Below are 124,437 nucleotides of genomic sequence, written 5' to 3'. Positions count from 1 at the left end.
ACAACAACAAAAGCGATACTACGACAGGTCAGCTAGACCATTGCCACCACTGATCGACGGAGAGTCAGTTAGAATCCAGGAGCATGGCCTCTGGAAGCCAGCAGTCGTCATCCAGCCAGCTGACACTGAACGTTCATATCACGTTCGCACCGCAGAAGCAGCGGTGTACCAACAAACCATCTCCCTTTTTTCCTCCATTTTTAACCGACTCAAGCTCACCCTCTTCCTCCCTCTCTCTCTTAGACCTCCTCTGGCTCTTTTTCCCCCTCCATTCCTCCTCCGTATTCCAGGTATAACTCCTTATGATAAAACACTTCTCCTGACATGCATCTTGTTATTGCCTTGTCAAGTGACGCCATTTAACCGGCTGTCACAATCTCCATACAATCAGCACGAACTCCTCAGGATGTAGCGCTCAACAGTGCATCCCACTTGTAAAGCCGGGGGGGGGGGCAAGCGCTCAGGTCTTCTTCTTCTATGGTATTTTGGTGGTCCGCCAACAAATGTTAGAGTTGTATGCCGCCACCAACTGGACGGGGAATAATAAATTCAATCTCCACGGTAGAAGTGTAGTGTGTTTGAAGTGGAGGGAGTACATGGCTTACCATGTCTCTCGAGGAGGCTAAAAAGAGATTCTGGCTTGAAAAAGTTTAATATTTTCAGAAGGAGTCGGGTAATTGGTCAAGGGAGCAGGATTGGAGGTAAAGAGAGAGGAGGTTGAAAAGACTGAGGGTGGCGCAGAGGATGGGCTTGAATCTGTTGAAGCTAGCAATAACAAGGGAGAAGGTATGTCGATGAAGATTGGTGTCAAGGTCAAACAGAGTGAGCCGGACGCCAGTTCGAGCTCCGGAGGTGAAATGGTAGGAGTAGAAGGTCTTGTGAGAGGCTCGGAGCCTACATTAATGGACATGGTTATGATAAAGATACGTTTCGTCCAGTGGGAGTGATATTTTTGAAGAGGGTGGAACCAGGCCTTTTGGCTGATCTATGGGTGGTTTCAGGTTGGGTGCTGTTGAGCTGGTGAAGGTAACCCAAAGTTGACTTGTGATGTTTGTTTGTGTTTCATCAGAGGGAACAAGCGCTCCGTGCGAGGCAACTTGGATAAATATCTGTTTTTTACTTTGCTCTTAGGAACAGGGCACCATTGAAAGGAGTGATTTCTGGGGTAGCATTAAGTGTGGAGGTGGAGCAATTGAAGTTGAAGATTCCTGGTGTTTGTGACGCCCGCTGTTTTTTTTGCGATGCAGACCCGGTTGTAAGCGTGGTGAAATAGAGGAGTCACTGTCAACCTTTTGAGTTGTTTATGCAAAAAGGTCAGGATATATCAGTTATCCTGTTAGAGCGTTTGTGCAGTAACCACTGCGCGGTTTCAGGTGCAACGTTTATGGTCATGTCGCAGTAGTGTGTGAAGGGAGAGTCCAAGATGTGAGAAGTGTGCAGGGGGGCATGGGAAAGAGGATTGTGTAGTTTCAGTGGATAAAGTTGTGTAGGTCAACTGTAGGGGTGTACATGTTGCTGGGGATCAGAAGTGTCCGGTTCAAGAGAGGCAGGTTGAGGTGGCTAGAGTCAGAGTAGTGCAGAAGGTATCTTATGCTGAGGCAGTGAAGAAAGTAGAGGACGATGGGTCAAGACTGAGGGATTCTGAGAGGATTCCTGTGAATTGTAGATCTGTGACAGCACAGAGAAATAGACCAATGAGTGATACAGTGCCTTTGGAAAGTATTCAGACCTGTTGACTTTTTCCACATTTTGTCACGTTACTTTTTCCACATTTTGTCACGTTGAAATATTACATTTACATAAGTATTCAGACCCTTTAATCAGAACCTTGTTGAAGCACCTTTGGCAGCAATTACAGCAATTACCCAAGTATTCTTGGGTATGACACTACAAGCTTGGCACACCTGTATTTGGGGAGTTTCTCCCATTCTTCTATGCAGATCCTCTCAAGCTCTGTCAGGTTGGATGGGGAGCGTCGCTGCACAGCTATATTCAGGTCTCTCCAGAGATGTTCGATCAGGTTCAAGTCCGGGCTTTGGCTGGGCCACTCAAGGACATTCAGAGACTTGTCCCGAAGCCATTCCAGCGTTGTCTTGGCTGTGTGCTTAGGGTCGTTGTCGTGTTGGAAGGTGAACCTTAGCCCCAGTCTGAGGTCCTGAGTGCTCTAGAGTAGGTTTTCATCAAGGATCTCTACTTTGCTTCGTTCATTTTTCCCTTTATCCTGACTAGTCTCTAAGTCCCTGCCACTGTAAAACATCCCCGCAGCATGATGCTGCCACCACCATGCTTCACTGTAGGGATGGTGCCAGGTTTCCGCCAGACGTGACACTTGACATTCAGGCCAAAGAGTTCCATCTTGGTTTCATCAGACCAGATCATCATGTTTCTCATGGTCTGAGAGTCCTTTAGGTGCCTTTCGGCAATCTCTAAGCAGGGAGTCATGTGTCTTTTACTGAGGAGTGGCTTCCGTCTGGCCACTCTGCCATAAAGGCCTAATTGGTGGAGTGCTGCAGAGATGGTTGTCCTTCTGGAAGGTTCTCCCATCTTCACAGAGGAACTCTGGAACTCTGGCTCTGACCATCGAGTTCTTGGTCACCTCTCTGACCAAGGCCCTTCTACCCCGATTGCTCAGTTTGGCCGGGCGGAAGAGTCTTGGTGGTTCCAAACTTCTTCCATTTAAGAATGATGGAGGACATTGTGTTCTTGGGGACCTTCAATGCTGTAGACATTTTTTGGTACCCTTCCCCAGATCTGTGCCTCAACACAATCCTGTCTCTGAGCTCTACGGACAATTCCTTCAACCTCATGGCTTGGTTTTTGCTCTGACATGCACTGTCAACTGTGGAACCTTATATAGATAGGTGGAAGCCTTTCCAAATCATGTCCAATCAATTGAATTTACCACAGGGGGACTCCAATCAAGTTGTAGAAACATCTCAAGGATGATCAATGGAAAAAGGATGCACTTGAACTTAATTTCGAGTCTCATAGCAAAGGGTCGGAATACTTATGTAAAAAACGTTTTTCTGTTTTTTATTTGTAATACATTTGAAAACATTTCTAAAAACCTGTTTTCAATTGTCATTGTGTGTAGATTGATGAGGAAAAAACGTATTTAATCTATTTTAGAATAAGGCTGTAACGTAACAAAATGTGGAAAAAGGGAAGGGGTCTGAATACTTTCCGAATGCGCTGTATATGCTTCAGTAAGGTTGGCTTCTTAGCATTCATAGCAATGTTATCAACTGTACTGCAGAAATGGAACATAAATCACAGAAAATAGATGTTGTGATGGCAGCTGCAAAGAAGTACTTGGGGGTATGAGATTTCACTTCACAAGAGCTACAGCGTGTGTTGGGTGGCCCGTTGGCCTGGGATAGGATCGGATAGGGATAGGATCAGAGAGGGTTAAAGTAGTGGAATAAGGTGATGGGTTTTAATGGGTATAGGGTTAGTTGGTAGGATAATTAAAATATATGCATATTTCGATTTTTCTCCCGCTTCCCCTTTCCCACTTTGTATCAAAAAGTGTAATGTATCTATATTGTAGTTCAGTTTGGGGCAGTAATGGAACATATTGGATGCCAACCACCGTTAAACCTCACCGAAGAAGAATTCACAAAAGAAAAGTATTCCCATTACGTGAAGGCAAAAACAACATGAATCCACAAAAACTGCAAACATAATTATCAACAGAAATGTTCCCACACCTTCAGTCATTTGCAGGCTCTGGGGCCTGAGAGGCTGGGACCGCTCCAGACAGTAGGCAAACTCCATGTAGCTCTTCAGATGTGAAATCTTTTCATACCAGATATCGTTCAGCTGCAGAAACAATAATGTAGCTCTTTTGTGACCTATTTTCAACTTGAGAAGTGCTGTTTATCACCATTGTTTTAAAAGAGACTAAATCCACCTTCTTCACATGAATCATTTCTGGATCCTGTTGATTTCAGGCTGCAGTGTAGGCCTACAGGTATTCACTACCATGGGAAAGCGTTCATGTCAAATGAGATCTCCTGCTTTGAGTGTGTGCAGTAATGCACTTCTTCCCTTAGCTGGGGCTCAGTCACCTGGGGCCCAGAGAGGGGAGAGGTCAGGCTTGTCTTTCACATGTCCCTGGTGCTATGCAGAATTTCAGAAGGGGAAGAGGACAGGAGGGAACATTGTCTTCATATGTGAATGTGTCTACTTATTCTTAAACCATGTGAAGGGATGGCATGATTAATGGGGAACCAATTACTTGTCTCCACAATGTCTATGCGCCAGTCACTCCCTCCTTTGGCATTGGGGGATGTGTGTGGTAGTGTCTGGAACCATTGTATGTCATCTCTGATGTTGCACTTATCCCGGGGTAGTGTATGACCTAGAGGCTCACTCCCCTCAGTGAGCTTGTCCAGGAGTGTGGTCAAGAAGGGGTTTTACTTGAGATGGGAGTATCTGGAGTTGCCAATTGATTTATGCCATTGGATGAGTTGGTGTTTTTGTATAATGAAGTACCAGGAACGAGATTGGAACCTCATCTTAGGGATCAAACTGAACAATAACTTATAGCGAATGCTATCTGGCTACGGGATACTCCTTTCTCATTTAAAAAGTCTCACCTTGTGACCCGTTCAAAACATCTGTGGTTTGTTATGTCGACTAGTGGGTGGATCTTGGCTATAAAAGACCTTTGTACTTTTGTCTCGCCGCTTTCAACGAATCATCAGAGACGGTGATTCGTCGACCAGCCATCGCTATTGCAAAGCTCTCACTATTAAAGATTTAGTTTAAGTATAACTCTGACTTGTGTGATAAGTTTGTCTTTCCTCATTTGATAGTAAAGAAATGAACCACCACAGTACAAACTGACCTTTTCTGCATTTCTTTTCTGCATGTTCTGATTCTACTTTCATCCTATTCCCCAACGACCATCTGAGGAACCTCCACAGATAGAACTTAGAAGTCCATGAAACATCCTTCTTCTGGCATATGACAACAGCTTCCACTGGCACACTAATATAGTGTGTGTGTGTCTGTGTCTGTGTGTGTTTGTCGGTGTGTGTGTGTGTGTGTGTATGTGTGTACATGCATGTGGTCATGTGTACGTCCATGATTAATATTTATGCACAATTGTACTGTCCTGTTTACATTACATATGTCTCGGCTCAGACATGATACGTATGTGTCAGGGACTCCAGACAATCACAGATTATAAAGGGAAAACCAGCCACGTCGCCGACGCCTTGCTCCCAGACAAGCTAAACACTTTCTTCGCCCGCTTCGAGGAAGACTCAAGGACTGTGAGCTCTAGTTTTCCATACCCGACGTGAGTAAGACATTAAAGCGTGTTAAACCTCGTAAGGCTGCCGGCCCAGACGGCATCCCTATCCACGTCCTCAGAGCATGTGCAGACCAGCTGGCTGGAGTATTTACGGACATATGCAATCTCTCCCTATCCCAGTCTATTGTCCCCGCTTGCTTCAAGATGTCCACCATTGTTTCTGTGCCCAAGAAAGCGAAGGTAACTGAACTAAATGACTATTGCCCCATAGCACTCACTTCTGTCATCATGAAGTGCTTTGAGAGGCTAGTTTAGGATCATATCACCTCCACTTTACACGATACCCTAGACCCACTACAATTTGCATACTGCCCCAACAGATCCACGGATGACACAATCGCAATCGCACTGCACACTGCCCTATCCCATCAGGACAAGAGGAATATATATGTAAGAATGCTGGTCAATGACTACAGCTCAGCCTTCAACACCATAGTGACCTCCAAGCTCATCACTAAGCTTGAGTCCCTGGGTCTGAACCCCGCCCTGTGTAGCTGAACTTCCTGACGGGCCGACCCCAGGTGGTGAAGGTGGGCAATAACACCTCCACTGATTCTCAACACAGGGGCCCCACAAGGGTGCGTGCTCAGCCCCCTCCTGTACTCCCTGTTCCCCCAGGAGGCTGAAGAAATTCGTATTGCCCCCTAATACACTCTTCAACAGATGCACCATTGAGAGCATCCTGTTGGGATGTATCACCACCTGGTACGGCAACTGCACCGTCCACAACCCCAGGGCTCCCCAGAGGGTGGTGTGGTCAGCCCAATGCATCACCAGGGGCACACTGCCTGCCCTCCAGGACATCTGAAGCACCCGGTGTCACAGGAAGGCCAAGAAGGTCTCATGGCGAATCGCATCTCTGCATGTCTGGCAGACATATCAGTGTGGATGACGGATCACCACCTCAAGCTGAACCTCGGCAAGACGGAGCTGCTCTTCCTCCCGGGGAAGGACTGCCCGTTCCATGATCTCGCCATCACGGTTGACAACTCCATTGTGTCCTCCTCCCAGAGTGCTAAGAACCTTGGCGTGATCCTGTACAACACCCTGTCGTTCTCAACTAACATCAAGGCGGTGACCCGTTCCTGTAGGTTCATGCTCTACAACATTCGCAGAGTACGACCCTGCCTCACACAGGAAGCGGCGCAGGTCCTAATCCAGGCACTTGTCATCTCCCGTCTGGATTACTGCAACTCGCTGTTGGCTGGGCTCCCTGCCTGTGCCATTAAATCCCTACAACTCATCCAGAACGCCGCAGCCCGTCTGGTGTTCAACCTTCCCAAGTTCTCTCACGTCACCCCGCTCCTCCGCTCTCTCCACTGGCTTCCAGTTGAAGCTCGCATCCGCTACAAGACCATGGTGCTTGCCTACGGAGCTGTGAGGGGAACGGCACCTCCGTACCTTCAGGCTCTGATCAGGCCCTACACCCAAACAAGGGCACTGCGTTCATCCACCTCTGGCCTGCTCGCCTCCCTACCTCTGAGGAAGTACAGTTCCCGCTCAGCCCAGTCAAAACTGTTCACTGCTCTGGCACCCCAATGGTGGAACAAACTCCTTCACGACGCCAGGTCAGCGGAGTCAATCACCACCTTCCGGAGACACCTGAAACCCCACCTCTTTAAGGAATACCTAGGATAGGATAAAGTAATCCTTCTAACCCCCCCCCCCCCCCCCCCCCTTAAAAGAGTTAGATGCACTATTGTAAAGTGGTTGTTCCACTGGATATCATAAGGTGAATGCACCAATTTGTAAGTCGCTCTGGATAAGAGCGTCTGCTAAATGACTTAAATGTCAAATGTAAATGTAAGGTTATCAAGGACCTCAGCCACCCGAGCAACGGCCTGTTCAGCCTGTTACCATCTAGAAGGCGGAGACAATACAGGTGCATCAAAGCTGGGACCGAAAGACAGAAAAACAGCTTCTATATCCAGACCATCAGACTGTTAAATAGTAACCATTAGCCGGCCTCCGCCCAGTACCCTGCCTTGAACTTTAGTCACTGTTACTAGCCGGCTACCACCCGGTACTCAACCCTGCACCTTACAGACTGCTGCCTTGTGTACATAGTCATGGAACACTGGTCACTTTAATAATGTTTACATATTGTTTTAAACACTTCCTATGTACAGTACATACTGTATTCTAGTCAAGCCTCATCCTATATAACTACTGCTGTACACAGCTTTTCTATTGATATACATTTACATTTACATTACATTTACAGACCTCATATACTTTCCATAATGTACAGTTGAAGTCGGAAGTTTACATACACCTTAGCCAAATACATTTAAACTCAGTTTTTCACAATTCCTGACATTTAATCCTAGTAAACATTCCTTATCTTAAGTCAGTTAGGCTCACCACTTTATTTTAAGAATGTCAAATGTCAGAATAATAAGAATGTTTATTTCAGCTTTCCTTTCTTTCATCACATTCCCAGTGGGTCAGAAGTTTACATACACTCAATTCATATTTGGTAGCATTGCCTTTAAATTGTTTAACTTGGGTCAAATGTTTCAGGGAACCTTCCACAAGCTTCCCACAATAAGTTGGGTGAATTTTGGCCCATTCCTCCTGACAGAGCTGGTGTAACTGAGTCAGGTTTGTAGGCCTCCTTGCTCGCACACACTTTTTCAGTTCTGCCAACACATTTTCTATAGGATTGAGGTCAGGGCTTTGTGATGGCCACTCCAATACCTTTACTTTGTTGTCCTTAAGCCATTTTGCCACAAATTTGAAAGTACCCCCACATGCGATGACATCACCTGGTTTCAATGATGTTTCTAGAGACAATATCTCTTTCATCATCACTCAATGCCTAGGTTTACCTCCACTGTATTCACATCCTACCATACCTTTGTCTGTACATTATACCTTGAAGCTATTTTATCGCCCCCAGAAACCTGCTCCTTTTACTCTCTGTTCCGGACGTCCTACACGACCAATTCTCATAGCTTTTAGCCGTACCCTTATCCTACTACTCCTCTGTTCCTCTGGTGATGTAGAGGTGAATCCAGGCCCTGCAGTGTCTAGCTCCCCTCCTATTCCCCAGGCGCTCTCTTTTGATGACTTCTGTAACCGTAATAGCCTTGGTTTCATGCATGTTAACATTAGAAGCCTCCTCCCTAAGTTTGTTTTATTCACTGCTTTAGCACACTCTGCCAACCCGGATGTCCTAGCCGTGTCTGAATCCTGGCTTAGGAAGACCATCAAAAACTCTGAAATCTCCATCCCTAACTACAACATTTTCAGACAAGATAGAACGGCCAAAGGGGGTGGTGTTGCAATCTACTGCAGAGATAGCCTGCAGAGTTCTGTTCCACTATCCAGGTCTGTACCCAAACAATTTGAACTTCTACTTTTAAAAATCCACCTCTCTAAAAACAAGTCTCTCACCGTTGCCGCCTGCTATAGACCACCCTCTGCCCCCAGCTGTGCTCTGGACACCATATGTGAACTGATTGCCCCCCATCTATCTTCAGAGCTTGTGCTGCTAGGTGACCTAAACTGGGACATGCTTAACACCCCAGCCATCCTACAATCTAAGCTTGATGCCCTCATTCTCACACATATTATCAATGAACCTACCAGGTACCACCCCAAAGCCATAAACACGGGCACCCTCATAGATATCATCCTAACCAACTTGCCCTCTAAATACACCTCTGCTGTTTTCAACCAAGATCTCAGCGATCACTGCCTCATTGCCTGTATCCGTAATGGGTCAGCGGTCAAACGACCTGCACTCATCACTGTCAAACGCTCCCTGAAACACTTCAGCGAGCAGGCCTTTCTAATCAACCTGGCCCGGGTATCCTGGAAGGATATTGACCTCATCCCGTCAGTACAGGATGCCTGGTTATTTTTTTTAAATGCCTTCCTCACCATCTTAAATAAGCATGCCCCATTCAAGAAATGTAGAATCAGGAACAGATATAGCCCTTGGTTCTCTCCAGACCTGACTGCCCTTAACCAACACAAAAACATCCTATGGCGTTCTGCATTAGCATCGAACAGCCCCCGTGATATGCAACTTTTCAGGGAAGTTAGAAACTAATATACACAGGCAGTTAGAAAAGCCAAGGCTAGCTATTTCAAGCAAAAATGTGCTTCCTGCAACACAAACTCAAAAAAGTTCTGGGACACTGTAAAGTCCATGGAGAATAAGAACACCTCCTCACAGCTGCCCACTGCACTGAGGATAGGAAACTCTGTCACCACCGATAAATCCACTATAATTGAGAATTTCAATAAGCATTTTTCTACGTCTGGCCATGCTTTCCACCTGGCTACCCCTACCCCGGTCAACAGCACTGTACCCCCCACAGCAACTCGCCCAAGCCTTCCCTATTTCTCCTTCTCCCAAATCCAGTCAGCTGATGTTCTGAAAGAGCTGCAAAATCTGGACCCCTACAAATCAGCCGGGCTAGACAATCTGGACCCTTTCTTTCTAAAATTATCTGCTGAAATTGTTGCAACCTCTATTACTTGCCTGTTCAACATCTCTTTCGTGTTGTCTGGGATTCCCAAAGATTGGAAAGCAGCTGCGGTCATCCCCCTCTTCAAAGGGGGGGACACTCTTGACCCAAACTGCTACAGACCTATATCTATCCTACCCTGCCTTTCTAAGGTCTTCGAAAGCCAAGTCAACCGACCATTTCGAATCCCACCGCACCTTCTCCGCTATGCAATCTGGTTTCAGAGCTGGTCATGGGTGCACGTCAGCCACGCTCAAGGTCCTAAACGATATCTTAACCGCCATCGATAAGAAACAATACTGTGCAGCCGTATTCATTGACCTGGCCAAGGCTTTCGACTCTGTCAATCACCACATCCTCATCAGCAGACTCGATAGCCTTGGTTTCTCAAATGATTGCCTCGCCTGGTTCACCAACTACTTCTCTGATAGAGTTCAGTGTGTCAAATCGGAGGGCCTGTTGTCTGGGCCTCTGGCAGTCTCTATGGGGGTGCCACAGAGTTCAATTCTTGGGCCGACTCTCTTCTCTGTATACATCAATGATGTTGCTCTTGCTGCTGGTGAGTCTCTGATCCACCTCTACGCAGACGACACCATTCTGTATACTTCTGGCCCTTCTTTGGACACTGTGTTAACAACCCTCCAGACGAGCTTCAATACCTAACAACTCTCCTTCCGTGGCCTCCAACTGCTCTTAAATACAAGTAAAACTAAATGCATGCTCTTCAACCGATCGCTGCCTGCACCTGCCCGCCCGTCCAGCATCACTACTCTGGACAGTTCTGACTTAGAATATGTGGACAACTACAAATACCTAGGTGTCTGGTTAGACTGTAAACTCTCCTTCCAGACTCACATCAAACATCTCCAATCCAAAGTTAAATCTAGAATTGGCTTCCTATTTCACAACAAAGCATCCTTCACTCATGCTGCCAAACATTCCCTCGTAAAACTGACCATCCTACCGATCCTCGACTTCGGCGATGTCATTTACAAAATAGCCTCCAATACCCTACTCAATAAATTGGATGCAGTCTATCACAGTGCCATCCGTTTTGTCACCAAAGCCCCATATACTACCCACCACTGCGACCTGTACGCTCTCGTTGGCTGGCCCTCGCTTCATACTCGTCGCCAAACCCACTGGCTCCAGGTCATCTACAAGACCCTGCTAGGTAAAGTTCCCCCTTATCTCAGCTCGCTGGTCACCATAGCAGCACCCACCTGTAGCACGCGCTCCAGCAGGTATATCTCTCTGGTCACCCCCAAAGCCAATTCCTCCTTTGGCCGCCTCTCCTTCCAGTTCTCTGCTGCCAATGACTGGAACGAACTACAAAAATCTCTGAAACTGGAAACACTTATCTCCCTCACTAGCTTTAAGCACCAGCTGTCAGAGCAGCTCACAGATTACTGCACCTGTACATAGCCCATCTATAATTTAGCCCAAACAACTACCTCTTCCCCTACTGTATTTATTTATTTATTTTGCTCCTTTGCGCCCCATTATTTCTATTTCTACTTTGCACATTGTCACGTTCCTGACCGGTTTTCTGTTATTTTGTATGTGTTAGTCGGTCAGGGCGTGAGTTTGGGTGGGCAGTCTATGTTATGTGTTTCTATGTTGGTAAAGGGTGACCTGATATGGTTCTCAATTAGAGGCAGGTGGTTTTCATTTCCTCTGATTGAGAGCCATATTAAGGTAGGTGTTTTCACATTGATTGTTGTGGGTGGTTGTCTCCTGTGTCTGTCGCGCCACACGGGACTGTTTCGGTTTGTTTGTCAGTTCGTTCTTTTGTGTAGTCATTTTTTCTGTTCGTGAGTTCTTCGTTTTATGTAAGTTCGCATGTCCAGGTCTGTCTACTCCGTTTTGTTATTTTGTTAGTTATTCAAGTTAGTTCGTTTTTTGTCTTGTTAAATAAATTCATTATGTCCTATTCCAACGCTGCATTTTGGTCGAATCCTTGCTCCTCCTCTTCGGATGAAGAGGAGGAGGAAATCCGTTACAGAACCACCCACCTAACCCGGACCAAGCAGCGTGGCAACGGGCAGAGACAGACAGAGGAATGGACATGGGAAGATGTCTTAAACGGCAAGGGTTGCTACACATGGGAGGAGATCCTGGCTTGAAAGGATCGCCTCCCATGGGAACAGCTGGAGGCATTGAGGAGAGCAGAGGCTACCGGAGAAAGGAACCGAAGCTATGAAGGTACGCGGCTAGCAAGGAAGCCCGAGAAGAAACCCCAAAAATTTATTGGGGGGAGGGTAAGAGGTAGTGGGCCAAGGGCAGGTAGGAGACCTGCGCCCACTTCCCAGGCTAACCGTGGAGAGCGGGAGTACGGGCAGACACCGTGTTACGCAGTAGAGCGCACGGTGTCTCCTGTACGTGTGCATAGCCCGGTGCGGGTTATTCCACCTCCCCGCACTGGTAGGGCTAGATTGAGCATTGAGCCAAGTGCCATGAAGCCGGCTCTACATATCTGGCCACCAGTACGTCTCCTTGGGCCGGCTTACATGGCACCAGCCTTACGCATGGTGTCCCCGGTTCGCCTACATAGCCCGGTGCGGGTTATTCCACCTCCCCGCACTGGTCGGGCGACGGGGAGTATTCAACCAGGTAAGGTTGGGCAGGCTCAATGCTCAAGGGAGCCAGTACGCCTGCACGGTCCGGTATTTCCGGCGCTACCTCCCCGCCCCAGCCCAGTACCACCAGTGCCTACACCACGCACCAGGCTTCCAGTGCGTTTCCAGAGCCCTGTTCCTCCTCCACGCACTCTCCCTATGGTGCGTGTCTCCAGCCCAGTGCCTCCAGTTCCGGCACCACGCACTAAGCCACCTGTGCGTCTCCAGAGCCCTGTACACACTGTTCCTTCTCCCCGTACTCGTCCTGATGTGCGTGCCCTCAGCCCGGTGCCACCAGTGCCGGTACCACGCACCAGGTCCATAGTACGCTTTGAGAGTCCAGTGTGCCCTGTCCCTGCTCCCCGTACTAGCCTGAAGGTGCGTGTCCTTAGCCCGGTGCCTCCAGTTCCGGCACCACGCACTAGGCCTACAGTGCGCCTCATCCGGCCAGAGCCATCCGTCTGCACAATGCCATCTGAGCCATCCGTCTGCCCAGCGCCATCTGAGCCATCCGTCTCCCCAGCGCCATCTGAGCCATCCGTCTCCCCAGCGCCATCTGAGCCATCCGTCTGCCCAGTGCCGTCTGAGCCATCCGTCTGTCCCGAGCCATTAGAGCCGCCCGTCTGTCCCGAGCCGTCAGAGCCGTTAGTCAGGCAGGAGCCGCTAGAGCCATTCGTCAGTCAGGATCTGCCAGAGCCGCCAACCAGACAGGATCTGCCAGAGCCGCCAACCAGACAGGATCTGCCAGAGCCGCCAACCAGACAGGATCTGCCAGAGCCGCCAACCAGACAGGATCTGCCAGAGCCGTCAGCCAGCCATGAGCGTCCAGAGCCGTCAGCCAGCCATGAGCGTCCAGAGCCGTCAGCCAGCCATGAGCGTCCAGAGCCGTCAGCCAGCCATGAGCGTCCAGAGCCGTCAGCCAGCCATGAGCGTCCAGAGCCGTCAGCCAGCTATGAGCGTCCAGAGCCGTCAGCCAGCCATGAGCGTCCAGAGCCGTCAGCCAGCCATGAGCGTCCAGAGCCGTCAGCCAGCCATGAGCGTCCAGAGCCGTCAGCCAGCCATGAGCGTCCAGAGCCATCAGCCAGCCATGAGCGGCCAGAGCCGTCAGCCAGCCATGAGCGTCCAGAGCCGTCAGCCAGCCATGAGCGTCCAGAGCCGTCAGCCAGCCATGAGCGTCCAGAGCCGTCAGCCAACCATGAGCGTCCAGAGCCGTCAGCCAGCCATGAGCTGCCCCTCAGCCCAGAGCTGCTAGTTATCCAGAACTGCCCCTCAGTCCAGAGCTGTCTCTCTGTCCGGAGCTGCCCTTCAGTCCGGAGTTGCCCCTCTATCCTGAGCTACCTCTCTATCCTGACCTACCTCTCTGTCCTGAGCTATCTCTCTGTCCTGAGCTACCTTATCCCGGTGCTGCCACTTGTCCCGGTGCTGCCCCTTATCTTAAGGTTACCCTTTAAATTAAGTGGGTGTATTATGAGGGTGGTCATTCGAAGGGGGAGACGTAAGCTGGGATTGACTATGGTGGGGTGGGGACCTCGCCCAGAGCCTGAGCCACCACCGTGGTCAGACGCCCACCCAGACCCTCCCCTAGACTTGTGGTGGCGCGTTCGGAGTACGCACCTTGAGGGGGGGGTTATGTCACGTTCCTGACCGGTTTTCTGTTATTTTGTATGTGTTAGTCGGTCAGGGCGTGAGTTTGGGTGGGCAGTCTATGTTATGTGTTTCTATGTTGGTAAAGGGTGACCTGATATGGTTCTCAATTAGAGGCAGGTGGTTTTCATTTCCTCTGATTGAGAGCCATATTAAGGTAGGTGTTTTCACATTGATTGTTGTGGGTGGTTGTCTCCTGTGTCTGTCGCGCCACACGGGACTGTTTCGGTTTGTTTGTCAGTTCGTTCTTTTGTGTAGTCATTTTTTCTGTTCGTGAGTTCTTCGTTTTATGTAAGTTCGCATGTCCAGGTCTGTCTACTCCGTTTTGTTATTTTGTTAGTTATTCAAGTTAGTTCGTTTTTTGTCTTGTTAAATAAATTCATTATGTCCTATTCCAACGCTGCATTTTGGTCGAATCCTTGCTCCTCCTCTTCGGATGAAGAGGAGGAGGAAATCCGTTACACACATTCCTTCCACTGCAAATCTACCATTACAGTGTTTTACTTGCTATATTGTATTTACTTCGCCACCATGTTCTTTTTTTACCTTTACCTCCCTTATCTCACCACATTTGCTCACATTGTATATAGACTTATTTTTCTACTGTATTATTGACTGTATGTTTGTTTTACTCCATGTGTAACTCTGGGTTGTTGTATGTGTCGAACTGCTTTGCTTTATCTTGGCCAGGTCGCAATTGTAAATGAGAACTTGTTCTCAACTTGCCTACCTGGTTAAATAAAGGTGAAATAAAAATATAAATAAATTTAAATGCTTGGGGTCATTGTCCGTGTGGAAGACACATTTGCGACCAAGCTTTAACTTCCTGACTGATGTCTTGAGATGTTGCTTCAATATATCCACATAATTTTCCTCCCTCATGATGCCATCTATTTTGTGAAGTGCACCAGTCCCTCCTGCAGCAAAGCACCCCCACAACATGATGCTGCCACCCCCGTGCTTCACGGTTGGGATGGTGTTCTTCGGCTTGCAAGCCTCCCCCTTTTTCCTCCAAACATAACGATGGTCATTATGGCCAAACAGTTCTATTTTTGTTTCATCAGACCAGAGGACATTTCTCCAAAAAGTACGATATTTGTCCCCATGTGTAGTTGCAAACCGTAGTCTGGCTTTTTAATGGCGGTTTTGGAGCAGTGGCTTCTTCCATACTGAGCGGCCTTTCAGGTTATGTCGATATAGGACTTGTTTTACTGAAGATATAGATACTTTTGTACCTGTTTCCTCCAGTATCTTCACAAGGTCCTATGCTGTTGTTCTGTGATTGATTTGCACTTTTCACACCAAAGTACATTAATCTCGAGGAGACAGAACGCGTCTCCTTCCTGAGCTGTATGACGGCTGCGTGGTCCCATGGTGTTTATACTTGCGTACTATTGTTTGTACAGATGAACGTGGTACCTTCAGACTTTTGGAAATTGCTCCCAAGGATGAACCAGACTTGTGGAGGTATATAATTTTTTTCTGAGGTCTTGGCTGATTTCTTTTGATTTTCCCATGATGTCAAGCAAAGAGACACTGCGTTTGAAGGTAGGCCTTGAAATACATCCGCAGGTACACCTCCAATTGACTCAAATTATGTCAATTAGCCTATCAGAAGCTTCTAAAGCCATGACATCATTTTCTTGAATTTTCCAAGCTGTTTAAAGGCACTGTCAATTTAGTGTATGTAAACTTCTGACTCACTGGAATTGTGATACAGTGAATTATAAGTGAAATAATCTGTCTGTAAACAATTGTTGGAAAACTTACTTGTGTCATGCACAAAGTCGATGTCCTAACTTGCCAAAACTATAGTTTGTTAACAAGAAATTTGTGGAGTGGTTAAAAAACGAGTTTTGATGACTCCAACCTAAGTGTATGTAAACTTCCGACTTCAACTGTATACTGTATACACACCATCATATACATATATTTATATTCTGGCATTGCTCGTTCTAATTCATTTTAAATGTTTTGATTTGCGTGTATTGTTTTGTATTGTTAGGTATTACTGTGCTGTTGGAGCTAGGAACATAAGCATTTCGCTACACCCCCAATAACATCTGCTAAATATGTTTAGACAACCAATACAATTTGATTTGATTTAAGCAAAATTTTGCATACTGTTTTTATGCATGTAACATCAAAGACTTAGAAGCAGTGGTGGAAAGTACCCAATTGTCATACTTGAGTAAAAGTAAAGATACCTTAATAGAAAATGACTCAAGTAAAAGTTAAAGTCACCCAGTAAAAATCTACTTGAGTAAAAGTCTAAAAGTATTTGGTTGAAAATATACTTAAGCATCAAAAGTAAAAGTATAAATAATTTCAAATTCCTTATATTAAGCAAACCAGACGGCACCATTGTCTTGTGTTTTTTACATTTACGGATAGCCAGTGGCATGCTCCAACACTCAGGCATCATTTACAAACTAAGCACGTGTGTTTAGTGAGTCCGACCAGATCAGAGGCAGTAGGAATGACCAGGGATGTTCTGTTGATAAGTGCGGGAGTTGGACCATTTTCCAGTCCTGCTAAGCATTTGAAATGTAAAGAGTACTTTTGGGTGTCAGGGAAAATGTATTGAGTAAAAAGTACATTATTTTCTTTAGGAATGTAGTAAAGTAAAAGTCGTCAAAAATATAAATAGTGAAGTAAAGTACAGATACCCCCAAAAAAGGACTTCAGTAGTATTTTAAAGTATTTGTACTTAAGTACTTTACACCACTGCTTAGAAGTATGTTGTAGCTGGGTGTATTTGCTCTGGGATGAAAAACACAGTAGTTACAGGAATGGAGGTCTACTGTAGCAGTTCGTCAGGGGAGAAGCTGATGACAGGACAGGATGGAGAGAGAGAGAAGGAAGAAGAATTGAAGAGGGAGGGACAGAGTGACAGAGAAAGAGAAGGAGGAAATGAGAGGAAGAGAGGAAGAAACAATAAATGAAGAGACGGAGGAGGAGTGACAGAGACAGAGAGAGGGGATAGAAGAGAGAGAAGCAGGAGAAAATGATGAGAGAGAAGTGTTACTGACTGTAATGCTGAATGACATTTGAAAGCCTCCCCTGATTAGGGGTTTCCTTGAGCACCATGTCAGACAGGCTTTCATAAAACCCACAGTGTGTGTGTGTGTGTGTGTGTGTGTGTGTGTGTGTGTGTGTGTGTGTGTGTGTGTGTGTGTGTGTGTGTGTGTGTGTGTGTGTGTGTGTGTGTGTGTGTGTGTGTGTGTGTGTGTGTGTGTGCGTGCGTGCGTGCGTGCGTGCGTGCGTGCGTGCAACAAAAGAAGACAACATATTACTACTATTGGTACTGACAGTTGTGAAAAATCATGCATCCTTGTGTGTGTGTGTGTGTGTGTGTGTGTGTGTGTGTGTGTGTGTGTGTGTGTGTGTGTGTGTGTGTGTGTGTGTGTGTGTGTGTGTGTGTGTGTGTGTGTGTGTGTGTGTGTGTGTGTGTTAGTATCTTTGACTCTCTTAGTCTCACTCATTTTCAGAAATGATGGAGATTAATTTCTCTGCTGAATAAATGGATTAGAGACAGAAACAATGGAGGGAAAATCCAACGAGTGTTTTTCTTTTGCCACCATTTCAGAAATCAGGGATTAGTGGCACATTGGGACTGTGCTGAGCAGGAGAGGCCTGTGTTCCAAAACCCATCATGGATTTGACAGCATCTGTTCCCCTCTCTGCTCCGGCCATGTCCATGACTCACCGAGAAAATTCCTAAAAAGCTTTACAACTGTTTGCCTTATCCAGCCACAGCAGAGCTGTCCAACAACACTTAGTGGTGTATGTGTGTGCGTGTGCGTGCATGCGTGGCTGTGTCTGTATATGTACTGGACCAAAAAGACAGCAGACTTTATAAGCCCAAACTCATTTCTAAAAAGACCAAACTTTTCTACTTCGTGTGCCGATAACTCTTAAATGTGTTTGTGCACCGAGGCTGCAACCTTGCCTCATCCTCTGACTCAGCTGAAGCTGTTTTGGTGTGTTTGAGACAGAGGAGCATCTGACGTTTTCTGTTATTAACATCTGTTTGTTTGTTCCTAATATTGTTTCTAGCTGCATGCACCTCTCCACGTGTGTGTGTGTGTGTGTGTGTGTGTGTGTGTGTGTGTGTGTGTGTGTGTGTGTGTGTGTGTGTGTGTGTGTGTGTGTGTGTGTGTGTGTGTGTGTGTGTGTGTGTGTGTGTGTGTGTGTGTGTGTGTGTGTGTGTGTGTGTGTGCGCGTGTGTGCACCTATCCCTTTTGTTTAAAGCAATAGCAATTCTACTCAGGGGAGCATAGCTAAATATGGACCCCAATCTTAGCAGCTTGTCTTTCCCCCATCTCTCGCTTCCATCTCTTCCCTTTTTCATTGTGAGTGAGGAACCAAGGTGGGGGAGGGAATCAGAGCAGACTCTATATCTCCTGTACTGTTGTCAGCAGTTGGCTGCTTGGGGATCAAAGTAGTGTGTGTGTGTGTGTACGTGCGTAAGTGCGTGGTTTGGTGTTTTTTTGTGCTTTAAGAAAACTAGAGCGAGTTTAATTAAAGATGAAAGTGCAGATGATTAATTGATAGAAGTCAGACTGTTCCATTTGGTACTAAACCAGGGGTGTCCAGACCTCTCCATACAGTGAAAAATGTGGACGGCTCCAAAAGCTTGTACATAAAATTAGATGTATTACCCAAGAAACTGAAGGTTTTCACAAAAAATATATATATATATTTTTTTTGCAACAACGTAATGATTACTGTGTTGTGTGGTGTTGTTCTTTTAAACCTTTAAAGACCAAAAACAAGCCTGGTGCATATTTGTCATTCTCTTTCAGGACTCTGGACATTTCCATATATATACTGTATATATTACACAGGGAAATGTGTCCACCAACTGGAGAGCCCTAAATTGCTCTGTCTGCAAATTCGGGATGTGCATGTAAGTAGTGAGGCTCAAAGGCTCAGATGGATCTCCTGAGGTAAAAAAACATCAGGAGTTTTTCTTGTAGTGGTACAGTAAGTAAACAAACTTATTGAGAATTTCAATTCCTTTGTGATTTCAAAGGTTTGTTAGGCTGTTATGGTAGGACTAGTCTACTAGCAGGTGTTGGAGAATGGCTGTTTAACTCCACTCATATCCCTCCCCTCGGTCACTCATCTCCTCCAGCCTTGACCCACTCAGTGTTTGTAGTGTGCCATAGAGACAGATAAGTACCTCTGAAAGTTCTCATCTATGAAAAATGGAGTGTGCAGGCTCCCTCCATCAAGCTGGCTTTCAACGGGAGATTAGAACAGCGAGAGTGGAGTGCTCAGGGAGATAACGCGCCTGCTCCCAACATCTGTATTGGAACTTCTATCTTCACAGGAAACACATTATGCTGGCAAAGAAAAATAGCTCTCCCTTGCCTGGCCAAGATTAAGTCTTCATAGAAACAGATTTAACTAGGCATTTATAGAGATGTATAGGCTGATATAGAAGTATAGCTGAGATCCCATGGTTTGGATAGAGACAGTTTGGCCTTGTGGTTGGGAGTAAGGCAGAGACATAAGTGATCATCAGCTATATTTATTGATGCTCTCAATAATTTCTCCACTAAAACAGTACGAGCCTAAACCCAATTCAAAAACAAGGCAACTGACTGAAACGAATAGTGAAGGAGGGGGCATTGAGATTGGAGGTAAATAGAAAAAGGGAGAGAAAGAGAGATTTACAGGCAAACTGTAAAAAAAACAAAGAGTAGGCTTAGGGAGTACAGTATAAAGGACATTCAGGCAAAATGTATATGCATTCAAATAAATAGTCCTTCTATTATTTCCATATGTATTGGTTAACTCACTATAGAATTGCATGTAAAAAAAAAAGAACAAAAAAGCTGCAGACGCTGATGACATCATCAGGTCGCGCCACGCTGCGATAAGGGGGGAGGTGAGGTGGGGCATAGTAAGGGACAGGTAGTTAAACAGAGTGGGGCAGTTAGGCTGAGGGTCTTGCTTATACCTTCAAGTGGACATTCACTTTCACTCTACAAATGTTGGAGCGGAGGAGGGGGGCATACATGCACCTAGTAATGCCAGGATGGGGGCAGTGGGGGGTTGTCAGGGGTCAGAGGTGAAAGATCACAGTGTGGAGTCGCGGCAGAGGACGATCTCCAGCTCGGTGCGGTAGAGCTTCCCCGCGTCGGACAGAGCCATGATGCTCTTCTTATAGCCCACCAGACCAGTCGAGTCCAACTCCTACAGCAAACAGGGAGAGAAACAGACGTGAGTGCTAGTGCCTCAACCAATGATATCATTAACTATGGTGTCTACCCTGTAAACAATAATGAGCCATTAGGACGTCCCCAGGACTTCACAAAATGGTCGCCTGAAGTCGTCAGGACGTTGTCTCATGGTCGCTTGGAGGTTTTGTCTAGTTCCCGGTTGGTCCCAGGGACGTCCCAAGGACTTTTTTAAAAACTTTCTTGGGATTTTGGGTCATGGTCCCCTAGAGGTTTTTGCCTAGTTCCCGGTCGCAAAGAAACATTTCCTACCCCCCCCCCCAAAAAAAAAAATCTGCCCAGGGCACACGCACACCCTAGTTTCATTACACATCAACTCTTGTTACTGTTGTCAAGCCTATCAAGGCCCTGATTGGTAAACCACTGATCCAGTCACAGCTGTTTGTATTTTGGCAATGCAAGGGATTTACTTATTTCATGACACAACGTCCCAAGAATGTCCTAAAAACGTCCTCGGGGACATCCCCGGGACAAACTGGGAACTAGACAAAACCTCCAGGGGGCCATGACACAACGTCCCAAGAACATGCTAAAAACGTCCTTAGGGACATCCCGGGGACAAACCAGGAACTAGAACGTTCAGGTGACCTTCAGGGGACCAAGAACATCCTAAAAACATCCCCAAGTCAAGCCGGGAACTATAAAACGGTCCCACAGAGAATGTTCCCTTGGGCCCATCATTCGACGTCCTAAGGACTAGTAAAATGAAAGTCCTGAGAATGTACTAAAATGGTCCTGACATGGTCCTCAGTGACATCCTGGGAACTAGAACATTCTCAGAACGTCAGTGGGATAACGTTGTGCCTAAACCTTTAAGGGACCTAATGGGAAAGTCGCCAAATATCCTCAGGACGTCCCCTGTTTGCTGGGTATGGCCCTAACAGTCAATGCAACACCACATCCTGATCCAACAAAAACTCAGAAGACCATAACCTGTACAAGACCACAATGTTCTGCCAATCATTCTGATCTTGTAAACACTCCAGGTGCAGTATGACATAATAAACCAATCAACTAATCAAAAGATGAGTTAGTAAATAAGTGAAGTCTCTTGTTCTTTACCATTTTGTTCTTGTCATGTAGGTCCTTCAGCAGTGCGTCCAGCTCCTGCTCATCGATGTAACCGTTTCCATCCTAGTGAAACAGTGAAAAACAGTGAAACAGCAGAAAGGGGCCAGGCATCTCATATCATATTCTCATTAAAAGAACAATCAAACACTCAGATATCCTCCCACTCAGAGTATACACAGGCAAGATCAATCATTCACAGACCAACTGCCAATTCAGTCATTACAAAGGCATTAGTATGAGACTCCTGTACTGTACACCTGTCTTTCCTACTGTACTATTTTGTATTTGTGGAAGGTTCAGTGGCATGTATTCATGGATGCCAAGGGAAGCCAGGCTTCCCCAAAAAGTTGACCAAGAAAAAAATACATATTTCGTCGCTTTGTGTTTCATAAATTTCCTTCAATTCACAAGAGGCTGAAATGAATATATCTCACCGGAGAAAGCATCCGAGCGAACCAAACAGCTCCCCTCTGTCTCAGTATGTGTAGAGTATCTATCTGATGCTCTCTGGTCAGAAAGAGTATGACATTGTGGCCGCCCATAGCATTGAATTCAAGGGAAGCCAGCGAGCATTTGGCCTCCCTTGATAAAAAATACATAAAATAATTGTCAATCAGCTTTGAGGTAAACTGAGTGAGCTCAGCTGTGAATGGTGCTAGCTCACCATAAAAAAAAGTGTCAAGGGAAGCCAGTTTGGATTTGGCTTCAGACCAATCACATCACAAGCCAAAGCCAAATGTCATTAATGACAGAAAAAAACTTGAATTGTTGCATCTCGTTGTATTCAGCCCTTTCCTAAATTAGGGATTTGGACTTGTGGTTTTACTTAATTCTCCATACTGGCCAATGATTATAATGGTGATTCTGATCCATCCATAAATTCATGCATTGTGCCCCTGACCTGAGAGGATGGAAGTTCAACATGTAGCTAAATGTACACTCTTAGAAAAAAGGGTTCCAGAAGGGTTCTTCGGCTGTCCCCACAAGAGGACCCTAATAGGTTCTACCTGGAACCAAAAATGTTTCTTCAAAGGGTTCTCCTATGGGGATAGCCGAAGAACCCTTTTAGGTTCTAGATAGCATATTTCTTTCAAAGAGTGTAGTATGCTAATGTTAACTAGCTGGCCTGGTGTATCGTTGTCTATGAAAGGAAGCTAGCGAGCAAGTATTTTAGCAAGATAGCCTAGGACAACAAAAACTAAAAGTGTGTACTTCATGTTTAGGCAACATGAAAGAGAGGAGGATGGCATTGGCATTTCTCTACAAGTAGGTTGAGTCAACATGTTTTTTCTACTTGCACACACACACACACACACACACACACACACACACACACACACACACACACACACACACACACACACACACACACACACACACACACACACACACACACACACACACACACACACACACACACACACACACACACACACACACATAAATCAGTAACATTGACAGGCAGCTCCTGTTTTCTTTGTAACTTGCAATAACTCTCTGTGGTTCTAAATCAATAGTTGTTTAGTAGTCCAAAAATGTCGGAAACATTACCTTGCTTGACCATGCTGTAGGTCATGTAACTGTTACATTCAATATGTTCTGTGGACAGATGTTGCTCTCCGGTTTTGTAATGAAACAAATGTGTGGTTGAATGTATTCTGCCACTGTGTCTTCTTATTGTCTCGGCATTAGGCCTATATATCACGGTGTCAAGGCATATGAACAAACAGGTTATAGAGCAAACAACACAGTTATCACAACACATAGGTTGTAATATGTGCTTTTTTTTCTGGATTGGCTTCCCCCTTCATTTAACCCACGCACCGCTACTGGGAAGGTTACCAAGGTAACACTAACAAAATAAATGATACAGACGCAGGTGTGTCTGGAGTATTTACCTGTGCAAGTGACCATTTGCATGGAGCTTGTAGCTTGAGTGACAGGGATACAAACAATCTCTCCACCCACACACCCTCCCAGCAAATATGTCTACTGTGCTCTTTTACCTTGTCATAGAAGGTGAATATTATGTTGAACTGCTCTGCTGAAAGCTTGCATCCCTGGAGAGATGGGAAAGACAGTGAAGGTGAAAATTATAATATGTATTGTACATGATATATGTACACTGAGTTTACCAAACATTAGGAACACCTTCCTAATATTGAGTTGTAGCACCCTGGGAATGCCTGCGTCTGTTCCTCACAAACTGGAGTCTAACTGGTTTCAGTTAGCCAGGTGCAGTCTAGCCAGGTGCAGACTCAGTAAACGTCTCCTGTGATAAACAGTTTAATCCTCTTAAAGTGAATGCAATGAAGCTGAAATGTACCATAGATCTGCCGACCTTTACCTTAGGGTTATAGTCAAGACTGCTTTAATTCACATAGTAACCGACTCTTTCACAAATGAATACATTGCCCCAATTCCTAAAGGATTTTGTGTGTGGGGTGGGGTGGGGTGGGGTGGGGTGGGGTGGGGTGGGGTGTGTGGGTCAGGTCTCACCTCGAACTTGAGCAAGAAATTTTCCTGAACCGGCAGCAGCCTTAAATGAGATAAAAGAAAATCGTTCACATTCAGATTCTTTACTTCAAAATGGATTCAAGTATAACACAGAGAGTCTCTCAGTGAACAAGACACACATACACTCACCTGGCCATTTCAGACAGGCCCAGTTTCCCATCACCGTTCAGATCAAACATCTTCAGCTGGAGAGTGAAATGCAACAGTGAGTGGCGTAACATTACTACACGGTGTTAAACCTGTGTGTTTGTGTACACATATACAGTATGTGTGTCACACTCACGATTGTCTGTGTGTACTCGTTGAGTTTCTTGTCATCGTAGTGTCTGTTGGCCTTCTTCAGAAGATCTGACAGGAAACCCTGAGGAAGACAGATCCTCGTTACCCCACTGGTAACTGGCTCAGTGACCCAAAATTAAAGTTTAAGGATGAGTGCTCAGGGGTTCTCCTCTGACAACAAGCACAAGTCCTTGGAAACTGACTACTGAAGGTTATGAATGTTTAAAACTTTGACACATTTGTTTACCTTCAGTTCATTGGCTTCGATGTATCCACTGCGATCAGTGTCATACCTTCGCCATGCCTGTAGACAGAGCATTTTTAACATTTCATTACAACACAGTACACATGCATTTAAACACAGAGATTAAGAACTCTAAAGCCTTAAAACCCTCTTTACTTTAACAACAAGTGGAAAAGTCATGATGCTATAATCGGTAGAGAGAATGTAGACAGACGGAGATAGAAGAGGATGAGAGTGAGACAGAAAAATATATAATTTGTGTTTTAATCTACCAGCTGTCCCGTGTCTAGAGCGAAACCTTATCAAAGACGGATTCCCAAACTACATCGACCCCCCCCCCCACCCCCCCACTCTCCTGCAGTAAGCCTGCAACCCATCCATAATGTATGGCAGTCTGAGAATAGCTTCTGTGTTCCCCTCCCCTCCACATTTAACACAGGGTAGCCAGCACACTGGACCACTTCAAAACTCCTTCGTTCTGTCTATCCTCTCTTCTCCTTACTTTGCGTGTCTCCACCAACAGAGAACAGTTAAAAGGAGCCCCCCTCTCTCTCTCTCTCTTTCTCTCTCTAGTTATTTCTAGATATAAAACACTTTAGACAAGAAGATGCCTGTTTCCCTGATATTTCTAAGCTCTCTTGGGATTGATTCTGTGTGTGTGGATGGATGTGTTTTTGTGTTGGTTTTTGTGTATGGGACGAAGTGATCAGACTTAGCAATACACCAAAAAGTTATCTGTATCGGAGAGCAATGATAGCAGGAGCCATCTTTAGTGATTGATATACTGTACAGTGCAATGGGCTTACACACACACACACACACACACACACACACACACACACACACACACACACACACACACACACACACACACACACACACACACACACACACACACACACACACACACACACACACACACACACACACAGACAGACAGACAGACACAACTTACCGCCATGAATTCTGCACTGGATCCCACAAATGTTCTGAAACAAAGCAGGAAATTCTCCTCTGTGGGCAGAATCTGAGCTAACTGGAGAGAAAGAGGGAGAGAGAGAGAAAATATAGAGAGAGAGGATTATTACACTTGGCTACTAACTCAATATTAAAGCGGATTTCAACAACAACACTGTGTACAAAACAAAGAACATCTATGCAGATCAGAGGTAAACATAAAAAGTAAGCAGACATTTCAACAGAGGAGTTTGAATGTGCTTGTGTCCAGTATGGTCTTACTTCTGACATCTCGATTCTTCCGTCTGCATTCTTGTCAAATTTCATCATGAATTCCTTCATTTTCTCTCTAAAGGCAGCATGTGTGGGATCCTTGAATAGACAAACACACACACACAAACAAACAGAATAAATCAAAAACTGATAAAACATAGACTTCCTACCTAACGACTCTCTATGATGATGAGTTGTTATAGCATATTATATCAAATTGTCTAGTCTATTAGCCTATCTAGAAGCCTGAATACACCATGGATGATGACAGTCAAGTAAAGTGGACCATTTTCTCATTTAAATACAATGTTTAAGGTTGCCTCGACTAGGATGGAGTCAGTCACTCACTTTAAGGCAGGAAGGAAGGAAGGGTGCATTTTCAAAGTATTCAAACCCACTCACCACGCCTGTTCCTCTCCGCGCAGTCTCTAGCTGCCGGAAGAAGTTCTCCAGCTCCTTTCCCTCGATGTAGCCATTTCCTGTAGAACATACCCAAGGGTTAAAGGTCATTCCTGGGATCAGTGAGATGGGGATTACATTGACTTTTGAACCTGTGGAAAACATAATAGTTAAATGGCACTTTCTCAATTAATCTTTCCTTGATTCCTCGCATCCTCTCTCCTCACCTCCTTCGCAAATCCTATTGGAGAAAAAAGTAAGGGGAGGGACCTTGGACCTTCTTCTCCAATACAGCTGATGTGAATTGAGATAGAACCCTGGTATGTAGTGTGTGTTTCATTACTGTAAAAAAAAAAACAGGGTTCAATATGGAGGCATTTTTTAAGCCCTTTGCTCAACAAGTAGCTCAATGAAGGTCCAGAACAACGAGTCCACAAGGAGTCCAGAGATTCAAGTGTTGTATAGCACCACCATGACTGTTTGCATACTCTAAACAATATGGAAACATGTTGACAAAAACACTCTCATTATCTAGCCTAATGCTACATTCACACGATATTGTCCATCTGGCCAACACGACTCCCACAGGAGTACAGTAGCATAACATTGAGTCACATATTTATATCCAACACACACACACACTGCTGAGCTCCCTGGTCCTTACTAGGATTAGTCTGATATCCCAGCAAAACCATCAGGCCCAGTATCTGATGGGGATGAGATAGAGGGAGGAGGAGAGAAAGGGAGGGTAGGTCAGAGGGAGGGATCTGAAAGGGCAGGGGCTTAATGTGACTTATTGTGTCATAGCACCATAGGAATAAAATGATAGCTGAATTCACGGGGAAGAAAATTATGGAGGGGAAAGAGATTACTTGATAAGTGTCAAGTTCGTCGTTTGGATGAAGAGAGGAGGACCAAGGCGCAGCGGGATAAGAATACATTCTTCTATTTATTTAACGAAACGAAGAACACTTAAACAAACTATGCAAAACAACAAACGAACGTGAAGCTATATATTAAACAAGTGCAGACACAGGCAACTTACTTATAGACAATAACCCACGAAATACCCAACGGAATATGGCTGCCTAAATATGGTTCTCAATCAGAGACAACGATAAACAGCTGCCTCTAATTGAGAACCAATCTAGGCAACCATAGACATACAAACACTTAGACTAGTAAATACCCCATAAACATACAAAACCCCTAGACAAGGAAAAACACATACATCCCCCATGTCACACCCTGACCTAACCAAAATAATAAAGAAAACAGGGCGTGACAGTACACCCCCCCCCCCCCCCCCCCCAGGGCGTGACAATAAGTGTGTGTGTGTGTGTGTGTGTGTGTGTGTGTGTGTGTGTGTGTGTGTGTGTGTGTGTGTGTGTGTGTGTGTGTGTGTGTGTGTGTATGTGTGTGCGCACACTGTAGGGGCAACCCACATGCTGTAGATATTTAAGGCTGATTGAAAATATAACAAGCTCCTAATTGTCTTGGCCGATCAGATCTCTAACGGTTTGTACTCTGTGAGTTCCCCCAGGTCTGTGCTCTGTGAGTTCCCCCATCGGGGAGATGAGAGAAACACTCAGAGGCCATCAAACACACACGGGAGAAACACACATCACACACACACCCTACAGGCAGATAGAAAAGGAGAAACAGAGAGAGAGAATGGGAAGAGATAGCTAGGAGATGCAGCAATAGAGAGAGAGGGGGGGTAAAGAGAGGGCAGAAGAAAGGACCCGCTCTAACATTCTTGTAGTTTAGCTCAGTGTTGGGAGAAGGTAGGGGTTCTGCATTATTCACATGACCAAAGCACTGCCCACATCTGGAGACTTTAGGCAGATCAGGGTGGCATTTACGAATGGGAAGTGTGGAAATTCTCTGGTAATGTTGCCACAGAATGCTATTTAAAAACAGGAATTGCCTGCAGCTCAGAAGGCATTAGCAACATATTCACAGTGGAATGGCTTTGTGCCTGGGCGATTGACAGTGGGGGGTCAGGTAGATGTTTATTGGGGCACTAGATATTCTGTAGCAACATTCACAAACATGACAGGCATGTGACTGGCTACGCATGGTGTACAGCAAGTTTGCTGACAACACGATAGTTGTAGGCCTGATAACCAACAATGACTAGTTCACCTATAGAGAGGCGATAAGTGAACTGGCATTGTGGTGACATCATGACAACAACCTTTCCCTCAATGTCAGCAAAACAAAGGAGTTGACTGTTGACTTCAGGAAGCAGAGGAAGGAACATGCCCTGATCCACATCAACGGGACTACAGTAGAGAGAGTCACTAGTTTAAAGTTCCTCAGCATCCACGTCACAGAGGACATGTCATGGATCAACAACACCACCACTCTTGTCAAAAGGGTGCAACAGCGTCTCTATTTCCTAAGGCAGCTGAAGAAATTTGTCATGTTGCTCCAAATACTACCGCTGAACCATCAAGAGCGTCCTGAACGGTTGATTCACGGCCTGGTATGGGAATTGCTCCGTCCACGACCGCAAAGCCCTCCAGCGCGTGGTAAAGACGGCCGAGTACATCACTGGGACCATGCTTCCACCCATCCAGGACGTCTACTTGAAACTGTGCATGAGGAAGGCACTCTGCATCATCATGGACCCCACACACCCCCGCCACGAGCTGTTCTCTCCCTTACCTTCAGGCAGACTGTTACGAAGCATGTGGTCTAATACCAACAGGCTCACTTTTTCTTTTTATTCTTATTTTTTTACTGTTTTTTATTGTTGTTGCATTGTCGAGAAGGAACCTGCAAGTAAGCATTTCGTTGGACGATGTATACAATACGTATCCCATACTACTAATAAAACTTTCAATGTAAAACTTTTAACTTTGTGTGTTGTATTTGATAGGTATATCACCATCTGTGCATCGGCTCGGCTGGTCTTTGAGATGTAAGCAAATCACTGCAGAAACACAAAGCTTTGTGTATGTAAATAAATCAGCCCATCAGATAGAGGAACTGAGGGCTGTCTCCTCTCTATATCAACATGTCATCACTCCACAGAAGCACAACTAAACATATTCCTGTACTGTGTGGGAGGGAAGTGGGTGAGTTGGCTGTTTAACTGTGTAAAGAAGTTTCACCAGAGACATGGATATTATGCTAGATATGGGCAGACCCCATCACAAATAATCCTAATTGCTCTTCCCAATGTGAGGATTTAGTGTGAATTATGCCCATGTCTTTACACAGGGCCGGACTTGGGCATAAGCGACATAGGCGGTTTGTCTACGTCCCCTGGCCGCTAGGGGGCCCCTGACCCAAAAAGGAACTCATTCTTACTGTTGAGAATTTGAACAGCAGAATACACAAAGCGCAATTTCGAAATGTGGTTGTGCATCAGCAGTTTTCCTCTTGTTATGTCAGTCACTGACAGCACTCAATTAGCCCACGAAGCTACACATTTTTAGATTGGTAAATTAGTCTACCCTGCTATCTAAATTTGTAGTAATAATAAATAAATTACCGAACGGGAACAAAGGGCACGTGCGCAAGGGCCCTGCCCTTTAGGGGGCCCCCACTGATTTTTGCCACTCTCACTCACAAATAAAATTGCATGAAATTAGTTAGACATTTGCTATAGTTTCTTTTCGCCCTATGGCAAAATGTGTACAATTGCAGAAAACTTGCTTTAAAACGGCAAAATGTTCTCTATGCCCTATGGCAAAATGTGTGGAATTACAGGAAATGAACTTTAAAAATGTATAAATATTTCCATGGTCAAGTGGGGAGCCACTAAAATATTTTACCAGCGAGGTGGTAGGCCCCTAACCAAATCTCGTATAGGGCCCCAAAAGGCTTGGACCTGTTCATACATTTTCCAGTTATGTTAGACATAGATCTTGTTTCCTTGCATGTAATAATATTTGGTGTGAAGAGTGGAATAATGCATGCGCTTCCCAAATATCATAGGCCTATTCTCTAGTCCACACACAGACACATTCTGCACAAACCATAACACACACGCACACACCATACAAGGCCTGTCCTAAGAGTGAATCATCTGAAGTTTTAAATCTGAAACGTGTCATTGACAGTGGCCGAAAAATAAAATCTAGGATTCTTGAAAAGCATGCTCCACTACCCCAGCTCTAGTCCCACTTTATCATGTATGAGACTATGGACACAGATTGGTGCACGGATTCGACAGGACAGACCGACACAAACCCGCTTGGCCGCAATGTGTTTCTGTTAACCACCTCTGCCTCCCACAGATGGATCACTGGCACGACATCCCTGAAAAGCCTTAAATGCATTCATGTATTCACAGCGAAGAGTGAGACCTATTTTTACATTCCACAAACTATAATTTGTGGAATTAGAGTGTGTGTGTGTGTGTTGTCTTGTGTGTGTGTGTGTGTGTGTGTGTGTGTGTGTGTGTGTGTGTGTGTGTGTGTGTGTGTGTGTGTGTGTGTGTGTGTGTGTGTGTGTGTGTGTGTGTGTGTGTGTGTGTGTGTGTGTGTGTGTGTGTGTGTGTAATTGCACTCATTCCTCATCCCTGGCTCTACTACTTCTAGGTCCATTCCAGCCCAGTGCACACCAGGGATGCGTATGGCTTAGTTGACCCGGTGGGCGGATTTAACCTTCGGCTGGGGCAGTGGAGTGTTTGAGCGGCTCGGAGAATCCCTGCGCTTGCTCAGGTGTGACTGTTTACACGCTCTAGGTGAGTGGCTGCAGAGCTCAGAGTGAGCGCTATGGGGCGGAAACATGTCAAGCCTGCACAATGTCACAGACTTTTTGACACATCTTTACACACTTCAACAGGCGCGTGTTTAGTAGAGCCCTCAGTAAGTCTAAACGGGCCTAGCCCAGCGTTTTGCTGCCAAGCAGAACGTCTCCCATGGCCCTAAGGGACCACCATGGGATGGGGGGAGAAGGATTCAACATGCTGTGCATACAGTGCAGAAATGAATGCATGGATGGATGGATTAAAGAAAGAAAACGCAGTGCTATACCATGCAATATATTTAAATCCAAAGACGTAAATGAGAGATACTGAGGGTCATGGGATTTAGCAACTCGTATAGCTGCTGTTATAATCACTGTTTATAACCTTTCATGATCACCTTTGAGTGCTGTGTGACGGAGACCAGCTCTAGCGCACAGTGACGCACACCATACCCGCGACTGGGCCATCGATCTGCAGTCAGTCACACCCATAACCGCCCAGTATAAAGTGCGTGCACTACCATCCCTCTACCCCAATGACTTTAAAGGCTATATGGCTATTTCCTATTTTCATTCCGTCGCACTCATTTTCCCCATCACTACTTCTCCCTCGTCTCTCCTCTCCCCCCACTTCCACTTTACCATCCTCTCTGTCCTGTCTCCTCATCTTCTTCACACACTGCTCCCCCTTCTCCTAACCCCCTTCCCCCCCTACTCTCTCTCCCGCTCCACTCCTTCCCATTCCCAGACCGGACACGGCAAGCTGCCTGTCAATACACCGCGCCTGGCAGAAGCCCCGGTGATGACATAGGCTACTGTAGATTCATTCATAGGAGACGCGCGGATCCGGTTGCCTCGTTGGGGTCGCTACAAGCCAGGCACATATATAATTCACAGCGATCAAACAGCCACTCCGTTTTGCACACACGTCACCACTCTATATAATAAATGATCTAGCAAGAACAACGCATGTTTACTCTCAAAGAATGTAGTGCTGTATTAGACTTTCGTGTTTTACGCACAGAAAATAGTGCCACAAATGTGGTCCAAAGCAGCGCTCTTCTGTTCCACAGCTTGGCGCGGTTTGATGCGTAATTGAGGAACTAAAATAAAATGATGAATAACAAATATGGTTATAGGGGATTATATGTAGCCTATATGAAATCTCATATAACGCTCGTGTGGGGAAAATGCACAAACTGAACTATTTGAAAATGCTTTTCTACTTTGCTACTTCAAAATATGTTTCCTTATCTGACAGTTCTGCAACAAATATCTACAAACCCCACAAATGCCCCTTTATACAACTTCAATATGCTAATTGTGCAATTAAAGTTAAAAAATTAGTGTCAAGTTAAAAATCTTTCCAGAATTGCATGATCACAGAACAGGGTACAGGGCACAGGGAACTCTGACTGACAATCACAGCCAAGATTCCCAAGACGCTGTTTAAATAACAATCCATATGCTCCTCTGTCCCGCAGTACAACACACGGGACTTCCTACCCTCGTCTATCACATCTGCTCACTTTCTCTGTCCCACCAAGCACTAGCCTATCAATTTAACAACTATCCAACCATTCTGAATTTACAACCAGCCTACTCCTATGATATGCCCATAGTCCAGTCCTGCCCAATTTTAACCCCCTGGCCGTAGCAGTACTGACCGTCTGCGTCGAAATGTTTCCAGATGTCGAGAAACTGCGCCGCGGTGAGCTCTGCCAGGTGGAGTTGAGGGGGCTGCTGTGCTTGACTCGCCATCGTTCAGTCGCTGCTGCTTTTTCTTCTTCCCTAGTTAACTTGGTCCCAGTCTGATCCAGAGCCTCTCCAAACAGTCAGCGGCTCCCACTCAACCCGGGCTTTTAAACCCCCCCCGCGGCGCATGCACTTTTCACGCTGACAGAAGGGGGCGCAGCGGCTCTGAACCTGAATGTACTCTGAGCCAAGGAGTGTGAGAGCCTGCAGGAGCTGTACTGTTCTGTCACTCCCCTCAGAGGGATGAGAGATACTCAATGGCACTGTCCATGCAGGCTCTGTCCATGCAGAATAACACGGGCAGTTCTCTCTGTTGATTGGAATTATGGAAATATAATCATACAGAGAAAGGCCCTATATACTTGCACTCATGAGCCAAAAATGACATCAAAGCATTTCATCACATAGTCTGTCCCATCAAACAGGCCAACACAGTAGGAATCCAACTAAGTGTGTGTGTGTGTGTGTGTGTGTGCGCGTGCGCGCGTGCGTGCGTGCGAGTGTGTGTGTATGCGTGCGTGTGAGTGCGAGTGCGAGTGCGAGTGCGTGAGGGAGTGAGTGTGTGTGTGTGTGTGTGTGTGTGTGTGTGTGTGTGTGTGTGTGTGTGTGTGTGTGTGTGTGTGTGTGTGTGTGTGTGTGTGTGTGTGTGTGTGTGTGTGTGTGTGTGTGTGTGTGTGTGCGCACATGCTCTGGTAACGAGTATTTATCTCTCTGCTCTACCAAATGCCTCACCATTGATCTTACTGTACTTATCAAGTATCACTTTGACAAAAGACTGTACTATCCCCTCTCTCACCGTTCCTAATTTACTCCCATTTTCTCCCCCCATCCATCCATGCATCCCTCTGTCACTGCCTCATCTCCCACGCAGTAAGCACAGCTCTTCTATAGGGTCTGTTTAGATTTAAGTTTCTCCTCAGACTCCTTGGCCATTCAACCTCATAGCTGGCACAAATCCTATCACCCACTAGGACGACTATATTGTACTGCCACTAAAGTATAATAAAGCGTCTTTAGGCTCTGGTATGGGGGATATCCCCACTCCTCCTTTATCTATTTTCTTCTCACTTTTCTCCCATTCCCAGAGAGAGAGAGAGAGAGAGAGAGAGAGAGAGAGAGAGAGAGAGAGAGAGAGAGAGAGAGAGAGAGAGAGAGAGAGAGAGAGAGAGAGAGAGAGAGAGAGAGAGAGAGAGAGAGAGAGAGTGTGTGTGTGTGCGGACCCCTGTTGTGAAATCTATACTGTATGCATAATAATTACAGACAGTGTATATAGGAGTGTTTCCCTCTGCTCTGATCTCTCTGGGAGAGGAGAGAGAGAGGGGGGAGAGGAGCGATAGAGGGGAGAGGGGGAGAGGGAGCGATAGAGAGATTGGAAGAGAGAGTAGGGTGTAGTAGTTTGAGTAGATGGACCACTGATCAGCTCTCACGTGAATATTTCCATTAAATCCTCACGCAAGGTTTACCTGAACACAAAAATATCCCCACGCATGTATGCACGCACTAACACACATACTGTACAGTGACCCTCAGACCTAATCTCTTTAGTTAACCATCCGGTCATCAGAAAGGCCATTACATTTAATCTGCTGATAAGAAGGTGAGGGTATTATTTTAGCATGCCACTCTCACTGCACCCCCCATGGATCATTTGAAAGTACATTTTCAATCAGGGTAACGTCCTTTAAAAAAACGTAATCTGCATATTTAGCATTTAAATGTAAATTAGAGTGAGGATGAAATGGTAATAAAGGATAATGTGCATATTTTAACACAATAGGGGACATGGGGGAGGGAGGGGGCATAAAGGAGGTGGGCAGGTGTATAACAGGCTATTCAGACCATTTTAATTTCATTTCTGAATTTTTTTAATGTATTTTTACTCCATACCTGGGGTAGAGCTATGTGGGATGAGAGTATGCGTGACATGTGTGTGTTTAGGATGGGTGTTCAGGGAGTTCAATCTAAACCAAGAGGTAATTTTGCTTACAGTAGATCCTGCCCGTCATCCCCTCTATGCAACTGCAATCCTCTCCTTTTCTCCCTTCATCATTTCTCTCTAGTTCCTCACTATCCTTCTATCTCCATCCCTCTCTCCATTTGGTTATTGATCCATGTTATTGATGACAATACCTTTCTTGTCTTCTGTAGTTTCACCAGAACATCTCCTGCTTGGATCAATGAGACTTACTCTAGCATCTTTCCATCTCCCCATTCCCACTCTTCCTCTCTTCCTTCTCTTTCGATGTAGCATGATCAGAGAAGCAATATTGGTTTAACTTACCAAACCATTTGATTAACAGATTGATGAACTTAAAAGCAGTTGAACATAGAGGTAGACACACATGATTGGAATGGTGCCTTTTATTTCACAAGAGTGTTTCAGAAGAGATGCAGGGTTATAAGCAAGGCAACAACAGCAAGTAAGCAGAAAGAGAAATTATGTTCATAGAATAATAAAAACTTTTATATTAATAAATTAAAACTGTCAATACTATCAGTACAATAACAGCTAACAGTACTATAATATAATATATTCATTTATTTTTAGAAAGATAGTTACAAAAAGGACTTTCGACTGAAGAAAATAAGATATTACTTAAGAAAGAATAATCAGTTGTGGACAATAATAAGGTGGAGTTGAGTTCCAAGTCCTCTCAATCTCAGGCACATATTAATAACTCACAAATACTGATTTGGAAAACAGTGTGTGGGATCAGATACACTCGTATCTCTCTGATTCAAGCTGTCCTTAGTTTTTATTGTACTGACAGTATTGAATGGTTCTGACTTAGAATATGTGGACAACTACAAATACCTAGGTGTCTGGTTAGACTGTAAACTCTCCTTCCAGACTCACATTAAGCATCTCCAATCCAAAATGAATCTAGAATCGGCTTCCTATTTCGCAACAAAGCATCCTTCACTCATGCTGCCAAACATACCCTCGTAAAACTGACCATCCTGCCAATCCTCAACTTTGGCGATGTCATTTACAAAATAGCCTCCAAAACTCTACTCAACAAATTGGATGTAGTCTATCACAGTGCCATCCGTTTTGTCACCAAAGCCCCATATACTACCCACCACTGCAACCTGTACGCTCTCGTTGGCTGGCCCTCGCTTCATACTCGCCGCCAAACCCACTGGCTCCAGGTCATCTACAAGTCTTTGCTAGGTAAGCTCACAGATCACTGCACCTGTACATAGCCCATCTGTAAATAGCCCATCCAACTACCTCATCCCCATACTGTATTTATTTATTTATCTTGCTCCTTTGCACCCCAGTATCTCTACTTGCACATTCATCTTCTGCACATCTACCATTCCAGTGTTTAATTGCTATATTGTAATTACTTTGCCACCATGGCCTATTTATTGCCTTACCTCTCTTATCCTACCTCATTTGCACACACTGTATATAGACTGTCACACCCTGCCCGCCTTTTCTTTATTATTTTGGTTAGGTCAGGGTGTGACGAGGGTGGTATGGGTGTTTTTGTCTTGTCTAGGGGTTTTTGTATACCTATGGGTTTTGGTATTGTCTAGGTAAATGTAGGTCTATGGTGGCCTGAATTGGTTCCCAATCAGAGACAGCTGTTTATCGTTGTCTCTGATTGGGGATCCTATTTAGGTTGCCATTTTCCATTTTGGTTTTGTGGGTTATTGTCTATGTGTAGTTGCATGTCAGCACTCGTGTTTATAGCGTCTTGTTAGTTTGTTTAGTGTTCTTTGTTTAAATAAAGAAGAATGTATTCATCTCACGCTGCGCCTTGGTCTCCTAGTTATGACGAACGTGACATAGACTTTTTCTACTGTATTATTGACTGTATGTTTGTTTATTCCATGTGTAACTGTGTTGTTGCATGTGTCGAACTGCTTTGCTTTATCTTGGCCAGGTCGCAGTTGTAAATGAGAACTTGTTCTCAAATAGCCTACCTGGTTCAATAAAGGTTCAATAAATAAAAAATGTATTGAACATCACTATCAGATAGTGTGTGTATCTATATTCGGGCCAAGAGGTTGATGATGAGTTTCTGCAGGTCCTGTGTGCGTCGCTGGGTGATTTCCAGCACCTCCTCATGGTTGGCGCGTTCCTGGCTGCCATACTCTGATACCACGCGGTTGGTGATGAGAGACAGACCAAACACACGCAGACCACCGTGACGAGCCACAATCACTTCTGGCACTGTACTCATACCTGAGTGAGAGGGAGCGAGAGACAGGGAGCAAGACAGAGTTAAAAGGGAGAGGTCAGAGGGAGACAGAGGGAGAGAGAGAAAGTGATATAGGAGGGTGTGGGTGTGTGAAGACAGGGGATAAAGAGGGGAAGGGAAAGATAGGGGGAGGGGGAGACCTAGAAAATGAGTAATGTCAAAGGATAACATGTACAGCTTCCTCCCTGTCAACCTGTTACCCTCTAACTGACACCACTCAGGGTTCAGATCAATTGAACTATGACCCCTGAAGCTGACCCCATTGGCATAGATATCCCACTGGGCACAGACATCAGTTCAACGTCTATTCCACGTTGGTTTCATTGAAATTACGTGGAAACAATGTTGATTCAGCCAGTGTGTGCCCAGTGGGATGTCAACTGATGTTGTGTGTTAGAGAGAAAGGAGCACCTGACATTTTCTGTTATTAACATCCGTTTGTTTGTTCCTAATTTTGTTTCTAGCTGCATGCACCTCTCCACGTGTGTGTGTGTCTACGTTTTATTGATGGTGTCATTGGTTAGATATTATTACAAATTCCAGTGACTGATATTAGCACCTCACAACCCTGAGCTTCACACTCCACTCCCCATCACCCACAACTGGAGCCGAAGAGTCTAGGGGGCCCCATAAACCTGCCTCTCAAACTCTCCCTGACCTGTGTGAGATGTGCCCTGGTTGGTTGCTAGGGAGGATAGTAGGGGGCCGGACATTTACCCATCCTCTTGATTATACAGGTCACACAATACTTGCAGTCTCCCTCAAGCAGGTCTCTGCCCATCAACAACTGGACTCAATAATATCTCTGGACTTGTGGGATGGTGTGCATGCCCAAAATCCACTACCATTCCACAACCTCTCCCACTTTTCATCCCCATGTACATCCCCATATGCATCAACATATTCATCTTCCTCAGTGTGTTTAAATAAAGTTCCTGTGTGTTTGTTCTTTGGCTGCTTTATTCCCCTCTAACCGGGGGGCGGTGTTAGTGAGTCACAAACCAGTAAAATATGTAGAGCCGGGTCGCTCTCTTTCAGATAGAGTGCTCTTGGGGAGAGCCTTCTCCATTTCCTCAGTCAGAAGATAGTATACACATCAGAGGCCTGATGTGCTCCCTCAAGGTACAAGTTTCCCTTTAGCACAGATCTGAAAGCTGACCATAAATCAGTGTCTTGTACTCACCCACAGCGTCTGCCCCCAGGCTCAGCAGTATCTTGCTCTCTGCCACTGTCTCGAAGGCGGGGCCGCCCACATTGCAGTACACCCCCTGTTGGAGGAAAGAGGAACAGCCCTGCTCCTCCGCCACCTCTCGAGCCAAACGGCCCAGGTCTGCATCATATGCATCCGACATGCAGGGGAACCGCACACCAAACCTACACTCACGCACACACACACACACAGAACAGTAGACTTAACACACACACTGAACGCTCTCAAACATACACCCCAAAACCTCACATGCCAAAGTGTACTTTTTTAAAGTCCACACATACCTTCAACAATCAAAGCACCTAATGATGGTAATAAGAGCTCATCACAGCTAAATGACTCATTACCGTCATAACTCCATTTAGGTTATCGACATCTCATTATCAGTGGCTTAGCGATGACTGCTTAGAGGCACTTGAATTGCTAGTTCAGACTCAAACATGACAAATCTCGAATTACACTCTATTCTCAATACAGTAGAAAGTGCATAGGACAGAACCCCATAGAATAGGGTGTCATTTATGGTAATTTGGTCTCAGTGTTTTGGTGGCTCACTGATGATCAAAGGCACCTGTTTGATTGTCTCATAGTTTAGGTGTCTCACCTGTCATCGTTGTGTCCCCTCAGAGGGTTGATGCCGGCCAGGCCAGGCATATTGATGTGGTCTCTGATCAACATGATGTCACCAACATTGAACTTAGGGTTCAGTCCTCCTGCAGCGTTGGTCACTATCAACGTCTCCACCCCAAGCAGAGTAGACACACGCACCGGGTACGTCACCTGCACAACACAAAGAATATACAGTACTACAGCAGTCAGAGTGGACCTACACCATTACAATGTCTTGGAGTGACAGAGAGCATCATCACGTTAATCAGCTGTCTGTACTTAGGACTCAGCAGCCCACTGCAGTCCCAACTATAATGTAATCTGCCAGCTCTGTGGTCAGAGTAGTCTAGGAGCTTCATGTTGGACAGTGACACAGCAGAATCCAAAACAGTACTATGTAACAAGCTCATGTAACTGATACTGTCTAAGCAGGACCTATGTTTACTGCATGTCTCTTTTTTTACAGCAATTTGTCTTCAAAATACTTTTTATGGAAAGGATAGCATACACAACATGGTATGTACTGTATGTGTGTTGCCTTGTGTTTCAGAGCGGTGTATGTGTGTTGCCTTGTGTTTCAGAGCGGAAGAGGCAGTCTAACCATGGCAATGCTGTAGCCCTCATAGTAATGGAACCTGCCCTGCATACAAACACAGGCCTTCCCTTGCAGCTCCCCAAACACCAGATTCCCAGCATGGCCTGGCACTGATAGAAAGAGAGAGAGAGAGATACACAAATATGGGGACAGCACAGGAGGCTGCTGAGGGGAAGAAAGCTCACAATAATGGCTGGAATGGAGTGAATGGAATGGTATCAACAACATGGAAACCATGTGTTTGATGTGTTTGATACCATTCCATTATTCTGTTCCAGCCATTACTAGGAGTCTATCCTCCACGATTAAGGTGCCACCGGCAGCTTGTGGTACACTGGCACATTCACAATAAAATACACCAACTTCCTTGCCAGATTTGGGTCCGACGAGGTGTTGCACACACACGTGTGCACGCAAACACACACACACACATACATACACACGTATGTTACCCTACATGGGATGGGATTAAGGGAGACAGATGAGGAAAGGAGGTGAAGTTGCAGGTCAAAGCACTAACAGGCCAGTCTACCTGGTGTGCAGTATGGTGGAGTTTGGTGTGTGTGTTTAGTAGGTGGGCATCTCCCTGTGTGTCTCAGTGGCAGGGCCAGTTCCCCTACCCCCTAAGGGGTGATTAAGCCCTGTACCCCAGAGCTTACGTCTGAGTAGGAAAACAACCCAGCTACCCCCCCCATCTACTCACCATGGTCCCTCATTAATGATGTAATCTGGGACCAATGTTGATGACATGGCTTTACAACTTTATTATGCAATGTAGTCATGTGAGGTGAAGAAGATGTTAAGCTACAGACTCACAACACAGTGTCAAACATAAGTCTTCAAGGTTGTGTGTGTATACTGTACCTGTGCTCTGAGGGAAGTGAGGGATGTCTTTATAAGGGAAGGCTACACTATTCTCCAGTAAGTCTGCCAGCCCTCCCAGTCCAGAACCACAGATGATGGCCACCTTGGGCATGTGCTGCGTACGCTCCAGCAGCCAATCAGCTGTCTCTTTGTACTGCTCATAGGTGTACCTGCGAAGTGGAGTGAGAAAAAGAGAGAGAGAGAGGGAGAAGAAAGAAAGAAAGGGCCAACAGTGAAGGGTTAGGGGCAAAGGGAAGGATTTGAGGGGTGTAAATGCAGTTTTGTCCCACTCCTGCAGTGGAGCGTTTAGCTCAGGCCCTGGGCAGAGTAACTTGGCAGGATGGTGATGAATCACAGGCTGAGAAGCCTCCATAAGCAAATCCACTGGAGCACAGTAAGCAAGCAGTCCCTTACACACACATCAAAATGCGATACTCAACACAAACGCGTGGGTGGTGATGTATGAGTGTGTGTGCATGCACACACATGCACTTCCAACAAGTGGCCCCTGAAGCCTGATTGAAGGGTTAGGATGCGTAAATAAACCCCCATCCCTCTGGCCCCGTCAGCCTTGGTCATGGGGGGTGGAATGGCTTCAGCAATTCATCAAATTCGATCAATTCAATTCACTGGGTGAGTAGACATCTCTCACTCTGTCCTGAAGGCAAGGACAGAGAGAGAGAGAGACAGAGAGAGAGAGAGAGAGAGAGAGAGAGAGAGAGAGAGAGAGAGAGAGAGAGAGAGAGAGAGAGACAGACAGACAGACAGACAGACAGACAGACAGACAGACAGACAGACAGACAGACAGACAGACAGACAGACAGACAGACAGACAGACAGACAGACAGACAGACAGACAGACAGACAGACAGACAGACAGACAGACAGACAGACAGACAGAGAGAGAGAAAGATGGTCTGTGGGGATGGAGTGGACTAGAGTTCTCTGACATGAGAAGCCATTGAAGAGAGCAATCAGTGTGGTTAATGCTCTCCCTCTCTCTCGGTGTATAGAGCTCTTAAAGGCAGTAATGGGTCAGTGTGGTTAATGCTCTCCCTCTCTCTCGGTGTATAGAGCTCTTAATTAAAGGCAGTAATGGGTCAGTGTGGTTAATGCTCTCCCTCTCTCTCGGTGTATAGAGCTCTTAAAGGCAGTAATGAGTGAGAGGTTGCAAGAAAAGGTAGCTAGAGAAAGGGCTATAGGAAAGGGAACAATGGGGTACTAAGTTAAGGGGAACTAAGCAAGCAAAGAAGCAAGTAGTCTATTCTAGTCTAGTTCATCCTATAGAATGCAGGAATTGACATTCAGGCCTCAAAGACATTTACCCATTGGGCAAGTCAGTAATATATTTTTGTTGCCCAAAGATTATGATTACTTGCTGAAAATGTAAAATAGCTATTTTCCACTACACACAGGGGACGCACACACACACACACACACACACACACACACACACACACACACACACACACACACACACACACACACACACACACACACAAACACACATACACTCACACACATCACCACTCAAGTGTGTGTTGAACCAGAAAGACCAGACTACTGGAATTCTTTGCATCTAGTTGTTATCAGTAAAAAAAAATCACCTGCCACATGGGGCATCCACAGGCTCAACTTGCACGACTGCTCATGTCTGAGAAACCAGAAAAGTACTGAGAAACTAGAAAACAAACGATGAGCACGGAGTGCGCAACAGGGTAAACTATATTGCCCAACATTGCCCCATGCCTTCCCTCCTACACAGAGCTGTCGAAGGTCCTGACGGTCGCTCTGGCAAAGTTCCTGTCCCTTGCGCTATGAATACGGAAGCGGGATCGACCACAGCACAGCAGCCGCGTTCAGAGCATTTGAATACCAAACAGGCCTAGCCTAATGTAGGCTACAACGAAAAGCCCTGATATACAGTATTTCTTCTCAGGAGCAGCCTAGAGAGGCATGTACTCTGAATTCTAATCTCTCCCTAGCCTAGTCCCTCCTGTAGCTTTGCAGGAAAACAACTCCAGTGACTGATGAGTTTTCAAGTTTGCATCTTGAAATTATGCAGTGGAATTCTGCATGTTTTAGCATTGTTTTTTGTAGGGTGAGCAGCCTCTGTAGTTTGTATGCTAAATAGACAGTTACACTTTAATACGGTCCATATTCAACTATTTATAAGGTATTTACAAAAAGATTGCACACTATTAAGGATTAGGGTTAGGTTAGGTTAGGGTAGGTAAGGGTTCCAAGTAGAACCGTTTCGGCTGCCAGGTAGTACCCTTTCTACAGAGGGTTCTACATGGAACCCAAAATGGTTCTACCCGGAACCAAAAGGGTTTTACTTGGAACCGGCAAGGGACAGTGGTGGAAAAAGTACCCAATTGTCATACTTGAGTAAAAGTAAATATACCTTAATAGAAAATGACCCAGTAAAATACTACTTGAGTAAAAGTCTACATGTATTTGGTTTTATATATACTTAAGTATCAAAAGTAAATTTAATTAAAAAATATAAAATATAAAAAGGATAAATAATTTCACATTCCTTATATTAAGCAAACACGATGGCATCATTTTCTTGTTTATTTTAATTTATGGATAGTCAGGGGCACACTCTAACACTCAGACATCATTCACAAACGAAGCATTTGTGTTTAGTGAGTCTGCCAGATCAGAAGCAGTAGGGATGATCGGGGTGTTCTCTTGATAAGCGTGTGAATTGGACAATTTTCCTGTCCTGCTAAGCATTCGAAATGCATTGAGTACCTTTGTGTCAGGGAAAATGTATGGAGTAAAAAGTTGCCGATATTATTTTCTATAAGAATGTTGCGGTGTAAAAGTAAAAGTTGGCAAAAATATATAGTGAAGTACAGATACCCCAAAAAACATCTTAAGTAGTACATTTAAGTATTTTTACTTAAGTACTTTACACAACTGCCTATTGAGTCACCCGAAGAACACTTTTGGAACCCTTTTCTCTAAGAGAGTATAGGCTTATAGCCTAATCTTGTGCCTGCATAGCCTGCAGTGTTTAGGCTGCAGCGTGGTTTTATTGTGTGCAATATAGGCAAGCTCTCATCGAATTCAAACTGGCTATCTGTAGTCTATTTCCTTCCATCCACCTTGTATCATATGGGAAGGACGTTTTGGCTATCTACCTGTCACTTTGACCGGGGGCGTTATCAGAAACGAGAGCTACTGCCGCCACATTAGTCTTGCGCTTTCTCACTGCACTCTCAAATTCTCTATGAGGAATGATCGCCGTTGCTATGGCAATGATCTGGTTGTTCCCGAGTTAATGGTTAATTCGAATAGGCGAAACATGTTTATGAGGTGATAGATTAAGGTTTATTCCTTCTGACCGAGCATAATATCATGTAGTCGTTTATTTATCGTACCTGCTCTCGCTGGTGTATGACATGTCGGCGACGTTTGTGGAAATTGTTAGATTTATTTCTCTCGCTGTCTGTGATACAGCTTTCGGTTTGAAAGATGGGGGTGAACTGATTCGCTCACGGGGTGGAATGACAATAGTGCAGCACGTGGACTGGCCTGAGGGCCAGGGCCGGCATGATGCAAGGGATTACCGGGGCTGAAGCCCCTTAGCCCAGGCCTGTGGGGGGCCCAAGAGGCCACAAAAAAATAGAAATAAAATAAGTATATATGTATGTGTCGAACTGCGTTGCTTTATCTTGGCCAGGTCACAGTTGCAAATGACAACTTGTTCTCAACTACCTACCTGGTTAAATAAAGGTGAAATAAAAAATAAAATATATATATGGTTCATACACTGCTCTTAGAATGCAGGAAAATACGACTTCACTCAAGAGGATACTACTTAAACAATGTGAAAAATACCCTTTTCTCGCCATCATGACATTAAAATACACGACAGTGTTCATGTCACGACTTCCGCCGAAGTCGGTTCCTCTCCTTGTTCGGGCGGCATTTGGCGGTTGTCGTCACCGGCTTTCTAGCCATCGCCGATCCACCTTTCATTTTTCCATTTGTCTTGTCTTGTTTTCCTACACACCTGGTTTCAATTCCCTCAGTATTAGACGTGTATATAACCCTCTGTTCCCCCCATGTCTGTGTCTGGAATTATTTGTTGTTTCGTGTATGTGCACGCTAGACTGGTTGCGCTGGGTTATGTCAACCCATATTGTGTTTAGTGTTCTTAGTGCCTTGTGTTTTGTTCACCGAAATTGACCCATTTATTTTATAAATGATGGGCTATTTCAGTTTTGCTCCTTCAGAAAGTATTCATACCCCTTGACGTGTTCCACATTTGGTTGTTACAGCCTGAATTTAAAAAAAATGTCAACACACAATAACCCATAATGACATTTATTGAAAATTAAAAACATAAATATCTAATTTACAAAAGTATTCATACCCCTGAGTCAATATATGTTAGAATCATCTTTGACAGCAATTACAGCTGCGAGTCTTTCTGGGTAAGTCTCTAAGAGCTTTGTACACCTAGATTGTACAATATTTACACTTTATTTTTATTTTTTATTCTTCAAGCTCTGTCAAGTGGGTTGTTGGTCATTACTAGACAGCCATTTTAAAGTTTTGCCATAGATTTTCAAGATGAACTAAGTCGAAACTGTAACTAGGCCAGTCCCTCCAGTGTATATTTGGCCCCTGTGTTTTAGGTTATTGTCCTGCTGAAAGGTGAATTTGTCTCCCCGAATTTGTCTCTCAGTCTGCTGGAAAGCAGACTGAACCAGGTTTTCCTCTAGGATTTTGCCTGTGCTTAGTTCTATTCCATTTGTTTTTATCCTAAAAAAAACTCCCTAGTCCTTGCCGATTACAAGCATACCCATAACATGATGCAAAACGAACAAAACGAACCGTGAAGCAATATGGCTAGTGCAGAACAGGCAACTAAACATAGAATAACAACCAACAAAATACCCAAGGAATATGGCTACCTAAATATGGTCCCCAATCAGAGACAACGATAAACAGCTGCCTCTGATTGAGAACCAATCTAGGCAACCATAGACATATAAACACCTAGACTAGAAAACCCCTAGACATACAAAAACCCTAGACAATCCAAAAACTAAACAAACCACCCTTGTCACACCCTGACCTAACCAAATAATAAAGAAAACAAAGATAACTAGGGTCAGGGCGTGACACAGTGATGTGTTGTGCTGTATTCAGGACATAAAGTTAATTTCTTTGCCACATTTCTTTTCTGTACAGGCTTGCTTCTTTTCATACTTTCAATTAGGTTAGTATTGTGGAGTAACTACAATGTTGTTGATATCAAGGCTCAGGAGAAGACCCAGATGCAGACAGTTTCGAAGTAACAAAAGCTTATTACTAAACAGCAGGGCAGGCAAACAACAGGTCAAGGGCAGGCAGAGGTCAGTAATCCAGAGCAGAGTCCGAAAGGTACTGAATGGCAGGCTCAGGGCAGGCAGGGGTCAGTAATCCAGGGTGGTGTGACAAGGTACAGAATGGCAGGCAGGCTCAGGATCAGGGCAGGCAGAATGGTCACAACTGGGAAAACTAGAAACAGGAACTAGAGAAAAACAGGAGCACAGGAAAACCGCTGGTAGGCTTGACAAAACAAAACGAACTGGCAACAGACAAACAGAGAACATATGGGGAAGATGGGTAACACCTGGAGGGGGGTGGAGACAAGCACAAAGACAAGTGAAACAGATCAGGGTGTGACAGTTGATCCATCCTTTGTTTTCTCCTATCCCAGCCATTAAACTCTGTAACTGTTTTGAAGTCACCATTGGCCTCATGATGAAATCCCTGAGCGGTTTCCTTCCTCTTCGGCAACTGAGTTAGGAAGGACACATGTATCTTTGTAGTGACTGGGTGTATTTTTTTTAAATACATTTGTATTTAACCTTTATTTAACTAGGCAAGTCAGTTAAGAACAAATTCTTATTTACAATGACGGCCTACCAAAAGGCAAAAGGCCTCCCACGGGGACGGAAATAAAAAATAAAAAAATTATAAAATATGAATATAGGACAAAACACACATCACAACAAGAGAGACAACACAACACTACATAAAGAGAGACCTAAGACAACAACATAGCAAGGCAGCAACATATGACAACACAGCATGGTAGTAACACAACATGACAACAACATGGTAGCAAAACAACATGGTAGCAGCACAAAACATGGTACAAACATTATTGGGCACAGACAACAGCACAAAGGGCAAGAAGGTAGAGACAACAATGCATCACGCAAAGCAGCTACAACTGTCAGTAAGAGTGTCTATGATTGAGTCTTTGAATGAAGAGATTGAGATAAAACTGTCCAGTTTGAATGTTTGTTACAGCTCGTTCCAGTCGCTAGCTGCAGCGAACTGAAAAGACGAGCAACCCAGGGATGTGTGTGCTTTGGGGACTTTTAACAGAATGTGACTGGCAGAACGGGTGTTATATGTGGAGGATGAGGGCTGCAGTAGATGTCTCAGATAGGGGGGAGTGAGGCCTAAGAGGGTTTTATAAATAAGCATCAACCAGTGGGTCTTGCGACGGGTATACAGAGATGACCAGTTTACAGAGGAGTATAGTGCAGTGATGTGTCCTATAAGGAGCATTGGCGGCAAATCTGATGGCCGAATGGTAAAGAACATCTAGCCGCTCGAGAGCACCCTTACCTGCCGATCTATAAATTATGTCTCCGTAATATAGCATGGGTAGGATGGTCTTCTGAATCAGGTTTAGTTTGGCAGCTGGGGTGAAAGAGGAGCGATCAAGTCTAGATTTAACTTTCGCCTGCAGCTTTGATATGTGCTGAGAGAAGGACAGTGTACTGTCTAGCCATACTCACAAGTACTTGTATGAGGTGATTACCTCAAGCTCTAAACCCTCAGAGGTAGTAATCACACCTGTGGGGAGAGGGGCATTCTTCTTACCAAACCACATGACCTTTGTTTTGGAGGTGTTCAGAACAAGGTTAAGGGTAGAGAAAGCTTGTTGGACACTAAGAAAGCTTTGTTGTAGAGCATTTAACACAAAATCCAGGGAGGGGCCAGCTGAGTATAAGACTGTATCATCTGCACATAAATGGAGGAGAGAGCTTCCTACTTCCTGAGCTATGTTGTTGATGTAATTGAGAAGAGCGTGGGGCCTAGGATTGAGCCTTGGGGTACTCCCTTGGTGACAGGCAGTGGCTGAGACAGCAATTTTTCTGACTTTATACACTGCACTCTTTGAGAGAAAGCCAGTCAGTTGATTATTGACAAGTTTTTCCAACACTTTTGATAAACAGGGCAAAATAGAAATAGGCCTATAACAGTTAGGATCAGCTTGATCTCCCCCTTTAAATAAAGGACGAACCGTGGCTGCCTTCCAAGCAATGGGAACCTCCCAAGAAAGGAGAGACAGGTTAAAACGGTCGGAGATAAGCTTGGCGATGATAAGGGCCACAACCTTAAAGAAGAATGGGTTTAAACCATCTGACCCAGATGTTTTTTGGGGGTCAAGTTTCAAGAGCTCCTTTAGCACCCCGGACTCAGTGACTGCTTGCAGGGAGAAACTTTGTTGCGGGGCAGGGGAAAAAGAAGGAGAAGCATTGGAGATGGTCTCATTAGAAGGGGTGGGAGACAAGGAAATGTTGGACGGGCAAGGAGGCATGGCTGAGTCAAATAGGAATCCTGACTTAATGAAGTGGTGATTAAAGAGTTCAGCCATGTGCTTCTTGTCAGTAACAACCACATCATCAACTTTAAGGGACATGTGCAGCTGTGAGGAGGAGGGTTTATTCTCCAGGTCTTTAACCGTTTTCCAGAACTTCTTGGGGTTAGACCCACAGAGAGAGAACTGCTCCTTAAAGTAACTTACGGATCGCCTGAGTGCACTTACTTCTCATTTGCCTGAATGAGACCCAGTCAGCATGAGTATGCGTGTGTCGAGCATTTCGCCAAATGCAATTCTTGAGGTGGAGTAACTTTGCAAGATCACCGTCGAACCATGGGCTGAAGCTGTTTTTAATTCTCGTTTTCTTTATGGGGACGTGTTTGCTAACAATATCACTGAAAATATAGAAAAAAAGTAGGTCCAAGCGTCTTTGACAGAGGGGATCAAGCTGATTCTATACCATTTTACAGAGGCCAGTTCATGAAGGAAGGCTTGCTCATGGAAGTTTTTTAGCAAGCATCTATGACAAATCAGGACAGGTCGTTTCACTGAGCAGCCAATACGAACACAGGTCATTACAGAAAACACCAGACTGATACCTATCAGGATTATTTGTGAGGATAACATCAAGAAGAGTAGCCTTTTCTGGGTGTTTGGAGTCATACCTTGTGGGATCGGTAATAATCTGAGAAAGATTTAGGGAGTCCCATTGCTTTAGGACTTGGTCAGGGGTTTAAGCATGTCCCAGTTTAGGTCACCTAGCAGGATGAATTCAGACTTAGTGTAAGGGGCCAGGAGAGAGCTCAGGGCAGGTAGGGTACAGGCCGGTGCTGATGGAGGACAATAGTACCCAGCAACAGTCAACAAAGATCTATTTGAAAGTTTAATACTTAAAACCAACAAATCAAATTGTTTGGGGACAGACTGAGCACTGAAGGTGATCCTTGGTAAAGATTGCCACTCCCCCACCTTTGGAAGATCTGTCTTGCCGAAAAAGGTTATAACCAGAAAGGTTAACATCAGTATTCAAAACACTCTTCCTTAAAACCACTTCTCAGTAATGACCAACACATCTGGATTGGAGCTGGGAACCCACACTTTCAATTGATCTATTTTATGTGTAAGCTTCTAGTGTTAACGTGCAGAAAACCCTGGATTTTACGAGAGCAGAAATCAGTGAAGCAGATATCAGAGCACAAGTCAGATTTGGGGCTAGCAACTGTAGATGGGCCAGGGGGTACATGCACATTTCCAGATATCATCAACAGTAATACAATCAAGGCATGGCATAGGATAGGATAGGGAGAGCTCTGCAGTACTGATTTATGCCATCTGAATGTGCATCAGATGGCAACAAGATCATATTGTACACCAATTTCATCAGGTAACATGAATACAAAGCCGGTGAGAGGTGGTTAGAATGGGATGGGAGGCTAAAAATCTGTGTAACCAATAGAGAGTGGGGGGAGTGGGGAGGGGGGGGGGGGGGGGGACAATCAGGGCAGACGGTGAACAGATCTCCAGCTGGAATTCAAGCAGCAGTGCAGCAGGCAACGAGAATAGGTGTCACCATCCAATACACCATCCAAAGTGTAATTAATAACTTCACCATGCTCAAATGGATATTCAGTGTCTGCCTTTTTATTTTTAGCCATCTACCAATAGGTGCCATTCTTTGCGAGGCATTATAAACCTCCCTGGTCTTTGTGGTTGTATCTGCGTTTGAAATTCACTGCTCGACTGAGGGACTTTACAGATAATTGTGTGTGTGTGGGTTACAGAGACGAGGTAGTCATTCAGAAACCATGTTAAACAATTTTATTGCACACAGACTGAGTCAATGCAATTTATTATGTGGCTTGTTTTTACTCCTGAACTTATTTAGGCTTGCCATAACAAAGGGGTTGAGTACTTATTGACTGAAGACATTTCAGCTTTTCTTTATTTAAAAAAAAAATCCACTTTGACATTATGTGTAGGCCAGTGACACAAAATCTCTATTTAATCCATTTTAAATTCAGGCTGTAACCAGTGGCGGTTCTAGACCATTTCAACTGGGGGGGCCAAGCTGGGGCCAGTTGTACTGTTAGAGGGGCCAGTTACATAAGACGTTATTGTTGTCATCGTTTTCTTCACTGCATTGCAGGCATTAGCAGGCAAAAGACCATGTTCATAATCATCATCGTTGCCACTGTCTAATAATGGATGTAAAAAAAGAACGATAGCAAAAATTTGTTATGTAAAAATTATTTCATACTCCACATTTAGGGGTGCCACAAGGTGGTCCAAAATTGTTGTCAGAGGGGCACTGCCCCCCCCCCCCCCCCAGAACCGCCACTGGCTGTAACACAATAAAATCTGTAAAAAGTCAAGGGGTGTGAATACTTTCTGAAGGCACTAAGACAATAAATACTATTTGCATATTAATACAGTTGAAGTCGGAAGTTTACATACACCTTAGCCAAATACATTTAAACTCAGTTTTCACAATTCCTGACATTTAATCTGAGTAAAAATTCCCAGAATGTGAAATGTCAGAAAAATAGTAGAGAGAATGATTTATTTCAGCTTTAATTTCTTTCATCACATTCCCAGTGGGTCAGGAGTTTACATACACTCAATTAGTATTTGGTAGCATTGCCTTTAAATTGTTTAACTTGGGTCAAATGTTTCAGGGAACCTTCCACAAGCTTCCCACAATAAGTTGGGTGAATTTTGGCCCATTCCTCCAGACAGAGCTGGTGTAACTGAGTCAGGTTTGTAGGCCTCCTTGCTCGCACACACTTTTTCAGTTCTGCCTACAAATTTTCTACAGGATTGAGGTCAGGGCTTTGTGATGGCCACTCCAATACCTTTACATTGTTGTCCTTAAGCCATTTTGCCACAACTTTGGAGTATGCTTGGGGTCATTGTCCATTTGGAAGACCCATTTGCAACCAAGCTTTAACTTCCTGACTGATGTCTTGAGATGTTGCTTCAATAAATCCAGATAATTTTCTTCCCTCATGATGCCATTTATTTTGTGAAGTGCACCAGTCCCTCCTGTAGCAAAGCACCCCCACAACATGATGCTGCCACCCCCGTGCTTCATGGTTGGGATGGTGTTCTTCGGCTTGCAAGCCCCCCCTTTTTTCTCCAAACATAGCGATGGTCATTATGGCCAAACAGTTCTATTTTTGTTTCATCAAACCAGAGGACATTTCTCCAAAAAGTACGAGCTTTGTCCCCATGTGCAGTTGCAAACCGTAGTCTGGCTTTTTTTATGGCGGTTTTGGAGCAGTGGCTTCTTCCTTGCTGAGTGGCCTTTCAGGTTGTCGATATAGGACTCATTTTACTGAAGATATAGATACTTTTGTACCTGTTTCCTCCAGCATCTTCACAAGGTCCTATGCTGTTGTTCTGGGATTGATTTGCACTTTTCACACCAAAGTACATTAATCTCTAGGAGACAGAACGCGTCTCCTTCCTGAACGGTATGACGTCTGCGTGGTCCCATGGTGTTTATACATGCGTACAATTGTTTTTACAGATGAACGTGGTACCTTCAGGTGTTTGGAAATTGCTCCCAAGGATGGAGCAGACTTGTGGAGGTCTACAATTTTTTTTCTGATGTCTTGGCTGATTTGGATTTTCCCATGATGTCAAGCAAAGAGGCCCTGAGTTTGAAGGTAGGCCTTGAAATACATCCACAGGTACACCTCCAATTGACTCAAATTATGTCAATTAGCCTATCAGAAGCTTCTAAAGCCATGACGTAATGTCCTGGAATTTTCCAAGCTGTTTAAAGGCACAGTCAACTTAGTGTATGTAAACTTCTGACTCACTGGAATTGTGATACAGTGAATTATAAGTGAAATAATCTGTCTGTAAACAATTGTTGGAAAAATGACTTGTGTCATGCATAAAGTAGATGTCCTAACCGACTTGCCAAAACTATAGTTTGTTAACAAGAAATTTGGGGAGTGGTTGAAAAACAAGTTTTAATGACTCCAAAATAAGTGTATGTAAACTTTCTACTTCAACTGTATGTCTCATGGACATAAATTATTATGTAATTTTGTATTATTTATTTTTCCATCTGATACTGTTCCATACAGTTTACTCCAACCTTTATGATGATGAACATGTGATTTGCAATTAAGCTCTACTAGCTGCCCCTGCATGACATACACTACGTGGCCAAAAGGATGTGGACACCTGCTCGTCAAACATCTCATTCCAAAATCATGGGCAGTAATATGGAGTTTGTCACCCCCTTTACTGCTATAACAGCCTCCACTCTTCTGGGAAGGCTTTCCACTGCATGTTGAACATTGCTGTGGGGACTTGCTTCCATTCAGCCACAAGAGCATTAGTGAGGTCGAGCACTCATGTTAGTCAAATAGGCCTGGCTCGCAGTCAGCGTTCCAATTCATCCCAAAGGTGTTCGATGGGGTTTAGGTCAGGGCTCTGTGCAGGCCAGTCAAGTTTAGGCCGTCATTGTAAATAAGAATTTTTTCTTAACTGACTTGTCTAGTTATATAAAGGTTAAATAAAAAATTTAGTTATTTCACACCGATCTCGACAAACCATTTCTGTATGGACCTCGTTTTGTGGCCGGTGGCATTGTCATGCTGAAACAGGAAAGGTTATTCCCCAAAGTGTTGCCACAAAGTTGGAAGCACAGAATCGTCTAGAATGTCATTGAATGTTAATTTTTTGAGCTCTACTATGTTTAAATGTACTTTCAGTTTTCCCCCAGTTTATGTTACATGTCCAGTCTATGTACTGTTTGTTATTTTGTTGTACATACATGTACATAGTGTACAGTCTTTGATTCCGTGATTTCACTTATAAAAGCCCTCATCACGTGCGCTGCACTGGATCCACTTGTATGCCTCCTCACTGAAACCTCCACTGCAAGGGTGACTTCATTTACTCTCTTTTAAAGTTTCAATGGCGGCCATCTTGAAAAATCTGCCATCTTGAATTTTCAACTGGGTCCATTAGAAATAAAAAAAATACATGTGTTAATGTCTGTTTTTATAGTTGTTGCATGATTTAATAACCTATGTTGCTCTCAAGGCTGACTACTATACCCTCCTCCCCTTTATTGAATTATGGCAGCCATAATGGATATTAATTGTACAATTTTCACTGTGTTGGTATTTCTGTTTTTTATTTTTAATACATTTGCAAACATTTCTGTTTTCACTTTGTCATTATGGGGTATTGTGTGTAATTTAATCAATTTTAGAATAAGGCTGTAACGTAACAAAATATGGATAAAGTCAAGGGGTCTGAATACTTTCCGAGTGCACTGTATATTGGTCATATGGCCTGTGCCATTAGATTAGTCATATTCCTGTCATGAAATAACCAACCACGTTTCAGAGTGTATATTCAAGAATTTAGAACAAGTGATGTGCTTAGTAGGCCATAAAGCATAAGCTATAGAGAACTTTACGCATAGGCCTATTGAGCGCATTGATCTGGGCCAGTGTGAGCAAGGCCTCACATCAAAGGGGATTACTCACCCCAAACCATTTTTGGATCAGAAAATACCCTCTCTATAAATAGGCGCCTCTGCATAAATGGTAACGATTTCTCATTGTCACGTGCGCTTATAGCAAAGGGCGATAAGTAAAGGAGTGGGTGTATAAATGCAAGGAAATTAAAAAGTGTTGTGGCTCCATGGAAACTGAAGTAGTGTCAATTAATGGAGCCCAATTGGAGATCTTAAAAGCATTAAAAGCATGAATAAAAGACCCCTCGCATGGGGTCAATAAGCACACTAATGGCCATACTGTAATGCACGAGAGAGGCTTCATGGCATTAGTTTACACTTTACAGTGACAGGAAGAGAAAAGCCACATAGTGTCCCCGACTCACACACTCTCACTCTGAGCTGGGCTGGGGCCTATACAATCACAACCCTTACTGCAAGGGGAGTGTAAGGCCTCCACTTACAAAGAGAAATGGAAATACAATCCAGCCATATAACAACACAATGAACACACACAACACAGGTTGGGGAAAGGAAGAATTTGAATTTACAGACACATCATCAAAGCTGCACATTCATCCATTTATCACACACTGACACTGAGTTATGACAGTAAATTGTCATGTGAGAAGGAGGAGCGAGACAGCAATAAAACTGAGAGGGGTGTTTGTGTCAGTTTCTCCAGCTCACAGCACAGAAATCATAAATACAGAAGACTGACCTCAGACCAGTCCCACCAGTACCATTCCTCATCTAATCATATACACAAACACTGAAGCATCTCCATTATGTTGATGGGTGACAGCTTAAGAGGGATGATTGCAGTAGACTATTAGAGTGTCAGACTATGCAGGCTCCACTGGGTTGTTAAGAGTGTTTGAATTTCATTCCCCAAATATTTGGCTCTGTTCCCAAATACAACCAGGACAGAAGTTCACCTAAGGCACTGTGTGTGTTATGGGACTGCTCTGTGTACCAGCATGCTTGCATGCACATACACAGTCACACATATACACACACAGTTGCACACACACTCTCTCTCTCTCTCTCTCTCTCTCTCTCTCTCTCTCTTACTCTTACTCTCTCTCTCTCTCTCTCTCTCTCTCTCTCTCTCTCTCTCTCTCTCTCTCTCTCTCTCTTACTCTCTCTCTCTCTCTCTCTCTCTCTCTCTCTCTGTCTCACAAACGCACACGCAGACAACTCGTCACATCAGCACAGATTTGGGGAGAAATGTTAATTAAATCAGTAAACGCTTAATTCAAATCTTTAGGAAACACGAACACACACAGGCCACATTTGTTCCATACAGCAAATGGAAGACAGAATGTAAATACATGAAGAAAGACAGCATTGATGAAGAACACTTTAAATAGACAAAGGCATAGACCATCTGGAGTCAGCAATACATAGACAGTCTAGCATGATGTACATACTCAGTCCATAAAAACAGCCGTTTAACTGGGGGGCAGAATGAAATATTTTCAAGTAACAACAATGATGGATATTCCAATCCAGACTAGGTGTCAGTGGTTCATTTGTTGTTGTTGTTTATTGATGGAAAACACCTGCCATCCAGAGAGATTTGTGACCCCTCCATTTCCTCACACCCCTTCCCCTTCTCATCTGATTGTTCAGTCTTTGATTTGGCTGGAGACCCCCCCTCTTCCAATCACCGCCTTTATGTTTATTACCATAGCAACTTTATGATGCTGCACAGGACTCTTTCGTTAATCAATGACATGACAGGGGAACCTACTACTCATTTACCCAACAAGCTCCTCTTGGTTAATCACATACCGAAAGGCACCTCATTAAGGACTGAAGCCTCCCTTGAGCATCGGTTTTTTAATTACTGCTTGTGGCCTGACCTGATTACCAGTCTTTGTCATTGATGATTTCTATTATTTTTTATTCTATTCTATATTTATTCCTAGTTGCATGTTTATTGTAGAGCGAACAGTACAGTGTCCCAGCTACTCTCACAGCTGTGCTCAGTGCTCTTTCAGAAGGCTCTGCCTGTAACAAGCATCTGGGGAGAACAACTGCGTCTCACAAACCTCTCCACGCGCCTCCCTTTCTTTAAACTCTCTCTCTCCCTCTCTTCTTGCATCTCCCCTACTTTCATCATCCTTCATTTTCCTCTGTCTCTGTACTCCCTCTCTCTTTCCTGTCTTCGCTCCCTTCCTATGTCTCTTCGCTCTTCTCTCTCTCTCTTTTTCTACCTGCTTCCTTAGAATCTATTCTATCTCTTAACTGAGCAAGTGTAGGAACAAGGAGGGTGACTGCCTCTCTGTCCTGTTGTTGTGTTGCTGCAACAGAAAACAGCTTTTCACTGTGCTTCTCTTTGGTGTTTATATCAAGTCTCTGCATCCCAATGTGTCTCAGTGTGATAGTTTGTCTCAGGGGATACCAGCCACAGAACAGAGCTGTCATCCCCACACTCCATCATTCCCAAAATGCAGAACTTCGCCAATCCATCATTTCCAAACAGAAACACACTCTGACACGTTTCATTCCAAAAACCCAAACAAGCTGATACTGTTATCATTCGAAAACCCTGACACTGTAAACCATTTATGTCCGACACACTGTCACTATGACATGTCAATGTCAGTCTGTTATTATAGCCAGGGTTGGAGACATCCCATAGAAAGTAAATACCCCCTTTCACACAATGGCTGACATCAACACACAAGTATAACCTGGGCGGCAGACGTGGGGCATGGTGGACAACATCACTGGAGCGTAGGGTGGGATTTGCAGTGTAATTTCCCACACAAGCCCCTACATCTTCAATGCAACACGTTCCCCCCCATAATTATTAATTATTATTATTATAAGAGGACGGCCTTTCCACTCCATTCACTTCACCTTTGGCCTTTCTCTCTGGTGTTAAGTGATTACATCCCTGATCTATATTTGGATTCACTCCTGGATGGATAGAGGGACATATGGAAGGATACGCCTTCCACAGATTGTGATGTAGCTGGAATCATGCCACCAGTGTAGACCATCCATCCACAGAAGAGGGGGCAGGGGAATGGGTTCATCCATTCAGTGTGTAAGAGGCAGGGTTCATAGAGAACATCCAGTGTGTGTGTGTGTTTCAAGTTTAGCGTTATATTAATCGTATGTACTGGAAGCACATTGTATACACCGTTCAACAAAATGCTTCCTTGCAGGTTCCTTCTCGACAATGCAACAAAGATAAGAATACGAACATAAAGTAAATGGCTCAGTAGAATAGAATAAACTTTTTAGCAGAAGTATAATACAGTAAGGCACAATTTATAGTCCAATATGTACACAGGGAAGGGGGGATTGGAGGGCAAGTTTTTAAATTGTGCATTATTAACAATAGTAATTAAGAGTCTGGTAGTAGCAGTTGTGATATGTGTGTATCATGAATGAGCGTGTGTGTGTGTGTGTGTGTGTGTGTGTGTGTGTGTGTGTGTGTGTGTGTGTGTGTGTGTGTGTGTGTGTGTGTGTGTACAGATTGGGATTGGACAGAGGAGTGACAGAGGAACAAATTGGGAGCACTGAAAAGGGATTACATTTACAGTAAATATCACCCAATCACCTGACCAATTTCTATCACTCTCACCAACTTAAGCCTATCATAACTCATTGTCATCTATCTCGCTTACCCACACACACTCTCTATTTCAATCTCTGTGACATAAATTTATCTATAGTATATACCACAGACAGAAGTTAATCAGTAATCTCACACAGACATAATGTAATCAAATGGACATTGCTTTTCCATGTTCAGTTGATGCCTTTGAAACTCTCCAAGCTATTGTTAGCGTGTCTGTGTGCATGTATGTACACTTTGTGTGATTCAAACTGTGATTTATTCAGCCAAGGCAATGTGTGGGTGACGACCTTATACCAGGTCAGTGCTTAAAGTGTGAGAATCTGTGTGTGTGACCCTGTAGAACATTAGCCATCCATCATAGGGTTCACCATTTAGCCTCATCCACACAGCAAGATTCTGATAAACCAGACATAGAAAAAGACAAACACTATTCTCTGTTCTGCTGTTGCCGCAACACTCTCTCACCCGCACGCACACACATTCTGATCTGAATGAACCTGCAGAGGTGGCTTGTTACCTTCTCCTTTTCTAATTTTCTGTTCATCCAAACATCTGCTCAGTTCTTCATTAGTAGTCTCTGGCATGTGAATTTTGCCAGGGGAGATGCTAGTTCAGATATCACATAAAGCTGCCGACTCGGCTACTCCCCCCCCCCTCCAAACCCCATCTCTACCCTCACTCACAGATGGTGAGTGGATTTGGTTAATCGAAGCAAAAGCAGGGATTCTACTCGGAATCATTCAATGGTTCCATTAAAACGATTCATTAGATCGCACTCCCATCGCTGAAGCCCTCCACTCCACAGCTATGGAAATCAACAGAGATGAGTTGGTAGTGGAGGAGTGGGCTGAGAAAGAGGAACAGAGAGCGTGAGAGAGATAGAGGAAGAATGTGAAAATGACAAACTGTGTTCAACAGCAGTCACAGGGATTAGAAGAGGTCAGCAGCGGTCTAAAAATGCAATCTGAATCTATTTCTTCTGAGCTGACAGGGACCTGTTGGCTGTTGAGGCATTTTAAGCCTCCCTGTCATCTTCTCTATTACACTGTCCTTTGGTTGTTTCCCTCCTGACTGCTACCTAATTAACACACACAGACAGGAAAAGTATTAATCAGCAAATTAGGGAACGGCTGGTCTTCAGATGATACACTGGGACAAATACAGCTTCTCAAACACTCCCTTTCTCCAAATGGCCTACTGTGATACAAAGATTTGCTCATCACTTAATCTTATACCTCATCTACCTATAACATGTACCGACAGTACATTGGTACTGTATAAAGAAGGCTCAGGGCTGTAGCTCAGAAGTTTCCTTTATTGTGCTTTTGGATGGTTTTATAAAAACAAATTTAGAGAATAACAAAGAAGAATCATCTCCCAGTATCTTTATTTACCCTGATTTCAGCAGCTTGTGTTTATTACAGAGCACCCCTGGGGGTTCTCACTCGCTTTGGTAAACCTTTAACCCTCTTCCCGAAGTGGAGGCTCTTGCTGAAGTAGACACCAGGATTGTCCTGACAGCTTCTGCTAATGAAGACTTTTCTTGGTTTTCACAAATGGCTGTGTTCCAGACTCTTTGTTGTGAATATCTTGAAAATAAATAAACTCTCCTCTGTTTCTGTTCACTAAAGACTAAAGTAAGTCAAAACGAGGTAAGAATTCAGTGAAGTCAATAGTTTTTTTATTAAAGGAATACAACCTGCACCAACAAAAAAAATCTAATATTCAACAGCACAAATATAAAAAAGTTTTCAAAGGCAAACAAAACCAATACAAAAGTATATATAAAAACACATTTCGTGGACACATTGGCTTGCACAGCACGTTCCCAAAATACAACATTTCAGTTCAACCATTTTCTTCAATAAAGTATCTGACCACATAGGCTACCTGTTCTACTGGATGCATCATTCCAAAGAAAACATAATGCAGGTTAGACTGATGAGACATTTCAAGGCCAGCTGTGCCGTGGACATTATCAGATCCTACATAATCAGGTATTCATTTGCAGTTTAACACCAGGTGTAAATGGGGTCTAAGTATAGATGCCGTAGAGGCAAGACTACATTTTCTTCAAACCCCTGCAGAGTGAAACAGTGCATGCACTGCTAGCCTTCACAGCAGTCACCAGGTAAAAATACAGTCACACAATCTACTGTATTTAGTCACTTCTGGTTAGACAGTGTCAGGAAAATGACACAAAAAAGGCTTTTTAACTCCTAACAAACTGCATGATAATATTTTTATTTTAATAGTGAAACTAATATGAAAAGTATTTTTTACTTTAAATAACTTGAATTAGCAGTACATGAGTTATTGTGCTGTCCTAAAAATACATTAGATCAGAGACCCAGGGAAATGTAACCAAATGTTGTCCTAATTCAAACAGATTAACTGTTGATATTTACAATCATAAAAAAAAGATTGAAAGAATTCAGTTAGGTCTTCAATGTCTGATCATCACAGCATCAATCAAATGATATCAAATACATTTACTTCACCGCATTGCTTGCCTCATTTTTATCAAAACAGGGACCAAATGTGCCCTTACTAAATATTGAAAGTTGCAAGGTCCAAAAACAACCCCATCCCAATTCTGTGATACAGATCTGAAGGGACCTGATGGGATTAAGTTAAGGGGGAGCTTCCACCATATCGCTTCCACCCATCCAATTCCTTTACATCTGTCAACACTGATGGGGTAGGGGCTAGAAAATTAGCTAGTCAGTGCTTGTTTTCGGGCCAGGCTATGGTACAATCCACCTGAGACACTCAGAACCCCTCTGTTGACCCCAGCTAAGCCTGCATGAGCAGGTGCAGCAGTTGACGGGCGATGGCTGAGTTCATGGTCCACAGGAACTCTGTCAGCTCTCCTTTGAGCAGCTCCTCCATGGGAACAAACTGCAGTACCTGTCTCTGGCCTCCAGGAGGCAGAATGTCAGTGTCCTCCTCCCCTCTGGCCAGGCAGCCCATACGCTCCTGCAGGTCACCAAGGTGGGGAAGGAGTCGAGCAGCAGCCTCTGGACAGAACCCCACACATACCAACACCGCCCCTGCAGCACCTGGAGGAGAAGGACACCTGAAGGTGACAGAGCGGAAGGACAGGTGGAGGCAAAGGACGGTTGCAGCGGTTACGCGGGTAAAGGCGGAGAGGATGGGCAGGAGGAGGGCGTCGCCGGGTCCCATGCGGCGCAGGGAGAGCAGGACACAGTCCAGCAGGTCTCTCTGATACTGCGGCTTCCCGTCATGCAGAGTGGTGTGGGCCGTAGGTGGTAACGAGGGCTCCGAACAGAACTCCAGCACCAACCCCCCAGCCTGCTCCTCACAATCCCCCCAACACGATGCTCTGCCAAAGACTAGGCACTTTCTGTTTCCCTTGCCATTGCAGGGAGTGATGTCACATAGGGCTGCCACCTCTGAGAGGATGGACGTGGTACCAACCATTGGGCAGGAGCTACAGGGAGGGACCAGAGTCCAGGCAGCTGACCTGTCCATGCCTGAGCCTAGGGCAGCCTGCTCCAAAGCTTCATTGAGGTGGTTCAACAGACCCCCATCACAGAATGGCGAGTTCCTGACTACAGTGAGGGCCGCCCCCACTATCACAAACCAGGTGTCCATATGGCATTCTGCCAGCGGCCCTGCCAGCACACAGCCTGCCCCTGTGCCGTCGGGGCCGTGGCCGTGCCGTTCCACCAAGGCAGCGTAGCGGCCCTTCCCAACACGCTCCTTCCAGCCCAAGGCCTGCAGCTCCCTCCGCTGGTTAAAGGAGCCCATCTGATTCTTCTGGCCCAGGGGCCTCCGACCCGTTACGCTGCAACACGCTGGGGCCACTGTGTTATGAGACAACCAGCGGGCCCGCGGCAGAGAACTCACCTACACACAGGAATAGGAAAAACAGCTCAAGCCTGGCTTGAACATTTTTATGCAGAACTTTGTATTAAACAAGTCACTGATACTAAATGACAGATCCACCTAAAATAAATTCAGGAGGTGGCCATCGGCCACTGAATATCTCATATTATCCTCATCAAAAAGTATTCTTAAATTGTAGATAATTATTGTCCTAGCAGTTCATAATGTCTAACTAATGGTCAAAGGGCATCAGCAAACTTTTATCGAGCTATAGGCTTCGCTATCGACTTGAATTAATTTTGCACATTTGCCACTCTTACCTGGAAGCGCTGCAGGTACTCCTGAGCAGTGCAGTCCCTGATGTTTTCCAGCCGTTGCCTCTGCTTCCGATTCAGGCCCTCAAACATTCTCAGGTTTTCCCAAATCGTTCCTGTCTGTAGGTCATGGAAGTAGGAGCACGCCTGCTCATGTTGCGCCAAGAACGACTGTGGGAGGAGCTGGCTGGGGAATAGGGCTTCACGGGCAGCCAGGTCCGGCCCGAAGTGACGGATCAGCTTGGACAGCAGGGGCCTCACAGCCTGCCTACCATCGTAGTGAAGACAGACGACGTACACCTCAGAGTTCCCTGCTTTGCTGGTTGCCGGTTTGAAGACGCTGACGGAGCGGAAGCAGCAGTTTAACAGGTAGAGCAGGCAGACAGAGGAGTGCTCGTACAGAGTGAACATCTTCAGTACAAACGAGCCGCCTGGGCCCAGAAGGAAGAGTGCGGCCGCAACCTCGCAGTAGTGCAGCGATGACACCAGGGCCTCCTGCTCATCAGGGTTCCCCTGACAGTCAAAGCTCCCGTCCGCCGTCACCACATCAATACGGCACATGTTACCCACAAAGGTCTGCAGCTCCAACAGGTGCTTCTGGCTCATGATGTCTCCTGTGTTGTCCGAGCCAAAGAACCACCAGGGCAGAGTGTTGGCGATGAGGCGGTCGTCTGTGATGGTGGTGCCCCCTCCGTTGGCCTCGTGATAGGGGTTGAGTGTGTTCGCTGCCCAACTCCAGTCACAGTAGCACGTGTGCTTGCTGGTTTTGAGATAGTGGTTCAGAGCGGCGATGAAGGCCCCTGGAGCCTCACACAGGTGAACAGTGTTCAGCTCCCCGCTCCGCAACGCCTCCTCTGGCAGAAGGTTGAAGGTGCCCAGGATCTCATAGAACTTGCACCAGGCCTGAGTGCAGATTTCGGCATTGGCAACGGCTCGCACAGTACCAATGACCTTCCCAGCACGGTTGGTGGAATTGGTATGCTGGTGCCAGACTTCCAGATCCTTATCGCTAAGTTGGTTCTTCACCTCATTTAGTGACGTCTTCAGGGTCTGCAGGAGGACGTGGTCCTGGGCCGGGTGTCTCAGTGCTTTGCTGGGGTCAGGGATACACCACTCCCCATTGGCCGGTTTGACGTATGTCCTGACTTTATTGAAGAGTTTTCTGACCTCTGCAACTACTTCCGGGTCAAAGGCTTCCACGTCAGTGGGCTGCTGCCTGCCAGGTTTCCTCCTCGCTCCCCGGCCCCAACTCATCCTCTCCTCCAGACGCCCTGCAGCAAAAAACAAACAACCGATGTGATTTGATGACATCCACAACGCTATACAATGCATGCCCTGCATAATGTAGATTATATCAGGAAACTATTTTATTTACACTCATATTTGTTGACTTTTTAGTTTATATGCATTAATGCCTGGTCCCAGGTCTCTCATATATATATATATATATGCATGGGCAGTGGTTGATTACTGATTTATATGTACACTAGACTAATGGCTGGTACCATAACGATTTCTACCACGGTATGGTCTCAGAGTCTGAACACACTAATAAAATAGGCCTAACTGAATAAACCTTTCTAAAGACATAACCAAGCCCGCAATCATTCTGAAAGTCCAGCTACATTGTTGCTAACATGATTTAACTATGATGGAATAGTAGTAGGCTTTGCCTTATGTTAAATGGACATTTGGCAGTGTACATGAATCATTTTCTGCATCTCAAGCAACAGGGTGTGTTTGTAAATTAAATCTGGAGTGACAGAGTGTGCTCTGGGCGTTTGTAAATTCAGAGCGTTGTCAGATTGTCCGTTCCTAAATTCAGAGCGTTTCACTCTTGTAGCGTTCAGAGCGCACACTGGACGCTCCGGCCAAAGAAGAGTAGGGTTGATCCGAGCGTTTTGACCTCACAACCGCAGTCAATCACCCAACGCTAGCCAACGAACTGGCTAACGTTGGCTAGCTACTTCCAGACACAAATGAGAGAACACCTCACTCTGACCATTACTCACCCTAGCAGAGCAGGTTAGGCTGTTTTCATGTTATTCAGAGCTTTGGTGACTAAATGGGGTGCTGGCAACAAGTTAATCACGTTTTTTTGCCGACGTTTACTGATTCCGGCCATATTGAACGGGTGTTGAGCGTTCGTAACTTCATAACGTTATTCTGCGCTCTTGTATACTCAGACGAGTGCTCTGAAGTCGGAGTAGATAGACAGAGCGAATTTAGAAACGCACCCACAGCAAGTAGGCAGGACAGCTTGCTACACCTCTCTGACTAGCTAGCTAACCTCCTACTAAATAAAGCTAGCCAAACGTTAGGCATTTCATACAATGTGCCTAAAGGCGAAACAAGTAAGCGAAATCATTTATTTACATTTTATTGCTGACTATAATACATATTTAAGGGATACATAACTTAACTAGTTGTTTAAATGGCCACACATCACACGGGCCAGGACATGATGTCCCCCTCTCCTTGCAGGTGCAGCGGCTACGTCTGTGTTGCTAAGCAAGAAACTACGGGGTCGACTTTTAGGCCTAAACTCATTTCGTTAACTAACTAAGCTAGTTTCTCTAGCGTTAAGGAACATATCCTAATGAATAACATTAACTAGCTACTATACCTTGCTTGTTTACTGTACAAACACTTCCATAATAGGCACACGTTTACAACGCTTACGGTCGTTAACTTTTGTTTGTAACTTAAGCTTCCCGCCGGTCATAATGCTAACTTAAAAGGTTCCTACCTAGCCAGCTAACATCCTCTTACGCTCAGCACAGCTAGCTTCTCAGCAGGACCCCCCCCCCCCACTTCTTCGGTGAGGTTTAATGGCGGTTGGCATCCAATATGTTGCATTACCGCCCCCAACTGAACTATAGATCCATTACACTTAAAATACTAAATGGGAATCAGAAAAAAATAAACATGTATTTATTATAACCCTATCAACTAACCCTATACTCATTAAAACCCATCACCTTATTCCACGACTTTAACCCTCTCTGATCCTACCCTAGGCCAACAGCCTGAGAAGATGGGACACCACCGCTCAACACACCCTGTAACTCTTCTGAATTTAAATCTTGTATACCTAAATACTTCTCTGCAGCTGTCACCACAGCATATATTTTCTGTGATTTACTTCCCATTTCTGCAATATAGTTGATATCCATTACTATGAACGCTAAGAAGCCAACCTTACTGAAGCATACCTCACTGATTGGCCTATCCTTCTGTACTGGCACAAATCTAACACTCACTGGGATCCTCACCATTGACCCATCCTCCTCCACTTTCTTCACTGCCTCAGCATATGACACCTTCTGCACTACTCTTACCCTGGCCACCTCAACCTGCCTCTCTAGCCCCATAGACTTCCGATCCCCAGCAACATGAGCAACCTCACAATTGACAAACAACTTTATCCACCGAAACTTCACAATCCTCTGTCATATGCCCTCCGGCACACTTCACACATCTTGGAATTTCCCTCTTACACACTACTGCAACATGAACATAAACGTTTCACCTGAAACAGAGCAGTGGATTCTGCACAAAAGCTCTAAACAGGTAACTGATATATCCTAACATGACTTTGTCTGGTAGAGACTGACAATGACTCTTCTGTTTCACCATGCTCCCCACTGGGTCTGCGTCACACCAAACGGCAGGCATCACAAACACTAGGAATGTTCAACTTCAATTGCTACACCTCCACACTTACCGCTACCACAGAGAGCTAAGAGCAAAGAAAGAAACAGATCTTGACCCACGTTGCATGACACAAAGCGCCTTCTCCCTCTGGTCATAAGTAACACAAACAAATATCACAAGTCCACTACAGGTTACCTTTAATTGATTTAAGATTCTTCTTCTTTGGGATTGGGTTGGTGGCGCGCATCTGACTTAAGGTGAATACACCGCCACCTACAGTACTGGAGTGTGAGGCCAGGCACAGCCTAACTACATACAATTATGTCCTTAGTCCTGTTCCTCTAAGAAAGTGAAATAGAGCCTTAAAACACCACTTCCCTCCCCCCACTACACCACCCAAACCCCAAACCTGTCCAGCCTCTCTAACCCTTTCACACAATCTCTCCTTATCTACGCTATATAATTCCCAAAATATCAACACATGCTCCACCGTTTCCTCCACTAAACAGTCATCACACTGACCTGTTTCATGTCTCCCTATCACAATGTGGCATTCAAACCTGTATGCCCAAACCATAGTCTACTCCACACAACTTCCTCTCACCTACATCCCATACTCCCCACCTCTTCCTTTACTGATCATTGCATGTGAGAAAATTGGCTCCCTTTACTACTAGCATCCCACTTCCTTTGCCAAAAATCTAACCCTTTTGCTCGGATCAAGGACTTGAAGCGGCCCAGAGGGACCTCAATATATACCCTCTCGCCTAACAGCACTCTTAGCCAACACATCATCCTTCTCATTACCCTCCACACGCACATGGGTGGGAACCCAGAAAAAGCTTACCACCACTCCCATTAACAGCACCATCATCTCCAAAAACAAGTCTCCCCTATCTGACCTGCCCGTCTTCACACTACTCAACACTGCAGCCGAATCAGAGCAGATCATCACTCTGAATGTTTCATCTCCTCCACCAATTTTAAACCTATTATCAAGGGCATCAACTCGGCCGCATACACTGACATTATTTAAATGTGTATTGGCGGATCGAAACCGTGATGTGCATACACCGCCACCTACTGTACTGGAGTGTGAGCATACACCGCCACCTACTGTACTGTAGTCAAGGCCTCCCTATTCATCTATCCCTCTTATCTTGCTCTGTGTTTCCACCTATTATTCTGGAGTGTGAGTTCATTACACTTCGTAGAAAAATTGCAAAACCAACTTACCTTATACCCATTAACGCCACCCCAGTTATCACTCCTTTCAACAGCGCCCTGCTCCGGGGAGCAAAACAAGTCCCAGTACTTGTCCCTAGGTGCTTGGGAAGAAGCACCCGTTCCCTCTGGGTGGTAGAAATGTAAAAAATCATCACGAGTCCACTTCGAGTTACTTTCACCAACAACAGTCTCCGAACCTCTTCTCCACCCAACCTGACACCACATATGGATCTTCCAGAAGGCAAGGATCCATTCTCTTTAAAAATCTCAGTCTCACTGGGCCAGAATCTTTTCTGTTCAAAATTAAACAGATCTGATCCCTACACAGGCTCCAGGGGAACCTGGGAGGGCGGGCCGTCTTCCGGCGCCAGTACCCCTTCAAGTCTTCTGATGTAAACACCTGAAGTCTCAAAAACATTTCTGCTGCAGCCACAAGTTTCTTTGACTTCTTTGACACCTGAGCCATAAAGTTTATAACTGTGGAGATGAACGCCACAAAATCCACCTTATAACAAACAGGGTATCTTTTGAATGGCAGCAAACATTTACGACAAGCTGTGGTGCATCCACTACCATATCTTCACTAGCGTCAGTTGTTTTGTCAACTCTTTTAATATCCTCCGCATAGGAGATTCGATTGACCTCTAACTGTTGCCACCTCAATCTCTTTCACCCTTACAGGGCACTCCAGGAACTTGGGATCATGATCCCCACCACAATTGCAACACCGTTGTCCTTCTACACACCGTTGTTCCGTATACTCCATCCGTCTGCACAAACTTGAAACATGGCCAAATCCTTTGTAATTTTTAATGGTTTGGGGAAGAAAGCTCTTACAGCGAATCTTACATAACCAGGTTTCACATTCGTAGGTAGATGCTCTTTATTAATAAATAAAACAGGACGACAGACTTTCTTATTTTTCTCCGTTCACCCAGCGGGTAAGGCGCCGGACACCAACTACACCAGGAATTCTCTTCATGTACACTGCTCAAAAAAATAAAGGGAACACTTAAACAACACAATGTAACTCCAAGTCAATCACACTTCTGTGAAATCAAACTGTCCACTTAGGAAGCAACACTGATTGACAATAAATTTCACATGCTGTTGTGCAAATGGAATAGACAAAAGGTGGAAATGATAGGCAATTAGCAAGACACCCCCAATAAAGGAGTGATTCTGCAGGTGGTGACCACAGACCACTTCTCAGTTCCTATGCTTCCTGGCTGATGTTTTGGTCACTTTTGAATGCTGGCGGTGCTTTCACTCTAGTGGTAGCATGAGACGGAGTCTACAACCCACACAAGTGGCTCAGGTAGTGCAGCTCATCCAGGATGGCACATCAATGCGAGCTGTGGCAATAAGGTTTGCTGTGTCTGTCAGCGTAGTGTCCAGAGCATGGAGGCGCTACCAGGAGACAGGCCAGTACATCAGGAGACGTGGAGGAGGCCGTAGGAGGGCAACAACCCAGCAGCAGGACCGCTACCTCCGCCTTTGTGCAAGGAGGAGCACTGCCAGAGCCCTGCAAAATGACCTCCAGCAGGCCACAAATGTGCATGTGTCAGCATATGGTCTCACATCTTCGACACCTCAAACGGGTCTCCCATGTATGCATCCTTCACGTACACAAATATCTATCCTCCATTCCAACTTTAGATCATTTCCTTTTTTTCTTTTCTTTTTAAAATGTGTTTATCCCCCTTTCTCCCCAATTTTCGTGGTATCCAATCGCTAGTAATTACTATCTTGTCTCATCGCTACAACTCCCGTACGGGCTCGGGAGAGACGAAGGTCGAAAGCCATGCGTCCTCCGAAGCACAACCCAACCAAGCCGCACTGCTTCTTAACACAGCGCGCCTCCAACCCGGAAGCCAGCCGCACCAATGTGTCGGAGGAAACACCGTGCACCCGCCCCCCTCGGTTAAGAGGAGCGCGTTAAGAGGAGCGCTCCTCCTGGAGCGCGATGAGACAAGGATATCCCTACCGGCCAAACCCTCCCTAACCCGGACGACGCTAGGCCAATTGTGCGTCGCCCCACGGACCTCCCGGTCGCGGCCGGCTGCGACAGAGCCTGGGCGCGAACCCAGAGACTAGCAGCTAGCACTGCGATGCAATGCTCTAGACCACTGCGCCACCCGGGAGGCCCCGATCATTTCCTTTTTGTTTCATTCTTTGACACTACTGTTGTCCATTCATCTTCACCAACTTTGCTTAACGCACTGCTCGATTCAACCCCGGCATCCACTTCCACCGTCTTCCTCCTGTAACGGCTTTCGTTGGTGGAAGGAGAGGAGGACCAAAATGCAGCGTGGTACGTATCCATAATATTATTTAATCGAGAATGAATACAAAAGAACAAGAGAATAAATGAAAACCGAAACAGTACCGTATGGTACGAACACAGGAAACAATCGCCCACAAAACACAATAGAAAACAGGCTACCTAAATATGGCTCCCAATCAGAGACAACGACTGACACCTGCCTCTGATTGAGAACCATACTAGGCCATACACATAGAAATATAAATACAGAACAAAACATAGAAAAACAACATAGAATGCCCACCCCAACTCAAGCCCTGACCAAACTAAAATAAAGACATAAAAAAGGAACTAAGGTCAGAACGTGACACCTCCAAAACGTCCACTTCCAATTTTAGGGCTCTTCTTTCCCAGTCCTAGTCATCCCCCCATTATTAGGATATATCTAAGTTTAAATTTTATCACTCTTTTGCTTTTCCACCAGATCCATCTGTATTTTGTGCATTTTATAACCAATAAATCCAGTCTGTGAACCTCATCCAGACAAACACCCACACAAAACCTATAGTTTTAATCCATGTTTCCAACATAACATTTTGAAAAGATTGGATTACGACGACCTTAGGCTGCCTGGTTGGCAATGGGCAGTGCTTGACTTAGTCTGAAATAGGTGTCGGTACTATTTTTGGGTCCCGGTACTGTTTGTATTTAGGTGCTGCAACTTTAAGCCAATATTTAAGGTGTTGGAACTCAAGCTGTAGAACATTTGAGGTGCCAGTACAGTTCTTGTGAGCTGGGGCCCGAGTCAAGCACTGGCAATGGCGCCATTAGGGAAATTCCACACTAAATAGAACTGATCCAGAACCAATTAAGTGAAGTCTGACCTAAGTCCTTCTCTGACTGCACCGAACCATTGGGAAACCAGCAATCCAGAACTTCACCCCCATCCCCCAATGTCTCAGCCTGTAGAGTGGAGCTGCGGGTGATGTAATGGCCTTAATTTGACATGATAATGGTTCGTTTATTAGTCTGAGAGAACAACATAAGAACTGTGTGCATTCTACCCATACTGCCCTGAGGCGCGTACATCTGTGCTCTGTCACAATATGTTCCCAAATTACTACTGCTGTAACTGTGATAAGAGTTAGACATCTTAGAAATTACTACCTTTAGAGACACATGCCAGTAATGACAGAATGGGGTCGAAAGAGTTGGAATTATTGTACATTTAAAAAATGTTGTTCACTAACCAAAAATATATTGTTTATTTGTGACATGCTTTAGCTTGAGGAAGTCTCAGCCTTTTCTCCACACTTGAGGACGCCATTCTCCTTTTCAGACCATTTTAGAAAAGTATTTGTGCAAAATTATTTTATTGCCAAAGCAGACCTCCTAACAAGTTACAGTTGAAGTCGGAAGTTTACATACACTTAGGTTGGAGTCATTCAAACTTGTTTTTCAACCACTCCACAAATTTTTTGTTAACAAACTATAATTTTGGCAAGTCGGTTAGGATATCTACTTTGTAGTCATTTTTCCAACAATTGCTTACAGACAGATGACGGCGAACTTTACACCACTCCAGCTGACACTTGGCATTGCACATGGTGATCTTAGGCTTGTGTGTGGCTGTTCGGCCATGGAAACCCATTTCATTAAGCTCCTGACGAACAGTTATTGTGATGACTTTGCTTCCAGAGGCAGTTTGGAACTCGGTAGTGAGTATTGCAACCGAGGACAGACGATTTTTACTGTCCCATTCTGTGAGCTTGTGTGACCTACCACTTCGCAGCTAAGCCGTTGTTGCTCCTAAACATTGGTTCAGTCCGTTATATCTGGAGTATTTCTCCTGTTTTAGCTGATATCCTTTGTGAATTTAAGTATGCTCTCTCTAATTCCCTCTCTTTTTTCTCTCTCTCTCTCGGAGAACCTGAGCCCTAGGACCATGCCTCAGGACTACCTGGCCTGATGACTCCTTGCTGTCCCCAGTCCACTTGGTCGTGCTGCTGCTCCAGTTTCAACTGTTCTGCCTGCGGCTATGGAAGCCTGACCTGTTCACTGGACGTGCTACCTTGTCCCAGACCTGCTGTTTTCAACTCTCTAGAGACAGCAGGAGCGGTAGAGATACTTTGAATAATTGGCTATGAAAAGCCAACTGACATTTACTCCTGAGGTGCTGACCTGTTGCACCCTCTACAACCACTGTGATTATTATTATGTGACCCTGCTGGTCATCTACGAACATTTGAACATCTTGGCCATGTTCTGTTATAATCTCCACGCGGCACAGCCAGAAGAGGACTGGCCACCCCTCATAGCCTGGTTCCTCTCTAGGTTTCTTCCTAGGTTCCGGCCTTTCTAGGGAGGTTTTTCCTAGCCACCGTGCTTCCAGACCTGCATTGCTTGCTGTTTGGGGTTTTAGGCTGGACTTTGTGACATCAGCTGATGTAAGAAGGGCTTTATAAATACATTTGATTGATTGATTGATTGCTATAACTCCTGAGTCTGATGTTGGTTAACACTAAAACAGTCATATTCAGCATCTCCGCTGTCGGGCTCTACACTGCACCATCACTGATATACCAGTACTCACAGCTGGGATAGAGGGAAGTCAGTGGGGAGGGAGAGTGGGAGAGAAGAGATGCAGAGCAACAACAACAAAAATACGTATAGAGGGAGAGAAAATGGAAGTGTTTCCATATGTTCTGTCATTTCGAGGTGCAGTCTTTATTTACAATGTCTCATTGTGGAGGAACTCATTCAGTCTTCCTGCCTTCATCCCTATGAAACACTGCCCCCTGCTACAGCTCTGCAACATGACACACTGCACGCTGACTGGACTGTAGCTGCATATCTGTTGTGATTAGTTGTGATGGCCACAAAGGAAGAATAATTTATGAATGCACATACATGTCTATGCATACATAAATACATAGATCAATTTCCCCATGCAGTGTTGATATAGCAGCACTACATCAATATGTATGAATTCTGACTCCCATGAACCTCAACTTTAAAAACATGATGAACCTCAAACAGAACCCGGGTACAATCATAATGATGTTGTTTTATTGATAATGACACTGGCAAAGATGACAGTGATGGTTATCAGAATTTGTGGAAGATCTCCATAATGGCAATGGTAGTGCTCTGTCCAAAAATGAAGGCTCCAACAATTACAGTAATCACACCCCACACAGTGCACACCGCCCTGCAGAGAGGGAGAGAGAGAGATAGAGAGACAGAGGGACAAAAGAGAATGAAATGGGTGGAATCAGGTACATTCATGAATGTTTACAATAGTAATGCAATAGTATGCAATTTAACTCATGTTTTGTGGGCATTTTGTGATTCAATACAAAACCACCAGGGGATCTCATAACTTCAAACTACTCCACTCACCTGACTCTGGGTGACACAGGCTCTGACTGCATAGTGAATACCAGGCAAAGCCCTGCAACACGCATCTCAATGTTAGTTGACACAAGTTTTACACAAACACAGGATCAGCTCAACACAGGAACGCTTGTGAGTCACAAACAACCTCAGACACATGCCTACATATACACACACACACACTTTGTTTCATACCAGGAAAGATAAAGATGAAGAAGGCACTGATTCCTCCGATAACGCTGATGACCTCACTCATGTCAGGGACGAACATGGCGATGAGGAGGGTGACTGTGATCCAGATGACAGTCAGAATCACTCTGCATTGGTTCTCAAACGAGTGTGTGACCCCACCGTGCCGACGGCGACGAATTCGCAACATCAGGTCCAGAATGACAGACCTGTGCAATGAACATAAATTTACACACAGACTCAGTTACATGGTAACACACAGAAACAACCTCTTGTGCTGTTCAAGTGGGGCCCTACCTTCCCAACAGAAGTATAATTGGATAGATGGTGATGATTGATATTCCAAATAGCAGTCTGGCAATGATCATGACCACATCATTTCCAGGATATGACATCAGAATATCAGCCGCCACTGTGCGCCCAAACGTCAGGAAGCCAAAGATACCTAAGAACAGAGAAAGATTGAACATTGAATACTTCCTTGCATCCTAAAATCCATCCTTCTTTCCTTGAGGTATTCACTGCTCAACGCTAAAACCATCCAACTGCTTTCACCAATCCAACCACTTTTATCAGTGATTTACTTCAAGGAAGGAGGGACCATGCCATGATTGACAGGCCAGCTCACCTGTAAGTGTGTAGATGAGCAGACAGAAGAGCATAGAGATCACAGAGATGATCACCCAATGGGAGAGCTTCTTGTTCTCCATGCTACTGTAGATGGCTATACAGGCCTCATGGCACTGCAACACACAAACACACATTCATATACATACTAATAATACACAAACAGAGTATAGGTGTTGTAGCAGTGTAACACACACACAATCAAAATGCATAACCCTATAGTACAGATACTGTCTCCAGACTTCAAACAGTTAAAAGATTGTTCTGTACCTGGAAGCCAAAACAGATGGTGGGGACGACGCTGAACATTGAGGCCCATGAATCTTTTCTAGAAAACATAGAAAACAGGGAATAACAGATTATCACACACATCATATGGACAAGTATACTCATACTTGCCGAAGAAACACGTGCACACAAACATACATGCACATACATACACACACTCACACAAACCAACTCACACACTCACTGACCCTTCACTGTGCTCTGGGGTAATGACGGCTGAATGTTCGTCCATCATGTAGTATTTGACAATGACAGCCACACAGAGATATGTAGCAGCCAGAGTGCCCAGCACACTGAGTGATACAGAGAGAGTCAAATAGTCAGAGAAAGAGAGGGGAAATAGGGGGTCTGAATAGCCATGTAGTATCCCAATTTTTAACACACACAGACATGCACAACACATATTACACAGGCAAGCACCCCCGCTCCAACCGACACACCTGGTGTATTTCTGGATGCCAATCTCTTTAGGGATGGAGAGAGGGAGGATGAAGATGAGGCACATGATGAAGAGGTGGAACCGTTGGTCCGTGTACCAGTGGTACGGTATCTCGCCCTCAAAGGACCCCGTCACAGTCTCATACAGAGACACACACACTGGAACACATACAGAAAACACTCATAGATACACGTTAAAACATTTTCAGGACGTTGGTGGTTCTATCGGTATATCAGATAACCGCATCCATTTTCCATTTATAACTGTGGCTATGGGGCCATTGTGTGAACGACGTGATGCTGTGCCAATGCTGGTCTGGACGTTATCACTCACGTTTGTCTAGCTGGTCCTGCACCACCACCAGGAAGGCCACAGAGATCATGAAGAGGTTGAAGCAGAAGCAGACCTCACACAGCTGGCCGATGGCCCCCCCACACACCTCTCGCACCACGTCCTGATAGGTATTCTTTCTGCTGATGGACGAAGCATAGCCCAGGATGATCAATCCGCTGATCAGGAACACCAGTGATACCTGGGGGTCGGGGTTGAAGGAGAGTGTTTTGCAGTACAGATATCATTATGTCTGAGCACATAAATGGTTCCAGTGCTATTCTCCCTTCCTCCCTGAATTGAATCCCTAAAATTGTTTGGATAAGTGCTAGAAGTTTGACAGGGAGCTCACACTTGGCAATTTAAATGCAAACCATGTTCCCCATCAATGATACAGTGAGATGGAAACCACTAGACTAATTGTGTGTCGTAGCCCTGATGGAGTAAATCATCCACCCATCAGAGACATACAGAAAGAAGCACAAATACACACACAGGCAGGCATTCACTGTGGGTACTGCTGCTATTACAGTATACATGCATGTGTGCCTGCCTGGCTCCTGACCCATGAGCCCTTCATTAGAGTTAGCCTGTGAAAAGACGCATCTCATTCACACCAAGGAACGGAAATTCAACAAAGCAGGCCTAGGCCATGGGTGTATGCGGCCTCACACAGGCAAACACACACAGGGGCAGACTGGGACCAGAAATCAGTCCTGACATTTCTAACACACCGGCCTATTTTTTCCCTCGAGGCACCCATTATTAGCCAGTTAATGATCATTTTGTGCAACAACAAAAAAACAAGCAAAACAGGCCCACTGGGCTAGAAATGGAACAGACCATCTGGCATTTGCCCAATATGCCAGATGGCCAGTCCACCACCGTGACACAGACACAAACTAATATGAGAACATTTAAGTATTAACAGGATGAAGTAAACGAATTTTTACTTTAATGAAGGGTGCAACAAGGTGCAAGGGTGCTATGACTTCCACAGATTTCCCATAGTGCATGTTTGATTGAATTGACACCAAGTTACAGCACATTTCTTGATTGTGTGGACAAAAAAAAGGGTTTTCTGTTTTATTACTTTACTTTTTTTTTTAAACAATCCCACTATTTTGGTTCTTGATTTTGCTCACCATTTCAACGCTGATGGCTTTATTGACTCCTCCCGCCTTCTCGAAAGCCCACGGGAAGTTAAGCAGTCCCGCGCCTAGGGCAGATTTGAGCATTATGAAGATGGCACCGAACGAACCGAGCCGTGGGGGATCCGCGTGCGACGCAGATCTCGCCAACAGGCTGATACTCTCACGAGCAAGTTCTTCCATGTTTGGCCACACAGGTCACCGTCCTTGTCCGTCTTTGCAGTACAGTTTCCTGGAGTCGGGATGGCAGATGTTACCGTTGCGCTTCAAAGCCCTTCTGCCTTCAAGTGCGCCCTGAGCCTCAAATAGCTATAGAGTGTGAGGAGATTAATTTAAGTGTCGCTGAAGTTTCCAGTACCATAGAGTCCTCAGCGTTATGGCTTCAGAAAGAAAAAGTAGTCTTTCATACATTTGTGCTATATATACTGTATATATAGGCCTACCCTAGGTGGCCGCTCATTCTGTCCATGAGGCATCCACGCGCATCGCCACGATTACACAAGAGAAGCCGAGGTGGACTCAGATAAAACAGCCAACACATTTCACTCTGAGGTGACAAATATGACACCAGGCTGCGACCGTTACTGTGTGTGTGTGTGTGTAATTTTGTTTCTGACTGTGTGTGTGTGTGTGTGACTGGGACACATGTAATCCCACTGGGTACATACTTAAATTCAATGCATTTTCCATGTTTGTTAAACGTAATTTCATTGAAATGACGTGTAACCAACGTTGATTCAACCAGTGTTTGTCCAATGGGATAATATGCCCTGTTTCACCTCATACAGAACCAATCAGTCGATATAATCGAGAACAATCATCAGAAATCAAGCGATACGAATCAGACAGTAGGGCGCCGTCTGACGCACTAGTTGGTCAGAAGGTTCAAATCATCGTTTCATATCGTAATTTCCGAGTAGGGGGTAATGATCATTTTAATTGTGCTGAAACTAGAATATCTTATGATGTCCTATCCCTTCGTCAAATGTACGTACTGGGTTTTTAAACGTGTTTTTACCCCGGGATAGCCAGCTAATATGACCCATAGTAAGGAAGAACATGCATTGAGTGCAATTCGATCTACAGTACATCTACACCACGATATGATATGTTGATTTGAACCTTCTGACCAACTAGTGGGTCTGTCTGATTCATATCGCTTGATTTCTGATGATAGTTGTCGATTATATCGACAGATTGTATTTGCATCTGGTGACTGTTTAGTGATTATCAGCTCTTTGTCCAGTTATATGAAGAACAGTGGCTGGCAGCCGCTAGTATAGGAACAGAGGAGCGCGGTGCATGTGCGTAAAATTGATACGAGCGACATTCGTCTAGAATTCGAGTTAACTCAGACGACACAGAGGCCCACTGAGAGTAAAATATGCTCAAAGGAATTCGGCACGAGAGTGACTCGTGCCAAAAGCAAACAGTATCACCTGAGCAAATAGGATAACGTGACGCGTGCTGACAGCGAACCTGACAACTGCATGGTTTAATGTGGCTTATTTATGAGGATCTAGTCTCCCGTGGCCATCCTTGCAAAATGAAATTAATTGTATGATCAGCAGGTAAACGTTTGTGATTTACAAGTACAAATGGTCATTTTGACAGATGGAAAACCCTCCTTGTTTGTAATGTGAACTTTAGGATCATGAGCAGGTCAGGGGTCAGATGGTCATCTCTCAGGTGCACCTGACAAATAGCATGCATCAGAGGTCTGTCAAACAATAGAGAATACATTCTCTCAGGTTCTTCCTCTTTCATTGTGTGTGGTATGCAATGCATCTGAGAGAACAAGATGCAGGTGCTGTCTGGAGCTTCAACATTCACATCCTTCAGATCAGGGAGATCATGTGGAGAGTCATGTGACCTTTAGTCAGGGGTTAAGGCTTTAGTGCTCTAAATTAAGGTTAGAATCAAGAGAAAAATTATATGAGTCTGGGGCAGTCTGTGCTTTTGGATAAGACTGATGGAAAGGGACAATATTTTTGCTGATAATGTAAATGAGTACATTAGCACTTTAAAAAAAACACATTACACTATTTACATGTAATCAGTTACTCTCCAACCCTGCTCTATGATCACCTCAGCTGTCTGAGATTTTGGCTGGCCAGATACTGACCACTCTCTCTAGCTTCTCTCTTTTTTGTAGTTGCTCTCTCTCGCAATGCTACCGTACCTGTAAACTTCCAGTCATTGTGCTAACACTAGTTAGTATTGACTCACGAAACTACCGCTACTTCATACTGCATGCAGACATACAAATGGTATCTATGAGTTCATCTGACTCTGGGTAAGTAGAACAAGGGCTTAAATGTTGTTATCTCGTAGTATCAGTACTTTATTCTGCTGCTGTGCTTGTTCCCCCTCTGGCTGACCTCTCACCCTCTTGTTGCTAGCTCTCTAGCTGATCTCTGTCCAGATCCTGTCTTTCTGGGTGCAAATGTATATGAGTGTGTGTGTGTGTGTTTGGCATATATATCCTACAGTGCATAAAGTTTCACTTTGCATCTTTTATTAAGGTTTGCATTTTTCATTCAACTCTCCCATTTCTGTATCCAGTGGGATACAGGTCCCTCGGGATCGGAAGAACCCCTTGTTCACCATCTGCACGCGTGCATTCTTCTTGTAGGGAGCCTCCAGGGGCTTGTCTACATGCCAGCCATACATAGACGATGAGAGGACAGGCACCCGTCTACCCCTTTCCTGGTGCAACAGGACAAAATGCAAAATGACATCAATAATGGGCAGTAAGAGTTCTAAGTGGACTGGCAAAAATGAAGGGACATCTTCAGAAAGATTATGGCCCAGAGAAGAACTTTGTAAATACTTACCTCCTTATTAATGTTCAGTGTAAGGTTCACAGCCTTGTCATCACGTGACACTTTGGGTTCATACCCCTCCCTGAGATGGAACACTGCATCATAAACCCTTCCTTGCTCCTCACGCTGTGTATACAAAAACAACTGTGATTAACAATTGGCTAATGCCATCATTGGAGGTAGTAGCGTCCCTGGAAGCATATTTTAGAGGAGGTAGTGCCATATAGCTTAACTACAGGAGTACTGGTTTACAACAAGCCCTGCCCCGGATGTAATCTGCCTAAATGACTACCGCCACGTAGCACTTACGTCAGTAGCCATGAACTGCTTTGAAAGGCTGTGTAACGATTCTCGTGGGCTGAAGGAAGAGTGGACCAAGGTGCAGCGTTTAAAGTGTTCATGATTTAATAATAAAAAAACAAATCGAACAAAAACAACTAACAGGAGAACGAAAGCGAAACAGTTCTGTCTGGTGCAGACACAAAAACAGAAAACAACTACCCACAAAACCCATGTGGACAAGAGCTACCAAAGTATTGTTCTCAATAAGAGACAACGATAGACAGCTGCCTCTGATTGAGAACCACACCCGGCCAAACAACAAAGAAATACAAAACATAGAACACAAAACATAGAATGCCCACCCCAACTCACGCCCTGACCAAACCAAAATAGAGACATAAAAAGGATCTCTAAGGTCAGGGCGTGACAGGCTGGTCATGGCTCACATCAACACCATCATCCCGAAAACCCTAGACCCACTCCAATTCGCATACCTCCCCAACAGATCCACAGATGAGGCAATCTCAATCGCACTTTACACTGCCCTTCCCCACCTGGACACTTCCCTTTCCCACCAGCTCAGTGTTCAACACCATAGTGCCCACAAAACTCATCACTAAGCTAAGGACCCTTAGACTAAACACCTCCCACTGCAACTGGATCCTGGACTTCCGAACAGGCCACCACCAGGTGATAAGGGTAGGCAACAACACATCTGCCACGCTGGTCCTGAACACCAGGGCCCCTCAGGGGTGCGTGCTTAGTCCCCTCTTGTACTCCCTGTTCACCCACGACTGCGTGGCCAAGCACGACTCCAACACCATGATTAAGTTTGCCGACGACACAACGATGGTAGGCCTGATCACCGACAACAATGAGACAGCCTACAGGGAGGAGGTCAGAGACCTGGCAGTGTGGTGCCACGACAACAACCTCCCTCAATGTGAGCAAGACAAAGGAGATGATCGTGGACTACAGGAAAAGGAGGGCCGAACAGGCCCCCATTAACATTGACAGGGCTGTAGTGGAGTGGGTCGAGAGTTTTAAGTTCCTTGGTCTCCACATCACCAACAAACTATCATGGTCCAAACACATCAAGAGGGCACGACAACAACTTTTCCCCTCAGGAGACTGAAAAGGTCCCCAGATCCTCAAAAAGTTCTACAGCTGCACTATCGAGAGCATCCTGACCGGTTGCATCACAGCCTGGTTTGGCAACTACTCGGCATCCGACCATAAGGCGCTACAGAGGGTAGTGTGTACGGCCCAATACATCACTGCGTCCAAGCTTCCTGCCATCCAGGACCTACACTACTGTTCAAAAGTTTGGAGTCACTTAGAAATGTCCTTGTTTTTGAAAGAAAAGCAAATTTTTTGTCCATTAAAATCAGAAATACAGTGTAAACATTGTTAATGTTGTAAATGACTATTGTAGCTGGAAACAGCTGATTTTTAATGGAATAACTGCGTAGGCGTACAGAGGCCCATTATCAGCAACCATCACTCCTGTGTTCCAATGGCACATTGTGTTAGCTAATCCAAGTTTATAATTTTAAAAGGCAAATTGATCACTAGAAACCCCTTTTGCAATTATGTTAGCACAGCTGAAACTGTTGTGCTGATTAAAGAAGCAATAAAACTGGCCCTCTCTAGACTAGTTGAGTATCTGGAGCATTAGCATTTGTGGGTTCGATTACATGCTCAAAATGGCCAGAAACAAAGAACTTTCTTCTGAAACTCGTCAGTTTATTCTTGTTCTTAGAAATGAAGGCAATTCCATGCGAGGAATTGCCAAGAAACTGAAGATCTCGTACAACACTGTGTACTACTCCCTTCACAGAACAGCGCAAACTGGCCCTAACCAGAATATAAAGAGGAGTGGGAGGCCCCGGTGCACAACTTAGCAAGAGGACAAGTACATTAGAGTGTCTAGTTTGAGAAACTCAACTGGCAGCTTCATTAAATAGTACCCGCAAAACACCAGTCTCAACGTCAGAAAAGAAGAGGCGACTCCGGTGTCTGTGTTCTTTTGCCCATCTTAATCTTTTCTTTTTATTGGCCAGTCTGAGATATGGCTTTTTCTTTGCAACTCTGCCTAGAAGGCCAGCATACTGGAGACTTGTGAGGCGTCTGTTTCTCAAACTAGACACTCTAATGTACTTGTCCTCTTGATTGCAAAAAGGTTTTCTAATGACCAATTGGCCTTTTAAAATGATAACCTTGGATTAGCTAACACAACATGTCATTGGAACACAGGAGTGATGGTTGCTGATATTGGGCCTCTGTAAGCCTAAGTAGATATTACATTAAAAATATGCCGTTTCCAGCTACAATAGTCATTTACAACATTAACAATGTCTACACTGTATTTCTGATCAATTTTATGTTATTTTAATGGACAAAAATTGTGCTTTTCTTTAAAAAACAAGGAAATGTCTAAGTGACCCCAAACTTTTGAACGGTAGTGTATATACTAGGTGGTGTCAGAGGAAGGCCCAAAAAATTGTCAAAGACTCCAATCACCCAAGTCATAGACTGTTCTTTCTGCTACTGCACGGCAAGCAGTACCGGAGCGCCAAGTGTAGGTCCAAAAGGCTCCTTAACAGGTCCTACCCCGAGCGCTATAAGACTGCTGAACAATTATTTAAATGGCCACCAGGACAATTTACATTGACCCCCCCTCCCACTCGCTGTTTATTATATATGCATAGTCACTTTACCCCTACCTACATGTACAATTTACCTCGACTAACCTGTACCCCCACACATTGACTCGTATATAGCCTACTTATTGTTATGTAATTTTATTGTGTGCGTTTAAAAAAAACTTAATTTGGTAAATATTTTCTTAACTCTATTTATTGAACTGCATTGTTGGTTAAGGGCGTATAAGTAAGCATTTCACGGTAAGGTCTAAACCTGTTCTATTCGGTGCATGTGACAAATACAATTTTATTTTATTTGCTGTAGCCTACCCCCTCAGTTGCTACATGGCAGCAGTGAGTTCATCCAGTCTCATAGACCTTTGTTAGAAATGTGCTCCCTTTTACATTGCGTTTTATATTTGGCCATGTCTTTAGAGGGGCAATAGATCAGCATCTGTTCATTTTGCCTACAGCCTTTGACCTTTTTGGCACAGAGGTAAGGCTAAGGCACTGACTTTCCCATGTTTACTGCAACTTATATCAGATGAGAATAATACACTATGGTGCAATTATGTAGGCTTAGGCGGATATTTTATGTTTCATAGCAATGCATTTGATTTACCTCTGGTAACATGCGCTGGAAATAAGAGGAACGGGACACTGCGTCAAGCTCCCTTTGAGTGAAGCTTCGCGACCGCATGCTCGTGTTATCCCCTTCTGTCTTGCTCATGTCACTGCACTAGCGTGGAACAACGGGTTGCAACAGTAAGCCTTGATTTAGGTGTCTTCAAAGAAAGCTACGCTTTTCAAATATACCCCTCAATTTAAAGGTTCACGTACCTCTCACTATGTAGCCTATGACGTCAGTTGTAAAAAAAAATGTTTAGTTGATTCTGTCACAAACGTTGTGTGTTCAAGCATAAAAAAACATTTCCTGCTGACTGTATTTTAGCCTACAATAAATGTAGTTTAGACGGTATACTGATTCTCTACACTATACAGGGCATTGCTTGTTTTGTCACATAAACTGAAATTAAGCAAACTATTAGAATGTTAGCAACCAGCAAATAGCGGAGAGATTTCTGCATATTGAACCTTTAAAGCGGCAATCAGCAGTTCAAACAATAACAAACCCCCATCCCACCCGTTTCAGTAAAAAGCGGAGGGAAAGGGCTGAAGAAATGTAACCAATGTCACATTCTTAGACAGAGCTATGGAATCAAGGACTGAGCATCAATGATGTCAACATTATAGTTCTAACCATGTGTATAGGCTATATGGTGTTTATTTACATGTACTTTGTTTCCAAACATTGGATTGAAACGCTTGTATTTTGGGTTCTGATGGGGTATGACAGTTGAACTAAACTCATGCAGCATTTATAAGTTATCTTCTTCAAGAATCAATGGGTACATTTCCTTTATTCAGATGAATGAAGCAATTTCAGATTGCCCCTTTAAGGTGTTAGCTTGCTTTGTTTTGGGTAGCCTAATCATCGTTGTAGACTTGTATAAGCCTACTGTAAGAGTTAGTTCATATAAATGCATATAATTACATAACTAGAAATAAAACTAGATGTATAGGATCTCTGCCTTTTTGTGGTCGACAATAGATTTACAATTCAGAATAGGATACATTGATTACATACACGTTTTATTTTGGAATCGCTGTATCCTGTGTAAATATTCATATTTTTAGCTCGGGGAAAACATTTATTGACTGTCAGTCCTTTTGACCAATGAAAATGTTTAAGTGTAAAGACGGCTTGGCTACATTAGTTTATATCGGAGCCATCGAGGCGGTTCGATTAATCCTGCCCGGGCGCTCGTGTCGGCGTGTTTTGCGTCGGCTGAAAGTTGATTGTATTCGATTTGGAACCGGGCCACCTCCTGGGCGTGAGCCAGGCGAACTCGGCTCAAAGTCCATGGCGAGGTCGGCTCAAAACAAAAGTGACTTAATTAAGCACGTGTAGTAATTACTAGGATTCTGTGTTTTCCCATGCTAAAGGGATTGTTTTAGATAAAAACGGTTTATCTGCCTTCCCAATGAAAAATAGTTAGAAAATTAGAACAATTAATTTTATGGAAAAGCGATGTATGTTTCTGTACGATGCACCATGCTGCCTTGTTGACAAAATGACCGAGCGGCGCAGATTACTGTTCGATTTGGGAAGGGCGCTCCTCCCTCCCCGATATCACCCGATGACGTAACGTGCCATACCCGGTGCCCCGCGGTTTAGCATAATCGAATCCGCACATTATTACTAATGAATGTCTTTGTTTTTTATAATGTATTTTCTTTTATTGATGTAATTCAAGGCTAATCTGTAAAATAGAACTTGGTCTCAGTATGACTCCCTGATAAATAAAGTTTAAATTAAATATGACTCTGGTTTGCGCAACCAATCATGAGAGGATAGCGGTCGTCGTTTGGTGTTCCCCGTTGCTATGGAAACACAGAAAAGCTTTACCGGAAAATAGCTGATAGGGAGTTTATGACAAGTTATTACAACTGGCTAATACTTTAACACAAACTGTTAACTAAACAAGTAAATAGTATATAGAAGTAGTAATCACTTAAAACAATCGACGATGCATCCTAAACCCCTCGAATCCGGTGAGGTGGAAGAAGAGAGTGGCGAGGAATCCAGTACGACCCTGCAAGCTGGAGATGCAGAAATATTGCTGGACGCGATGTCAACAACTTCCAGTAAACTAGGTTAGACAGTTCACTATAATTTAGCATAATATCAGCACATGGCAACATGTTAAATAATCGCATGTGTCTAGCCATGTCTGAAGTTATCCTCCTCTCTCACTTCAGAGGAGGCCCCCACGGCGAACTGCAGCTCCCTGCCAAACGATATCGAAGGAGACCTTTGTGTGTCCTCACATACAGAAGTCGACAAACTCATACAAGCCCAACAACAAGAGAAAAAGGAAAAGGACTCGGGTCCAAGGTCATCTTAAAAGCTAGGAATTGGCTGTCAGTAGTCTTCTAGCATTATTGTTCGTTCTGTCTAGCATTCTAACCAGTGACGCTTTATGTTCCTCAGAATGACAAAGACATTTCTGAAGGACCACTGCAAGCAAAATAAACTCTACATGACACCTCGATTGAATGACACACTGTATTTGCACTTCAAAGGTATGTGTGGAATTGTTGTTGTTGTTTATGGACGATTTACATATATTGTTACATGAATCATTTCTAGAAATTTAAATCATAAGCTTTGTGTGGTCTATATAGAATTGTAGGTGGAATATAACTACGCTGTTAGTGTTCTTGTAGTATTCTAATGTAGTTATTTGTTTTATGTTTTGCTTTATGTTTGCCACCTCTTAGGCTTCTCCACTATAGAGAATCTGGAGGAGTACACAGGGCTGAAGTGTCTCTGGCTGGAGTGCAACGGGCTTCTGCGCATCCAGAACCTGCAGGCCCAAACAGACCTACGCTGCCTCTTCCTCCACCAGAACCTCATACACAATCTGGAGAATTTAGAACCACTTAGCAAGCTCTGCACCCTCAATGTCTGCAACAACTACATACACACCATCGAAAACATTGGTGAGTCTGTCCTCACTCTACATACCACACCTATCTGGCTATCTCAGTGTGTGTATATGTGACTCCATCTATCTGATTTGTTAGTATTTTCCCAGCCTGCCTCCCTGATCTGGGCACCCTGCAGATAGCCCATAATAAGCTGCAGACAGTGGGAGACGTGGAGCATCTGAGTCAGTGCCTCTCCCTCAGTGTACTGGACATGTCCCACAACCTGCTGGATGACCCAGACATCCTCACTGTGCTGGAGAGAATGCCGGAACTGGTGAGAAGACATGCTCACAACAGGCTCACACAGATTAACAGTACTGTATGCTAATAGAGATCATATCATCTTTATTCATTAGTATGCCCATGCGCATGACACACTGACTATAAAATGCAAATACTCTTGCTTCATGCTGATAATATACCCAAGCCTGTGTATGTGTGTGTGTGATTACACCCTTGTTGTTCCCTCCTCAGCGCGTGCTGAACCTGATGGGAAATGAAGTGATAAAGAAAATCCCATACTACAGGAAGACTATGATCATACGTCTAAAACAGCTCACGTACCTGGATGACCGACCTGTGTTCCCAAAGGACAGGTGCATTACCAGTTTGTCTCTGTTTGCCTGTGCATGTCAAACTTATGGTTGAGTCATTGTGTGGTCTGTGATGTTGGTCCTTGGTTGCTGTATGATTGTCATGTGGTTGTGGTATGAAGGGCGTGTGCAGAGGCGTGGGGGACAGCGGGTCCAGAGGGGGAGAGCAGGGAGAGGGAATCATGGCAAACACGAGAGAGAAGGAAGATCCAGGACAGTCTGGACGCCATGGCAACCATCAGAGACCAAGCCAGGGAGAGACTGCGAGTCAGAGAGCTGCAAGAGAGAGGTACGCACACACACGCTCATATCCACACGCGCACACACACACACACACACACACACACACACACACACACACACACACACACACACACACACACACACACACACACACACACACACACACACATACTTGAAACCTCCTACACACACACAACGTAGAGAAGGTTCGATAAGGGTGTGTTGACCTTTTCTAGGGGAGTATGAGACCACTACAACTCCAGAACTTGAGAGCCCCAGTGAAAAGAACCAGAGCCAGAATCAGAGCCCGGGCTGGGAGGAGAGGATCCAGGCATTTGTGGAGGACAGTCTGGAGGCCCATGAAGAGTTCCTACAGACACAGAGAGAACAGCCAGAAAAGGAGGAGCTAGGGAATGAACAGCCACTGAAGAAGCAGCTAGACAGAGAACAACCAGAAAGAGAGGATCCGGAGAGAGATCAGCTAGAGAGAAAGCACCAAGAGGGAGATCAGCTAGAGAGAGAGCACCAAGAGGGAGATCAGCTAGAGAGAGAGGACCAAGAGGGAGATCAGCTAGAGAGGAAGCACCAAGAGGGAGATCAGCTAGAGAGAGAGCACCAAGAGGGAGATCAGCTAGAGAGAGAGGACCAAGAGGGAGATCAGCTAGAGAGGAAGTACCAAGAGGGAGATCAGCTAGAGAGAGAGCACCAAGAGGGAGATCAGCTAGAGAGAGAGGACCAAGAGGGAGATCAGCTAGAGAGGAAGCACCAAGAGGGAGATCAGCTAGAGAGAGAGCACCAAGAGGGAGATCAGCTAGAGAGAGAGGACCAAGAGGGAGATCAGCTAGAGAGGAAGTACCAAGAGGGAGATCAGCTAGAGAGAGAGCACCAAGAGGGAGATATGCTAGAGAGAGAGGACCAAGAGGGAGATCAGCTAGAGAGAGAGCACCAAGAGGGAGATCAGCTAGAGAGAGAGGACCAAGAGGGAGAGCAAGCAGCAGAAGAAAGCTTAAAGGAAGAACTGTTAGAGTTAAACCAGTCAAAGAGAGAACAACTACAAAGAAGGCAGGCAAAGAGAGAGAAGTTAGAGAGAGAGCAGTCAGTATGTGGCCAGCCAGAGTCTCAGACAGCTGGGGTGATTGTAGAGCACGGTCCTGGACCAATGGTGACTGAGCTAGAGGAGACAGAGGACCTGGAGACCATCCACCTGGAGCCACGCCCACCACTTCGTATTGATGTGAGTCATACTGACCACCACAGCCAAGCATTACCAGTCACTATCACTATAATAGAGTGATTAATACACTGTAATAACGTTTTATAGTTGTTATCTAGTCCCTCTCCATCAGCATCTTATCCAAAAGCACAGACTGCCCCAGACTCATATCATTTAGCTCTTGACTCTAACCTTCATTTAGAGCACTAAAGCCTTGTCCCCTGACTAATGGTCACCTGACTCCACAGGATCTCCCTGACCTGGAGGATATGGATGTTGAAGATCCAGACAGCACCTGCATCTTCTTCTCTCAGGTACATTACATACCACACACTAGGCTGTAACTTTTATTACCCAAAAGAAAGAATAGAGGGCCTCCCGGGTGGCGCAGTGGTCTAAGGCACTGCATCGCAGTGCTAGCTGTGCCACCAGAGCCTAGGTTCGAGCCCAGGCTCTGTCGCAGCCAGCCGCGACCAGGAGGTCCATGGGGCGACGCACAATTGTCCTAGCATTGTCCGGGTTAGGGAGGGTTTGGCCGGTAGGGATATCCTTGTCTAATCGCGCACTAGCGACTCCTGTGGCGGGCCGGGCGCAGTGCACGCTGACCAGGTCGCTAGGTGCACGGTGTTTCCTCCGACACATTGGTGCGGCTGGCTTCCGGGTTGGATGCGCGCTGTGTTAAGAAGCAGTGCGGCTTGGTTGGGTTGTGTTTCGGAGGACGCATGGCTCTCGACCTTCGTCTCTCCCGAGCTCGTACGGGAGTTGTAGCGATGAGACAAGATAGTAACTACTAACAATTGGATACCACAAAATTGGGGACAAAAAGGGGGTAAAATTCAACAAAAAAACTAAACAAAAAAAGAAAGAATAGAATACCTTTAGCATTTATTGTACAATAGTCAGCAGGCATATTCCAAATACACACAATTAGTCTCTAAATTACTCACATTTATTTTATTTTATTAGGTCAACACAGCATTTAAGTCAGCAGTGTATTTAATTTGGGTCAGCTGTGTTGTGTCTGAATTGACCACCTGTGTTTCCAGCAAGTATTCCGGCCAAAGATAGAGGTAATTTCAGGAGACAACAACGATGTAGATCCAATCATACATCAGAGTGGGACAGTATGGACCACAGAGACCACACCTACCTCAGATCCATACTCATCTTCACTGTTCAGGGTCTGTGACAACACGTCAAACAAATCGCCCACCAATCACCTAGTAGCATTGGACCCAGAGGCGGGGGATGCCCCAGAGCTGGTGATATCAGAACCTCAGGAAGAACCCAGACAGAGGCAGAGCCCTGAAGCCAGCAAACCAGGTTGTCTCATTGAGGAGCTGGATTAACTCTGCAGAAGGCTGTGATAGCATTAACAACACTAGGTTTAGGTGTTCAATCTGGGAAAGCCTTGTTTTGCTGAAGACAGGTACAATGTAAGCACAGAGAGCTGCTATGGAGCTATTTTGCAGCCATGGGTTTACACCCAACACATTTTCCGCACTAAACAATTATTATTTTTTTTGTTAGTTATTCGTAGCTGTTCTGTTACTGGTAATACTTTATATTCTGTATTCTCAGGCTCAGTGTTCTAAATTAAATGTTCATGAACCGCATTCAAGTCCATTCCAAGATAATCCCAGGCAGATTATAGCCAGGGCTCATAAAATAAAACGTTATAGTACAGTATGGGGAATTTGTCTCATTGCTTGTTACGCAAATACTTAAAATATACCACTAGGTGGTACTTAAGTACCAAATGTGCACCTCATATGTGCAATATACTGGCCCATTCTTACAGAAAATAAAACATAAAAAACAAAAACAAGTTTAGAAAATAGAATAATGATGATGATGATCATGCAGAAATGTGAACCTAAAGAACAGTTATTTTGTCAAAGTCTTTGCGTGTTTTAGTAGTGGTATTATTACAGACCTGCTAATGCAAAAACACATAGAATCTCTTCTTTATCATTTCATCTACCCTGGACTGAGGGTGAGATTTCAGGGCCCAGTGCTCAGGTCAAATACTGGTCACAGGGAGACTAGAGAATAGATTTTAGTAGATTGGGTCTTTTAAATAAAGGTACCAAAAAGAGGATTAACAAAAAATATATCCACCTGTCTCCTCATCTCTCTTGTCATATCCACACGCATGCACAAATGGGATTGTCTACTGTTCTTTAAATATTTGTTTCTGTTCATGACCATGTTCACATCATAATTCACCATCTCTTCATGTTTCCTCCTCCCTCTACCTCCCTCCCTCCCCTACTCTGACACATGGCTAGGATGTGCAGTGTGTCCTGGGCTGTCAGGGTGCATCGAGGGATGCTGGGCAGGAACAAAGACAGATTAAATTGATCTGCTCATGACCTTCTGTTATGAAAGGATTTCAGAGCAAAGATTACAAACACACACACATACAGGATACACACACATTGCACGTTACATGCTACACCATACATATTCTTGTTAATATATTTTATTACAAATGAATGCATGAATTATTATTCAATCTAACTGTCTGGGTTAATCAGATGTGTGTCTGATTTCACATCTTACAATTGAATTAAACAAAGCATGCACCCCTTAAAGCAACTGCTCTGAGCAACCTCACATGAAACTATGAAAACAAACATGTATCTAAGTGAAGTGCAGCTTCTGATATCATTTTTACATTATGATGAATCATTACATAATAAGTCCACAGGCACAATGTGTGTGGTGGCTATTCCATGCCCAGTGCCCACACAGGCAATGCAAGAATCAATGATTGGGGAATATAGGGATCTAGTCAGCTGGTGGCTGAGTAAAATACATTTTACAGGTGAACTCTTTTATAGCTCATATAAAAACATGAAAGTGGCTGGCCCGCCCCTAAAGTGACTTATCAACTGTATGCAAGGATTCCTCTGTGTTGTCTAAGGAATTCAGAATTATCTGTGTTGATCTCACCAACCCCCATTGTCACACCTCTGGGTAGCAGAGGTTCTGTTGTCTTTACAGGTCTGTAGGTCTGATATCTGATTGGAAGTTAATTCTACAGTAATGCTATTGATCAACAACTCAGATTCTGAATCCAAACAACTGAAACGTTATAAAAGGTCTTAGATTCATTCTTTCTATTTTTTGTTCCTGAACTGCTGTGGTGAGATACTCCGTCTTTCTTTCTTACTTTCTCCCTCTCCCATGAGCTATGTGCCATGGCTCAAGCTATGGTTTCTTTGTCTCTCTCTCTGACCATGCCTAGAATGCTTGCTAATGCTTTGTAACTTAAGCTTTATGTCTTGTATGTGAATCCATTCATTTCATAAAGTTATTAAATAATACTTGCTTTGATATTCACTTCTCGTGACAATTCCTTGATATTAGTCAGCATAATACTTGATTGCACATGGTTTAACTATATTCTTTTGCATATTGTTATTTATCTTATGAAGTCAGATAATTCAGTTAATGGGCTTATTGCTTAGTCTTATTTACAAGTTGCATGTGAGGTATATATAACATATGCATACATACATGTATCAAATATTGCCCCACTACACATGTCACATATAAAAACAGAGTTCACACAACCTGTAGATTGTAGAGCAACTCTGTATCAGTAATGTCAGTATCAGTAATGTCAGTACTTCCCTCTTATAAATGATAGGTGGTATACAGACAATTGCACAGAGAGGTTGACATAGAAACTTTATTTGACATAATATGCATAATAATGATGTCCATAACGCTTGGGAGTGTTTTCTTGCGTTTCTGTGTGTGTGTGTGTGGATGCGTGTTGGAGGAGGTATGCATTTTGGAGTGCGCTTGCGTGTGTTGGAGTGAGGGGTTTTTACAAGTGTGTGTTGGTTAATTTGATGCTCAGTCCATTTAAACACAAGGCTCACAGAGAACCTATAGCAGTCTGAGGGAGGCCAGGGCTACATCCTGAGCAGGAGCAGTAGAGAGATGCATGCTGAGAGCAGAAGCGTGGTGTAGGCGGGTCCAAGGTGATGCGTGTACCCTTTTAGAGTTTCTTGATTGGTCTGGTCTGACGTTGGTGGCCTCTGGGAGGGTGGCACGGGCACTGTATTGGGTGCCAGTGTGGTGCGGCTGGCACACATGTCATAGAGGTTTCCAGAAAACTGTGTCTTCCTGGACTCTTGCCTCAGAGACTCCCACACAGCCGCTGCGTCTCCAGGACAACCGGCAAGTGCCGCATTCGCACACACATGGAACGCATCCCATGATCTGTAAGGGGGCAATGAACTCTAAACTCTAAGGAATTCTGAAGGTTGTGAATGAGGGACGTGTAAGGGAGTGAGACGTGTGTGTGTTTACAGGTATTGGAGCACATGTTGGGCTACAGTCTGATTCTGTATGAGTGACTTGGTCTGAAAATGTGATTTAGTCAGATGAACATTTACAACAGTTATTTGTGTGAGGAGATGGGAGAATATGCGAGGAGAAAAAGAGAGCTGGAGTGATTCAGAGAGAGACTCACCTGCAGACTGTGTCAATGTCCTGTTTGCTCTGCTCTTTCTGTGTGTCACCCAGACTGTCCCCCAGAGTGAGGAGACACTGAGCAAAGCTCTTGTAGATGACGCCACAGGAGCTAGGGAGCGCAACAGCCCAACACACAGGGGCTAGACCTGAGGGAGAGTATCAATGTGAATTACAGTAGATAGATAAGCTCCTTTGTCCACTGCTGTTAATAGATTACTTTTCATTTGTTTATTTACGTCTGGGGTTTTAGCATCGGAGTAAGGTCATTCATCAGCCTGCATTATATATTACAGTTATACTGTATGTTACAGTTACATCACGTGTGTGTGTGTCTGTGTCTTTGTGTGTGTATGTGTGTGTGTGTGTGTGTGTGTGTGTGTAAACCACATGTACACACACATTGGCAAACATACAAACAAACAACCACATAATCACACACAAACACACACACATTAGCCCTGAGAGAGGGTGGAGAAGGAACATGAAGATGAGCATCACCACAGGGAGAAGGTTGGGGTGAATGCAACACACTCTACAAATGAATCTCTTGCTCTGCATGATGTCTCTCTCTCTCTCAACATAACATTCTTATGGCCTTTAGTAACTCCGTAAACTACAGGAGGTACCGCCCCCATCCTCAGGACTCAGTGGGATAGTATTCTACAGCTGTCCCACAACTCCCTGAGAGACGACAGTGGGAGGCACACACACACATAAACACACACATACTGCGCTGTTCGGAACAAGCTGGAACAGCATGTATTTCATTTGGATAAGTACTTCGTAAAACCTCTCTCCTTCATTTCCGAATGGATTCAGAAATAAATACTTTTTCACCCATACCATTGCTCTCTTCTCCTGACCAACTTACCATCACCCCATACCAAACCAACACTCCTGCCCTGCTACTTATTCCATCGTTTAAAATATTCTAATAAACAAAAACAATTGAACAGAAAAAATACAGGAAACTAGTAAGAGCAGAGTGAGATAAAGGCTGCCTTTGAAGTGTCACACTGCACTCACCACACTAAAGTAACATCACTACAACACACACAGACAGAGACACACAGACATACAATACATAAATAGATAAGAGAAAGGCATCCTTACAGAGGTAAAGAGCAACAGGCAGGAGGAAAGTCACGGTGCAGGCATGGGACCTCATACTCAACTGGCCCAACTGAGTCCAGTGGAGCCCCAGCACACAATTAATGGGCTCTGATCTGATGACGTTCACAGCAGTGTTATAATCCCGGACAGAATGTTGGTGTCTTCTCAGAGTGAGGTGTCCAGTCATTCATTTGTTGGATCATCAGAGCTCAAGAGTAGAGCAGAGCATACAGGCAGATCGTAGTGAGTGTTCACTGGATTAACAGAGCAAAGGGCCGACGTGCTGCATCCAGGGGATGTGTGTGTAGGGGAGGGGTGGAGGGCAAGCTGTGGAAAGCTTGGGGGCAACGGACCAGGGACGTCACATCATAGCACACTGGATTAGAGCATTCTCATTTCCGATCTCAGTATTAAGGGCATTTAGTGGAGGTAAAAAAAAACACATAGCACAAATAGTTAGAAGAGCACAAATAGATAGAAGAGGGAGCAGAGCTCCTGAGAAATATGGGCTTCATATAGTTTGCAAAACAGTTTCTTACAAAAGAGGGGAAATACTCCTAACACAGACCTGTAGATTCCAGATGTTTGGAGTTACTATTTCTTAATTAACAGAATTTATTCTGGGTTTATTGAGAATTACTCAGTAAATCTGTCCTGTATATTTTGACAGTTTCTGCCTGTGTGGGGCTATGTCTTGTTTTCTAGGGCGGTGAGGTGGGCTGTGCTGGGTTAAATAATCCAATGTTTGGGAAGAAGCGGGCAGATGGCACGCTTCTGAGGATTAGAGAATCCGGCCCACCTGGGAGAGACAAGCTCGGAATCACAGGATCCTGTGGGAAACTCAGCCCCCAGAGGACAGGGAGGGGGGGACAGGGTTCAGGCAACATTAGTTACCCACACACAGATCATATGTGGAGTTTCCATCTGCCCCACGTCCAATGCCAGCCCTTCCTGGTTGAGCCTTTGCATTATATTTTACAGACAGTTTAAACAACCCTCTTCCCACCGTATGCCCCCTGCTCCACCCCTCCATGCCCCCCAGATGGCTGGCGCTGAGTGCATTAATAGATAAGTCCTGTTTCACATCTGTAGACAGTCACACATGGGAGGAACGATATCTCAACAGTAATCTGCGGTTTAATACAACCATTAACTTCTGAATAATCTGACTGCCTGTCTGCCTCTGGATATACCTGCTATGCCCCTCTGGTGTGTGTGTGTGTGTGTGTGTGTGTGTGTGTGTGTGTGTGTGTGTGTGTGTGTGTGTGTGTGTGTGTGTGTGTGTGTGTGTGTGTGTGTGTGTGTGTGTGTGTGTGTGTGTGTGTGTGTGTGTGTGTGTGTGTGTGTGTGTGTTACCGTCAGAATGACAATCAGAATGACAACTGGAAGCAGGGATTGAGATTAGGACACATGGAATGTATTTTTTGTTCTAAAGACAGGCAACCCCATACTGGTCCTATACACAATATCCCTGACTATCTGATTTCAGAATAAGGGTCTCAGCATAGCAGGAAGTTGAGAGCCGCAATCATCACACTGCTGTTTAATCTCCCACAGTTCAATGGATGGCATCTTTATATAGATTTGAGGGTCAGTTTAGGTAGATTAAGAAGTAGGGACACTATGGTCAGATAAAGCGTATGTGCTTTATCTCTATGATTGTTCAGAGAATAGAGAAGAACAATGTCTAACAATGAAAAGCAAGGACAGTATAGTATATAGCACCAGAGTACACAGGGGCTAACGAAATCCACAGGGGCAAACAAGGCTAAACAGGTTTAACATAACCAAAGGAAGAAATGTGCCACAAAAGCGAATGTAATATCCTTACAAATAGAGGCAAATCCACTTGGAACGATGCATGGCAGTGTGGTCACTTACACAAGTCACACGATGATCACTGAGAGCTTTGGCATGGGATAGTTTGATAGAGGATTTCATGAATTGTTTGTTTTGTAAAAAATATGAAGGGAGTGTTGTGTAAGTTTGATTGACAGGCCTAGATTAAGTCATTACATAACTCTACTGGGACCTGGGGTAGAGAATAAATCCAGATTAGGATCAGGAACCTCCCTCTCCATTCATCTCTCTCTCTCTCTCTCTCTCTCTCTCTATCACACACATAATTCCTGTACCCATGTCACAAATATACATATATTCACAAACTGCATAGTCAGTCATCCAGTTTACACACATCATTGGTCTTTAAACTCCAAAATAACTAGCAATGCAATGTACACAGAATATTCAAACACACCCATTATACACACTCTCTAACAAACATACACACATACAGGTTACCAACCCTGGGAAACAGCTCTGAGCTTTCATGTGAGGCGTCAGCCCTCAGACAAACCGTTTGCAAACCAGCAGTGGAGCCTCTGAGTGGTCTGGTCAGAAGACTGAGGGTGCATATCAATACTCTTACTTGGCCTCCTCGTCTCCTTTCCTTAATCTACACTGTATAATTTGACATCACTCAAAGTGTTTTTGACTGTCCAGTGCTTTTAAAGCCGTACAAATTAAGGAGGTTTGCATTAAACCTTTTTATACTGGTAAAGTACATGTCGGATATAAACATTTCATGACCAGCCTGATGGAAACAGAACATTTTACTGGAAACATTCCAAATGTTGATGAAACTCAATACACTAGACATAGTGGGATCTTTTTGTGCCAGTAAAATGAATTATGCGAGATATGTCGATTGAAACGCTTTTATGAGCGAATATTGATACAATAACCATCATATCGGGAAAAACTTGGAGTCACGCTATGACATGTGTGGTCCTCCCACTACGATTTGGGAAACCATACAGTTTATTAGGCTACAGATTAAATAAATTATGATCAATTTCACAGGGTGATGAAAGTGCAAGGTGATGAGCTTGATGCTCCTTTCCAATTAATGTCGAGGGTCTTGTTATGGTGACATGATGGTCGATGTTTGGCTGCCATTTGACAAATAAATAATAATCTCACTATGTAGGCTATACATGAGCTCTAGCCAACACCGCTGGAGCGTACGTCCCAAGAGTGGGCACACTCGCTATATAACGCAGCATAGTTTGTGAGAAAGCCATCAGTAGAGTTGAAGATGCGGTGGAAACTGTTGATAAAACAAGTTTACTGGAGAACTGAGACGAAGTAGAGACTCTGGACAGGGTGGATTAGGTTTAATTAAAAGCAATTTATTCAGAGGTAAAAATATCTGAAATAGCGTGCACGGACCCTTTCATCAAGCTCAAATGGAACTCTCTGAAAGAAGCCCAGATAACAGAGTGCATATACATTTTATACAGTACAGAGAGTAGGTTGAGTCTGGAAGTTCTGGTCCTCTGGTTGGTTCTGATGAGTTGGGCGAGGTCTCCTTCAGGCCAGTATCACTGTCCCATTGGCTCTGAGTAGAGTTCTTTGTCTTCAGAAATGTTCAGCTAAAACAGGAGATTAGGTGTGTGCGTAGATGTTCCTATTTTGACATTTCTGTGTGTCTCTGTAAAATGTTCAGACTGAAGAGGAGTTTTTGTGTGTGCGTAGATGTTCCTGTCTTATCTGTGTTTATGAAAGGTTTACGTCAGCCCTCTGTCCTTGGGTATGTGTGTGTCTCAGTTTCTCGTGATCTGCAGTACCAGGCACCCCTTTTCTTATCAGTCTTTATGAAAAGGCCTGTGACAGCCATCTGTCTCTGGGTGTGTGTGGGTCTCAGTTTCTCGTGATATGCAGTACCAGGCACCCCTTTTCTTATCAGTCTTTATGAAAAGGCCTGTGACAGCCATATGTCTCTGGGTGTGTGTGGGTCTCCGTATCTGCTATGAGTTTGTGAGAAACCCTGTTTGGAAAGAAGTTAGTTATAACAATGTATTAGCAAATATGCTTGTGTTATAATAAATGATATTTATTACAAAACCCATTTAACTTCTCTTTTTTATTCGGCACATGGGAATTTAACCACAAAATGTATTTTTATGTATACTACGTCACCACGCACAGCCTTTTATCAGCAACAAGTCAATTTGATGGAAACATCTCTGGTGGGAAAATGCGCGTATTGTTTTTATGCGGTTTTTAGAATATTCGCATGAAAAACTGTCGCCACGCCCCCTACGTTGCAATGCTAATCACATCTCTCTTTAAAAAATTTTTTTTTTAACCTTTATTTAACTATGATAAATGGATTTGAATTAGTCTTTGCTAAAGTCACTAATATATATAATCTACATCAAAATAATACAATAGAAAGTAACAATAAATATTCTTATAAATGTAGTTTTCTGATGCTAAGTGACACAAGGCAGGGGCGAGAATGCATAAGGTCCCATATAACAAAGGAAGGTAAGATAGTGGGCCATGATCCGCCAAGGGAGATAGAGAAAAGATGACGATAGGGGTGGACACTAGACAGACAGAATGGGGAGGTGAAAGTCCAGTGACATTGATGTCCAAGCTGTATTGTAGTGCCATCTACAGTTTCTGTATAGTGCTGCAGGTCTGGTGAGAGGATTAAAACTTTATTTTGAAAATGAACTCCCCAAACCAGATATTCCTTAATGTGAGCTAGTAATTTAATTTGATGTATTAGGATCCCCATTAGCAGACGCCAATGGTGACAGCTAGTCTTACTGGGGTCCGATGCATAACGAAAAATACATTACAGGCAAAAGACCTTACAATTGACATTTAAAAACATTAACATGTAGTGTGTGTGTATATATATATCAGTTACACATACATGTCAGTACAAACACACAACAAGTAGTTCACATGGGGGACAGGCAGTGTGCCATCAGATGTTGCTTTATTTGTTTTTTTCAAACCAGGTTTGCTGTTCACTTGCGCTATATAAGATGGAAGGGAGTTCCATGCACTCATGGCTCTGTATAATGCTGTACATTTACTTGAATTTGTTCTGGACCTGGGGACTGTGATAAGACCCCTAGCGGCATGTCTGGTGGGGTAAGTGTGTGTGTCAGTGCTGTGTGTAAGTTGACCAAGTAAACAATTAGAAATGTCCAACACATTTCTTATAAAAACAAGAAGTGAAGCAGTCAGTCTTTTCTCAACTCTTAGCCAAGAGAAACTGGTATTCATAGTATTAATATTATCCCTCTGATTATAATGAAGAGCAAGACGTGCAGCTCTGTTCTGAGCCAGCTACAGCTTAACTAGGTATTTTTTTGCAGAACTTGACCATACGTCAGGCCAATAATCAAGATAAGATTATGTCATGATTCTAGATCCCTATGGTGTTCGCTTTAGTGGATTTCTCTAAGAGAAAGTCTGTTTCAATTGAAAAGGGGAATAGAAATGATAGACATCAACTGCATGATATGATCCAGGTCACTGCACCAATGTCACTATCCAGCCTACTGAGCTATATCCAAGAAATTAGTAACACTCATAATAACACTCATGCATCAATTTAAACAGATAAAGAAACAACTCAGGATATATTATTTAAAAATTAAATTTACTTCAAATGGATATGGTTTAAGAACAGTCATTGCTGTCAGGTCAAAGTTCAACAGTCAGAGGTTAACATAATATCCATATGTGAGTGCCAACTGCAGATACTGTATCAAACCATTTGGGAGGAGAAGGTTGAGACACCAGTCACAGTGAACCTTTAGGTGGTGTAAAAGTCTTACAACCAGATGGAGCCATGGATCAAGCCAGGTCTCTGGTGGAAATAGGCACCTCATAAGCACACATACTTTTATGATGCCCAACACATCTTCCCACAGTTAGAGTCACAAAAAAACTTGTTTTGGAGGATGGCCTCTGAGCTGAAAAGCTGGTGTTTAATATACTGCAAGGAGAAATCAACTGCATACACTGACATACAAAACACAAACAGCTTCACAACAAAACAATGGCCTAATAATTCCCCCATCTCCCTTTAAATGTTCTATGTCGAAAGTAGGCTACAGAGTTGCAGCCAGGCGATCCACAAGAACTTATTCGTCAATGATTTTACACTCCCCTAAAAGGCTGCTTGCACTTAGCAAACACATGGGTGGACTAAACTGGGAAATGTTTTATAGGCAACTATGGGATTATTACTATCAACTAGCTCGCCAAAAATAGCATTAGTAGACCAACAAGTTGCTATCCCTCTATTGAAAATAAATTATCATCGCTTTCGTAAAAAAGAGGGGTTACTCTGTTCCCCACGGACCCCATTCATCTCACGTTAGAGTCTTAGGTCGCGACGGTCTTTAGTTATCCATCATTTGGGTGGGAATGATGGTCACATTTTCTTTACCGCTGCTCCTGCCGACAGCAAACGGTCCCGCTCGCGCACCTCCTCCTGTAGCTTGGCCTCGGTCACGCGCAGCTGGCGGATGGTTGCCTTCATCTCCTTCATCTTCACTTCCATGAGTGCAATGATGTCTCGCTGCTCGTTCAGCTTCCGAAGCAGTTCGGCCGAGGTGGTCCCGGTGGTCAGCGAGTACGCGTGGTCCAGCGGGTTGCTGACAACGCTGTAGTACTGCACAGTCTGCTGCTGGGCAGCGGCGTCTGCAGGGGGATCGTCGCCCCTGGCCAAGTCAGTGGAGCTGGAGACGACTGCAGTAAAACAGGACCCGTCACCCTGCGTGGCTGGATTTACTGGTCCGAGGTATTCGCCGTCCGGGCCGATCTGCACCACGATAGGGCCATCGGTGACTGCATCGCTCTGAGCGGTCTCAACGGATTCTGGGGCTGTCGAAACAACGTTGGTGATGACAATGCTGCCTGGACTGGGGGCTGGAACAGGCGCCGCCGCAGACGCTTTCCTGTTCCTGCCCCTTCGGTTCTTGCGTTCATTCACTCCTCTCAGCGGGAAGAGCGTCGGTACTCGAACGGTATAGGTCTTTCTGCCACCGGGAAAGTGTACGCTACAGACGCGGTGTCCCGTAGTGGGTTGGAAGGTACTAAAACAGCCGCTCACCCCGGCCCGGGAGATGTTCTTGAGCCAAATCTCCCTTTGCGTGGTATCCTTTGGAAATGTGTAGAACCGCAGCTCTCTGTCCCGATGAGAGTTGTTGTAGCAGCCAGGGACACAGCAGGTGAATCCAGGCATGTTTATTCCAACGAAAATCTGATAAACTTGTTATTCTATTGAAGTTTTGTATAATTTATTTTTGTTTCGTTCTTCCTCGCGTTGTTATCAAGCCGATCGGCCTCGAAGCGGAACTACACGTCCCACAATGCTTACAACTTCCTGTTTTGTGTCCTAAGCAGGTAGCCCCAAAAATATGACATTTTGTTTAGTGTTGCGCACAATTCATATGTTTTTAGACGTATTTGTGTATAATATCTCGGACTTTTATTATGTTGATAGATGTTTAACTATTGTATCCATTATTACTGCTTTCCAAGCAAGCGCGAATCAGAACTAAGAACTTAAATAAACTACAAGTTCCATAATGCAATCCATAAACTCTCATCACGCGAGTTTTCACTTGAATTTTAAACGCGGGAGCCACCCGCTAAAAGGTAAACACTAGCTAGCAAGCTGTTTATTGTATTTATTTGATAGTATCCTAGCAAGCTTAGGATACTTTCATAAAATAGCACATCAAAACGGTGATTTCCCACATAAAGAGGCGACACGAATCTAACGTATCGTGAACACGACTCGGTAGAATTCCTTGATTGTGTAAGTCAGTGTATGATATATCTAACTTTAGCTTAGCATGGATAGCTAACTTAGCTAGGTTTTATTTATTTAATTATTTTATTTAATCCGTTAGCGAAGTTAAAGTTAACGCGTTAGTCACCCCACTTACTTTCAGAAGTAGCAAGCTATGTGTTTATTTGCATTAACGTTAGCTAGCAAGTACTAAACCAGTAATTAGCTAGTTAATTAAAGCTGTCAGTATGTCAATTATTTCCAGAATATCGATAAAACGTTGACTTCTTCTGTTTCGACAGACTGAACGTTATGCCATGGATTCTGTAGATGAGGACGTGTCTGCTCGAGTTCTCCTGCAAAGTGTAATTCATACGGAGTCATCCAGGTCCCCAATTACCCGCAGGTAAATCAACACTGTCGAAAAGTGTCACCCACAGTACCTACTACTATCTATCAACTAAACTTGCTTTGGCAAGCGGTTGTCTACTGTTAGGTTGACAGGCTCTCTTGTCAACTGTGATATCTCAAGATAAAATTTATAATTTTAATGGAATAAGCTTGTGTGTTATGTCCTCTCTAGTGCCTCCCAGGCTCAGTTCCAGTCCCCGGGGTCCAGAGTCAGACGTAGTATCAGACTAAGGAGGAGTGATGTTGGGGCCCTTACACCACAGGAGGCCCTCAAACAGAGCATCAAAAATAAGCTTCGAGAGGTCTGGTTAAACCGGGTCTGCACTATGTGATTTTTGGCCCCAATTTTAGCTGTCCCAGACAAGTTTTTGAGATCTGAGACAAAATCCCAATGTCCTTGCCTACTCTGGGTGCGCGGCCATCAGCTACGCTTGTTTAATGTGAATCAGAGGGCTACTGATCCTATCTTTGAGCCGTACCAGACATCCCAATATTTTCAAACATGTTTGATTTTATCTGCACAAAATCTGCAATGCTCTTGTAGTGTGACATATGCAATGACAATATTTGAGAACGGTAATCAGCAATAGCCAATGAGAGCTCTCCTGAGAAGGAGCCAGTGAGATGATGACATTGTATCGCATCACCCAGAATGTGTACTCTCGAGCAGGAGCGATGAATACTACTAGTATGTGTTTGTCCTTGCCAAAGTGTCAAATCGTTACAGCTCTTTACACATAATGTTATTCAATTAAAAATGTATTGGTTAGATATTTCAACTCTGTAGGGCAAGCATGAATGTCTGACTGAAAACGTTTGAGGCTGCTTTGAGCCACAGCTCGTTCTAGCGATGGAATCACATCCTTGTCAAGACAGCATGGTTTAGAGAATCCTGTAGTGTCTGCCCGGCGTTACTTTGGAGATCTGTCTTTGGAGATCTGTCTGTTTGTCTGTGTTGGGCAGAGAAACTGTTTTAAACAAGGCTTGTGTTGAGTTCATCGGCATTTTTGTATTTTTTCTTACAGAGCACTTCCAGGTTTTCCCTGCCAGTGCCACCCAGTAAGAGACGGACTATATCAGAGGGAGTCAGGAAGATAAACACGCCTGCACCAGCCACAGCCTCGCTTCTCTATGATGATGACATCACACCTAGATACCTACTCAGGGGGATCCTGCAGACAGGTGAGTGTTGTCATGTCACAGTGTGTGGGTCAGTGTTTTTATTATTGACTAGCGGTAAGATGGATGTGTTATTATATGCTCATCATGGGCACATTAGGGCCCGTTGTTCAGTGATCTTTGTCTTTGTTGCTCTTCTGTCTCCTCTCTGATTGGTCAGAGCCGGAGACATCCCTCCTGGTTCAAGACCGGCCAGTCAAGAAGGAGCCAGAGCTGCCTTACACAAACTCCAGTCTTCACAGCAACCGCCCAAGGTATGCTGACAGACAAGGACGATATCCTCAGAGGTGCACTCAGGACACACAGCCCTCTGCGTTATTGGTGTGGTGATGTGTTTGTGCGTTTACACCTTGTTTTTGTTTGTGCCTCCTAGTACAGGGCTGTCTGACTTGGATCTCCCTGACATGACCACCACAGTAAACCTGTCAAATACGGTGAAGGGACTAAGCAGGAAGCGACCACGTCGGAGTCTCAACATAACAGCATTCAACAGGCAGCTTGAACATGAAGGTACGGTCAGGGTCAGCACTGTACAGTGTGTGCACATGGTTAAGTTTGTGTGACATCTGTAACTGCTGTTCTGAACGTGTTAGAGGGTGTGATTAAACATACTGGTTAACTGCTCTATATGAGAAGAGATTTTCTGTTCCACTCATTTTGGCCCACTGACAATTCCACTTTTCATGGGTTCATGTTTAAATAAAATTGTATTTGTTACATTTTGCAAATACAACAGTTGTAGACTTTACCATTAAATGTTAGCTCATGAGCCATATATTAGTATTGTGAGTACATATACACTACCTTTCAAAAGTTTGGGGTCACTTAGAAATGTCCTTGTTTTTGAAAGAAAAGCACATTTTTTGGCCATTAAAATAACATCAAATTGATCCGAAATACAGTGTAGACATTGTTAATGTTGTAGCTGGAAACGGCAGATTTCTTTATGGAATATCTACATAGGCGTACATAGGCTCATTATCAGCAACCATCACTCCTGTGTTCTAATGCCACGTTGTGTTAGCTAATCCAAGTTGATCATTTTAAAAGGCTAATTGATCATTACAAAACCCTTTTGCAATTATGTTAGCACAGCTGAAAAATGGTTTCCTGATTTAAAGAAGCAATAAAACGGGCCTTTAGATTAGTTGAGTATCTGGAGCATCAGCATTTGTGGGTTCGATTACAAGCTAAAAATGGCCAGAAACAAAGAACTTTCTTCTGAAACTCGTCAGTCTATTCTTGTTCTGAGAAATTCCATGTGCGAAATTGCCAAGAAACTGAAGGTCTCGTACAACGCTGTGGATTACTCCCTTCAAAGAACAGCGCAAACTGTCTCTAACCAGAATAGAAAGAGGAGTGGGAGGCCCCGGTGCACAACTGAGCAAGAGGACAAGTACATTAGAGGGTCTAGTTTGAGAAACAGACTCCTCACAAGTCCTCAACTGGCAGCTTCATTAAATAGTACCCGCAAAACAACAGTCTCAACATCAACAGTGAAGAGGCGACTCTGGGATGCTGGCCTTCTAGACACTGGCCTTCTGTCCAGTGTCTTTTGCCCATCTTAATTTAAAAATTTTATTGGCCAGTCTGAGATATGGCTTTTTATTTGCAACTCTGCCTAGAAGGCCAGCCTCCTGGAGTCGCCTCTTCACTGTTGACATTGAGACTGGTGTTTTGCGGGTACTATTTAATGGGGTGGCGGGTAGCCTAGTGGTTAGAGCGTTGGGCCAGTTACCGAAAGGTTGCTAGATCGAATCCCTGAGCTGACATGGCAAACATCTGTCGTTTTGCCCTTGAACAAGGCAGTTAACCCACTTGCCTAGGCCGCCGTTGTAAATAAGAATTTGTTCTTAACTGACTTGCCTAGTTTTTAAAAAAGTTTAAATTTAAAAAAATGAAATACTCAACTAGTCTAAAGAAGGCCGGTTTTATTGCTTCTTTAAACAGTTTTCAGCTGTGCTAACATAATTGCAAAAGGGTTTTTTGATGATCAATTAGCCTTTTAAAATGATCAACTAGGATTAGCTAACACAACGTGGCATTGGAACACAGGAGTGATGGTTGCTGATAATGGGCCTATGTAGATATTCCACTAAAATCAGCCGTTTCCAGCTACAATAGTCATTTACAACATTAACAATGTCTACACTGTATTTCGGATCAATTTGATGTTATTTTAATGGACCAAAAAAATTGCTTTTCTTTAAATAACAAGGAAATGTCTGTGACCCCAAACTTTTGAACGGTAGTGTAGTCAGTGCAAGAAAGGATCCATGCATATAATTCATGGTTACATGGACTAACTATTTAATAGTCTTCTGGCTATTTAGCAGTATTATGGCCTGGGGGTAGAAGCTGTCTCGGACCATGTTGGTTAGGAGTCTGATGATGGATGTATTCATTTTCTTATAGAATTTTATGTTTGGATTCCTTTTTTGCAGATGGAGAGGGTGAAGGTGGCAGTGCAACAGAAAAATACCTCTCATCCCTGTCTTCTGCCTCTCCAAGGTAAAGAGCTGCAAATTGGAAAAACTTCTGCTCATTGAATTTCAGTGGTGAATGTCAGAAATGTAACTGAGGCTGTTTTCTCACACATTTTCTAGCTCTATCACCTTCTCCCTGAAAACACCCTTTGTGGATGTTCAGACTGAGAAAAGGGGATTTCAAAGGAAGGTAACAAATCGTAAAAAAATTTGCCTTGAGGAGTTTGACAAGGCCCTACAGAATCGACAGGCGGCGATGGGTGGAGACCCTGGTAAGCTCCTTCCTCTGCATCCTATCTCATTTCTTCCCCCCTTATATCTCTGCTTGTCTTTTGTTCGGTGTATTATATTGTTTGATATGTACTTAAATTATCTGGAACAATATGAGATTGAGACTCTTATGTAAGACTACATTTTGTGTGAAGAGTAGAACTTAAACCTAGTTCTTCCACCTCTCTTTTTCTCTTCCCACGCCCACCTCCCTTTCCCTGTTTTTCAGAGTTGAGTGTTAGGGAGGATCAGCAGGGTCTCAGTGAGACCATTCGTTCTGAGGGGTTCACCTCGGGACTGAGTGACCTCACCGCTCCTGACATCACCCATGACATCATCACCAGCAACACAGCGCTCTACTCCCTGCCTGTTGACACAGCAACAACCTTCACTATCACCACCCAGGACAAAGACACCATCACGGGAACACAGATCCAGCGAGAAATGGGAGGAATGAAGGATGAGGATGAGAAAGATATGGAGGAGGTAGGGGAACAAAATGAGAACAAGATGGAATTAGACAACAAAGATGGAGAGGATTTGGCTGGAGATGCTGGGCAGAGAGAGGACTCAGTGAGACAGAAGGAGTCCAAATCACAGACTGAAGAAGTAGAAGCGGTAGCTGACTCCCAGACAGAAGAAGAGGACGAGGTGGCTGAATCTCAGACAGAAGAAGAGGACGAGGTGGCTGAATCTCAGACAGAAGAAGAGGACGAGGTGGCTGAATCTCAGACAGAAGAGGACGAGGTGGCTGAATCTCAGACAGAAGAGGACGAGGTGGCTGAATCTCAGACAGAAGAGGACGAGGTGGCTGAATCTCAGACAGAAGAGGACGAGGTGACTGAATCTCAGACAGCAGAGGACGAGGTGACTGAATCTCAGACAGCAGAGGACGAGGTGACTGAATCTCAGACAGCAGAGGACGAGGTGGCTGAATCTCAGACAGCAGAGGACGAGGTGGCTGAAACTCAGACAGCAGAGGACGAGGTGGCTGAATCTCAGACAGCAGAGGACGAGGTGGCTGAATCTCAGACAGCAGAGGACGAGGTGGCTGAATCTCAGACAGCAGAGGACGAGGTGGCTGAATCTCAGACAGCAGAGGACGAGGTGGCTGAATCTCAGACAGCAGAGGACGAGGTGGCTGAATCTCAGACAGCAGACGATGTTGCAGATGAAGGGGGACAGGTAGTGGAAGAAGGGCAGGAAAAAAGATTGACATCACAGAGTTTAACACACAATGCAAAGCACATCAGTCGGAGAGCTTATTGCTCAGAGGGTGGCGGCAAAGTTGCTGGAGTGATTGAAGGAGGGAGGGGCTACAAGAGCATGGGAGCAGCGGTAGTAGTAGAAGTAGTAGCGGTAGCTTACTCCCAGACAGAAGAAGAGGACGAGGTGGCTGAATCTCAGACAGAAGAGGACGAGGTGGCTGAATCTCAGACAGAAGAGGACGAGGTGGCTGAATCTCAGACAGAAGAGGACGAGGTGGCTGAATCTCAGACAGAAGAGGACGAGGTGGCTGAATCTCAGACAGCAGACGATGTTGCAGATGAAGGAGGACAGGTAGTGGAAGAAGGGCAGGAAAAAAGATTGACATCACAGAGTTTAACACACAATGCAAAGCACATCAGTCGGAGAGCTTATTGCTCAGAGGGTGGCGGCAAGGTTGCTGGAGTGATTGAAGGAGGGAGGGGCTACAAGAGCATGGGAGCAGCGCTCCATCCTACAGAGACTGGTGAGTCAGGTTGGTAATGAGAGCATGATGTGACATTGGCCGATGTGGACAGTATTTCACTGCTTGTCAACAAGACTGTTCAGTCTTTTTCAAGTTTGAAAAATAATATTTGTGGGTCTATTCTATTATTTAATGTAGTATTTGTGAGACTGTTTTATTGATGTCTTTGTGTGTTTTGTAGGTTGGGCAGGCAGAAGGTCAGAGGGGGACACGGCTGGTGAGTGGCACAGCGGGCCGGAGGTGGGAGCTAGTGAGAGCGCCCACACCCGCACAGTAACCCTTGGCAGCGTCCCTCCCTCCCTGTTGCCCCAGGAAGATGAGCAGGAGCTGGAAGGTTTGAGTAGAACTGGCACCAGCTGTGGCAATGAGGAGATGGAGAACTCCATGCCTCCTTTAGAGATGACCTTTGAACCTGAGAACAACACCCCTCACAGCAGCAACTCATCCCTGCACCCCATCACTGCCCAGAGCCCAGCTGAGCATGAGGAGGACTGGGATGATGTGGAAGAGGGGGATGGTATCCGGAGTGAAGGTTGGATCCACAAAATCTGTATTCAGGTGTGTGTGTGTGCGTGCGTATATGTTGTGATGACTAACCCCTTCTTTCCTACAGAGCTGTCCATGAAGACTCCTGCGTTTGTCAGAGAGAAGAGGAATGCTCTGCCTATTGACCCCCTGGCCACACCCACTGTTCTCAAAGACCTTCAACCAAGGCAAGTCACACACAAACACATGCAATCATTTTAGTAGTAGTATTGTGTGCAAGCTTGTGACCTAATCTGTTGTGTTTTGGGGCCTCAGTGTTTTGTCTGGTGCTGCAGCTGCGGTGAAGCCCAAAGCGGTGAGGGGAAAGCGGACTGGATCAGCAAAGAAGGATCCTGGTCTCTCTAAGAGCTACATCATGAGCGTGTTCAAACACTTCGCCAAGACCAAGGTGTCTACAGATGTCTACCCTGTCCTAAAGGAGATGTAAGAATCTACACCCATCTTAGGGGAAAGTGCTTATGTTCATTAACTTGCACATCAAGTGATTTAGTGATGTACCGATCTGTTTAAAGACAAGTTGCATTCTGATATTTTCCTTTTATCGTTGATGTTAAATTATATGTATTAGTGACAGAATAGAGGACTTTCTTAATGATCATATATTGATGGATGAATGCATGTGTAACATTTACTTACCAGAATGGAGCGCTACTTTGACCGACTAGCTGATGACTTGGAAACGTTTGCTGCTCACGCCAAGAGGAAGACCATTGAGGTAGAGGACGTAGAGCTGCTGATGCGGAGGTTTGTTTATAGCTGTGGTTCGTCAGGTGGTAAACTGTACAGTATGTACTATAATCTCCTTCTCGTGTGTGTGCGTGCATTCGTCTTTCTCTAACTCTGTTTTTCTCCCCAGACAGGGGTTTCTGACTGACAGCATGCCAGTAAATGTGTTGATTGAGAAATATCTCCCAATGGAATCCCGAAAGCTCCTCATTCCCGTGGCAACAAGTGGTAACTACGTCATTCCCAAACCGAGGAGAAAATGATCAGCCTATACTGAGAATGATCAGCCCAAATCATAATGTGGGCTGATGTTGTATATTTGATTGAATATCTATGAACAGCTGTTCATTTATTATTTGTAGACACTCATTCAAACACAGCCAGTACAAGACCATGTAACCTGGTGTAAATGTGTTGTATTTGTTTGAATATGGCTTTGTCTTTTTATATTTGTCGAAAATATTACTACAAAAAATGTATTTGATTTATTCAGTAGTCTGGCATTTGTAAGGGCCTTTGGATGAGAAAGGAGACTGGCGTTAAAGCCCTGAGGTTAGGAGTGGCTTGGCTTCCATCAAAGCAACCTGAAAGACACAACCAATACAAGCACTGTAGTTTGTAGACACTAATCTAATGCCCTCTGTTCTCATGCTGCCCCCAGTTTTCAAAATCGACCCAGCTAATCACAGTACAGTCAGAATAAAAAAAGCAATCATTCAAACTTTCGCATTCGATACTTTGGGGTGTGATCATTACTCCAATTCTGTTTCAAAACGTTTTGCAACAAACCATTTACTCCAAACAGAATATGCAAACGACCGTTTCTATTGGACTAATTCAGGTAGGCCCGTTTTCGTTTGCCTTGTTTGCTTCCGTTTGGTTCTTGGTAAACGGTCAGTTTTCAGGCAGTACACACCGACTGTGTTATGGTACACTAGAAGTACATTCATTTCCAGTGGAACGCTGCGTTTGCCTTGCAGCATTGCGTTGCAGAGGCAGTTGTAATGGGTTGTGTAGTAAATCGAATGTATGCATTAAATTGTATGCGTAGACTAGTAGAATGTTGAATTTTTGTTGCACACATATGCAGTAAAAAAAAGTGGGATTCCATAATAAAAAGTTTGATTGCATAATTTCTTTACATATTTTATTAATTTATTTGCCAAGTAGCACACATATTTATTCGACGAAATCCAAAAATGTACCTCCAAAATGCATAGTTTTGGAGCGAAATGCAATAATAAATAGTCGAGATACCAGAGAGTAGGCTCTTTCAACAATGAGACCAACATTGTGGAAGGTAGTCTTGATCGCGCTGTTGGGCCGGTGTTCGGGACCAGCCCTGCGGAAAGCGAAGGTCTCTGTGGGTCCAGCAGGAGAGTTCCACCGTGTCATTCAAAAGCTTCGACTGGAGAGGAATTTCTAAGTTACTTTCGTCTGGACCGCAGCCAGTTCAATCACCTGCTCCAGATTGTTGGAGCCAGGATCGCCCGGATGGAAACCAACTACCGGGAATCCATCAGCCCAGTTGAACGCCTGGCGATTTGTCTCCCGTAAGCTAAATTCTAGTACATTTTTAAAGCCTTTGATGCCGTAATTGATTGATATTAGATATATTTTATGTGCAACCTAGCTAGCTGAAGGGCTCTCTAGTTAATAGCCCCTATGTGACATCAGATGACTTTTACAGAATGTTCATTCGTACTATAACTTCCCAAAGTTGGTTTAAAATCCTTTAATGATGCAATGTTACCAAATGAAAGAAAGTTGGGGTGCCTTCTGCCCTGAAGAAGGTAGGCTAGTCTTCTCCAGGACCCCTTGTTCAAGACAGTCATTCATTAAATTCTTATTGGAATTACTTACACTCTTAGGGAAAAAAAGGGTTCCAAGAGTGTCCTTCTGCTTCCCCCATAGGATAACCCTTTTTGGTTCCAGGTAGAACCCTTTGGGGAAAAGGTTATACATGGAACCGAATAGAGTTCTCCTATGGGGACAGCCGGAGAACCCTTTTAGGTTCTAGATAGCACGTTTTTTTCTAAGAGTAGAGTTGGGCTACAGTTTGATACAGTCAGACTGAATTGTATTGTTTCAAGGCATTGTTAATGATCGTTGATGACTTACAATATAATTAGAGCATAATAAACTAATGAGGTAGGTATGAGTAGATATGTGGGTGGAATTTCAAGTTACACACAAAATTGATAATTATTTTGAATTATATTTCAGATTCTTGGCGACGGGACTCCATGGGATTCAGCTTCGGAGTTGAACGGTCCACAGTGGTAGGCATTGTCCCCTCTGTGGCACAAGCCATTTGGGACTGTCTGGTTGGTGAATACATGTCTGGTTGGTGAATACATGTCTGTCCCCAAGGAGGAAGACTGGAGGGCCATTTCTGCCGAGTTCCTGGAGAGGTGGAATTTCCCCAACTGTCTTGGCTCCATTGCCGGGAAACATGTAGTAATCCAGGCTCCACCGTGCTTGGGTTCGCAATTCTACAACGAGGGTACATATTAAGTTGTACTCTTGGCTGTTGTAGATGCCATCTACTGTTTCCATGTCGTCAATGTTGGTGCTTACGACAAGGGAAGTGATGGCGGGACCCTCCGGGACTCTGCCTTTGGCCAGGCACTTCAGGATGGCACCCTGGAGATTCCACCACCTGCATCACTCCCTGGGGCTGAAGATCTGGGACCTGTTCCCCACGTCTTTGTCGGCAACGAGGTCTTTCCTTGAGACCCAACCTCACTAGGCCCTACGCTGGACACCAGCTGCCATTGCCAAAGGCTGTAAGGATCTTTAACAAACGACTATCCAGGTCAATTCTACTCGTAATCCTCTGTTTTTTTAGATACAAAACTACAGTTATGCTGGTGATGGGACTGCCTCGCTCTCCCCACTTTGTCTGTATAACGTTAGTTGCACTGTGTCCTGCTACCAGGTCCCCTAAGGCAAGTAAAAAAAAAAAAAAATTAAACTAGGCAAGTCAGTTAAGAACAAGTTCTTATTTACAATGACTGACTAGCCTGAACCAAACCCTAACGACAGTGGACCAATTGTGCGCCACCCTATCACAGCCAGTTGTGATACAGCCTGGAAACGAACCAAGGTCTGTAGCGACGCCAATAGCACAGACCCTGGAAAGAGGTTGATAACAATGATGTACATATGTCTGTTTAATAAAGCTGAATTGCTGATTATCAGTCGATTAAAAAAAAAAACTTGTCTATTACCACTAAACTTTTTGGTTTTGAATATATGAATATGTTAATTATCTGCCAATCAGCTGTCCCCTGTGTCTTCCCCTTAGGATAATACTTAAGACTTGTGTGAGAAGAAACTTATTGGAGCGAGAAGTAGGTGAAGGCTCAGTGATTCATGAAAATAGTTAGAAAATGATTGTCTAGGATTTAATACCCATCATTACAATGGACTTGTATATAATGTAAAATATTACAATAGCTTTTGGTTGATTGACAAGTCAGAGAGTGCTCGCTTGCACATCACTTCAGAGGTAATTCACCTACGAGAGAGTGCTCTCAATAGGCCTACTTGCAGGGGACTTAGTGAATTGGGAGGCCGTTTAAAAAAATGCTGCTGAGGGGCCCCACTAACCCAAAATTCAACAAAAATATGATTGTGGGGTGGGTAGAGGCAGTTTATAAGGTAAAGGTAGAGGAGTGAAATTATATGCTGTATGTTATTTTCTTCCAGAATGGATCTTTTAAATTAAGAGTGAGTGCTTTCAAAAGGAGTCGTAAGGGCAGAGGTGGAGGTGTATATCGAAAGCTATATCAGTGACCTTGATGGGTCATATGACTACAAAAGTCTAAATACACAACCACTTAATTTTTACTGTGAACGACACACAGCAAGAGGAAAGTCGACACGGCAGCCACAGGACACCACAGCAAACAGCTGTAAGGTCTATGTGTCCATTGACATCAACGATGGGCCCACCTCAAAACTGTGTATCAGAAAGATGCTGGAGCACAAGGGCCATGAGAATTCCCACTCTGAGAATGTGACAAACCGCATCCACCCAGACCTGGTCACATATATTGAGATCTTGTCTCTTCAATGCAAGGCATGCCACGAAATTGCCAACAGTACCATGAACCAAAAGAATCGAATGAAGACCCTGGACAGGCATCATGAAAATGACTCCTAGAGTGTTGACTCGCTTGTGAAACCAGACCTTAAGAGAGTACAATGTCTCAATCAGCCTCTCTGCAGAGCAACAGATCAATCACTGTTGATTATGATAATGATTATGATCATAATGCCCTTTAAATGTAAGAGCTGTTTGACAAGACTGCATGGAATTTCATCCTGCTTTGGTGGGATGGAGTTTTGGCCTGACTAGTGACATCACCAGGCGGTAAATTAGTTAACAGACCAATAAGAAATAAGACCAACCTTTCTGACGATAACAGCTAATTTTCAGTTTTCTCCTCCACAATCAGACCAGTCCGACAGTCCTAGCTAAATTCTTGCTTGAGAAATCGCTCTTTGCTAAGAATTTTGTTTTCTTTTTGACCATTTTAATTGAAAACAATCACAGTAAGGTACTTAATTTTTCCCCAGGTCAGAAATTATTTGATATTGAGATACAAATGGCTGCATTGGACCTTTAACCTCAACCTCCTTAACCTAACATTATTTTAACCAATTCGGAAATAGATCATGACTTGACTATTTATCTTCATAAAATAACCCATATCATACATCTAACTCTCCATTTGACCACATCCAGCTCAGGTAATATATTGGCCTACTCTGCTAACTCCTCCTGCCCTCCCTCATCTTCACTGACCTCACTCCCACTTGGACCCTCTACATATGGGAAAACCGAAATGCTGCCAACAGCACAGTCCTGTTCCAGCACTCGTGACAAATGGATTCAATATTCAAGTTAAGGTTATTGGAAACACATCATAGCATGTATGACTAACTTTATTTTCCCAGAGGGAACTTAATTTGGGGTGTCAGATACATCAAGCACACTTCAATTTAAAAACACACATAACAGAGTATTATTACAATCAAAACTAGTCACACTATGAAAATAGATATTTGATAAAAGAATACGCTATCTAATATCACAGCTTAGGCTACATTTTATTATTTAATAAGTGAGAGACAAGTATTTTAAGATAGGCCTAAAACTACTTTCTTTGTTACTTTGTTCTGTTTTGGGCAGCCCTGGCATGGTCTGCCAGCAGTTTCCCACCTGGATCTTGACTGGTGCCTTTGCCTTGGTGTGGGCAAGACACAGCTTTTTATGAGGTGGCAGAGACAGGCAGTTGACACCGGAGGTGGTTGACCTCTTATTCCAGTGGGGTAGTATCCAATTGGTATTGACAGTTTGTCCAATGTGCAGACTTTAAAAGGGGAAATCAGAAGTTGCTACAGTACATCCATTTTAGGACAAATTAATTATATTTATCCATTGATTATTGAAGAATATAACTTATAAATGCCTTATGAGCTTAGTTCAACTGTCCCATCAGAACCCAAAATACAAGCTGTTTTACTCTGTTTGTAAACAAACACTATATAGCCTCAAAACATGGTTAAAACTATAATGTTGATATCATGGATGGTCAGTCCTTGCATCCATAGCGCTATCTATGAATCTGAGATCAGTTATGTTTCTCCAGGCCCATCCCTCAGCTTTTCACCATACCAGGGGCAGGGAGGACACTGTGTTATTGGTTCTACTACTGATTGACATGTCTTGGAATGATAAAAAAATATATATATATACCCCGTCATTGATGGAAACATAAATGTCAAAATGGCATTAATATAATAACTGTAATACTTTTGTATGCATGCCATGCATCACAATATTTCAGAATGAACATTTACCATTAGGTCGACTTCCTATTACCTTTCATGATACTGGTGCGTGCTGTTTTATATGTAACGACATGCACACGCTATTGAACTAAAAGTGTACAGACATTTTGTAATTTCAGAGTAACACATCATAGACAGATACATTATAGTAACTAGCTACCTTACTGAGTTGTCTTCACATTCTTCCAGTGTAGGCTACTACTCAGTCTGTCAGTCACCAGTTTTTTTTATTGATTTCATGAAGTGCAACGCTGCATACCAATGCGTGTACGTCTTTGACAATGTCAATGATGCAACTTAAGCTCTATTTTTGAATCTGAAAACAAGCAATTCTACTTGTAAACCATATCTAATTCGTTAGCAAGCTTCCTTAATTTACATGTAGCGTGGCATTTAACTCGCTGTCAGTCAATCGAACTAGCTGGTTGGACGCGGCACTGCTGCAGGCAGACTGCTTCTCCTCGAAGGCTCGAACGCGGTGGTGAAAGCATTGCTGAGAGCCCATTGGCTATCGAACGGCCAATGGCGTGGGTCTTGATGGCTTGGGAACCAGTCCGGGCGTTGCTCAGATGAACGTGACTGGAATTTTGTCTCTCGGACAACACTGCGCAAACTCATCAGGACAACTTCGTGAAGAAAGACGGATGCTGTGTGAACGCGGATGCCCAAAGTGAACCTCGAAAAGTATACTGAGAACAGAATACAGAAGTGTGAATAAATTGAGAGTCTTGCTCTGATACCATTAACTTTTTACCTTAATGTGAATGGTGAGTCTCGTTGCCACCGATTAAACGGCCACTGGGAGTCTGACCGAGGCGGGGAACGTCATCACATCAGCAGGTAACGTTACACGGCATAGCCTCCTAACAATCGGCGGAACAAAAGTCATCTAGCTAAACGAAGTTACCCCAGCTAAACCACCAAAATATATCCTAGTCACAAGAGTGGTTATAAAGATCTCATCGATTTTCTAAATCCTTATCCAGAACCCCTGGGCTTCTGCCTTCCCAGCCACTGGTTTGTTAATGTTAGCTAACAAGCTAACCTATGTGAACAAAAATTATCGCAACAATTAACGATTTTACCGAGTTACAGTTCATATAAGGAAATCAATCAATTGAAATAAATTTGGACCTAATCTATTAGTTTCACATGACTGGGGATACAGATATGCATCCATTGGTCACAGATACCTTAAAGAAAAAGGTAAGGGGGTGGATCAGAAAACCAGTCAGTATTTGGTGTGACCACCATTTCCCTCATGCAGCAAGATGCATCACATTCACATAGAGTTGATGAGACTGGTGATTGTGGCCTGTGGAATGTTGTCCCAATCATTTCTGATGGCTGTGCGAAGTTGCTGGATATCAAATAAAATGTTATTTGTCACATACACATGGTTAGCAGATGTTAATGCGAGTGTAGCGAAATGCTTGTGCTTCTAGTTCCGACAATGCAGTAATAACCAACGAGTAATCTAACCTAACAATTCCACAACTACTACCTTATACACACAAGTGTAAAGGGATAAAGAATATGTACATAAAGATATATGAATGAGTGATGGTACAGAACAGCATATGCAAGATGCAGTAGATGGTATCGGGTACAGTATATACATATGAGATGAGTAATGTAGGGTATGTAAACATAAAAGTGCATAGTTTAAAGTGGCTAGTGATACATGTATTACATAAAGATGGCAAGATGCAGTAGATGATATAGAGTACAGTATATACATTATATTAAGTGGCATTGTTTAAAGTGGCTAGTGATACATTTTTGATCACTTTCCATTATTAAAGTGAGCTGGAGTTGAGTCAGTATGTTGGCAGCAGCCACTCGATGTTAGTGGTGGCTGTTTAACAGGATATTGTCGGGAACTGGAGCACGCTGTCGTACACATCGATGCAGAGCATCCCAAACATGCTCAATGGGTGACATGTATGTAGGCCATGGAAGAACTGGAACATTTTCAGCTTCCAGGAATTGTGTACAGATCCTTGCCATTATCATGCTGATACATGAGGTGATATCATCAGGATGAATAGCAGGACAATGGGCCTAAGGATCCTGTCACGGTATCTCTGTGCATTCAAATTGCCATCGATAAAATGCTATTGTGTTTGTTGTCCGTAGCCTATGCCTGCCCATACCATAACCCACCATGGGGCACTCTGTTTACAACGTTGACATCAGAAAACCGCTTGCCCACACGGCTTACACGTCTTCTGCGGTTGTGAGGCCGGTTGGACGTACTGCCAAATTCTCTAAAATGATGTTGGAGAAATTATGGTATTATGGTAGAGAAATTAACATGACATTTTCTGGCAACAGCTCTGGTGGACATTCCTGCAGTCAGCATGCCAATTGCATGCTCCCTTAACTTGAGACATCTGTGGCATTGTGTGACAACTGCACACTTTAGTGGCCTTTTATTGTCCCCAGCACAAGGTGCACCTGTTTAATGATCATGACGTTTAATGATCTTGATATGCCACACCGGTCAGGTGGATGGATTATCTTGGAAAGGGAGAAATCCTCACTAACAGGGATTTAAACAAATTTGTGCCCACAATTTGAGAGAAATAAGCTTTTTGTGTGGATGACAGATTTCTGGGATCTTTTATTTCAGCTCATGAAACATGGGACCAACACTTACATGCACTAACATGTTGCGTTTTATATTTTTGTTCAGTCTGGATTTGGTTCTGCCTAGCCCTATGTCATGACTCTCAGTTCCATTACACATAATACGAGTAATTGTACAAAGGCATCTTCTGTAGAGGGAAGTTTTGTTAAGATCCCCGTCACGCGGTCTGAACATTAACATGCATCGCTTGCGGTAAGGTTTTGGAAGCATATGGACCTTTCATATCAGCAAGAAATAATTTTCAGAAAACAAAAGTTTACATTTATACACATCTTGATAGGGTTAGTGTTCCCACACTACCATATCTCAATGTTACATTGCTTGTTTACGGAAAACAGACTGAAGACAAAAGCTGACCACCTGTGCAAATTAGCAATCTAGCATGCTCCGAACACCTGTGTGTAAGCATAACTTGAAGTGTAGTTTGGTAGGATGGAAGCACCCATAGCTGTATGGAACTGTGCAAAACTGCTATAGTAAGTGTATCTTCTTTTTCTGAAGGATTGTTTCTCGCTGATGAGTGATGAGGGCCATATCGCAAGCGATGATTTGACGTTTCCAAACGTTAAAACACAGCGTCGGGGTTGTAGTTCACACAAGGCAGTCTGGGGTAAAGCTAATGGCTGAGAACTGTAGGGGGTTTGAGAGCTATGATTCTGCTTATCTCACACATGCATAAGTAGCAGTCTTTGCTGTTCTATAGTGGAAACTACTTGGTTATCAGCCATAGAACCATAGGTATGAATATCAAATTGTTTTTGAGAATAAGTTTCAACTAACCTGGTATTGGCGAGCGACACTATCCTCGTTCTCGATTCGGCAAAACATGTATCTTCAAAAATGTCCAGTTGCAGGTGGTGCGTTTTGAATTTCGAAAATGCTCCGTTGTTAAAATGAATAAATGTTTTTCTCCATGAAGTAATCTAACAATATGTACGCCGCCATCTTGTCTATTTCAAATCTTCTCTCACTGATCGAGACATGAGTGTCATCATGACATGCGACACTTTGGGGTGGACCCGTCTATCTCAGTCAATACCAGGTTAGTTGAAAAACCTCTGGCAACGTTTTCTATAGGCAAACATGTAACTCGCAGTAATGGATACCAAAAATCTTTGGTTAAATCACATCTGGTCTAAAAATCTGTAGCTAATGTGTAGATAGTTGGACAGAGGAGCAGGTAGTCGTGGACGTTCATAATCGTGCAATACATGTAAAAGTAAAACAACGTTTAGTCTCTCCATTGTACATAATAATAATTCTAAAACATTTTCCTTGTGTTGCCAGGCAACAGCAGACACTACCACTGTGAGAGAAGAGTGGTGGGAGTAGGACGACGTTGGGATGCTTGCGTGTCTGTGTGGTGCAGGCCAGACATACAGTGAAGAGGAGTGGCAGCAATGTTGCCTGGTGTTGGTGTGTTTGGCACAGGGAGTACGGCACGGGTGCTAGTTCCATTGCTGCGGGGGGAAGGGTTTGAGGTACATGCGCTCTGGGGGAGGAGCGAGGAGGAGGCAAGCTCCCTGGCGCAGGAGCTGGGCATTCCGTTTCACACCAGTCAATCGGACGATGTCTTATTGCACCCTGATGTTGACCTGGTCTGCGTCTACATCTCACCCCCACTCACACGGCAGATTGCCGTCAAAGCCCTGGGTAAGACAACACAAATGCATGCATGCACGCACGCTTGTACACACACACACACAGTTGGGTTCTATGGTGTCCAGCCCCACCCAGAAAGTGTGGCAGACTGGGGCTCTTTCCTGACTCTGCCCTGTGGGAGAGCGTGGGTAATCGCAGTAACAATCCCAGTGTTTACACCACAAACATTGGTTACAATGCCTACACAACGCTCAGCCAATACACAGAATACTCTTACACAAATACTTGACGAGGCTGTAGGGAAGCAATACTTCTACAAACTTACATAAACAGTACAGTCTCTGAAAACTCATACTGGGTGCATTCCTCTTCTAATCTGTCTGGACTCATACCTCACTCCCCCCATCTCTCTCTCTCCCTTTCCATGGCTGAGGCTCTTTTTTCCTCTCTCACTACATCCCTTCTCTTAGTCTCTATTGAGCCCTCTCTGGCTTTCACTGTATTCTGATTGATTTACAATAGTTGCTATAAGCTTTAACTGAATTGTGAGTTTTGAGGTACTAGTAGGTTATGTCAAAGGAGGTGACCATCTTATCTGGGTGAATTCCTGAGCTGTGACCTCAGCTTCCTGCTTTAGTTTCTGCTTCCTGAGAGTGTCTCCACCAACCGGAAAGTCCCTCCCTCCTCTGGGGGAGGGAGGTGCTGTGTGTGTGTGTGCACGTGCACGTGTGTGTGCGCGGCAGAGAGGTCTGGACAGTATGTTCTTCCTCCCACTAAGTTGGTCGAATGGTGGAATTCCTGTGTTGGGTGGGGCTTTAAGGTCAGGGCTGAGGTTATATTTGCATATAGACACACACACACAGTTAATAAATAGTGCCACAACCTACATACACACATGGTGGATGTTGAAGCATAGAGGCGTTTTCAGGAACACCTCTCACACTCTCTCTCTCTCTCTCTCTCTCAGGGATAGGTAAGAATGTGGTATGTGAGAAGGCTGCTACCGCTGTGGACGCGTTCAAGATGGTGACTGCGGCGCGGTACTACCCCCAGTTGCTGAGCATTGTGGGTAATGCTCTGCGCTTCCTCCCAGCGTTCGTAGCAATGCGGCAGCTGCTGGCAGAAGGATATGTGGGTGAGCTGCAGGTGTGTGATGCCCGTGTCTATGGCCCCAGTCTGCTCGATCAATCATACGGCTGGACCTGCGAGGAGCTGATGGGGGGTGGCGGGCTCCACACGTTTGGCTCTACCCTCGTGGACCTGCTGAGTCACCTGACGGGAGCACGTGCGATGCGGGTGCACGGCCTTCTCCGGACGTTCGTGGGGCAGAACGGAGCGATCCACGGGATCCGCCGCGTCACCAGCGATGACTTCAGCTTCTTCCAGATGCTGATGGGAGGGTCTGCTTCTGGTAGAGGAGCGGGGACTGGGACTGGGTCAGGAGTGTGCTGCACTGTGACTCTGAACTTCAACATGCCGGGGGCCTTTGTCCACGAGGTGATGGTTGTTGGGTCAGCAGGGAGGCTGATTGCCAGGGGGACAGAGCTGTATGGGCAGCGCAATGGAGGGAAAGGGGAGGAGCTGCTGCTAGGGGACAGCGGAGGGATGGGACAAGAGGTCAAGGATGTCCCCCTGCCACACCTGCGGGGGCTAGGCTCCATGGTTACGGCTCTAAAATATGCTTTCCAGGCACAGAAGGAGCGTCGGTCGTGGGCGCGGGGGCCGGTTGCTATGGCGTCGACGTTTGAGGATGGGCTGTACGTGCAGACGGTGGTGGAGGCGGTGAAACGGTCAAGCCGCAGCGGAGAGTGGGAAAGTGTGGAGGTCATGACACAGGAACCAGATCCCAACCAAAACCTCTGTGAGGTGCTGCAGATAAACAAGATCTGAGTACTCGTTTATATACACACACACTAATATAAATTACCTACAGACAGCTTCTATGGCCTGTCTTGAGGAGACTGTCCCCTATCAACCACTACCCTGTGTCTGGCGACCTCTTCCGTGCATCAGGGCCACACTCAAAGCCACAGCATCCTGCCCTGCAAGAACCCACAGCCAGGCAGACTGGTGGGCACACCTTCTACTGGATGTGAACTCTTCTTCTCAGCAGAGTTTTTGTGTGTGCATGCCTGTGTGCGTTTTTACATTTTCCAGACAATCCGACCCTAGTTCACCTTAACGACACACATTCCTATCAAATCAGTGAACACCTTGAAGGAGGAAGTGTTTAGTATTCATGCTACAGTTTCTCACTGTGCCTCACTACTTCTGCCGATGAAAGAAATGTTTGGAGTTGTTCACATACATGTCACAGATGAAATGTTGGATTTTCTCTTACACAAATGTGTATTATACACACAAAAAACATAGTTACTTTTACATAGTAACTTACTAACTCAAGAATTTCATTTAAAAAATCGAACTTTACAACTTCTCGTAGAGTGTACAAGATGCGTATCATCATCAGACTGCCATCACAGCAGTTACTCATATGCAACCCCCCTTGACTTTCAGTTAATTATTATTTGATATATGTTTTTGTATTTTTTTATTATATTGATTGTTGATCTAATTTTCCATATCAGCATCTCCTGTATTGATAAAATGCTACTACAACCCTGTGCTGTGTACAAGCCTGTGAATAGAATGTGTCTGAATATATGGTGGAAAGACTACTGTATTTATTTCATTTTTACTTTTGCGTTTTTACTAAGGCTATTTTATTTAAGTAGTATGTGTTCTGCAAGTGGAAATGTGTCTGATAAGCTATAAGAAGTTTGTTAATGGATATTTATATTTTGTTTTAAGTTATTTCAGTTTTACTTGGTGTTATCACTGTTAGACACAATACCTGTGATTTTGTTTTCAGTGGAGGGGACAGAGGCTGTGAAAACATACCGTGCACTCCTGTCACCTCCCAAGTTAATAAATATCTGACTAGTATTGCTGCCTCCGTGCTTGTTTAATTTACTCAGACGTGAGGATTTTCAAAAATTACTGATATAATGTAAATGTCTTCCAGTAGTGTAAAGTAATCCATATAACACAATGTTAATTGAATGATAGCTCCAATCTTCCCCTATGAATTTGGGTCTCATTCAAATGTTGGATGTACAATTAGACTGCCCAAAAGTGCATTGCATCACAATGTAGCTAATTTAGACGGGTTTGGGGTTTCAATACTCTGCTGCAGGCTTTCGATGAAAACTGCAAATACTATAGGTGGCAGCAAAACGCCTGTTAGTGTCATTTTCCAGCATTCAAGCAATTCGCAATCATTAGGGTATAATGCATACACTATTCGATTTGCCACGAATTCGTCATGTTTTGCCGTCCCAGACAAGTTGTCATGATCGGGGTAAAATCCTCTGAATTTGGCCTAGGATCATATGAACTTGGGTTAGGATCAGAACAGCCGGGACTCGCATAGTTTGAGCGGGTCAAGGACGCACCGATAATGGCTGTTTTGTTCTCCAGACCCCTGTCAGATGTCCCGAAAATGTTCAATTTTGGTTGTGCATCTTGTAGCATAAGCAGTGCTATGACGCGATTGGGCAAGGATTGCTGTCAGTTTTCCGCATGTGACACCAAAATGAAGACAAAACTAAAACTGCTTTTTTTCAATAAAAATCCCTGATAACCCTTGTAGGCGACGTTAGCTAGCTAAGCGCATGTGGACAAATACATCATCGGGTCTAACCGTCGACTCGCGGCTACTTTATAACGTTTCAGAAATGTCGTGACCCGGAAGTACTTATTGGGGTCGCTGACGAGACGTCTATTAGTTACCACAACCACAAAGTCAAAAGGGCTATATCGTACAAATTCATTTAAAAAAAAGTGGTCTTCATTTAAGGTTAGCAGTTTGCTTACGGTTAGGTTTAAAACCACAATTTAATAAGATAAATTCTATAAATAGGCGAGCTTTATGACATTGAGGCTGTGGTAACTAGTGAGGACCGACGAGACGTTTATGTGAAGATGGCGCCTAGAAAGCGAAGTGTCGTTTGGTCTTTTTTCAGAGCAGTAGACGAGAAAAAAGTGACTTGTCTGCTGTGTTTGGAGACCGTCCTTCATTGCGGCCACACCACGAACATGCTAAGGCATTTGCGTAGCAAACACCTGAACGAGTATAGTAGCGCAGTAGCATCAAAAGATAGGCGGTCTGTGGCGGCGGACGACAACAGTCAACCAATGATGATTAGCAGTGAAGACTACTGTGACGGTATGATTTGATATTATGTGGAGACGTTATCATACTCGAATATCAGGTTCTGTGAATGTGAAGTGTATCATACTTTCATTCGTCAACCCACGCGTGATACACATACGGTGTTTAGTTATTCAGTCGAAATATTTATATTGTGCTAGCCCAGATGCTTAACCAGCTAGCACACATTTGTACCATAGGCCGGGCTAGCTATGTTAACGTCCCCCATATCCAAGTGTTACGAGTCTCGGGTCACAGCGGAAAGACTGGTTGCAAAGTTTGGTTGACTGCCTAATGTGTGTGTCTTTCTGACCCCAGATGTTTAGTTATTTTTGATCATGGCCTAAAGGCAGTGTTTACCATATATTAATTTAGCAGCGGTGGGTAATTGTTGCTGCCAAAAATGTAATTAGTTTATATAAATATTTCTGCCGAGCCGCACTTTTTTAAATAGATAGTCGTTAGCTCAATGGCTGGACATCTATGTGAAGACCTGGTACGCTAGCTGAGCCAGTCACACTAAATATAAACGAATGGAATGCTGCTTACCAACTAGCTATATTATGCTGCACACACAATACTGAATGCTTCCACCAAAAGTTAGCTAGCTTGTAACGTTAGCGGCTATGCTGTCTGTGTCCGGAATCAGCTGTTGCTGACCCAACGTTACAATGTAGTGATCGTGGAGAAACATGCTGATCTACGAATTGATTTGTGATAACATCCCTTACTTTTGGGGCAGCATGTCTGCAACTGTAGGTTAATTAAACAAGCCAAGCAGTGTTGCCAAGTTTAGTAAGAATGTCTAACCCAATGACCTCTGAAAACGCGCCCACAAGGCCTGAAAATGATCCCCAAAATGTTGTTTTGCAGCGTCAGAGGAGTTGCCTCATTTATCCACGAAACCCTTTTCCATAACTTTATCGAGCGAATTAAGGAATATCAACGTAGGGTAAGAAGCAATAATTATTATTTTAATGTGAAACCGATTTTTGCAAGTTAAGAATGTAGCAAGAGAAAATATAAATCGCCCTTATTAAACTCAATATTATTTTCTATTAATGGATGTCGATTTTAAATTATTTTGACTGCTATGATTTAACAATAAGGCCCAAGGAGGTGTGGTATATGGCCAAATAGGGCTGTTCTTTGGACGTATCCCTTAGCCATGGTATATTGTCCATATACCACAAACCCACAAGGAGCCTGATTGCTATGTCCTTTTTTTGTTTTTGTCATTCCCATGGCTTTCAACCACTCAGCATTCAGGGCTCAAACCCTGTAGTTATGCATGTGCATACCGATCTCAACAAACCATTTCTGTATGGACCTCGTTTTGTGCACGTGGGCATTGTCATGCTGAAACAGGAAAGGGCCTTCCCCAAACTGTTGCCACAAAGTTGGAGGCACAGAATTGTCTAGAATGTCATTGAATGCTGTAGCGTTAAGATTGCCCTTCACTGGAACTAAGGGGCCTAGTTAAAAAATAATACAAATTTAAAAAACAGCCCCAGACCATTATTCCTCCACCACCAAACTGTACATTTGGCACTATGCATTGGGGCAGGTAGCATTCTCCTGGAATCCGCCAAACCAATATTAGTCCGTCGGACTGCCAGATGGTTAAGTGTGGTTCATCACTCCGGCGACTGTTTCCACTGCTCCAGAGTCAAATGGCGGTGAGCTTACACCAGTCCAGCCGACGCTTGGCATCACGCATGGTGGTCTTAGGCCATGGAAACCCATGTCATGAAACTCCCAACAAACAGTTCTTGTGATGACTTTGCTTCCACTTCGTGGATGAGCCGTTGTTGCACATAAACGTTTCCACTTCACAATAACAGCACTTACATTTGACCAGGGCAGCTCTAGCAAGGAAGAAATTTGACGAATTGACTTGTTGGAAAGGTGGCATCCTATGACGGTGCCACGTTGAGTAAGGCCATTCTACTGCCAATGTTTGTCTATGGAGATTACATGGCTGTGTGCTAGATTTTATACACCTGTCAGCAATGGGTGTGGCTGAAATAGCTGAATCCACTAATTTGAAGGGATGTCCACATACTTTTGTAGTGTAGCTGTAAGATACGTTAGATAGCAACACATTTTAGGTGAATGGTTGTCAGACAGTCCTCAGTGGAGTAACTTATTTTTTTGTAAAAACATTTTTTGCTGGTCTGTTTGTTTCAGTGGAGGTAGCACTAGAGGAGCAGCCCCCAGAGCAGGCAGCCTCAGTGAGTGACGCAGACATCGCAAGCGCCATCAATGGCATCCTGAAGGCAGCAGAGGATCATGCTGTGGTCCGAGACAGCGGGGCTGGGATTGTGAGCCAGGGCAGTGCAGGGGCCACACCATCCGGCCGGAAGTGGAGCTCCGTGTGGACGCACTACGAGCGGTTGGAGGAGCAGAACCGCGCGCTTTGTCTGATCTGCAATGAGAAGATCCAGCACCAGAGCAGCACCAGCAACCTGCTGCGCCACCTCTCCAAGAGACATCCAGATGCCTTTGCTCGCCTGGAGTGCCACATCAAGAAACAGAAGAACAGCGGTGTTCAGAAAACATTGCGCGGAGACAGCAACTCGGGCCCCAAACACACCAACCTGTCAAGGAGAATTGGAGAGGTTGCACTGAAACAAAGCCCAGGGAAATTTCCAGGTAGGTCTGATGACTGTATATATGTGAATGTGTGTTGCTCAAATTGATCCCAAAATACTGTATTATTCTGTATTCGAAGAACTGATGCTCATACGTGTTAATTTATGAAATTACATCATTTAGAGATCCTGAGCTCTTGATTTCATGCGGTCTTTCTTGTCTCCACTCTCTTTCTCTCACACTGTAGATGCATTTGATATGATGGGAGCATGTGAGGGGGAGGTGCGTGTGTTGGAGCGGGAGCGGGAGCTGACGGAGGCCTTGAGGAGGGCTCAGCAGCAGGAGGCACGGGCGCTGGAGCAGCAGAGGGAGCTCCTGGAGACACTACGTCGGGCCAACACCAGAGAGGCATCTGCAGAGAAGGAGGGCCTGGAGACCCTGAGGAGAAGCCAAGAGCAGGAGGCCCGCTGCCTGCAGAGGGAGAGGGAAGACCTGCAGAGAGAGAGAGTGGAGTTGCAGATGGAGAAGGAAAGGATGCAAAGAGAGAGGGAGGAGCTGGAGTGCTTAAGAAGGGAGTCTGTGCAAGAGAGGAGTCCGGTGCAGACAGTGGACCGAACCACTGGGTTATTCCAGGGGGACGTGGTACAGGAACAGGAGGTGACTATGAGGGAAGAGGTTCTTGGTTAGGGGATGTTTCAGTAAGCCAACAGGACAATACTGTAATGTTCAGAAGTTGACCACCTATCCCATCACCATGCATTCAGACTCTAACTCAAACACCTCTCTAAAAGGAGGGAGATGGTGGGTGAATGCACTCTGGAGGGGTGTAGTGATGTAAATACCTAACTTTTTAAAATGAAAATAAACCTGTACCATGTCATTAAGTTGTGGAGTTTTTAGTTCAGGAGTATAGAAAGTCCTCGTGCAGAAGACCACCTACCATTAAATCATTGTACTATAGAACAAAGTGACACATTTGAGTTAGGAGTATAATATATTTCGTTAATTTAAAACAAATATATATATATATATATATACAGTACCAGTCAAAAGTTAGGCTACACCTACTCATTCAAGGGTTTTTCTTAATTCTTTCTATTTTCTACATTGTAGAAAAA

General features: G+C 44.4%; 11 protein-coding genes across 26 annotated transcripts; 4 read left to right on the top strand and 7 right to left on the bottom strand.

Moving 5' to 3' along the window:
- Positions 1 to 19,589: 19,589 nt before the first annotated feature.
- On the bottom strand, positions 19,590 to 32,618 carry LOC139563049 (calretinin-like). Its single transcript, XM_071381306.1, has 11 exons — positions 32,432 to 32,618; positions 26,061 to 26,137; positions 25,668 to 25,757; positions 25,384 to 25,464; positions 24,432 to 24,488; positions 24,189 to 24,266; positions 24,035 to 24,090; positions 23,888 to 23,927; positions 23,395 to 23,448; positions 21,380 to 21,451; positions 19,590 to 20,273 (listed from the first exon to the last, which is right to left on the bottom strand). Exons 1-11 carry the CDS (start codon positions 32,523 to 32,525, stop codon positions 20,157 to 20,159), a joined length of 816 nt encoding a protein of 271 aa, XP_071237407.1. The 5' UTR covers positions 32,526 to 32,618; the 3' UTR covers positions 19,590 to 20,156.
- A 2,244-nt stretch (positions 32,619 to 34,862) lies between these two features.
- On the bottom strand, positions 34,863 to 43,510 carry LOC139563048 (purine nucleoside phosphorylase-like). Its single transcript, XM_071381305.1, has 6 exons — positions 43,407 to 43,510; positions 40,012 to 40,181; positions 39,154 to 39,257; positions 38,548 to 38,723; positions 37,917 to 38,107; positions 34,863 to 36,717 (listed from the first exon to the last, which is right to left on the bottom strand). Exons 1-6 carry the CDS (start codon positions 43,427 to 43,429, stop codon positions 36,521 to 36,523), a joined length of 861 nt encoding a protein of 286 aa, XP_071237406.1. The 5' UTR covers positions 43,430 to 43,510; the 3' UTR covers positions 34,863 to 36,520.
- Positions 43,511 to 58,394: 14,884 nt separating this feature from the next.
- Positions 58,395 to 64,718, bottom strand: LOC139562934 (cap-specific mRNA (nucleoside-2'-O-)-methyltransferase 2-like). Of its 5 annotated transcripts, none has more exons than XM_071381117.1 (3): positions 64,624 to 64,718; positions 60,903 to 62,167; positions 58,395 to 60,603 (listed from the first exon to the last, which is right to left on the bottom strand). In XM_071381117.1, exons 1-3 carry the CDS (start codon positions 64,706 to 64,708, stop codon positions 59,527 to 59,529), a joined length of 2,427 nt encoding a protein of 808 aa, XP_071237218.1. In that variant the 5' UTR covers positions 64,709 to 64,718; the 3' UTR covers positions 58,395 to 59,526. The 5 variants fall into 5 exon arrangements, with proteins under 5 accessions (XP_071237218.1, XP_071237223.1, XP_071237219.1 ...); XM_071381122.1 differs by lacking the exon at positions 64,624 to 64,718 and adding an exon at positions 63,646 to 63,708; XM_071381118.1 differs by lacking the exon at positions 64,624 to 64,718 and adding an exon at positions 63,579 to 63,687.
- A 6,375-nt stretch (positions 64,719 to 71,093) lies between these two features.
- Positions 71,094 to 74,919, bottom strand: LOC139563147 (putative sodium-coupled neutral amino acid transporter 8). The gene is made up of 10 exons (XM_071381465.1): positions 74,461 to 74,919; positions 73,319 to 73,517; positions 72,987 to 73,143; positions 72,735 to 72,839; positions 72,529 to 72,586; positions 72,260 to 72,374; positions 71,929 to 72,076; positions 71,638 to 71,840; positions 71,449 to 71,500; positions 71,094 to 71,257 (listed from the first exon to the last, which is right to left on the bottom strand). The coding sequence occupies exons 1-10, from the start codon at positions 74,647 to 74,649 to the stop codon at positions 71,155 to 71,157; spliced, it is 1,329 nt and encodes a 442-aa protein (XP_071237566.1). The 5' UTR covers positions 74,650 to 74,919; the 3' UTR covers positions 71,094 to 71,154.
- Positions 74,920 to 76,962: 2,043 nt separating this feature from the next.
- On the bottom strand, positions 76,963 to 81,170 carry LOC139563148 (cilia- and flagella-associated protein 90-like). The gene is made up of 4 exons (XM_071381466.1): positions 81,059 to 81,170; positions 80,841 to 80,957; positions 77,304 to 77,417; positions 76,963 to 77,175 (listed from the first exon to the last, which is right to left on the bottom strand). The coding sequence occupies exons 2-4, from the start codon at positions 80,946 to 80,948 to the stop codon at positions 76,987 to 76,989; spliced, it is 411 nt and encodes a 136-aa protein (XP_071237567.1). The 5' UTR covers positions 80,949 to 80,957; positions 81,059 to 81,170; the 3' UTR covers positions 76,963 to 76,986.
- Positions 81,171 to 82,667: 1,497 nt separating this feature from the next.
- On the top strand, positions 82,668 to 89,164 carry LOC139563097 (dynein axonemal assembly factor 1-like). Its single transcript, XM_071381377.1, has 10 exons — positions 82,668 to 82,936; positions 83,042 to 83,177; positions 83,274 to 83,365; positions 83,564 to 83,785; positions 83,881 to 84,047; positions 84,248 to 84,369; positions 84,489 to 84,655; positions 84,846 to 85,843; positions 86,071 to 86,136; positions 86,869 to 89,164. The coding sequence occupies exons 1-10, from the start codon at positions 82,810 to 82,812 to the stop codon at positions 87,169 to 87,171; spliced, it is 2,400 nt and encodes a 799-aa protein (XP_071237478.1). The 5' UTR covers positions 82,668 to 82,809; the 3' UTR covers positions 87,172 to 89,164.
- Positions 89,164 to 91,708, bottom strand: LOC139563098 (neuritin-like protein). The gene is made up of 3 exons (XM_071381378.1): positions 91,430 to 91,708; positions 90,315 to 90,462; positions 89,164 to 90,061 (listed from the first exon to the last, which is right to left on the bottom strand). Exons 1-3 carry the CDS (start codon positions 91,614 to 91,616, stop codon positions 89,752 to 89,754), a joined length of 645 nt encoding a protein of 214 aa, XP_071237479.1. The 5' UTR covers positions 91,617 to 91,708; the 3' UTR covers positions 89,164 to 89,751.
- A 2,891-nt stretch (positions 91,709 to 94,599) lies between these two features.
- On the bottom strand, positions 94,600 to 98,489 carry LOC139563342 (THAP domain-containing protein 11-like). The gene has a single exon (XM_071381984.1). The coding sequence runs from the start codon at positions 98,487 to 98,489 to the stop codon at positions 97,677 to 97,679; it is 813 nt and encodes a 270-aa protein (XP_071238085.1). The 3' UTR covers positions 94,600 to 97,676.
- LOC139563340 (enolase-phosphatase E1-like) lies at positions 98,335 to 107,524 on the top strand. 12 transcript variants are annotated; one of them, XM_071381974.1, is made up of 14 exons: positions 98,340 to 98,475; positions 98,582 to 98,650; positions 99,344 to 99,447; positions 99,625 to 99,769; positions 100,478 to 100,634; positions 100,792 to 100,885; positions 101,005 to 101,141; positions 103,076 to 103,142; positions 103,238 to 103,389; positions 103,617 to 105,128; positions 105,301 to 105,832; positions 105,921 to 106,088; positions 106,305 to 106,409; positions 106,522 to 107,524. In XM_071381974.1, the coding sequence occupies exons 3-14, from the start codon at positions 99,359 to 99,361 to the stop codon at positions 106,652 to 106,654; spliced, it is 3,291 nt and encodes a 1,096-aa protein (XP_071238075.1). In that variant the 5' UTR covers positions 98,340 to 98,475; positions 98,582 to 98,650; positions 99,344 to 99,358; the 3' UTR covers positions 106,655 to 107,524. The 12 variants fall into 12 exon arrangements, with proteins under 12 accessions (XP_071238077.1, XP_071238075.1, XP_071238076.1 ...); XM_071381982.1 differs by lacking the exon at positions 98,340 to 98,475 and having other exon boundaries at positions 98,556 to 98,650; positions 103,617 to 105,119; positions 105,301 to 105,651; positions 105,733 to 105,832; XM_071381981.1 differs by lacking the exon at positions 98,340 to 98,475 and having other exon boundaries at positions 98,556 to 98,650; positions 105,301 to 105,651; positions 105,733 to 105,832.
- A 5,342-nt stretch (positions 107,525 to 112,866) lies between these two features.
- On the top strand, positions 112,867 to 119,457 carry LOC139562748 (glucose-fructose oxidoreductase domain-containing protein 2-like). Its single transcript, XM_071380733.1, has 3 exons — positions 112,867 to 113,096; positions 116,197 to 116,562; positions 117,479 to 119,457. Exons 2-3 carry the CDS (start codon positions 116,310 to 116,312, stop codon positions 118,399 to 118,401), a joined length of 1,176 nt encoding a protein of 391 aa, XP_071236834.1. The 5' UTR covers positions 112,867 to 113,096; positions 116,197 to 116,309; the 3' UTR covers positions 118,402 to 119,457.
- Positions 119,458 to 120,260: 803 nt separating this feature from the next.
- LOC139562747 (uncharacterized) lies at positions 120,261 to 124,199 on the top strand. The gene is made up of 3 exons (XM_071380732.1): positions 120,261 to 120,739; positions 122,915 to 123,379; positions 123,567 to 124,199. The coding sequence occupies exons 1-3, from the start codon at positions 120,496 to 120,498 to the stop codon at positions 124,004 to 124,006; spliced, it is 1,149 nt and encodes a 382-aa protein (XP_071236833.1). The 5' UTR covers positions 120,261 to 120,495; the 3' UTR covers positions 124,007 to 124,199.
- Positions 124,200 to 124,437: the final 238 nt, after the last annotated feature.

The sequence above is a fragment of the Salvelinus alpinus genome, chromosome 33 (assembly GCF_045679555.1).
Source record: "Salvelinus alpinus chromosome 33, SLU_Salpinus.1, whole genome shotgun sequence".
Lineage (NCBI taxonomy): Eukaryota > Metazoa > Chordata > Actinopteri > Salmoniformes > Salmonidae > Salvelinus > Salvelinus alpinus.
This window is presented reverse-complemented; position numbering and strand designations above follow the sequence as displayed.

Excerpts from the sequence above, each read along its gene's own strand:
- LOC139563049 (XM_071381306.1), bottom strand. The coding sequence starts at position 32,525 with ATGGCGAGTCAAGCACAGCAGCCCCCTCAACTCCACCTGGCAGAGCTC. Across the intron at positions 24,489-25,383 it reads CCAGTGCAGAATTCATGGCG|GCATGGCGAAGGTATGACAC; the intron begins GTAAGTTGTGTC and ends CTCTGTCTACAG. Across the intron at positions 23,449-23,887 it reads ATTTCTTGCTCAAGTTCGAG|GGATGCAAGCTTTCAGCAGA; the intron begins GTGAGACCTGAC and ends CCATCTCTCCAG.
- LOC139563048 (XM_071381305.1), bottom strand. The coding sequence starts at position 43,429 with ATGTCATACACCAGCGAGAGCAG. Across the intron at positions 40,182-43,406 it reads TCATACACCAGCGAGAGCAG|GTACACCTATGAGCAGTACA; the intron begins GTACGATAAATA and ends TCCACTTCGCAG. Across the intron at positions 36,718-37,916 it reads CCTGGGGGCAGACGCTGTGG|GTATGAGTACAGTGCCAGAA; the intron begins GTGAGTACAAGA and ends CCTCTCACTCAG.
- LOC139562934 (XM_071381117.1), bottom strand. The coding sequence starts at position 64,708 with ATGACCAGAGGGAGAAGGCGCTTTGTGTCATGCAACGTGGGTCAAGAT. Across the intron at positions 62,168-64,623 it reads CTTAGCTCTCTGTGGTAGCG|GGCGTCTGGAGGAGAGGATG; the intron begins GTAAGTGTGGAG and ends TTTTTGCTGCAG. Across the intron at positions 60,604-60,902 it reads AGTACCTGCAGCGCTTCCAG|GTGAGTTCTCTGCCGCGGGC; the intron begins GTAAGAGTGGCA and ends TCCTGTGTGTAG.
- LOC139563147 (XM_071381465.1), bottom strand. The coding sequence starts at position 74,649 with ATGGAAGAACTTGCTCGTGAGAGTATCAGCCTGTTGGCGAGATCTGCG. Across the intron at positions 73,144-73,318 it reads GCAGGACCAGCTAGACAAAC|TGTGTGTGTCTCTGTATGAG; the intron begins GTGAGTGATAAC and ends TATGTGTTCCAG. Across the intron at positions 71,501-71,637 it reads CTTCATCTTTATCTTTCCTG|GGCTTTGCCTGGTATTCACT; the intron begins GTATGAAACAAA and ends TGCGTGTTGCAG.
- LOC139563148 (XM_071381466.1), bottom strand. The coding sequence starts at position 80,948 with ATGAGCAAGACAGAAGGGGATAACACGAGCATGCGGTCGCGAAGCTTC. Across the intron at positions 77,418-80,840 it reads TCCAGCGCATGTTACCAGAG|CGTGAGGAGCAAGGAAGGGT; the intron begins GTAAATCAAATG and ends TTGTATACACAG. Across the intron at positions 77,176-77,303 it reads CACTGAACATTAATAAGGAG|GAAAGGGGTAGACGGGTGCC; the intron begins GTAAGTATTTAC and ends CTGTTGCACCAG.
- LOC139563097 (XM_071381377.1), top strand. The coding sequence starts at position 82,810 with ATGCATCCTAAACCCCTCGAATCCGGTGAGGTGGAAGAAGAGAGTGGC. Across the intron at positions 82,937-83,041 it reads AACAACTTCCAGTAAACTAG|AGGAGGCCCCCACGGCGAAC; the intron begins GTTAGACAGTTC and ends CTCTCACTTCAG. Across the intron at positions 85,844-86,070 it reads GCCCACCACTTCGTATTGAT|GATCTCCCTGACCTGGAGGA; the intron begins GTGAGTCATACT and ends CTGACTCCACAG.
- LOC139563098 (XM_071381378.1), bottom strand. The coding sequence starts at position 91,616 with ATGACTGGACACCTCACTCTGAGAAGACACCAACATTCTGTCCGGGAT. Across the intron at positions 90,463-91,429 it reads GCCTGTTGCTCTTTACCTCT|GTCTAGCCCCTGTGTGTTGG; the intron begins GTAAGGATGCCT and ends ACTCTCCCTCAG. Across the intron at positions 90,062-90,314 it reads GACATTGACACAGTCTGCAG|ATCATGGGATGCGTTCCATG; the intron begins GTGAGTCTCTCT and ends GCCCCCTTACAG.
- LOC139563342 (XM_071381984.1), bottom strand. The coding sequence starts at position 98,489 with ATGCCTGGATTCACCTGCTGTGTCCCTGGCTGCTACAACAACTCTCAT.
- LOC139563340 (XM_071381976.1), top strand. The coding sequence starts at position 99,359 with ATGGATTCTGTAGATGAGGACGTGTCTGCTCGAGTTCTCCTGCAAAGT. Across the intron at positions 103,390-103,616 it reads GGCGATGGGTGGAGACCCTG|AGTTGAGTGTTAGGGAGGAT; the intron begins GTAAGCTCCTTC and ends CCTGTTTTTCAG. Across the intron at positions 105,129-105,300 it reads TACAGAGACTGGTGAGTCAG|GTTGGGCAGGCAGAAGGTCA; the intron begins GTTGGTAATGAG and ends TGTGTTTTGTAG.
- LOC139562748 (XM_071380733.1), top strand. The coding sequence starts at position 116,310 with ATGTTGCCTGGTGTTGGTGTGTTTGGCACAGGGAGTACGGCACGGGTG. Across the intron at positions 116,563-117,478 it reads GATTGCCGTCAAAGCCCTGG|GGATAGGTAAGAATGTGGTA; the intron begins GTAAGACAACAC and ends TCTCTCTCTCAG.
- LOC139562747 (XM_071380732.1), top strand. The coding sequence starts at position 120,496 with ATGGCGCCTAGAAAGCGAAGTGTCGTTTGGTCTTTTTTCAGAGCAGTA. Across the intron at positions 120,740-122,914 it reads CAGTGAAGACTACTGTGACG|TGGAGGTAGCACTAGAGGAG; the intron begins GTATGATTTGAT and ends TGTTTGTTTCAG. Across the intron at positions 123,380-123,566 it reads AAGCCCAGGGAAATTTCCAG|ATGCATTTGATATGATGGGA; the intron begins GTAGGTCTGATG and ends CTCACACTGTAG.